We start from the raw sequence: 113,228 nt of genomic DNA, 5'->3' as shown, positions 1-113,228 counted from the left end.
CCCCCCCCCCCCCCCCCCAAAAAAAAAAAAAAAAAAAACGCAGCTTTTTGAAGTTTGTTTTGTAATGAATGAGGGATTATTTTCAGACGGACCTCCAGAAAACTAATAAGACGGGGCGACTTCAGCTAACAAACACCGAGGTAACTGATGGAGAAAAATGCATTGACGGAGAATTTAATGAGACTAGTTGACCTCCTTTGCACAATCTTTTCAACACATTGGGGGGAGGTGGGGGGGGGTCACAAGATTCTTATGTAACATTCACACACACACACACACACACACTGCTCGAAGCTACACAAGATGCATCCGGGGTCGAGTGTGATCTGATCTACGCCCGAATTAACCGGAAGAAGAAGAAGAAGAAGAAGAAGAAGAAAAAAATTCCTCAACATGACTGCGTCGATACTAACAAGGTATTAAACGAGGCTCGTTACACAACGCCGAGGCGGGACGTGCGAGAGGATGTGCCGGTCGCCGCCCCGAGGCCGGCTCTCGTCCACACGGCCGTGACGCCTCCACTGTTTGCTGTGAACTCGCGAAGTCTGACTGAGTCAACGGGAAAGTGGCTCGGTGTGTCTACGGGTGGAACACAGTTTTGTTTGTGTTTCTGGGCACGGCTGAAAGTCAACACCAGCTCGAACTGCACACGCACACACGCACACGCAGTAGCACCGTGGACAATGGGCCCAGTGGCGCAGCACTAGTTACTGATCCCCACTACGGCGCTGTAAACCTGCCAACGTTCCACCGAGCCCAGACACGATACGGTGGATCTCTAATTACAGCGAGACTCCGGTCCGACCTGATATATTTCTGACTTGGCGAACCGAGATTTAGGCCGGTTCATTTATTTGAGCACACCAAACCCAGGTTTTTTTTTTTTGTAGCAGTATTTCTGTCGTCAAACAGTAGACTGTTTATAAAAGTGGACGTAGTTTCCGGCTCTGAAAAATGAGGCCGAAAGTGGAAGTGCCTTGAGCTGCAATACCACCGAGTGCCACCAGAGGTCGGCTCCATAAACTCCTATTCAACTTCACTCGTGAAATTTCTCCACGAGTTCCCTCGGTGTTTGTTGGCAGAAGTCGCTCCTTCTTATTCGTTTTCTGTCGGTTCATCTGAAAATAATCCCGTCATCATCTAGAAAATAAGCTTCAAACAGCTGTGTTTTCGGAGGGGGCGTGTCTGTTTGATTGACAGGCCTGTGGTGGAGTCAAGGTTTACAACTGCAGATGTTCTATGACGTCTTCTATGTTAAAAAGGCGTCACGTGGAGTCCAATCCGACTGGTTGCCGGGGGTTACGCAAGCGTTAAAAAGGGTAAAAACAGGCGACGGCGACTTGAGAGTGTGCAGCACGGCAAAAAGAAGAAAACACCAATGAAAGAAAAAGAAACCAGGTCAGGTGTTGACAAAAGGGGGGCCCCGCCCCACCCCCCCCGTCAGCCCGGTGCAGCTTTCACCTGCAGCGCCGCTCGAGGAATTTACTGCCTCGAACACGTGCTTCCTCCCACACGGACAGCAGCGCTCAAAAAAGGTTTCCGACCGATTTTTATCACGCTGGGAGAAAAGCTGGAAAATTACCGCGGCGACCGTATTTTTTTGTATCGTTACGGCTAAAAGATAAGACAACAACGACGACCCTTGTTTGAAGACTGATGTGGAAAGTGTTGACGGATAAAAAAAAAAGGAAGGATTTTTTTCAGACACGCCTTTGAAACGGCCTTGGCGACCACACACACACACACACACACACACACACACACACACACACACACACACACACACACCATCGGAGGGGTAGGAGGCCCGTTTCCTGTGATGAACATCACGGTGAGCAAAAGGCCAAGAAGTAAAAAAAAAAAAAAAAAAAGTATATATATCTAAAAATAACTGAACCTCAAAACTGGCATCATATAAAAAGCAGTAGACTTGAAAAATATAAAATGTTTGGGTACATTTGTGTCAGCAGAAACTGAGCGGTCGGAAATTTCTGGCTCAACATTTATCTCTGAATGTTTTTGGCACAAGATTTCCCCCAAAACTGACGCAGTTTAATACAAAATAGAAAAACAAAAAACACAAGAGGGGCTTTGACACAAAGGGTGAACTCCCGCCGGCCCCGGACTGTCCGCCATCTCTCGGGCTTTTTTTTTTTTTTTCCTTTTATTTTGCTTTGTTTTGTCAGCGGTCGCTCCTCTTTCCACACAAAGCTTATGATTCTCCGGCTGAAGAGCGTCAGAGAGCCCGTCGAGCGCAGTCCGGGCCGGGGGGGGGGGATCATGAGACGGCCATTTAAGTAAATGAATCCACATCGACCTCTGCTGTGAGTGTGAGGGACGGAGGAGGGAGAGGGAAGAGGGGTGGGAGGGGGATTTTGGCCAGCCTCCCTGTCCTCTCTAACGTCCCCCCCTCTCCCCGACTGCCAGTCCCATCATCCACCGGTCCCCCCTCCCGCCCCTGCTGGGGCTGTCGAACACCAGCTTGCCTGGCGGCACAATGCCGGGACTATTTTCAGACGGACCTCCAGAAAACGAATAACAAGGACTGACTTTCGCCAACAACACCGAGATAACTGATGGACAAAATTGTACCGACTGAGAATTTGAGGAGAGAAGTCGAACGGGGCGTCTGCGGCGCCGCGGGCTTTCAGTGAGACGACCTCTAGTGGCCCTCGGTGGTATCGCAGCTTCAGGCGCTTCGGCCTCATTTTTCAGAGCCTGAAGCTACGAACACTTTTATCTGCAGTCTGTGCACCAAAGCCGACTGGACAGTGAAGGTTAATGGGGAGGCTGCACATTTCCAGGAGGGGAAGAAAAAAAAAATAAAATAAAAAGTGTGTGTGTGTGCGTGTGTGTGTGTGTGTGTGTGTGTGTGTGCGTGTGTGTGCGTGTGTGTGTGTGTGTGTGTGTGTGTGTGTGTGTGTGTGTTGCTGGTGGTCTGACTGAAACACAGAAAGCACTACTGTACTGCCGCTGCATCTTTCATCTGGGTCAAACGGCTACGTTTCCTCTCGGCTCCGAGCGCCACCGTCCTTCCCCAGCTGCTCTACAGCAAATCCACAACTAGGAGGAGGAGGAGGAGGAGGAGGAGGAGGGTGGAGGAGGAGGGGGAGGGCACTGGGTAACCTACATTTGACAAAAGCCATCGCTTGCTGACAACAACGGAAAAAAAAAAAAAAGAAAGAAGCCCAACAACAAACCGAGCTGTGTGAATATCGTCACCGGGAGACGGCGGGGCCAAAAACAAGCCTCGGCGCGTTACCACGGATACCACGTGATCTGAGCAGCGGGCCGCCGCTGATGTCATTGACGGGAAACCTGTGAAGAACCGGTCCAACGGGTCCGACCGGCGTGCGTTCGCGCGGAGACGGTAAACAATGACGAGCGAGGCGGCGGCATACCGACCGATTATCACCGGCATTTTAAAACTGGAACCACCTGAAGCGATTAAACGTGATAATGAACGCGAACTGAAGTTCTTCTACTCGTTTTCGACCGCATGAGAACGAATCCACTCATTTTCTCAAGTAATTTTTTTTTTTTTACAAGCAAAATAAAAAACATTTGTCGTAGCTTCTCTGATTTGAAGATCCGCTTCTTATCTCGCTCGTACGATATAATTAATTCATTAAAAATAATAAAACCGACCGTATTTTTTTTTTATTGCTAAGCTGTCAGTAACTTTCTTAAAATGAATCAATAAGTTTGTTTATTAGAGAAATAAATCGATTTTGCTCATTTTGTGTAACAAACTTTTTTTTTTTATTTTATTTTTTTTATATTTCTGTCAATTTGACTGATTAACTAAACTCCTGATCGTCGCGGCTCCAAGAGGAGAAACTAGTGACATTTTTCACTGTTAGCTGATGTTTTTAATCGACTGGGGAAGTCATTGATTTTAATCATTAACATCGGGAACTAATTCATAGATAATAAAAAACAATAGTTAATCCCATTTTATTTTATTGATACGTCATCAAAGCCTTATGGAAAGGTTTTTATCTCATGGTGTCGTATCCAGCAGGCCGAGGAGGTCAAAGGTCGTCATAAAAAGTCCCGGTCGTCGTCTTCTGTCCACGTTTCTCAACTGTTGGTCTCAAATAATCAAGATAACAATTGAATTCAGGTTTTACTGTCGTTTTCCGTTTACACATGACAATATATATATTTTTTTTTAATTTACATTTTCTTTGTCAATTAGGACTTCAAATGTGTTGAATCTCACAAAGATATTATTGTATTTATTGTTTATTCGATTGTTTTCCATTTTCTGTTTTTAGCCGCTGCGTGACAATTTTAATTCCTCTCGATTTTCTACTTCGTAACTTATTTTCTGAGTTTTGCGGTTTGTCTTTTCTGTCTTTGTTGACACGGTTCGATTCCAATTTATTTGTTTGTTTGTTTGTTTGTTTGTTGTTGTTGTGCCCTGGAAAGACTTGCAACCAGGGATCCAATTAAAAACAATACAGTTCGATGTGTTATTATCACGTGGGCACAGGAAGTGTTTAAAAACCATATACGATCCCGATGTATTTTCAAAATAAAAGCATGCAGAGGCTGTAATTAAGAGTTAAAAAAAACCTGGTTGGGATTTGGCGTGTATGTATATATACACACTTGTGTGTATATATACACACACACTACACCCGCTGCCCCACGTTTGATTGTTCAAGTATCAGCTCTCGATGACTTCACGGATAAATTTCGTAAGGAGGCCGAGGCGCCATTAAAAATTCAGGCCGCCCGCGATCGACCACAAACGTTCCTGCGCGTCCTACCGAGGGTGGACTTGCGGAGCTGGTAGGACTCGAAGCTCTCCTGCAGGCTGCCGTAGCGCTTGGTGAGCTGCTCCTTCAGGCGCTCCAGTCGGGGCTGCAGGGTGAGGTTCTGCTCGGCCAGGGTCCGGTTGTTCACCAGCGTCCTCTCCTTGCTCTGCTGGACCTCCTGCATCTGGAAAAAAAAAAAAGAAAAAAAGACAGCGGACAATTAATACAGATTGTTTGCTTAGGAGGGAAAAAAAAAAAAAAAAAGTTACTGTAGAGGTTATTAACTGTGAATCATCATCATCATCGCACAAACTGCCGGGTTTTCACACACAACTCCCACAAACTTCTTCACATCGTTAGAAAAAGACAAGCTGCTGAAAGAACTGTTGGAAATCGGCACCTTTTCTTTCCGTTGTGATTTCCACGACCAAAAAAAACAACAACAACAAAAAACCTCAGTAAAAGTAACTTTATCGTCGAGACTGCTGCTCTTCTTCAATATGTGAATGTACATTCAGGTACGTCAAAACATGATATCTACTCGCATAATCCATCTTCATATTAAGATGCTTCTAACTATGTATTCAATTAATTACCTCTTCGGCATGAATACAGTATTAAACCCGTCTTATTCATCCATTAAAAAACCCACAATTTATCCTGAAGAGTTTCACCGCTTCATTACCGGGCGGCAGCGGCGTGTGATTTGATTACGGGGAAGCGGTGAGACTCGTTGACACGTCTGTGGAAAAGCTGCATGTCGGCTGGAGGACCAAAACACGAAGCCTTAAAAAGAGGTTAATAAAAAAATTTTAAAAAATAAAAAAACAGAACAAGACCGACGAGGCATTTTTTTCCATCTTACTTTACACTTAAGTCACGTGATTCGGTGCTTCAAATTATAAATAAGACGTCATTTCGGCACAGTTAAAAGTGTCGAACTCCCGCGGGGTTGTGGGTAATCGACAAAAAACAAACAACAACACAGATTTAAAACACAACAGTTGAAATAAAAGCAGTCAAAGACTGCAGGTAAACATCTAATTTGTTTCTCAAATCAGGTCTTCAGGACAGACCGTCCGCACTGTAATATTTGCAAGCGAGTGGATCGGATTTGGGCTCGGGCCCGTCTGCGTGGGTTGCCGTGGTAACGACACAGCTACACGCTGGGTTGGTAAACTGCCTTCGAGGTTGACTCTTTCGGCCGTTCCCGTCTTTGCTAGCTCGGAGCGGTTTTGGAGCCGGAAGTGACCATATTTGGACGAGCTGGGGGGGGGGGGGAGCCAGCGGTGGATCTGAGTCCATCTGATTGGAACCCCCCCCTTCCCACAAGGACACTAAGCCCCGCCCACCTATAGCCACTTTTTGAAGCTAATAAATGACGGGAATATTTCCAGATGGACCGCCAGGAAAACTGCTAAGAAGTTTAGCTGACAACATAATAACTTAAAAAAACAACAAGAAAAATAACCCCTAGTGGCCGTCAGCGGTATTGCAGAATACTTTTTTTAGACTCGGAAGCTACGAAAAAAATCAATCTGGATATGACAACATGGCCGGAGTTGGACCACATCTTTCAAACCCCACAATCCACATTTAAGGTTATTTAAAAATTTAAAAAAAAACTAAACTAAGATAATGCAGACAGACATCATTATGACTAGTTTTTTGTTTTTTCTTCAAACCCGACAACGTGTTGAACGGCGGTGGATTGAAAAGAAAAAAAAAGACAAACTCTCACCGCTGCTTCTCAAATGACTCATTTTTCTCACATCACATTTCTGTTTGTGCGCGAACGTCACCGGGCGAGAACAAAGATGAGGGGGAAACAAAAAAAAACAAAAAAAATCTAAAAATACACAAACGGCGAGGTCACGATTACAGAAAAACTTCAAAAAAAAAACAACCTCAAAACAAACATACATGCAGGAGAAGCTGCTAAATGCGTCCGCTACCATGAAACTTTGCATCTTAAATTGACCGGCCTCCTCCGTTTTCCGCCGAGTCGGACTTTGTCCCATTCAAAAGAAGCGGACCTTTAAATAGCCGTTTTATAACTGCAGGCTTGTTCCGTCAAAGCGAACATATAATTGTTTGCTTGGGGAGGGTAAAAAAAAAAAAACGCTCTCCGTCGTTTCGCTCTCTCGCCACAAAGGCTGGAAATAATCACAGGAAATGTAGGTTAAGAGCTCGTCTGGAAGGACCTACAGACCCGAATCTTTTTGGAGAGACGGTGTGACAGATCCAAAAAAAAAAAACCTACAACCAGATTCGGATCGGCCGTGGCAACGCCAAGAAACTGTCAAAACTGAAAGCACATTTCGTATTCAGTGGTTTCCTCTTTTCTTCTTTTGTTTTTTTTATGTGTAACCACAACCACAGCCACATATTAAACAAAAAAACACAAAACAAAAAAAAAACATCTGTGCAGGAAGCGAGAGACGAACGGAGAGGTGAAGTTTTTAAATGTACAATGTTATAAATAATAATAAACAGATTTGGAAAATGTCTCTGTACTTATAACATACTTTTGGGTGTATAACTTCTGGATATCCATGTTAAAACTATATAAATCTATCAGCAAATAAATGCAAGTTTTTATTTTTTTCTCACTTGTGGTTTCATTTCACCCCATTTAACATTCAGCAACAACTGAATCAACTGGTCACGATTCTTCGCCATTATATTTATATAAAAGTAAATTACTATCAATTAATAATAGAAAAAAAAATGTCAAGGATTTGTGCCACGTTGTGTGATGTCAATCTAAGTATTAAAAAAACATCTCTGTATAGTTATAAATCTCTCTTAAAGCTTTTAGTTTTTTCTCCGGAGAACCGAGTTGTTTTTGCACCTGTCTCTTCAAGGTGAGTCGACGTCAGAGACGCTCTCTTCTGATTGGCCGACTCTTTTCCGACAGTTTTTTTGTTTTTTGTTTTGCCTCTTTTGTCGAGCAACACGACGAAATGACCGAACTGTTTTTTTTTTCTTTCTTTCTCTCAGTTAGACAGAGGGATCTTGGGACATATGACGTAAGAGTGAGACTGTGACATCACAAACTCGAGGAAGCCGAGTTTGTGATGTCACAAACTGAACGTGTTTCTTCATGTGCCGAGCGTTTTGACACTTTCGCAGTATTTATAGAGCACCTAAAGCTGCTATATATACATATGTATATATACATATATATATATATAAAATAAATTAAAAATCTGATTTTGAACGACATAGGACCTTTAAAAGGAGCCAAAACATCATGAAAACTGGATCCTAACAAAAAAATAAAATAAATAAATAAATAATAATATATATATATATATATATATCACTGAAGCTTTAGCTTGAACAGGTTCTTGCCTCGGGCCGAAGTCTCGGTTAATGAATCAACGGGTACGACATATTTATCTTTTTAAAGCTCCAGTCATGTGGAAAAAAAAACGTGGCAATGAAACCAAACAAATTCTCGAGAGCGCTGTTTTGCATTATTCAAAGTGGGACTAGATTATTTCCCAGAGCAAAGCATCAGGAGGGGGGGGGGGGGGTGTCCGTGCACTATACAGCTGTATAACTTCTCAGGTTCCCACTCGATGCCTCATGACACCCACCTGCCCTTTTGTTTTGTTAAAAGAAAGAAGACAACAACAAAAAAAACATTTCCCAGACATGTCCACCTTCGGCTCTGCTGATTTGTCCTCAACCTTTTCTTTCTTTCTTTCTTTCTTTCTCACAATCTTAACTTGAACTGCAGAGTCATTGCAGGGAAACGAGTCCCTCCCTCTCGGCTACCTACGAGACGAGAACAATTAAACCGTGGAGACAATCGAACAGGGTGTGGATCAAAAGAACAAACAACAACAACAGCAACAAGCGGCCGACTGGCAGCGAAGCTTTCATCGGATAATAAAACCACAACATATTTTCTTCTTCCTGCTATGATCGATTTGACGTACAGTAGCTCACGCAGTAGCTCCTTATGCTTTGTGAATGGAGGGCCTTTTATTTCTTCCCCTTATCATGTTTTTTTTCCCCCTCACTCTTACGCAAAAATGAGCTTAAATTAGATTTGCTGGAGTAAGAGAGAGAAAAAAACAAAAGCCCCAGCGCCATGACAACAGACGGAGAAAAAAAGAATTGCTCAGTCCTGATAATGTGTGTTTAATGTTTTTTTTAAATTACAGACCAGGTCTCGGCTAAAGGAGGAAGAAGAAGAAGAGGAGGAGGAGGAGGAGGAGGAGGAGGAGGAGGAGGTGGTGTGAAAAGCTTCAAGATTTTACACTTGACTGGTTAAAGAAAAAACACAAAAGTGAGAGATGAGGAGGTGCACGGTGGGAAAGTTTTTCCAGCAGCGGGGCTGATTCAGCAGGGGGACATTAAGGTAGATTAAAAGCCCACACTGGAGGAAACTATTTGGGACACAGCAGCAGCAGCATGGGAAGTAACCAGAAGCACACAATCCTGCGTAAAATGCTAATCTGCCTCTCTTGAGAAGCCAAATATCTGTCTGTGGTTAAAAAAAAAAATTAAAAAAAAATCCAGGCTGCTTGGTTTCTAATCATCTGGTTAAAAAAAAATTAAATTAAATTAAATTAAAATTAAAAAAAAGAAGACTTAAGGATTCAATGAGAAGCAGGTACATGTTAATTTTCTGGGCGGGGATTTGCTGAGTCCTTGTGCTGCTGGAGGAAAGTCAACACAGATATGAGCTAAAGTGTCAGTTAATGTTAGGCTGCCAGCTGGCTCACATTACTGTACACGCCTCATGCAGCTCCATATAAGTCGTATTTATTGGTCGATAAGGAAGTCTGGCATTTATATTTATTCTACAATATGGCATTTTAAGCATGTTGTATGAACCACTGACGGCTGTGAGCCGGTAAATAATGTAGGGCTGCAATATAATTATGTTTGTTGTGGATTTATCTGTCAGTTATTTTCGAAATAAAAATAAAATTAAAAATTAAAAAAAAAGGCAGAATTTTAGCTTCTTTTTTTTTTTTTTACACTAAAATAAAAACCGGATTTAGAAGCGATTAATCACTCGTCCTTTCCTATCGATCAACTAATTAATTAATCGACTAATCGTTGCAGGTGTCAGTTTCTGGCTACTTTGCCAACTTGGTCGCACAAAACATGCAGATTTTTAAATCACGTTTACTGAAGGCTGAAAGGAAATCCAGTTCATTTAGCTTTCATCTTCACATCACAACAAAGCGAGGTTGTTATAATGACGTACGAGCTGCCGAACAGATTATAACAATAATAAAGACAAGTACCGTTTTCCTTGCGTGTCTGTCCGCGCCAGTAAACGCATCATCCTTAAATTGGCGTATTTATGAGTGGACTTTGGTGCGAAGTGTCGAAGCGAGGCCACCGATTTAAAAAACAACACGTCTTTTCCGCTGGATAATGACTCAACATTATGAAAGATGACTAAAACGTTTTATTGTTCGCACATATCAGGGAACACAGACGAGCTTCTTGTTGTCTGGGGAAGTCGAGGTTTCTCTTTTTTTTTTTTTAATGGGGGAGGTTGGAAAGAAACGATGTCGCAAACCGGGAATCCTTCGAGTGGTAAAAAAAAAACAACAACTTGAAGACAAAGCTGCGTCCGAGGTTAGCGATTTTTTTTATTTTTCATTTTTAACTCCGGTTGACAAAAAGCATTATTTATGGTTAAACAACCAGCCGGTATTCGAGGCGAGCGTTTCCGCTCCTGAACCGCGTGCGTGTGCGTGCGTGCGCGCGCGCGCGTGTGCGTGTGTGGGAAAGCAACAACAAAAGGGCTCGAGGAAGGAGACGGGAACAAAAACCAAAAAGATCAAATCCTCCTCGGTGACCGAGAAAAAGAGTCAACGGCTAAAAAACAAACAAACAAACAACGTACCTCGTCCATCTCCTGAACCATTTTCGAGAGTTTGTCGTCGTCCTCCAGGATCTCGTTGAGCTGAGTCATCGTGTAGCCGTTGAACTTGTTGGAGAAACTGGACATTTTCAGCTCCGGGTGTGTGTGTGTGTGTGTGTGTGTGTGTGTGTGTGCGTGTGTTTTCTTTTGGTGTGTGTGTGTGTGTGTGTGTTTCTCTCCTCGCGCGTCGGTGCCTCTTCTCGCCCTCTCAGATTGTGACAGCTGACTGAGCTGAACAGGAAGTCGAGGGAAGTAATGCGAGGCCCCGGTGCTGCGTTCACGGGCCTGTCGGGAAATATGACACACACACACACACCAACCACATCGGTGGTATAGTGTGTAATGACATTTCGCACAAAATAAGGAATTTATTAGAATTGTAAAACAATAATAAGGACTGTTTTATTTTTATTTCACCATGTTATCTCGCTGTTATGGCCACAACATTTTTGCTTTTTAATTTTTGATCATGTTCGCTGAGCATTTATTTGATGGAGGTTACCGGCAAGATATGATAAATGTTAGATATCAAGGGAAGCTATCTCAGCCAATACTTTTAAAAAGAAAGATGAAAACCTATCTCTTTACGTTAGACTTTAATTAGTTTCTCTCGCACTTGATATTGCTTATTTTATATTTTAACTCTATATCATTAAATGGTTTTTTTTATGTTTTTTTGTGAAACATTGCATGTAATTTTCTTGCCGTGAAGCACTTCGCGCTGCATTTCTTGTATGAAAGGTGCTACGCAAATAAAGTTTATTATTAGCATTTTTAAGACGGTTAAGATAAAGCCAAGTGTCCTGTGGACGTGTCTCTAACTAAAATGAAGTATTCAGAGCCTTTTCTTTGGTAAAAGTAAAAAAATACATCAATTTTTTAAAATCATTTTTAATCATATATCTATAGATATATATATATCTATAGATATATATATAAATATATATATATATTTTTTTTTTTTTACAGTATTCATTGCATATATTCTTCATTTGCAGTACATTTAAATTACATATCTGTAGTGCTATAAAATCGATTTATCATCATCACTGACAATTACAGATCTCCTTGAACGCCACACGCTAAAGGCACCAGTCTTTTCTTTGTATTATTGCTATTAAAAACAATGATGATGATTTCCGAACCGGCCACCGTGTAGAAATGTGAAAATTAAATCCTGAGAAAACTTGAATAAAACCCATAATCTATGCATCATGATGAAGTATTAAAAAATAAATTAATTAAAAAAAAAATATATACATCAGCAGCAACAGAGTCTCTTCAAGCTAAAACAGCAGCTAGCGGCCTGATTATTCAGCCACTCATTCAAGTTGCACCTCGAAGTGCTTTTTTTTTTTTCCTTTTTCATACATTCGACTCTACTTTGTGTCCTAAAAGTAGACGTGCTAATTTAATCAGATTGCATTTAAAAAATAATAATTAAAAAAAAAAAAGATATCCACATCCTGGAGTGTTTTTTCGGTGATTTTTTTTTTTTTTTAAATTCTTGTCACAATATTAAAGCTACTTAAAAACATCCAGCAGTCTTGTTTCCAGCCGCTCTCAGTAGCGCACGTTGAACTCTGACTCGCTGCCGCTGCTGTCGCCGCTCCGTCTCCTCTGCCGCCGCCGCCCTCCTCCACCGCCACCGCCTCCTCCGTCCAACTTCCTGCGGAGGTCTTCGGCGCGGTGGAGTTCCTCCGCCCCCGTCTCCAGGCCCGGGACCTGCCGCTGCACCAGCTTGCTGTAGAGGCCGCCGGCGGCCATCAGCTGAGCGTGGGGGCCCCGCTCGGCCACGCGGCCCCGGTCGATGACGATGATGTCGTCCGCCTTCTCCACCGTGCTGAGCCGGTGGGCGATCACCAGCACCGTGTGCTCCCGCATGGCGTTGCTCAGAGCCTGCTGGACCTGCAGAGCAGAAAAAAAAGTGTAAATTAAAAAATAAATAAACGACGCCTTCTCCGATTACTCACCGTTGTAGTAAAATATCACTTTTTTTTTTTTTTTTTTACTCACGATGTGTTCACTCTCCGCGTCCAGAGCGCTCGTCGCCTCGTCCAGGATCAGAACACGCGGGTTGCGGATGAGAGCTCTCGCTATGGCGACGCGTTGTTTCTGCCCTCCTGACAGCTGCGTGCCCTTTTCTCCGACACCTGAAGAGAAAAACAAAAACACAGAAGGTGCAAAATAGTTTCATCGGCATCTTTATGAAGCGCAGAAGACGGCGAGGAGCATTTTGACAAAGTCAGCATTTTTTTTTTTTTTTTTTTTTTTTTTTTTTTAATATATATAATCTATATTTTAAAGTATTTTAAAGAACTTTTGGGCTCAAAGTAGAAAGACTTCATCTGATGTCAAAATAAGAGCTTTAAATGCTTTTTAAATAATAGTAATTTAACACGTTGGCCGACTGTATGCACAAAAACAAAGTGCAATTTCTTACAACTTGAAGTGTGTATAAAACACATTTTACATTTATATTTCTGTGAAAAGAACATTTCATACAAACCCTGTCACTTCTGTTTTTTGTTTTCTTTTTGTTAATAAAGCGAGTTGTGTTTGGAAAGGCGACTATATGCCGTAAAGAAGAGCTTCTATTGAGTGTGTTTTATTTTGAAAAATCACAGGAAGTTTTGCAAAACTGAAAGCTCCCCCAAATATTGCTTGAGTTTGCTTTAATTATCGCGATTTCCTGGAGACACCGACTTATAGTTTTGGATCAAAACTGTTATTTTAGCTCAATAAAAACATTTAGAAACTTTTCTAAACACGGTTATAATTGAGACGTACTGTTTACAACTTGGGACGAGTTCCCATTGACTCCCTGACAGGAAATAGGACTTGTGTTGCAAGAAGACTAAAATAATTCAGGCTCGATGGGATATGGTCCCAAAAGTGTAAAATATTATTCACTGACCTAAAAGCTTAAATTAAAAATAAAAATTTAAAAAATGGATTATTTTTTTAACGACCAATCAAAGCACACAAACAACCCGACCTAAGAACGAGCAGTTTTAAAATACGTACTGGTGTCGTAGCCTTTGGGCAGGGCGCTGATGAAGTCGTGGGCGTTGGCCTTGGTGGCGGCCCGCATCACGTCCTCGGCGGGGACGTCCGTCAGGCCGTAGGTGATGTTCTCCTCCGCCGTCCGGGCAAACAGCGCCGGCTCCTGACCCACCAGCGCCACCTGCAGGTCGCACAGCAACACAGCGGCTCGGTGCGGGGAAAGACCGACAGCAGCTTAAATTCAACAGCATGTGCGTGTTTTTTTTTGTTTTCCCTGTACGCGTTTCTTAATGTTTTCAATCGATGAAGCTCGCATCCGTTATAGAAAGTAAAAACTATGTTTATTAATTACTTGTCTGTATTTTCTGTCTGTCCGCATATGAACGTTTCACATCACATTCCCTCCGTCTGCAGTTCACACGCAGAGTCTCTGCTGTGTTTCTGTCCTCTGATCTCTGCGTTTCATGGAGGGGCGGAGCTTAATCGGGAGCTTCGAACTTCCTTCAGAAGAGCTTCTTTTGAGTGTTTTATTTTGAAAAAAAAAAAAATCACAGGAAGTTTTGCAAAACTACAAGCTCCCACAAATATTGCTTGAGTTTGCGTTTAATTATCGCGATTTCCTGGAGACACCGACTTAATAGTTTTTGGATCGAAACTGTTATTTTAGGTCAATAAAAACATTTCGAAACTTTTGTAAACAGTTATAATTGAGACGTACTGTTTACAACTTGGGACGAGTTCCCATTGAGTCCCTGACAAGAAATAGGACTTATGTTGCAAGGAAAAAAAATTGTATATTAACTACAGACCGTAAATAAAACCTATAAAATATGAATGCTTTCCTAGCAATCATACTTTTTCCTGTTCGGGAGGTTAGAACTTCTTTCAGAGGAGCTTTTATTGAGTGTTTTACTTTGAAAAAAAAAAAAAAAATCACAGGAAGTTTTGCAAAACTGCAAGCTCCCACAAATATCACGGAGATTTGCTTGAGTTTGCGTTAATTGGCGCGATTTCCTGAAGAGAATAAAAACAGATTAAAAAAAAAAAAAAAAAAGTCAAGGTCGACCCACCTTGGAGTGGAGGTAGTCGTGCCGCAAGGTGTGAACGGGTTTCCCGTCCAGCAGCACTTGTCCCTGCTGGGGAAGGTAGAAGTTTTCCAGCAAACTCACGCAGGAGCTCTTCCCGCTGCCTGAAGGTCCCACCAGGGCGGTGACCGCTCCGGGCCGCACGGTGAACGACACCCCCTGATATAAAAACAAACAAAAAATATGTATATATATATATATATATATAAAAATAAAACAAGAACTAGTTAAGAAAGCGTCTGTGAAGGTTCTCGGTCGTCCGGGTCATCGTTAAGTTTTATCCAAAGGCAGCTGGACTTCTTTAAGTTTCTTGAAGACATTTCCAGACTTTCTTCAGTTAAGAGATTTTCTTCAAACCGAAAAAGTAAAATAAAAATTAAGACAAGATTTTTCACTCGTTAAACAACGGCTTTAAGGCCGATTGGCAGCAGATATTTTATTTTGTCACTAATATCGGATATTATTTGAAACCATCTGTAAATACGTCCCTTAACGTGACGAAAAATGTGAACCTGTACGCTGATGACGCACAACTTTATACAGTATAGTTGTTTTTTTTAAAGATATATTTTTGGATGTTTGCCTTTGTTGGACAGATACAGAGAGAGAAAGACAGGAAATGAGTGAACAGAGAGGAGCTGAGTGATTGAAGCAAATGTTCAAACCGGCTGCTATTTAAAACCAGGAAATGCGTCTCAACCGTTTAACATCCGCTTTAACTGCTTTTAGAAGAAGACAGATGTTGAAATATTAGGTCTGTATTTTTTAAGAATAGTTATACAGGATTGTGGGAACTTGATCTCAGAAAAAAAAAAAAAGAGCTACAAAAAACAACCTTGAGGATGTCGGTCTCGGGCCGCGTCGGGTAAGCGAACGTGACGTCCTTAAACTCCACCAGGCCGCTGCACGTCTCCGGCGCCTCGGTGCCGTCCGCCGGGTGTTTGGGTTTCCTGTCCAGGTACTCGAAAACCTTCTCGGCAGCTCCGACTCCCTGCATGAGGCCCGTGTACACCGACGCGATGTCCTGGAGAGACGGGAAAAAAAAACCAGAACGCCGTGTTTTTTTTCACGTCGTAAGACGGTGAGAAAAAAAAAATAAATTACAAAATAAATTATAAATAAATAAATAAAAACAAGACGTCGTACCTCGAGACTTTCTCCGAGCTCCAGCATGTATATGAAGAAAGAAATCAAGGCGCCGCTGCTCATCTGCCCGGTAACGACGAGGTGGCCGCCGTAGTAGAGCACGGCGAGCTCCAGGGCGAGCTCCGAGATCTGACGTCACAAATCACAAATCGATTCGCGCGGGAATTTAATATCGATGAATAACACGGATCAAAAGCGAAACGCGTTTTTAACGCCGGGCACCTACACAGCTGGACCAAACGTAGCAGGCGTAGGCCAGCGCTTGTTTCTTGTTGATCTGGAACATGACCAACAGTTTGGCGTAGTAGGAGTCCGCCTCGCTGCCCTCGTTGGCGAAGCTCCGCACCGTCCTCATCGCCGAGATGGTTTCCTCCGCGACCTTATTGGCCTCCGCCAGAGTCGTCTGCACCTCTTTGGTCAGTTTCTAAAAGAGAATTATCGGTAAAATAAATACAAAACTTTATTTGTTTTAAAATCAAATTTCATGATTTTTTTTTTTTTCTGCCGGGAAATTTTATTTTACAAAACAGACACAAAAAAAATAAAAAATTCTACGATCAAACAAAGGAGCAAGAAGATTTATTTGACCTGCGGTCAAAATAGATAAAAAATAAAATGCTCCTCCTGAACACCGAAAACTCCAATAATTATCAGGCATTCATTTGTTTTTCAGCTCTGAATTTGAACCTATTTTAGCCCGTTTTTGTTATCTTTTATTTTCATGTTTTTAAACGTCTTTTTCTTTTGCTTGACGTCTCGATGCTTTTAATGTTTTTTTGTGTGAAGCAGTTTTAAAATTGCCTCGTTGTTGAAATGCGCTGCGTAAACACGCTTGCCTAAAAATAACTAATAAAGTTTTGAATGCAACTGAATCTTGTATTATTCATTTCATTCTACTTTATTCATGTTTTGTCTTCATGCATTTTAGCTGTTTTTAAGCATTTTTTTCCCCAATATCATTAAATGTTCCTTTATATCTGTAATGTAATTGTCTTGCTGTAAAACTCAAAGTTTACTATTATAATTATTAAATCTTTAAGTTGTATTATTCTTCACTGTCTATTTGAATGCCGTCTTTACATTCCACAACAACCTAAAGCCGAGCGAGGTTTCCCGGTATTAGTAGCTCCAACAATTAACGATCGACACGGAAACAAAATCCGCTTTACTTTGTAGTATTCGCCGTAAAGCTTGGAGACGAGCGCGATGAACGGGAACCCCATGACGGTCACCGTGGTGAGCTTCCAGGACATCCCGAACATGAAGAGGAAGAAGCCGGCGCCCTTGATGACGCTCCGCAGGAAGACGTTGATGTTCTGGGAGATGAGGTCGCTCACCTGCGTGGTGTCGGCCGACAGACGCGATAGGATGTCTCCTGCGATGTCGGGGGGGGGGGGGGGGGGGGGGGGGGGAATACAAAATACAAAATCTGAAAATAAGCTGACGGAGCGGGCGGGGAGCGACTCAGGGGTGCGTTTCCAGGCCGGTTACCCGTGTGGTTTTCGTCAAAAAAGCCGATTTCCTGCCTCATCAGAGTCCTGAAGAGGTGGTTCCTGAGACGCAGGTTCAGTCTGGCGAACGTCAGGGTGAAGACGCCTCCTCGCACGCCCATCGCGATGGAGCTGAGCGGAAAAAGAGAGAGAGAGAGGAAAAAAAATAAAAGGGCCGTCGGGGGAAGTTTTACGGTGCGACACGTGACAGGAAACTGACACGTATTCAATAAAAAGCACGTCAGTTTTGTACCTTTAATCGGATTGCACACAGAGGAGGAGAGAAGATAAGCGTACTTCACAGTGTAAAAGTACAGAAACATGCAATGAACTACAAAGTACCAGGATGATGCATTCAAAACGGTGCAAAAAAAACCAAAACTGCATTCTTTTTCTTTTTACTTTTTAGTACGCACTGCAGCTTCCCTTAAAAAGTATCTACCGTTGCATATTGTGCGTTTACAATCGGGACGTACTACATCTTTTTCTAGCGTACTAAATAGTTCGGGAGTTTGGATGTTGGAGCGTTTCTACACTAAACGGTCGCCATTCTTGGCTACGCAAGAGAATTTTCAAATTAAGGCTCAGAAGCTGTTACCTAGCAACCGCTACGGCGATGACTCGGCAATATATTTTTTTTTTAGACCTTTACCCAGAACATTTTTAATCGCAATACTTTGTTAAACTCTTACAGAACAGAAAAATATTGAAATAAGTTTGGAAATCAAGACAAAATCAACTTTTCATCAAATTTCAGAATAATCGCTCAGCAAAATTGTAGTTTAAGCGGTCTGAGAAAACACTGTAAACTATTTTAGTGGAAATTTGGAAACTAAAATTGAATTGCTGAACATGCTTTCTGAATTCTTTGAATATTTTCTATTAATAAGGAATTTTTTTTTTTTTTTTTTTAGATGTTTTGCACTTTGATTTTTTTTTTTTTTAACATAGAAAAATAATTCCTTTTCCCTTCAACTACACAACAGCGATTCCCAAACTGCGGTACGATGTTTGTGGAAAAAAAACGTTGAAATGAAGAAAAACAATAAACGATTACGTATCGATCCGAATATGGATCCGGTATGAAAGATGCTCACCTGGCGAAGGCCAGAACGGCCAGCGTGATCACAGGTTTGGCGAAGTGCTCCATGCTCTGGTGAACCACGATGCTGTCGATGGCCTTCCCGTAGTAGTACGGTATGAAGGCTTCACCTGGAGGTACCAAAAACAAAAACAAAAAAACGATAAGGCAAAGACATCAGGGTAAGATTTAGCTCGTTTAAATTGGGAGGATTTGCTGTTTTGTTTGTGTTTGTGTTTGTGTGACACTCACACACTGCAGAGATGAGGAGGAAGAGGACGGCCACCGACAGCAGCTCACCATCCTTCTTGCAGTAGGTCAGCAGGCGTCCCAGCGTCGCCCCGGAGCTGCTCTTCTCCTCCTCCTCTTCCTCCTCCTTCTTCTTCTTCTTTCTGTCCCCTCCCACCTCCTCCTCCTCCTCCTCCTCCTCAGCAGCTGTCTCCACCAGCTTCTCCGTGTCCTCGGAGCCCCTTCCACCTCCTCCTCCACTACCTGAGCTGGACTTCTCTCCGAGCCGCCTCCAGAGCTCCACGACGCCCAGAGAGGAGACGCAGGTCCAGCACACGAGGCTCAGAAACCAGGGCTGGTGGGTCAGGGGCTCCAGCTCGGACAGCATCAGCAGCTTGGCCAGCGTGTAGGTGATGACGACCAGGCAGACGAGGAGGACGAGGGCGGTGACCTTGGCGACCCTCGGCGGGCCGTCCGCCTTGTTCCGCGACACCCCGGCGGAGGCCCCCAGCAGGAGGGCGGCCCGCAGCAGCACGGTCCCCCACAGGTCCAGCGCACACCGGGCGATGCTGAAGTCCAGGGCCTCGTTCGTGAATACGGTCCAGTGAGATCCGCGCGCGTACAGGACGGTGGTGACGACCACATCCAGGAGGACGAACAACACGGCGCAGCTCACCGCCACCCCGGAGCCCATGTTCAGTGTCAGAGGAGAGCTTTTAATGGACTTCAAGATCAGTATTTACAGTTTCTTAAAGTGCCCCCCCCCCCCCTCTGAATTTGCCCTTTCAAAATAAAACTTTTAAGCGGTTATTAGAATTTCTTTGCGCTTTTATTTTTGTAAATAACCAACTTCCGGTCTTCTGCGGCTCGTAGCCACACAGGGTGAAAATAAATAAAATAAATAAAGTAGTCCTACTAAAATGTGACGTATCACCACGTCGTAAATGATTACCCAGAAGGTCGTAAAATTAACCTGACGTGTTTTAGACTACATTGTAAACTAGCTGTATGAATTAGCTTTTAGCAAAGGTGGCGTCAGGTTACGAATAAATGTCGGTTTATAGTCTCTTACTGTCCAGCCTGGCGTCCCCGGGGATGTCTCATAACGCGCTGCAAAGCTGTCTCCGTTTATTATTATTATTGTTATTATTATTAAAAACACACAGTCGCGTAAATATCGCACCGGCTACGAGACGTTCACGTCTCAAAGTTAAGAAAATGAATCGAGATCCGTCAAGTGCACGCGTAGGTATCAAAGATCGTGAATATCACAGAGGACTGACACTAACGGTTAAATAGAGAACCCGACATCCGCAGTGGTTTTTAACGCGCAGAAAAAAGGGGACAGAGTGATACCTCTTTTTTTTTTTTTTTTTTAGCTTCTCGGACGCATTTACAGCTGTAGCGGAAGTGACCGGCCCAATACGCCCAATAATATTATAAACTTTTTTTTTTTTTTTTTTTTTTAAAGTGTTCAAGAGCTACGGGTTAAGAAAAGCCCCAAAATAATGTTAAAAAAAAAAAAAATCGATCAGTGATCCTCCACAAAATGTACTTTTCATCGCAATACTTTGTTGAATTCTTTTAAACAAGAAAAATGTTTAAAAAAAAAATAAATAAATAAAACTGGAAACAAGACAAATAAACTTTTTTTTTTGGCATCAAATTGCATAATAATATTTTCTATTAATAAGCTCATTTTTTTATGTTTGCCCTTTGATTTTTACATAGAAAAATAAACAGAATACCTTTTTTTCCGCCTTCAACTACACACCAAATTAAATGAAACAATACCGTTTATTTAGTATTATAGCTTACAAAAATTATATTGTATGACAAAGTGAAAACAATAAGTTAACATCATTTTCATGGGCAAGTGGAGAGGAAAAGCTCAACAACAACACACTGTGGTCCCATCGGTTCCTGCAGATTCTTTTTGGCCAGAGGATTCACATTCATCTACAGTTAAAACGTTGAACTGAAGCACCTTCACCTGACGTGAGTTATGATTCCTGCGTCCGAGTTTCTGCGAGGCCTGAATATTCATCATCCGCCAAAGTCTGCAAGGGTCTCCGCAGACCTTTTCTACAGACGTCCACGAGTGAACGTACGGACTCGCGTTCATCGCAAGTGAGCCGACTAACAAAAATTAAAAATGGATTCGGAGGCGAGTCACGGCTGTGCACCAAAACGAGCAGGAGGGAGCAGCAACTTCCACGAGTCGGTATTTCCGAGTTACACCGTTTGATCGACACCAACACTTTTGAGTTGCACGTGTTTGGTTTTTTTTTTGTGACCGCCGGTACGTCGACATTTCGTCCAATGCGCTCGGCTGGCGAAGCCGCATCTGTCGTGTGCGTGTTCGTAGCACACCGGCCTCGAATGTAAGTCCGACCGTGTTCGAAGTCTCCATCAGTCGGAGCGCGAAGACACACATACAAATTTTTTTTTTTTTTAAATAAAACACGAATCGGCGTTTTAGTAGCACCAACATCTGGATTTCAGACTCCCGGTCGAGCTCCACTCATCCGTCCATCAGTGGACGTCCGACCCGGTCAGGTGATACGCCAGCTCGGTCTTGATGTCCTCCGAGCCGCTCTGCTCCGTGGCCAGGACCGTCTCCACGGGAAAAGACAAGTACAAACTCTCCTTGACCTTTTTCGGCGAGGGCGAGTCTCCCGCGGAAAACAGCGGGTCGGAGATCTTGAAGGTCATCGGGGTCACGTGGTGCGTCCTGCGTTTGGCGTTCTTCTTCTTCTCTTGCTTGTAGGCTGCGTTCATGTTGGCTATCACCTTGGAAACAGCGCACGAGAGAAGAAACGTAAGTTGATGCGAGTTTTATCAATTGAGTCCTCGAACGGTCGGTTATGTTTGTGAATATTTATCTCGGGTCATTTGCTTCCACGTAACGCATCCCGGTGACCGTCCGAGGTAAAAACTAGTGTTAAATTTGTGTCTTAATAATTGATGAGGAGATTTCTGTGTGAGAAAATAAAGAAAAGACAGGAACCCTTCAAGCCAATCAGGAACCAGAGCTGTCCTTCTGTTTTTGTAGCACCGATACCAATCAACAGATAAAATGACTGACAGCTAAAAAGACCAAAACAGAAACAAACAAAAAAAAAGCCTTACATTCACGTGGCCAGAAACAAGTCTCCAATTTAACGCTTGTGTTGTTCTGTATTTGTCACGGCAATTTATTGACTGAGAATTTGACGAGGATTTTGGAGCCAGCCTCTAGTGGCAGTCGGTGGTATTGCAGCTTAAGACACTTCCGCATCGGTGTCATTTTTCAGACCTGGAAGCTACGAACACTTTTATATCCGGTCTGCGAGCTGTGAATCTTCCGCAGTCCAGCTACCCGAACTTTTCAAAGAACCCAAGTACGTCCAATCAGACGGGAGAAACAGCTCGATGAAGTAAAATAACGTGAATTACCAGCTGCTTCACGCAGTTCTGCTGCTCCTGCATGACGGTCATATACGTGGAGACCTTCTCCTTCACGGAGAACACGTCCTGCTCCGGTTCGTCGTAGTTCAGCAGGCTCAGCGTGGTCTACGCGAAGAGAAACCGACGTTTAAATAACAAGCAATAAAAACAAAAACGAAACCACGCCGCGAAGACAAAACCTCGGCGCGGCCTCACCTCGTTCGGTAAACTGGCCTTCCTGTTGAACATGAGCGAGTACGGCGTGAACTTGGTCGTGGGGTTGGCGGACGTGCGGAACAGGAAGAGCACCGGGTCCAGGAAGTCGTCCCACTCCGCCTGCTTCTCCGCCACCATCTGGGCGACGGCCTCCTTCAGCAGCGGGCTCGTGCAGTCGTGCAACGGGTTGAGCTGCGGCTGATCCAGAGGAGACACCTTCTGCACGATGCTCCACCGTTCACACAGCAGCTTCGTCAACTAGAGGAAAAAAACAACAACAACAACAAAAAAAAAAACAACCTTACTTTAAATGTAATGGCCAACCGCTTAAAAATGACCGCCACGGACAGGCCGTTCGATGAAAACAAATTATTTTAATATATTTTCATCCCAAAGGTCTCAAGACCGCGCCGGACGAATTTCTAGTCGGGCTGATAAAATCTGTAGGAGGAGTTTGTTAAGGTACAACGCGTGGAAATCACTAAAATGGCCACCAAATAAAAAATGGCGGACTTCCTGTTGAGTTGAGGTCGTGGTGCCGATTGACTTTTATTTAGCTCAAGATGTGACACACACGTCCACCAAATCTTGTTCCACATTTATGAGTGAAAACTCAGTAAAGGATCAATAAGTTGATCACGAATTCAATATTATGCTTTTCGAAATATGCGATGTAATTTTTTTTACACTCAATTTGAATATTATTCTGAATATATTATTTTACACATTATATAATCTTCCTTTAAAGACCAAATACAAATTACAGTTAAATGTATTCAAAACTCTGGTTCATTATTACAAAAAATAGTTTTCAATGTCTAAAAAAAAAATTTGGTAAAAGTTTTGATTCGTTGGATAAATATTGTGTAGAATTTCGATGTCTTACAATCAACAATCAGTTTACCTTAAAAAAAAAAAAAAAAAAAAAAAAAAAAAAAAAAACTCACCTCGTCACAGAAGTCATGATTGTACGTGCACACGATAGTTTTCGGAGCACCGAACCTGATCGAGTTCAAACTTCAGGTTAGTGATTAAAACCTCGTAAACAATCTTTACAAATCTACAGTGACGGATTGTTGTTGTTGTTTTTTTTTACCTGTATATGCATTTAGAGATGCATCTCGCCACGGAGAGAGCGTCCGTCTTTTTCACCGGAAAAGCCTCCGGCCATTTACTGAAGTAATCGATGACCAGCGTGACGCTTTTGTTGCCTTGCTGGGTCTCTGGGAAAGGTCCTGAAAAAAAGAGAGAGGAGAGGAAATACAGACGACAGGTGTCACGTGTGTCGGGAAAAAAAACTATCCTGCAGAAATAGGAATATTTGATGACATGAAGTGAGGGAAATAAAGAAAACCTAAAATGTCAATCCCAACGATATCCCAGGGTGCGTCCACTTTTATTGGCCGAATAATCCTCGCTAGGTTTTTATTCCTCTCCGTGTGCTGACACGTCTCGCATACTTTGATCTGAAACACAAAAGGTTTAGACTTTATTATTATGATGTAAAAGAGATGCTAAAACGACGCCGCAAGTGTTTAAGGCGCGCGTACCCAGTCCACGACGTCCTTGATGATCCCCAGCCAGTAGTACTTGCTCTGGATCCTGTGCACCGTCTTCTTCTGGCCCAGGTGATGGCCGATGTCGTTGAAGTGGCATTCGAGGAAGATCTGCCTCTTCCTCTCGGCCTCGATCACCACCTCCCTCTTCTCCTTTTTCTTGGGTCCCACGTAGTACAGCTTGCTCTCTTGAACACACATAAATGAACGTGTTGTGAGACACTTGACAGTAAAAGCAAAGTTGCTTTTTTATTTTATTTTTTAATCCTAAACAGATAGGCAACTGTATGATTGCAGAGAAATCACACCAATACTGCATTGAAGAATTTCCGCATTTAATGTTGTTTTGTTTACTGGGAAAGGTTGATAGTTAATTGAACATAACTTTGGACTTCCTGCAAACAGTTAAGGGTCCATTCTCCAATTCGGCGTGCAAACTTTTGACCCAAAACCAAAAGCCACTCAACATAATCCTCTTCTGCCAAAGCGCACCGCTAAATTAGCAAGAAGCAAGGGCGAGTTTCAGAGAATAATAGGTTTAAATATAAAACTGGTGACATCGAACCACTAAAGTTAACGAGCCGAATTTTTCACAGGCTCTTAGAGTGATTTAAAATCTCACAGTGTTTCCTAGACGATAAAGACTTCACTATGAAACAAGGCGATTTGTAAATTGGGAGGTTTTGTGAATGGGATTTCGTGATAACAACAGACGCTACTGGGAGCTTAAAGAAACACAACACTGGGGTTGTTGTTGTTGTTGTTTTGCCTGTAAATTAAAAAAACAACTTCTTACCGTCAACGATGAATTTCTGAGCGTATCTTTTCAGATTCTTCTTTCGTAAAGGATTAATCGTCTGAGGAAAACAGCCTTTAGCCACAAAAGTGTAAATGTCGCCGAGTTTGTTGGAGCTGGACTCCACCACCTCCTCCTCGGCCACTTGCAACGACTCCACGCTTAACATTTCACAACGTGGGAATCAGTACATACTGTACTCACAAATAAACATCAATACGCCGTTGAACGGCAGAGCCGCCGGTAACGAGGACAAAACAATATCACAACAGTCACAGGAGAGGAAATACTAACAGCCTCTTCCTGGTCTCTTTATCTTCTTCTACGTTTTGCCGTTAAAGTGGTTGGTATCCAGTTTTGTTTTGTGTCTTAGCGCCCCCCTCTGGACAAAACAAATAATACTGCTAATTTACACAGAGTGACCACCGGAGGGCAGTGAGCACTCATTTTAAACGCTCTCATTTTAAACCTTCAACTCTCTCAAACCTCAAGACAGACGTGATCATATACTAAAACTTCCGGTGATGACTTTCAAAATAAAACTATCGTAGTAGCCTGAGAATTGTGTCCGCAACATTAATACAACAAATGAGTCCACACAGCTACGGGATCTCTAATGCGCCTTGAATATTAATTATAAAGAGAGTCTGAAAGAGTTCTGTAAATATCCGAAAGAAACCCTCACAAATAATTAAATTAAATTAAATTAAATTAAATTAAATTAAATTAAATCTCGGCATGAAGACTTCACAACCTTTCTACATTGACAGGAATAATAATGAACGTACATTTCTCTCTCAAATGGTGTCACTCCCATTAGGTGGTTTTAATAGATAGATAGATCGATAGATCGATAGATACTTTATTAATCCCACAAGGGGAATTTTTTTTCGCTACAGCAGCATGTACAGGTACCGGGTAAAACCAATAAAAATGACAGAATAAAAATAGAGGTGGTAAAAATATTAAATATACAAAATTTTAAAAATGGACATTATATACAAATTAAAAATAGAATAATATTAAATTAAATTAAACAGCAGTGCAGTATTCATTTAAACAGTATTCATTACATATGTTCGGACATCTGTCTTTTAACTTGAATTTATATTCTATTTTCGTGACTTTTAATTTGGAAGGACGTCAAAACCGGAAACAGCCTGCCATCGTCCTTTTGACAGCCTCAGCGGTGCGTTATGTTTTTCTGCGTCTTTTTCTTCAAGTAATTCTATTTAAAACAAAAACAAAACAAAAAAGGAGGAAGTAATGACAACCGAGGGAGACGTAAAGCCTCAGTTTTACATCTGTAACTGCTTCACGACCGATAACATTTTCCTGGAGGACTACAAGCTGCACGTCCGCTTCGTGTCGGAGCAGCAGTTCAGACTGGACTACCAGCCAGTGAGTGGACGTCGCTTAGCAACAAGTTTGTTACGTTATTATAAATACCGTCCCGAAGTCACGTGACCGCTGCGTAAGCTGTCACGTCTGTACATCGCGGCGTTAGCTACTGTGCTAACCATTGTGCTAACTGTTGCTACGCAGCTGCTCGAGAGGCTCGGCTGCGTCACGGACCGGAAGTTTGAGGATGTGCTCGAGAAGGTGAGCGCGTGCGTTAGAACGGCTCTGCGTGTGTGTGTGTGTGTGTGTGTGTGTGTGTGTGTGTGTTCGTACGTGTTTTCAATCAATGTGGGGACTCGAACCTCAACGCACACCAACCCGTGGGGGACATGACGTCACCGTGGGGGACATGACGTCACCGTGGGGGACAAAAAAAAAAAAAAACTTGAGGTGCCCACGGGTAGAATCTGCTTTTATTCAATTCTATTCAGTTCTATTTTATTTATTTGGCGCCAAATCACAACGCGGGTTATTTCATGGCACTTTAAAGCGCGTTAAAGTCCTTTAACTTTACAACATTATACAGAGAAACCCAACAACTCCCGCAGAAACTAAGAGGGGGGGGGAAGAGAGACTTTAAGTTTGAAATATACAAAACGGAACTAAAATTTATCAATAAAATGTAAAGAAATAATAGTTTTGACACGATGTCCAAGACGTGTATGTATCACGTTGCAGAGATATCTACTCTGCTGGCCCCTTCCTCGTTAAGGCCGAACCAAAACCTACAGTGAGTCCCCCGATTAGGACATTTTTACCTCAAGAAAACGAGGCAATAAAAGTCGCGATGACGTACCTGACCTGTATGGACTGCCCTGTTTAGATTTCCCAGGAAGTGGACAGACGAAGGCGTCTCGGCGAGACGTCTGCCGAGAGAGCTGCCGCCAGGAAGGACACGTACCGGCCGCTGCATCCTCACGTCTACCATCTGCAGGTATGTTACTACACCAAGACACCCGCTGATATCGTCGTTAACGCCTCGCTGAGAAACGCCTGCTCTCCCCCCCCCCACCTCCACCACCACCACCACCCCCACCCGTCAAGGAGTCCCACCTCGCGCCGAAGTTCAAGCAGATCGTCGAGTACTGTCGACGCGACGACGCCGGCGAAGACGGCCTCTTAGAGTTGTTGGAGGAAGAAGCAGGTGAGCTGGGGAGGTGCTTTTGATATCTCCCTCCGTGGGGGGGGGGGGGGGGGGCGGAGGGGGAGGAGGAGGAGGAGGAGGAGGAGGAGGGTGGGGGGGGGGTCCAAAAAAATTTCCCCGTCACTTCGCAGCGATATATTTCTTTTCCGTCCCAAGCTCCGAGGGTCTATCGCTTCCCCGTGTTCGAGAAGAGCTTCTGCGAGGAGCTGGTGGAGGAGCTGGAGCACTTCGAGCGGTCGCCCGCCCCCAAAGGACGTCCCAACACCATGAACCACTACGGGGTAACCGCTCCGTCTCCGACCGGCCCGACGCCGGGTCAAAACTCACCGTGAAATCTGGAGGACGACCTCCTCTGGAAGCCGCTGTATTTATACTGGATGTTGTATTCTTCTCATTATCCCCCACCTCCACCTCCTCCACCCTCCTCCACCTCCTCCACCAGATTCTCCTCGACGAGCTGGGCTTCGACGACGGCTTCGTCACGCCTCTGCGCGAGCGCTACCTGCGTCCGCTCGCCTCCCTGCTGTACCCGGACTGCGGCGGGCCGAGCCTCGACAGCCACAAGGCCTTCGCCGTCAAATACGACATGAACGAAGACCTGGACCTGACCTATCACTACGACAACGCCGAGGTCACCCTCAACGTGTCCCTGGGGAAGCAGTTCACCGAGGGAAACCTTTATTTCGGCGACATGAGACAGGTGAAACTTCGACGCTCTCGCTAACCTTTTTTTTTTATTTTATTTAAATGTTTTGCGGTTTGTTCGGTTTTTTTTTTTTTTTTTTTTCTCTGTTCGTCCCGTTCTTGTCGTCATGATAAGTCGGGAATTTCTTCAAATGTTGGCGCAGACATTCGCTCGGACTCGAGGAGCAACTTTTCTTTCTGATTTTGGGGGTCAGAGGTCAAAGGTCAAGGTTACTGCCACCTCAGTAAAACAGTAGTAATACCGGTAAACATTAACAACAGGGACGTGATGCATCGTTGTACCGCTGAAGAATTACATAGGTTTGTATGAAGTGAAACATGAATCTAAAAGAGAATTTTATTAATAAAAGCAAAAATATTGATCGCTAAAAAATATAAATAGAAGTTTCACACGATTTTTGTTTTGTTTGGGGTTTGTGTCGAAGAGAGTTGAGTGTAAGTGATGCAGCATTTTTTTTTTATGCCTTTATTTGATATTGTCAGTGGATATAAACAGGAAATGATGGTCCGAACAGTCGGGAATCGAAACCGCTGACTCGCCACTTTTCTACCCGGTCGGCCCACATAATCCTGATCAAGGATTTTGATGACGGACTAAATCGCGGGGGGGTTTTTTTTTGGGGGTTTTTTTCCCGCCGCCTCCCGCAGGTCCCCGTCAGCGACACGGAGTGCTCGGAGGTGGAGCACCGGGTGACCGAGGGCCTCCTCCACCGGGGCCAACACATGCACGGGGCGCTGCCCATCTCCTCCGGCCAGCGCTGGAACCTCATCGTGTGGATGAGAGCCTCGCGGGAACGCAACCGGCTGTGCCCGATGTGCAACCGGACGCCGTCGCTGGCGGCGGCCGAGGGCTTCGCCGACGGCTTCACCGAGCGCTCGGAGGCGCCGGCGAACGCTTCCTGCGCGCTGACGTGACGTGAAAAAGCCGTCGAACCGAATGAATTGCAGTGACGCGTTTTGTCTTATGTTCCAAATTGGAATGATTCAAATTTATTAGTTGTACTGTTTAATAACAATAATAATAATAAAAATAATAATAATCTATAATTCTGGGTTTCAAACATTCAGCGTTCCCGTTTCTATGACGATACTCGTTCAACACGTCAAATGGATACGTCTCTGTTATTAACAGCACGCCATCGTTTCCCACGTTTGTTTGTGTTTACGTGGCTTTTGGTCATTGTTTTTGTTCATAAATACAGAAGTCAACATTTCTAATATTAAACTGATACTCTGCCAGTATTGTGTTTTTCTTTATTTCAGGAACGCCGGCTGTGGTTTGGCGTTTTCCCGTCGACCAACTGCGCTGACAGGTTTTTTTTGCAAAACGTGCTTAGTCAGCGCTTTGAATCGGAAAGAACGGAAGCGAACGGACATTTTGGGGAAGATCTGTATTTACTAAACCACAGATTTGTTTTATGACTTGGGGAAATAATAATAATGAAAAAAAAAATTAAAAAAAATCACTCAATCGTAGTTTGGTATAATGGAAGTTTAATTACATCAATTCTGTCAGTTCATAAATATCCTCTTTTGTGTGCATTTCTTACTGCATGTAGTGCTGCGGTTGAAGTTAATTATATTCCTATACAGAGTCTTCGAAAGAGTAAAAACACAAACAACGAAGCCGTCCGCTACATCTCAACAAAATAAACGTGATTGTTTCTCAGAACATCAGAAGCCTTTTTTTGGTTGTTTCTTTTTTTTTTGTTCCTGTTTTTTTTTTTGTTTTTTTTGTGCCAAATGTCGGAGGGAAACAAAAAGGGGGTAAAAAAGGAGAGTTGCGGTTTGTGTGGGAATCAGGTGCGCACTACAGCATCTTCAAACACACCAAAAACACAAATATACAAATGCTAACATACAACAGAAGGCGTTGGCTTCGTACAACCTCACGGTTCAAAAGTTCCCGGTTACTAAAATTGTGCTTTTTTTTTTGCTTTTTTCTCTCATTACCTGCCTCGAAATGAAACTCCGTACACACGGGCATACGTGACGTTAGTATACAGTATATGTTTGGGCATCGTACTTGGTTTGGATTTACTGTTTTACAATGATAGTGCAATATCCATATATACGTCGTAGTAATTATGAAGATACATATTTTCACAATATATATTAATACCCTATACAGATGAATATAACCTCTTTTTTTTTCTGGTTGGGATCCTTTACATCATGCCAGTATATAAATAAATTCATTTTTTTTTTCTGTTTAGAGCAAAAACATGTGAAAAAAAGAAAACGCACCAGTGTTTTAAAAAGCTTTTTGAAAACTTGCGTGCAGTGATTGCATCAGTCCGTTCGGTCTGCGCCGCCTCGTCCTTGTCGGCGGCGGCGCGAGCGCTCGGTCCGCACGACGCCTCGTCGTCGTGCGCCGTTCTGTCCCAAAGGAAAAAAAAAAACAAAAAACACACCCGAGGATCTACCGCGCGGTCGGCGTTTATAACGTGGTCTCGCCGCTCATGTCCCGGGGCCGGCGGTCGGTGTCGGAGTCGTAGTCCGACTCCATCTCGATCTTGACCTGGGGCACCGGGCAGGCCATCCCTCGGCCCATGGGCAAGGCCGGAGACGACGGGCAGGAGATCTTCAAGTGGAGGGTGATGCTGAGGAAAGGGGTGTGGGGTGTGTGGGGGGGGGGAGGGGGGCAAGTCTCCGGTTACCATACATATGCAGCCAGGGTGGGGGTGGGGGCAGTCGGAGTGGGTGGGGGTGGGGGGTGGGGGAGCTGGGCCGTGAGGCATCGTGACTTCGAGACAACAACAACTACAGCGTCAAGAAACGAGCGAGAGGAGACGGACTGGTGATGAGTGAAATGATGCTGTAGTGGTTGCCGTGGTGACGACTGGGAGTGGGGGGGGGGGGGGCGGAGAATCAGTTTGTTGTGGCCCCTTTGCTAGCGAAGCCAATGAGAGGAAAGATCAAACCTCATTTTCTAACTAAGTCGAATTTAGCTAATGACACCATGACGACCGGTGAAAACGTTTATCGACTTTGTATTTCACGAGAGAAGTTGATGCTTTTTGAATGGGACTCTATCGGAGCTCCTTGTGGCCCTCAGTGGTATTACACTTTAAGGTACTTCTGTAATATCCTCACTTTTAAAATCCACAATCTGCATCCAGTTTTTTTTTTTATATGGTTAGGCACCAGTTGATTGACAGTTAAAGCAACCAATCACAGCATCGTAGAGTTCAGAGCGTTATTCCCTCCGGCCGATCCGATCTAGCGCTAATTTTTTTGAATTTTTCCTCTCACTTCTTTTGTTTACTTGCCATTTGCATTGTTTTTTTTTGTTGTTTTAAGTCGGCACACGTTATAAAAATCTCAGACTATGATCACATATTGAGTCCATCAGTCAAAACGAGCTGATATTAATCAATAATCCGTCACAGTGTCACTTCCAAACCATGCCTCTTTCAAAGCAATGCAGACATGATGGGAAATTTTGAAAAATCTGAATCTCGCACAAAAAGGACGAAAAAAAAAAGAAAACCACAACGGTACACAAAGTATTTGTCTACTAAAATGCAACATGAGAAAAAAAAAAAAAAAAAAAGGCTTCACTTTGAGTGCAAATGATGTTGCGCATAAAGTGCAGCGGGCTCCAGGTGAGGGTGGTTCGGAGAGCAGAAGGGTCGGACGACACTTCGACATGCAGGTGAGACTGATGCGCTCATAAAACAGATTCAGCGGAAAAAAAAAAAGAAGAAACAACCAAAAAAACGATGTTTGCTGCACATTTGGATGATTAAACAGTAAATCCTCGACACGTGCTAGATGTACACCAAACGAAGGAGACCGACACCATGTTTTATTCGTCTATGTAAAGGCTCGGAGGCGTCCACCGCGCTCCTCCTGAATAATCCAAAACTAGCACCAACAACACACACCAGTGAAGAATTTACAATCTGCATGTACAAAAACAAAAGGGCAGCGCCGTGCGCGCACTGCGAGGCCTTTAGCGCATGACGCAGCAGCAGCAGGATGGCGCCGGGGAAATCGCATTACGAGGATCTGCATTGCCTTAAAGTTGCATGGAGAGGAGAGAAAAAAACAAAAAAAACTGGACGCTACGTCGAGCTACCGTGGACGTCCTCGTGTAAAAAGTGACCGATTTATATTTATTTGAGAAAAATGAACAAGAGGAGGGAAAAAAAATATAGAAGCAATAAAGGGGTTTTTTTGGGTTGTTTTTTTTTAAATTAAACAATATATTTATCTAATTTTGTTCTTCACGGGAGGAAAATATGATGCGACGCAACATCGGGAGGAAACACAGGCTTTATGGGGGAGGGATGTCAAAGTTTGTGTTCGCTGTGATTTATTTATTCCTAAAGGGTCAGTTCACCTTTAAATTACAAAAAACAAAATACTATAGCTTACCTGTGGTGCTTTTTAACCATGCAGAACGTTTTGGACAAAGTTTGTCTTATAGATTTTATTGCAAATACTTTCTATGTGAGAAACCGATGAAGTAAAAACGGGCTTAACGGGAGCAACAGGAAGGAAGAAAAAGTTGCTTCTACTTATTTTATTGCTTTTTTTTGTTTGTTTTCCTTATTCCTCAGCGGACCACAAATAAAATTCAGATACTGCCACACTTTCCGTGAAACTCTCGTTTTATTATTTATGATTATTATTTATTTTCGAGACCCCCGAGTCCCCCGAGGTGGAAGTTAGTATTCCCGCTCTCTCCACTCCCTGCTCAGCATCTTATTTAGTGTGGAGGGACGAAGTTGGAGCCCAGATGTACGTACATTCAATCCCAGTGGAGGAAATATAAAGTACTAATGTAAAAGTGTAAAAATACTCTATTGTAAGAGTGTTCAAACTTTTACTGCAGTAAAAGTAGCAAAATATTAGCAGAAAAATGCACTAAAAGTATTTAAAAGTTCTCATTAATCAGAATTTTATGTATATTTATGGAACTTCTATTTATCTCGGGGTTTTTTAGGCTTTGTCGTATAAATTGGACCTTTTTATGCCAGCGGTTATTTATTGTTGTGAATTTGATTGCTATTTTGATTTTAATGTTCATTTTAGTCCATAAAAACTCCATCAGAGTTTATTTGTTGCGTTTTTTTTGTCATCAATAATCTGAACCTGCGAAGAAACAAACAAAGTCCGGCAGCCAAATAAAAGCAGTGGAGTAAAAAGTAGAATTACTAATAATAGAAATAAGTCAAGTATAAGTACTCAAAATTGTACTTAAACGCAGTGCTCGACGTTGAGCTGAATGTACTGAGCTCGATTTCACCGTTTTTGTACGACGGGAGTCGATTTGAGATCAAAACTGAAGGCGGTTTCACGTCTTCCTCGTTTTCCGCAGCGTGAAAAACACCTTAAAAGGAGAAAACGTATTATTTTTGTAATTTCTTTTTTGTTTTGTGAACTGACCCTTTTAATATGTGCACATTTTCCTGTGTGTGTGTGTGTCCTGTGTGTGTGTGTGTGTGTGTGTGTGTGTGTGTGTGTGTGTGTGTGTGTGTGTGCTAAAGAGCTTTGTGCGTGGCTGCAGCCTGGCAGTACGCTCCCCACTCAGACTGTGCGACGTCGGGGTAGACGAGGTCTTTGTAGGGGATGTGCAGTTTGAGAACACAGTACCTGCGATCCAAGTCGGACTCGGAGCTGGGCGAGTGGTTCGAGTAGGCGTGGTACTTCTCCTGCGAACGCGTGCGCGCACACACACACACACACACACACACACACAGCAGATTATCAGGCACTTATGTTGTGATCCTTCAATCCTGCAGGGGGCAGCAGAGGCTTTTTTGCTTCTTTTTGTTTTTTTTTCTCACCTCTTCCTCGCTGTCGTCCTGTTTGGTCTTCTCCTTTCCCTTGTCTTTGTCCTTCCCCTTCTTCTTGTCGTCGTCTTTCTTCTTCTTCTTCTTCTTCTCGGGCAGGACGTCGTCCATCCAGGCCAGGTCGTGCTGGGAGAAGACGAAGTCCAGCATCTTGCGGACCAACAGAAGGCCCAGGATCTGGTGTTTGACACGCGCACACACACACACACACACACACACACACACACACACACACACACACGTTAAAGCCTCGTTTTTTTAAAATCTGCCATTAACATTCATCTCATGTCTGAGGAGATGCGCTCTGAATGCGATTCAGCTAGACGGCACTCGTCGATGACATCTATATAAACCGCCGGCGGACGACAGCGACATCGGACCACCTCCTGACTTCACATTTACCCTCTTTAAAAAAAAAATTAAAAAAAACGACTCTATTTCGTCTCTTCACGTTCACATTTTCTGCATTTTTCTTCCCGACACAACAAGAAGTCATAAAAAGCTGCGTTGGCCAAAAAAAAAATGTGAGCGTTGCGTCACGTGTACCATGATGGGGAAGATGATGGCCAAGAAGGTGGATTTGAGGATCCAGAGCACGGCCAGGCACAAGATCTGGACGAGCGTGAACAGGTGGACCCTCCTCAGGGGGACGTGGCGCAGGTAGGGGAAGTCCGGCTGGTGCTTGGACGGCATCATGTACAACTTAATCCTGTCCCAGAACTGTGGAGGACAACGTGGGGGGAGAGTAGGGGGTGTAGCGGGGATGGGGGGGTTAATTACATGCAGACCTGCGATGTGAATGATGAATACATAATGTTTCAGGAGAGGTGTGTGTGTGTGTGTGTGTGTGTGTGTGTGTGTGTGTGTGTGTGTGTGTGTGTGTGTGTGTGTGTGTGTGTGTCGAGCACCTGCTGGAGGACAAACTCCCCCGAGCAAACAAGCGATAACATTTTAAACTCATCTTCACGCACCGGTAAAATTATTATTCTAAAAATGTGCAGCCCTCTCTGTTTAATATCACTTTTTTATTTTTTTTTCTCCCTTCCACACAATTTGGACGCTCGTATCGAATCTTTTATTTTTTCATTCTCATTAATTTTTTTTAACCTCGTTATATTTGTATTGGTTTGCTTTTAAACCAGCCGCCTCCCGTTTGCTGTCGGAAAAGCAATAAGTAAAAAACAAAAGCAAAAAAAAACAAAAAACGCCCCCCCCCCCCCCCCCTTGTGCGCAAAAACTCACTTTAACACGATGAACAACGTCAGCGTACCTGGATTCCACTGAGCGAGGCCACGCCCATGTAGAGGAAGACTCCGTACAGCACCGGCATCGGGATGAACTGGAAGCGTGAACACGGACAGACAGTTGACGCCGTCGTTACGCGTTTATTGATTACTAACACTGCGGAGCCCCGAAGTTTTCAATACTAAATAAGTTATTATGAACTAAATCGAATCAACCGGATAACATATGTTTAAAATTGTAATTTGTAATTTAATAAAATAGTAAAATTCAACTTATCGCAGTTCATTTTTACTCAATTATTAAATCTCTCATTTCGAAATAGCTCCTTTTAAAAAGTCGGTACTTTATTTTAGATCATTTTTTTGTAATTTTTTTTAATAATAACTCTCAGAGAGCTCTTCAAAGAGAAGCGCTGAATTAACCCGCTGGCTGCTTCGAGTGTTTTAATGCTACGTAAATAACCCGAGCAGAATTATTTATTTGTCTATCTGACAGGAGCTAGCAGGCTAAATTTGTGATTGGCTAAAACTTTCACAAAACATGACGTCGTAAAATAAAATGTGACATAAGTGTAAGAAAAAAGGATATTTTACAAGAAAATTTCTGTCGTTAAATAACTCTGAACTCCAATAAATTAATCAACAAATTTCATATTAAAACACTGTTTAAATATGTTTGTTTTTTTAAATTTCACCATTCACTGGTTCATTTTCTTGTGTTATTATATATTTATTGAAAATGTATTCATTCCATAAACCTCCCAATTCATTTAATATTGAACAATCTTGGGTTCCAAAGTGAATTAGTGGGAAAAAAATAAAAAAAAACCCACTAAAGATCAAATTCGATGACTCATAGAAGATGACAAGAAGACGCTCAGGGGAGCATTTGTTCAGATTTCAGTCGCGTCTATGTTAAGTGGTGAATTTAGATGTTTTTTTTTAGCCCTCGTTACAGGATACAGTCCACAGAACAAAAGCCGTGTGTTGTTCATGCTGCACAAACAAACAGGAAAAACAAAACAATTTGTACCTTAAGCACTGGAGCGAGGAAGATGGAGACTCCGGTAAGAACGAACACCAAAATGCCCGTCATTCTTTGTTCTCTGTGTATTCAACATAGATGAAATATACACAAGAGAGTGTCAAAGTCAATTTCACAAAGCTCCTCTCCATTTCACACTACAAAGGACTCCCATACTGTGAAAGTGCTTGTGACAGCCTGAAGGGATTATTTCCCCAACTTTCGGTTTTCTTTTTTATATCGGTGCTCTCCTGTGCGCTGACAACAACCTGGATGGTCCCTCTTTTCTTTAGCCCGGGAGACACAGCATCCGTGATTTCCAAAAAGAATCTCACATTTTGATTCGTCAGACCACAGGACAGTTTTCCACTTCGCTTCAGTCCACCTTCAATGAATTCGGGCTCAGAGCTGCTTCTGGATCATGTTTATATCTGGTTTCTTCTTTGGAGAGTTTTAACCTGCATTTGTGGACGCAGCGATGAACTGTGTTCACAGACGATGTTATTTTAGAAGTGTTCCTGAGCCCATGCAGTGATTTCCACCGCAGACTCGTGTCTGTTTTTAATGCATTGTACATTAAGTCCTGCGGTGTTTTCAATCACTATGGAGCAAACTTTTAATGAACAAATTAGTGCTAGGCTGAAAATGGTTTTGATGAAAAAACACTTAATGCAAAAATGACTTTTGCTTCGTTTAAGAAATCCCCTCCAGGTACATTTCACTTTTCCTTTTCTTTTTTTTCCTTTTTTTTCCACAAAAACCGACCTGACGCCGAGGAACTGCGGCTGCTCTCCCGGAGCGCTGGATTCGCTCTCCATCTTCAGAGAGTCGATGTGGGCGATGGAGATGACGGTGGCGGCCACGTACCACGGCAGGCCCATGAAGGAGCAGGCGGCCATCAGGACGCCCACCCAGAGCAGGTCCAGGTGGTAGCCGCAGCCTTTCTGCCGGAGAAACCACACCCACACGCGTCACTTTTTTTTTTTAGCAACAACAAAACGAGAACTAAATTTAACTTACTGCGATTTATTACTAAAATGTCTTCTTTCGGTGTCCAGGACCGACCTTGAGTTTGTTCTCCTTGCGGTTAACGATGACGGCGCTGATCTGCTGGTCCATGAAGATGAGGATGGTGACGAGGAGGGCGGGGACGAAGCTGGCCACGTAGATCCACCACGGGTTCTTACCGAACGGCATCACGATCCATCCGCGGCCCGGCCGGGTGGGCTGGTGGTGGAAGAGAGGCCGCTTTATTTTCACGACAAAAACTAAGGATTCACTTCCACGGCGGAACATTGTAGAGAGATTAAGATCATTAGAAGACATTTTTTTAAAATCAGTTCAATTATGTTGTCGGACATATTTTCTTTCTTGCCGAGAGTCGTGGGAGAAGATTGTTCGCATTCTCACATCGATCCAGTAAATACCGAGCTGCCGGTTAGTTTAGCTTAGCATTCGGTAAAAAAAAAAATGTAAAAGTAGAAATAACAGTGAGAGTACTTCTGTTTTAACTGCCTGCTTTTGAGGCTTTTTTCGTAGTTCAATCTAATTTGCAGCATCTTAAAACATGAATATGGATAGCGATCATTGACTGTATTTTTATATATAGTGTTTGTAGCTTCCGGGTGTGAAAAATGAGGCCGACGCAGAAGGGACTCAAGCTGCAATACCGCCGAGTGCCACTAGAGGTCACGGTTACCTTAAAATGTCCGATTTGCTTTAGAGCAGCTAATATTTGAAATAGTTTTGATATAATCGTCTCATTTCTAAATAAAAGCTTCATAAGTTTGATAATAAATCGTCGCACCTTGAATTCTGTCGGGACGATCAGCTTGGGGGTTTTGAGTCCGATCAACATGTCGAGCCCCACGAACGTCATGATGGACATGAAGATGGAGAAGTCGCTGATGAGTTTCCTCAGCTGCCGCCACAAATGGAGAAACAAAACAATACAAATGAGAAACATTTCTCAGCAGCGGTGACAAGCAGAGAGACGAGGTCTGATAAGAAGCGACTCATAAATACTGAAAGGGTTGAGCCTCGCCGGCTTCACAAGAGTCAGAGATAATCCTCGTGTCTGGAAGAAGAAGGGATCAGGGTTTGTTTGTTTTTGTTCTTGTCCATTTGACTATCCATTTCCTGTTGGAGATTAGATGCAGCACAGATGCGAGCAGCGGCGCCGTGTTGGATCTGAGGGGATTGTGCCGACAACAATCACCGACAGATCCCTGTGCAGCTAAAAAAAAAAGAAAGAAGTACATCATGTATTAAAGTGCCAGGAAGTGGGCCTTCAGCCTGAAAAAGGGCTGCACTTTGGTGAAGTGTTTTGTTTATGGTTTCGTAGATTATTCAGAATTTCTGGCACTGCAAATGATACGGTTGTTTACATTCTTATGTTATGTACAACCCCTTTCCAAAAATGGAAATAAACAAAGAATGAAATGATTTGCAAATCGGGTAAACACCTATTTAATTGCACATAGAACAAAGACAATAATATCAAATGTGGAAACAGAGAAAAAATTATTGTTTTATGAAAAATATGTTCTTATTTTAAATTTGATGCCTCATTATTTCGTCCTTTTACGACACTCTGTAAATGTCTGGGAACTGAGGAGACACGTTTCTGGAGTTTTGGAAGTGAAATGTTGTCCCATTGTTGCCTGATTTAGGATTTCAGGTGTTCAACAGTTCAGGGTCTCCTTTGTCATATTTTTTTTAATTTCATGATGCTCCAAAGGTTTTGAATCGGAGACAGGTCTGGACTGCAGGAGGCCAGTTTAGCACCCGGACTCTTCTACTAGAGAGCCATGTAGTTTGAATACGTGCAGAATGTGTTTTGTCTTTGTTCTGCTGAAATAAACAAGACCTTCCCTGAAAGAGACGATGTCTGGATGGCAGCATATGTTGCTCCACCACCTCAATATATCATTCAGCATTAATGACGTCTTCCCAGGTGTGCAGGCTACCCATGCCATGTGCACTAATGCATCCCTGTACCGTCATGAATGCTGGCTTTTCAACTGAGCGCTTATAAAAACCCGGATGGTCCCTCTTCTCTTTAGCCTGGAGGACACAGCATCCATGATTTCCAAAAAGGAATCACACAGTCGTCAGACCACGGGACAGTTTTCCACTTCGCCTCAGTCCATCTCCGATGAGCTCGGGCTCAGAGAAGGCGGCGCTGCTTCTGGATCATGTTTATATCTGGTTTCTTCTTCTTTGTAGAGTTTTAACCTGCATTCGTGGATGCAGCGATGAACTGTGTTCACAGACGATGGTTTTCAGAAGTGTTCCTGAGCCCATGCAGTGATCTCCACTGCAGATTTGTGTCCGATTTTAATGCAGTGCCACCTGAGAGAATTGTACATTCATTCAGGTGTTCGTTACTTGCATTTAAATGATTCTTGAGGTGGTTTGGATCATTATGGATCAAACGTTTAATGGAAAAATTAGTGTTAGGATGAGAATATGAATTTTTTTGGGGGTGAAAACAACTGAATGCAAACACAACTTTTGTTTTGTTTAAGAAATCTCCGCCAGGTAAATTGAATTTTAACTGGATTTTGACTTAAGTTATTTTAAAAAGACTGACAGATGTACAGATGGTTGTGTTATTTTTTTTTCACCTTGGTGGGGAAGTAGCGGCTGAACTTGAACTTCTTGAGGGACACGGTCATGGAGTAGGTGCCGAAGAAGAGGATGAAGGACATGAGGGCCAGGTCGGGGACATACTTGCAGGACTTTCCCACCAGAGAGCCTCCATACTTCAGACACTCCTTCTTGCTGAGCTGGCTCCAGTCCAGAGCTGTCACATTCAACTGGGATGGTGGTGGCAGTGGTGTGGAGGCAGGAGAAGGACGAAGACGAATGAAGACAAATGAAGACACACGGGGACAGAGTGAAAATTGTCATCAGTTGTAATCCACGGAGGACACGGAGAGGTTTTGATGGGACGGATGGTGAGAAACGAACAAGAGGAGAGAAAGAAGAGAGCAAAGTGGCTTGTTTGTCAGACAAGAGCTGGAACCTGGGTTAGCTGTAAACAAAACCATTTCATCTCTTTACTAGCAATGTTGTGATTTGGGCATCAAAACAAGCGTAATTCATTATGCTGCTGAAGAGCTAACGAAACCCAGGAAACCTTCAGCTTGAAATGCAAAAGCACCAAAATCGAGTCGAGAATAAATGAAAGTGGAAACAATCACTTACCCCAGAGACAGTAGAGCTGTTATCTGGCATTGGAACTAAACCATTGAAGATCATTGCAGCCACTGTTGTGTGAGGAAACAGTCGGGGAGGGGCGCGGGGGCGGGGAGGGGGGGGGTAATGAGAGAGAAAATGAAGAATGACGAGGAGAACAAAAGTGGGAAAGAAAAAATGCAAAAAAACCATAATGAGAATCCAGCAGCTCTCCGAGGCTCGTGCACACGAAACACAAAAAGAGGTACTCACTTGCAAAAGAGACGGCAGCCAAATTGTTTGTGCGTGGTGAAAGCAAACAAGAGACAAATCAGTTACAGAAATCAATGTCTTCAGAAATCACTGCAAATCATTTTCATTTCATCAACCCATTTTCAAAAAAACAGTAAACAGATTAGTGAGCAGCTGGGAACTGGTACAATTAAGGAATCCGGATTGAAGATGAATTTCATTAAAACCCCTTCAACAACATGAAGAATAGACTTTTGCCCAACGGATACAGGTTTATAATAAAAGGTAACAACTCGTCCGCCCTCCCTGGTAATAAACGGTGTATTATTGACACCGTGAATACATTACCTCAAATATATTTCTGTAAAAAAAAAAAAAAAAAAGTCCTCCATCATATAATGCTTTTCCCAGCTTCTACCAATAAAAACAAAATCAAGAAAAACTAAAAAATGTTACTTCTGGAAAAACTTATCAAAATTTTGGCCGTTTATGACCATATAGGGCATAAACGTCCCCCCCACCCCCTCCCGTCTCCCTGAGCCAAGGGGTGAACTCACCCGGGTCTGGGGCCAGGCACTCGCACTTGAACGCGGTGACGTAGTCGGGCTTGAAGTCGGTGTTGATGGGGTAGTACTTGAAGGAGCCCACCATCTTCTTGATGGCGTCGGAGATGAAGATGAAGGAGATGAGGCTGGAGAAGCCCTCCTCGGTGAAGCGCGTCATGTACTTGATGATGTAGCTGGCGTCCGTGGCGACCAGGATGAAGCACTGCAGGCAGGAGTGCATGCCGATCCACAGACGCAGCTCCATGTAGTCGATGCCGTTGCTCCTTTCGGAGAGAGATGAGGAGAAACACAAAACATCCAGCGGTGAACATCTTTACATATATTACCTGTACTTATAAAGTGGAGATATCAAAAGGGTGAAAATATCTTGGAAACACTTTTGACCGATCAGAATTCTCGTAAAGGGGGTTTTGATTATTCATTTGATATCATGGACCCAGCTGGTGACACCCTCCCTCCCTCCCTCCCTCCACCCCCACCCCCCCTCGATCGTCGCCGTGTTTGTCGATTTACGATGTAAATAACGATGTTGTCGTTATGTCCGCGGTTCTCTTGATGTCCTCCAGTAGAGTACAGAGGCAGTTACAGTGAGCGATAAGGTTCACGACGCCAACGGGTCAGGTACGTCTCCGACCACAGAGGCAAACGCGTCACATTAAAAAAACGAAAGAACCAGAAGATCCAATAAAGATCTCCGAGTATGTTTTGGTACCCAGACTTTTATCAAAGGTTATCATATAGTAATAAAAATAGAGTTAATATAAGTAAATCCATGGAGACCAATGGCAATAAAAATCCAGGACCAGCGTAACCTGCCCACCAACCAGAGGGCACGAGGAGCTGTCCTCAACATCCACACAAGTTGAGACCAATAAGCTTTTCTAAGGTCCCGTATTGGATCGAAAACAAGAATTGTGTGTTTGCAAAGGTAAAAAAAAGATAAATCAAATAGATACATATCTTCCAGTGATAAAACAGGATTTGAAGTTTCCTGTTTGTCACCATCTTATCAGCCATTCTCTCTTTATCTTCTACCCTTTACATTTGTTTTATTATTTTGTATATACGCATATATTGCACGTGATAACAAGGGAATTTTGATTGTTATTTTCTCCACAAGTAAAGTTAGGCGATAGTTTGACAGTTTTTATACAATTTTCGTAAATGAAACTTTGCTTGAAATTTCCTTCTGTGTGATATTTGTACAGTTGATCCTTCATTTCATATTTGAATGACATACTGGATCAAAATTCTAGTTATAAATACACTTTTAAATATGAGAAGGTTGGATGAATATTTCTTTTGAAACCCAGTGTTCATGTTTGAGCATCACTGGGCCCGTCAGCGGGTATCAGGCTGAACTCATTCTTCAGCTGTGACATAACATCTTTAGAGCGTGTGTTTCTGGTTTATGATATGTATTGATATTTGTTGAATATTTATAATTTCCGCTGTCTTGAATAATGATGATAAAGATGATTCTGATTCTTTGTAAAAACTGGTCTGTTTACATGGAGGATTTTTCGCTCTTGTTACATCAGAGTCAAAATTTGACGTAGTTTGACTTTATTTGTAGGAATACATTTTTTTGTCATGTTTTAACTTCTAGGTTATTACATTGAGATCAATTAGACCTTCTCCAACTGTCATCTGGATGAAGTAGCCAGAAAATGAAGGTAATGAAAAATCAGTGAATGTGGTTTTAAATTAAAATCCGAAGAAAATCAAAGCGACATATAACGTGTTACCAGAAACTCTTCAGTCTAAAGAGATTTCTGTGCAAATCGTGAATCTAATGATGAAGTGGGGTAGTAGCTCATCAAATAATACTCGTTAGGCTCACTTGCTGAATTCAAACAGGAGCTTTTCAAAGATGAGGATGGGTCCGGTGGAGCTGAGGATGATGAGGGGCTGACCGCTGAAGAGGCAGAAGACGGTGCCAGCCAAGGCCGTGCCCAGAAAACTCTCCATGACACCCTGTTGGAAGAAGGAAGGAAGGAAGGAAGGAAGGAAGGAAGGAAGGAAGGAAGGAAGGAAGGAAGGAAGGAAGGAAGGAAGGAAAGAAGGAAGGAAGGAAGGAAGGAAAGAAGGAGGTGGCAGAGAGAGAAAGTGAGATTAAATTTCCCCAAATTGGGAAATAATTTTTAAAAAAGCAGCTGAAAAGTGAACAAATCATACTTCAGATGGGAGGAGATGAAGAGAGGACATGGATGTGTGTGTGCTGGTGTGTTTGAGTGCATTAGGCATTAAACAAACGGTCAAGATGTTTTATTTCAGCTTGACAGGGAGTGAAGGAGTGCCAGTCGAAGTACTTATCTGGAATTACTCCTGTGTGTTTGTGTGTGTTTGAGCTGCTGCAAAGGTATTGATGCACAGACAGGAAAAAAGAAAGCTTATCTCGATAAACACAGAAAAAACATAACTCAAAAATCCTCTAAAAAAAATGCTCATTTACCAAGTCAGACGAGGAGAAACTCATATCGATGAATCAGCAGCATCACTCTTTCATGACGGAGCGGTACAGTGATATTAATGATGCTGTCTCGTAGTTTTTCTCACACATGAAGAAAGTCGGACGTATATTATCTGATTCTGTTCAAATCGAATTAAAAAGAGGAAAACAGCGTCCGTCAGTAAGGACTGACGATGTATCTTACGTAACTTGATAAATATGACGAATAAATTACTCGTCCCGAGCGGAAACCAGGAGATTTCAATCTCAGGCTGCTATACATGTCCGTGTTTGTATTTCTTGCACTGTGCACTAGTCAGCAGAAACCTGTTAATCAAACAGATAAGCCCCCAAACATACGTCTGTTTTGAAGCCTTATATCTAATTAACGGTGGGAATATTTTCAGACAAACCACATGAAAACTAATAAGAAGAAGTAACTTTAGTGAATGACATCATAATGACTTGAAGAATTGATATATTCGCTTTGTATTTCACGAGAGAAGTGGAATGGGAGTCTATGGAGCCAGAGCCTTTTTTGGAGTCAACCCCCAGTGGCCATCGGTGGTATTGCAGTTTAAAGCACTTCTGTGTCGCTTTTTTGACCAGGAAGCTACGTGCACTTTTATTTACGGTCTATGACTTAAGTGTATATCGTGTTTCTTAAGCCCCTGCTCTGTTGTTCTACCTGGTAGTTGTCGGTGGCATCTCCCAGGAGGCCTCCGAACGTGATGGCGTTGGTGATGCAACCCAAGTAGATGAAGAGGACGGCGGAGATGGACTGAATGTGGAATCCCTCGTAGATATCGCTCGGCAGCCACGGCAATTTCCGCTTTATGTCCAGGTACAGACCGCCGCAGAAGCTGTCGCACACCAACACACCAACACACACGCAGCGGTTAGGATGCTTCGCACACTCCACTTCTCAGCACAACACATGTTACTTTCTCTGTAGCAGGAGGTCGAGTGGACGGGACGCTCGCACAATGATTTCAAATGATATATATTCACACATGTAGGCAGGAGAGGTGTCGATTTTCTACAACTTTAAAAATCTCCCACTGCAAAAAATAAATAAATAAAAAAAATTTCACGATGCACAATTGTACCCATTGTTTCTACAACCCCGTTTTCAAAAGAAGTTGGGACCTTGTGTAAAGTGTAAATAAATAATGGAATGCAATGATGTGCAAATCATGTAAACCAGTTGCAAATAGACCAAAGACAACTGTGAAAACAACTGAGATATTTTATTGTTTTATGAAAAATATGTGCTTATTCAGAATGTTTACCACTGTTTTGCATCGCTTCTTGTTTTTACAACACTCTGTAAATGTTTGGGGACTGAGGAGGCCAGTTTCTGGAGTTTTAGAAGTTCAACATTGTCCCGTTATTCCCTGATATTTGATTTCATCTGCTCAACAGTTCGAGGTCTCCCTTGTCATTTTTTTCGCCAAATATTTTCAATGGTGACACGTCTGGACTGTTTATCAGCCGGACTCTTCGACTACGGAGCCATTCAGTTGAAATACGTGCAAAATGCGGTTTGACATTGTTTCGCTGAAATAAACAAGACCTTTCCTTTTCATAAAACAATACAACCTCTCAGTTTAATGTTGCCTTTGGTCTATTTTCAATTGAATATCGATTCACATGATTTGATTCTGTTTTTATTTACATTTTACACAGCGTCCCAACTTTTTTGGAAACAGGGTTGGAGCTGTATTTTTGTGTTGTATATCTATTTATGTTTTATATGTCTATTTATGACTTTTCATGTGTATGTACATTGAGAGCAAGTTATAACCGGAGTCAAATTCCTCGTATGTGCAAACATACCTGGTCAATAAAGCTGATTCTGATTCACTAATGAAACAAACACTTCCAAGTGCTCATTCTGCAGCGTCGGCATCTTTTGGGGAGTTTAACGAGTACCCAATAAATTTGCCAGATCTTGATTGATTCATATTCAAATTTCCCTTCCATACTGCCGGCATCTGGTCGCGTTCGAGCCAAACCTCCCAGTAGGTTCGCCACCGTGGCCCCGTGACTTCTTACCGTCCGGTGAACGCCAGCTCCTCTCCGAGCTCGTGCGGAGCCGGCATCTCCTCGTCCTCGGCCAGGCCTCCGCCTCCTCCGGCGGTACCGTTCATCTGTCCCAGCTCGTTCAGGGAGAACACCGACTTCCTGCAGAAAACACGCCACAGACGTAAGTAAATAAAGTTGAATTTTATTTGGTGAAGACTCAAAATGGTTGTGAATGTTGTTCATTAGTGCCACGGCAGCTTTTTTTTTTGTTGAAAGCTTTACGGTTAAACTCCGACCTTTTGTCGGCCGACGGGACTTTCTTGGGCGGCTCGATGCGGATTTTGGGATCCCATTCTCCGGGAGGAAGCACGATCACCTCATCCAAAAACTCATCTATGCCTGCGATGAGGTCCTCACGATCTCTGGCCTTGTAAGCTACATCACTGAAAAGCTGGGAGGGAGAAAGCGAGAACTTATTTCACTTGGCTTATATCACAGTGATAGAGATCAGTGTGGTGGGCTTTAATAACTGGGATTCGTCCGTCGTCTTTAAAACCTCTGGAGACCTATTGAATACAAATTGTGTAGGCCGTAACAACATTACAGGAAAAAATAAACACTGCCAGTCAGCTGCTAATCGTGGCCGAGAAACACAGCGAGTCAAGTGCACACGAGCATTATATTTATATATATATTTATAAATCAAAGGGCTGATTCTATTTGGCATCGACTCTGACATTGGTTAAATTTTGTAAATGATCACCACACCGAGTTATCGGGACTGTAAAGCAAAAAGAAACCAAAAAAACTGAAGAGAAACATTTTTTCTAATTAAAAGCAGCAGGTATCTGCAGCCTGGGGAGCAGAAGAATATTTTCCCAAAGGGCAGTATGTGGTGGCCTATAATGATTTTTTTTGATTTTTTTTACACTACAAACAGCTTGACTTGGTGTTGGTCTGTGAAACAGTCACTCTGAATGTGTTGGAGCCTTTTTTATTTTTGCTGTGCAGAGTTTACTAGGTTCACTTAAATCCAACTAATTGCGTATGGATTTTACAAGCGGCCTGAGCCGACATTATATTGGAGAATATCTTAAAGAAAACATTTAAACTTAAATTAAACTACTTAATAAGATAAATGTTTTACAGTTATGGTCAGCTGGTTTCTTTATGGACACATCCAGACCAAGCAGCAACAAACTGAGGCCATTTTTTCATTGAATAGATTACGAAAAACATGAGCATACGATCCAATTACCATGCAAGGGGGAATTTAAGGTAAATGATCATGTGCAGGTTTCACGTTTATCACACCTAGTTCAGCATGTTAGCGTGCAAATAAAGTCATGTTTTCAGGAAGTTACGATTTTACGGGAGAGCTAAATGGAAAGTGAAGGAAAGAAAATTAATCCTGAAGGGAAACTGAAACGTCTATGAAAATTGCCCCGATTACTTTCAGCTGTCCCTCGTTGTCCTTCCCTCCAATGTGTATCTGCGTACTCTCCTTCCCTCTTTGCCAGTTCACTTCAGTTGAACTGTCCATTAGTGGTGTTTTTGCTTGAACTTCCTTCTTTCCTTGTCTTGTATTGTGGGTCCTCTTTACCGTTGAACCAACATAACACAACCGTGCCTTGATTGTGACTAAAACACTTTATGGTATTTTTAAACTGTGCATCCAATTATAAAGAGGTTCTGCTCTTAAATGTGACCTCCAGTGTCTGTTAGTGCTTTTGGAAGATTGAACTCCTTATTAAGATGTCATATTATAACCACACACTTTACACTCAGTGTTCAACTGTGCCCGGTGAGCATGCTCTAATTGCTCCATTTAAAATAACAGCCTATTATTTATGCTATTGAAATAGCACCTTTAGCTTTATGCTCAGTGATACAGGAAACGATAACAACTAAAACTGCTCTCAGGAAGGTGAATAATAGTCCTTTGGGTGATTCAGACCGTGACACCGACAATGTCATCATGCAAAGGAAAGCGTGTCATGGAAACACCTCGAACACACGACGACAAAACACTTACATCATCCACCATGAGCGTTGCTATGGCTCGGCCGATCTCATTGTACGACTTGGCCTTTCCTTGGGGTCCCAGGAGAATGAAGAGGAATCTGCGGAGCGTTCAAACAATCGTGAGGCGCGATGTCGGTCGCGGGGCGACGAGGAGGCGGCGCGAACTGTCGTAGGCCAAAACGACCTACCTGGTGGGGACGGGGACCTCCGTCAGACCTCCGAGCGTCGTGGCCTGGGCCAGGCGGACGAAGGCCACAAAGGGTTTGCTGAGGAAATCGACTTCGCCCACGAGGACGTTGGACGCCTCGGCATCTCGGGGGATCTTCTTCATGAATTTATTTTTCAGCTGCAGGGGAAAAAAAACGGACGGGCAAAGAGAGACGACACGGTGAGACGTTTTCCTCGCAGTAGCAGATCGCAGCTTTTGGTGTTTTTTTTTTTTCATCTCTTATATTTAATTAATGCGTTTTTAGAACTGAAACAACGACACAAAACAAATAATTCATCGCAAACTTATTTGGAGAAGCATTTTTGAAGCAGAAATGTCAAAACATTTGCTGTTTTGAGCTTCTCAACAGTGATGATTTGCTGCTTTTCTTCGACGTATGTTATATTAAAGTGAAAATACCGACAAAACAAACACTTGGGAGTCATTTTTCACACTTTTTTTTTTTTTAAAACAACATTTTATAGAAAAAAAAAACTACTCACACCCCTACAAGTGTGTTTATTGTGCCATGATTTGCTGCTGCAGGGACCGGATCTCCCTACAGGGATCATTAATCCTCTCATCATTTGTTACGAACAGTGTTTCTAAACCTGGCGGGTGTCGGGAGGAGATAACACCCCCTCCCCCCCTCCCCCCGACCCCCTCGTGTTTTGTTACGTGAGCATTACAAAGAAATAAATAATCCAGAAAACAAGCGAATCAGACGAAACGAAGCTGCGACTCAAACGAGCCCTGACCTGTCGGATTGCATGTAAAGGTGCGACAGGAAATTGGACCCGCGCAACAATGACACTCGATAGCCGCAGAGCCCCCCCGCCCCCGCCCCCACCCCGTCGATAACCCGTCGCCCGAATACGCGGGCTACATGTGAGAGGCCGAGCACGCGGACAGGACAGCGAGATCCATGTTTTATTTCCCCCCCCCCCCACCCCCGACCTCCCCGGTGCCAGTTCAATATCGACACGGACAATGTGGCACAAATACACACGGTGACAAGCTACCGCTTGTACCATTGTCACGTGTGACCCACTGTAGGTCTGTAAATACAATTTGAGCGTCCACTCATAAGTGGAGCAACGGGAAGCGGACGAGCAGCACTCGTCCTCCTGCCGACCGATAAAAAAAAAAGCACACAGCCCCCCGCCTCAAAAATCTTTTCAAATGTTTATTTTGTATTTTTTACGCGTTAAACCTCCCGGTGAAAGACACTTAACCCCGCCCCTCCCGCCCCCGACCCGTCTCTTTCAAAGCCTCATTCGGGCGACAACAACAGCGACGACGAGCTCTCACGGCGGTCCAAACACGCGGTCGCACACTTCTTCCATCGCTCGCCGTCGCCCGTCACAACGCGGGAAAAAGATTTGACGACACTCGGGGCAGGAAGCTCTTTTTTTCCTCCCTCTCTCTCCCCCCACCACGCCGAAAGGAAAACTTCAATTGAATGCGACGCCCCCTCACTGAGAACACCAGATAGGAAATCTCAGCCATAATGGAAAGCAACAAAGTGGAAAATGAATACGCACCCCCGGGGGGAGTTATAAAAGACGGGAGTGCGAATTAAGCCGGTGTGTAAACACTCCCAGAGATAAAACACACCTGCTTCTTTTCTTTTTTTTTTTTTTTTTTAAACATATTCGATATGAGAATTTCATGTTTATACATCCGATATGGAGAAGATAATAATGAGTCTGACAGTAATAACTCACCTGGTCGGTGCTGGGAGTGTCGGCAATATCGTTCATACTTCTGCTCTGAGCGTGACCTGGAAGATAAAACGGTTACAACACTTCACATTTACGTACTTTTAGATCATTTAAGCTTTGAGAATGTTTTCATAAATTTAGTGCTATGACAGCCGCCATGAGGACGACTTTTAGGATGCTTATGATGCTCAATTAATTTCAATCAAAAGTTTATTATTATAGCACCCAAATCGCAACATAAAACCAAAAGGTGAAAAAAGTATTTTGAGGAAAAATTTATGATGAAAGGTAAATTCAAAGAAGTTGAGTTGAAATAAATGGTTGGAAATATCAAAGACTTGGGACACTGAGTTGTGATTATATATATATATATATATATATATATATATACTTCCCTATGAAATCATATTCATTTTTATAAGCTGTGGCAGTGATTTTGATTTAGTATGTCATTTTTTTTGTTGAGGTTGTCAAATGAGGATACGGTTGGACAAAGAGCGCAAATAAAAAGCAAAAAAAAAGACAAAAGTGCTATTTCATTTTAACCACGCTCAGTGTGATACGTAAGGCTGATTGATCGATTTTATTCGACAATAACGAGAAGCCGATGTGCGACTCGGCAGTTAAGGAGTAAAGCTTCCAGAAGGAAACTTGAAAATCAATTTTTAAAAAAAGGCAAAAAAAAATAATGAAACGAAATGAAATGAAATTGGTCGTGCTGAATAAAAGTTACAGCAAAGATCGCCCGCTTCGTTTTAAGATGGGAGAAGCTAAGAAAAAAAAATCAAAACACAACAGTTTTATCACACTCATTTTTGCTGAGATCGAAAATCTCGGCCTGCTGAGAGCTTTTTTTTTTCAGAAGCTGTTACTCCAAATATGTCATTTCACCCCCCAAAAAAGGCGACGAAGAAGTGAGTCAGTACAAAAACTATTTTGTGTTTTAAAGTGAGAGTCCAGTCAGGTTCATATTGACCTTTAACTGATAGATGTCAGTAAATGTGACCCAACTCAACTAAGACTGAAATGCAGAAACATTTAAACAAGTCCTCTTCTGATAAGCGATCAGCCTTTCGAGCTTTTTGAGGTCGCATAAGTAGGAATATACATTCATACATGACTCCAAAAAAACTGAAATATTAGCTCGCAGCCTCGTTACAGGTACGCAAAAATATGAAATAGTGAAAATCGCTGGATGCCAATTTGAGTTTTTGGCTTCTGGGATCATTTAAGTGCTTTTGCGCCAAACTGCACTCATGAAAATGGTCCAAATTATATTCAAGATATGGAGAGAATTAATTTTTCATTAAATCTGGTGGGGTTAAAAAATTTGTGAAATACCGTGAAAAATGGATTGTGTACGTGTCCCTAAGAGATGAATCATTGTCGTGTCTGAATAAATGCATTGGTGACCAACTGCATGTTCTTTTTGTGATTTTTTTTTTTGTTTCTTTAGAAAAATACACTATAAAAAAAAAAGAAGAAAGAAAATAGTCCAAATTCTAGAGATTTTATCTGTAACTTCCTTCAAAAGACAAAACCAACAACGTGTTTTTGTTTTTTTTTCATAATTTAAAACCTGACCCTCACGCAAACGTCCGTAGTTGGCCGCTTGCTGTTTGACTCGGATGTCTTCCGTGGATCGGTTGTAGTTGCTCACCGGCCCCAGACCCATACTCGACCCCATACCGGGCCCCGCCGGCCCCGGTCCGCCTCGGGGCGCTGCGGTCCGACCTGACGGAGGAGGGTGGAGGAGGGTGGAGGAGGGGGAGAGGGATGGACAAAAACAAACACACAAGGTGATGCTTTGTGATTCATGGAGCGGTGTTTGTGCCCTGCGCTGATGAGATGTGGAAATGCTACGGCGGTAATTAACTCATCAAACATTAATACGTCCCCCGCGGAGGATGTGAGCCTCGTCGGGAGCTCGCTCGAAGGCGAACGGACCGATCGCTGACGAAGAAAAAACAAATTGCTCGATCTCAAAGGGTCTAACGGTACGTGTAGTATTATCGCTCGTGGAAATAACCCAATATTTGGTCACAGCTGTAGCATCGGTCCCGTCGGGCGTCGTTCAGGCGGCGGACGCTCACCGGTGGAGGCGCTGGACTTCCCGATGTCGGCGAGCGAGCGGTGGATGGGCTTCTTGGTCTGGTGTCGATGCTTCCTCAGCAGCACGAAGCTGATCTTGTCTCTGAGGTCGGGAGATATCATACCTTCTTCTATCTGTCTCTCGATGATGTCATCTGGAAAATAAAAAGACAGATAACATCAAATGCAATTTTACACGTGAAATGTAGCGGTACCGTGGTTTTTTGCGGTATTATGAAGATATGAAGTCACATGTCAGATTACCATCGAAACGTTTAAGAAGCACTTTTTTCCCCCGCTGATGCTGCGTATGAGCGTCAAATTGTGTTCGTACCTGAAAACTTTTAACTGTAAATCATCATCATGTGGATTTTTTTTTTCCTGGAAAACTCTCCACGGCAAAGAGGTCAATTGTTCTTGGAAAAAAAAAGTTCAAATAAAAGAACAGCGAGGCTCGTTTTAGTGAACTGAGAGACTGAGAGGCTGATTGAGGGATGACTACGGTACGCGGGACACCAAAATTCACTCCATTGATCTCATGCTGGAGATCGAATGAATTCAATTATGTACAGTGAATGACTTCAGCTGCAACATTTTTATAGTAGAAAGATGACAGGTGAAGACAAAAATAAAAACTTTTCACTGAGCTAGTTTTTTAAAAAAAAAATTTTTTTACAGAATGTGATAAAAAATAAAAAAAAAATAAAAAAAATAAAAAAAACAAACTGTCTGTTAGCCATGTTTACATATGTTTTAAATTTTTTGCTCCGGACAGCACATAAATGCATCTGAAGTCGTGTCCGCCGTATGCTTGCCGTTCAAGTTGTAAAAGCACCGTTGCTAGGCAACTGCGACGTGGACGGCGTCTAGAAGCCACAGGGGGCTCACAATTTAGCAAGCTAACAGGCAGGTAACGTAATGCAGGAAATGCAAAGTCCCGGAGGGAAAAGATGAGGCCGTCGGGAAGATCGACATCTTCCTCTGACGTAGGCTATTATTTAAGTTACGAAGCTCGACGTGACTAAAATTGTAATATATTAGCTTCACATCCAACGAAAAAATTAACTTCCGCGGCCTCTGCGATTTCCGGAAAACGTCAGCGGACGCGTCACGACTCGTGACCTCGAGGCTTTTAGAAAATCTGGGGCCGTTCGTGTGGACTCTTCTCGTGCACGCGATAAATACGACCGCATTTGAACGCAGCAACACTATTGATACTTGGTGAAATGTCAATAACCATCTTTGACCAAACCAACATAAAAGGTATCAGTCGCAAACTCTCCAGTGAAGTAGTGGAAAATGGAGGTTTATACATCCAACCAAACAGGGAAACACTGTAATTGTAGTTATTGATTCTTTTCCGATTGATCATCTAATTGATTAGCTGACCGCTCCATACAGCTTCGGGTTTTTTGCCGTTTGGCGAGTAGTGAACGTCGATATGTACAGTAACAGGAGGAAACGTTGAAAGAGGTTGTCGTGCTCAGAGTCACTCATTCAAAGTTGTAAAAAAAATTAGACAGTAATTTAGTTCAGACTGTGACACCCGACTGAAAACAGCTAGTGAGAAGTTGCTCGTTGAAAAGTCGGACTTATCATTCACATTTAATGAAAATAAGAAAAAAAAGAACTCGTCATTTTGCTTAATATGTGAAGCCGTGACAATATTTTTTTTAAGTTTGTTTTCCATTTCCCAGGCGTGCACTCAGAAACCAGGTCGTACGAAAGTATCACAGCTGTTGGTATTCAACCTCTCATTTGGTAAACTGAGGCTGACGGTGCGTTCAGAAGCAACTAGGAAGAAGGAACGTCTGAGTTTTGACGTCCGAGTGGGCGAACACACCAGAACGAATGTCAAACTAGAAATGAGCCTCTAAGAAAGATGTTTTTTTTTAGAAGTTGGTGAAACGTTCCCAGTTTGCTAGTTGTCTTGAATAATAACTGCAAAAAAAATGGCAGCGTAGAAATAATATTGACCTCATGAGCTCCATTTCGTCCCTGTGTTGGTTTATATGGAAGATGACACGGTAGTTTGAAATTCTTCTGTATTCAGAGAACATCTTGTTGCCTGTTTGTTTGGGAAAGTAGTACATTTCCTCCAATTGGGGATTTTTCCAATTCCCATTGTGCTCAGAGCACCAATACATAAGACTTGTGATTCATTTTAGGAGGTACAAAGTGTGTCCAGGCTCAGTAAAAAAAAATGGTTTGGTGTTCGCTGGCGTCACTTCCAGTTTGAGCAAGTTCACTTGTTTATTTTACTTTTTGGTACTTTGTAGGGAGAAAAACATGAAGTGCGATTAAATAATTTTGTTTTGGGACAACCAGGAAAAAAAAAAGGCTGATTTCAAGCAACAAGATTATAGTTAACCTACTTGTTAAATCACAAGTTAAAGAGACCTGACAACACCTGACATCGTCACATCTATGCCACATCCTGGGCGTGTCAATTTAATGGGCACTCCCAGGAAACGATATAACCCCGCCCCCTTTTTGGCCTGCAGAGCCTCTTTAATTCTTTTTTAATTCTTTAATTCCACTTCATTGTATTTGTTTAATATTTCATATGTTTATTAAATGTCTTTATTATGACTTTAGACATCTATGGGAAAACCCAAGTTTGTGGACGCATTAACTATCTAAGTTAAATCTTGTTAATCTTATTTACTTACTCGTTCAGCGATTTGTTAATGCTGACATTTGATTTGATATTTCATGTATTTATTTCATCTTTGTTTTTGAGAAAGAAATCATCCAATCATTCAGCCATCCCTCCTTTTGTTAATCCTGAACCACCACATCAGATGTTCAGTGAACCAACACCACCACCTTCACTAAAGTTATTTTACTACTTTGCAGGTGAACATTTTTACACAAAAATCGGGTTAGATATAAAACCCAACGTCGACAGTAATGCGTAGATTCTGATTGGTCGATTTACACGATTAAGTGTGACGTCTCACCGACTATTTGAGGCAGCGAGTAGCCGTCCAGATCCAGCAGCACCGTCCCCGTCTGGAGACACGTCCTGAGTTCGAATAGGCTGTGCAGGGACAGCGTGGACACGTGGGGTTTACTCCACCTCTCGCCTCCCTCCTCCACCTTCTCCTCGAACTTCACCCACCTTGAGCAGCAAAAGAGAGACAGAAAGGTGTCACGATTTGGTTTTAAAATCAGGATTTTGTTGCCAGACTTCGTTGTAAGCAGACGATGCAGTGAAGGATTGACGGTTCGTCCATCGTCTGATTGGACAAAACCCCGTTTTTTTTTTTTTTCTTTCTGTTGTCACAACCTCCAGGTTTTTAACTGAAAATGTCATTTCATGTGAAAACATCCAATTTTATCCAAACTATCTGACATAATCAGTTTCTGAATAATTTCAGGATGAGCTTCATTTTAGCGTTTTATCTGCAATCAGCCATTTACGACACTTTGACTCAAACTAGGAAAAATATATTAATGATGGCGGCAACACATTTCATCACTTCCGTTATTATTGACAGTTAGTTGACATGATGTTACACAGATGTTTAGCAAGTCAATGAAAAATAATTATTAATCCCGCATTGGGGGAATTTTAGTCTTCACAACAATTTAGGAATACAGGTAGGAAAAAGATAAGTACACAGAAAGACAAATTTACATATACCTATGCAATAATAAGAAATAATAGAATAAAAAACTAAATTGAATTACTGTATTGCTGACAAGGCTGCCATACTTTCCTGAACGGTCTGATACTGTATGTGTTGTACCAGCGGATATAGTCAAGATTTCAGTCTTGAAGCAAAAGCAAAGCAACACCGTGTGTGTGTGTGTGTGTGTGTGTGTGTGTGTGTGTGTGTGTGTGTGTGTGTGTGTGTGTGTGTGTTGTGTTTGAGTGCAGTCGTCCACCTGGCCGACTCCTTCCACTCCAGCTCGTCTCCTTCTTTCTGTAGAGTGTCCATCTCGGTGAAGAGCGTCGGCGTGGGCAAGTCATCTTCCTCGTTCAGGATGTAACGTAGCCTCTCGGCCGCCGGAGACACTTGACGGGATGAAGGAAGGTCTTTGACAAATTTACAGTTTTGTAATATCATTTTTTTTTTACAGTTTTAAAAGGCTATAAAAAGGGAAAAAGTAAGCAACAAAACGACTTTTTACACAAACATTTAGCATTAATTTATAAAGGTAGAAAGTTATATTGGAACTTTTGGTAATATCTATATAACAACCAGCAATTTTCAGTGAAATTTATTCGTAAGAATCAGGTTCCAATAAAATATTTTCTGGTATTTAAATGTAGGTACGGCCATTATGAAGCCCTGAGTCACTATGATTATATTGTGTTTTAAAACATGTAGGCTGGAAAATCAAGTGCTGACTGTTCAACCTCTTTTTACTCTTTAATTACACAAGAAATAAGTTGTTTTACAATACTTTAAATATAAATTATTCCCGCTAGTTACGACTTCTTCTATATCATATAGTATCATTTTAATCCGCTGCACAGCACCTATTTAAATGTTTTATTAGTACCTGATTCATAAAATGAAATTACTGTTGTTTTTTTTACCCAATTTTCACCTGTAAATATTTGAATTGATTAAGCAGATTAAGTGATTAAGCAGCGTTAGGCTGCTCCATACTTTCTCATTATGTACTCCTGCACCCAGTTCACACAGAACTACCTGACTATAATCATCTAACCATGAGCCTGAGGTAAATACAACCCGTTCCATTGTTGAATTATCGACGTGGGGATTTGAATTGGACTCCGTGTTCAGGAATGCTGCTGCAGGGTAATGAGGTTTCAGCCGGTCACACAGTGCCGCTAACCGACTTTATGGACTTGTACATGCGGGGAGTCGTTTAATCCACCGCAACGTCTTTTATTCCCACACAATCCAAAAACAGCTGCATCGACGCGTAGGATGCAAGATGAAATGTGACGTTGAAAAACAGGTGCATAAGAGCACGCTGGTGTTTGACTGATCTTAAAAGGGGCACGAAAGGTGTTTTGTATTTGTACGTTCAGTAAAGTTGGGGAACTTGGAAGAGAGAGATTTCAAAAAGACCCCAAAGTTCAATAAAGCAATAAGGATGTTATTCTGACTTTTAGTCCCTCAAAACGAAGCGGCAACCAACAGCGACGTCACCCGTCGGTTTGTGAACGGCCGTTATGAAGCCTCGAGTTCGGATTTTGGCCGGCGCCATCTTTGTTAGTTCGGAGCGGTTCGGAGCAGGAAGTGACCGTATTTGGACAAACTGGGGAGAATCTGACTGATCTGATTGGAAACCCGACGATACTACGTCCCGCCCACCGACAGCTGTAACCTGACTGCACCACAGGCCTGTCAATCAAACAGATACCCCTTCCCCCTCCCCCAGAAACACATCTTTTTGAAGCTTATTTTGCAGTTAATAACGGGATTATTTTCAGATGGACCTCCAGAAAACGAATAAGAAGGAGCGACTTTAGCGAACAACACCGAGATAACTTGCGGAAAAAAATGTATTGACTTCATATTTCATGAGAGAAGTTGAATGGGAGTCTATGGAGCCGGAGGGTTTTGGGAGCCGACCTCTAGTGGCACCAGGTGGTATTGCAGCTTAAGGCACTTCCTCATCGGCCTAATTTTTCAGAGCCGGAAGCTACGTCCACTTTTATATACAATCAATGCTCAGAACAAATCAAGTCTCCAAAACATTGAATCCCACATTTCCCATCATGCAATTTAGCAGAGCGTCTTTCACGCCTTCGAATTCAAACTCCACACGCCTTAAGCTTTAGGTTAAAAATGTATCAACTAAAGGCTGCGTTGGAGGTTGATGGAGGTTGATGAGAGACAGCGTAGCCCATCAAAGCAACAGGAAGTCGTTTGAGGAAGTTCTCTCGCCACCGACTTACCCGTGCGGTTGATGTCTTGGAGACTGTGCTCGGCCGAATCCATGAGTCCCTCCTCGACGTCGATGTCTCTGTAGCGGTCCTGCTCGCTGTGTCTGCGGTCGCTGTAGCGTCTCTCCCTGTCCATCCCGGAGGCCTCTCGGTTCGACCGCCTTCGCCTGCGTTTGCGTCGATATCCTCGAGGTACGGGGACGCCGATGTAGATGGACTGATGGTCTGCGGGCAAAACACGTACGGCAAGACGGGAATTGAAGTGCAAATATAGGTCTTCGTGGTCAATTTGCCTTAATAAAACCACATTTTCTGTCTAAAACAGGCAATTTGATGACATGAATATTTGATGAACAGGAAAATACTTGAATGTTCAGGCTGAAAACGCTGGCAGATTATCTGAAGAGATCTTTCATTAACCCCTCACACTCAGAGGAGTGTTTTTCATCAACCTCTCTCACCACCTCTGACTAAATGTTGCTTCACAGCTTATGCGTGTTTATTACCAACAGCAGCGTTCTCTGTTGGCACGGTTACCAATGAAAGCAAAATGGGGCCTCATTCGGAGTCACCGCCCGGCTCGTACAATCTCTGTTTTACAACCGAAACCTCGATGATGCAAGTTTGATCATCTGCCGGCAATTATGACGTCGCTGTAAAACTAATTGAACACACGACTGCAGGTGGAATAACTAAACAACGGGGAGATGCAAAGCAATATAAGATGCTCATTCGCAGCCCATCAACAACAGTCAACCCTCATCTCACAAGATGTTACGGAAAAAAAGAGACAAATTAGAAATGTTGGTGCAGCCAATCAACGGCCTCGAGATTAAAAGACAAAGTGGGTGTAATGACTGAATTTCCTGTTTCCATTAGCAGAGGGCCAGTCTGTAAAAGGTCTACCGATAGATATGACACACTCACCCTCCTCGTCCTCGTAGCGAAGGTGAGAGACGCCCATCCCTCGGTCTCCATGGTCCATCCTGCTAAAGAAGAAGGGGAGACCGTTTTGGGACATTTTTGTGTTACATTAAAGTGTGCATGTGTGTTTTTAAAAAAAAAATAATATACGTGCATGTTGCAACGCAGTATCGCAGTAAAACGTGAAATAGACACGTCGAGGCACTACGGAAAAATAAACGTGGTATAGACACGCTTTGGGCTGTCTAGGCGTGAAAGCTACACGTTTTTTGTCTCTGGAAGACAAAAACGAAACCTACTGCAATACGTAGAGCCATTTGATTTACAGGATATTAAACTTATAGCTAAAACACGCGACATTTACGTGCGTGTATGTTTCACACTTTCAAAACGTGTAACTGTCACGCCGAGGCAGGCCAAAGCGTGGTTATTTCACGTTTTGCCGTGATACTGGGTTGGCGTACATGTTCGCCCCTGATGTGTCCTTTCTTCTGCAATAGTACATATACATGTCACCTCTGTACATACAAACATACATACGTGTGTGTGTGTGTGTGTGTGTGTGTGTGTGTGTGTGTGTGTGTGTGTGTGTGTGTGTGTGCTCTATATATGGAATCTAAAGCCTCCAGCAGCAGCATCCACCAGCTCTTGTTCACGGACCTGCATGCGAGGTTGAAGCACAGATCGATTTGGAAAAATAATTAACAGGGTGACAATCGATGGAAATGTGCATAATTAAAACAAACGCGGGGTTAACGTATCGCACGTGGCACCGATTCACACACCGACGGCCACCAGGACCATTTAAGGCCATCCTGCTCCTACTGGTGGGGGTGGAGGTGGGGGTGGTTACAGCGAGGATACGGTTTACATTCACTGTATTATTTCCTGAACTGTGGTTACAGGATTCGTGCAACTTGAACTTGAAACGTCAATGATACAAATATGTCCGCAAAATGCGGAGCTTTTCAGTTCCTGCATTAACGTGTGTTTCAGGAAAACTGATTAAAAAAAATGTTTAAAAAACAGACGTGGTTCAGTTCAGAGCGGCAGCCTGACAAATGTAAGGCTGGAATCGATCAATACGTTTTTTTTTGCCCGCCGGGGGAAGAGAACTTTAAAACAAGCATACAGACACGAGCCGGTTGTATCACAACCTGAAAATATAAATGATTTAGGTTTGTCTAACTTTGTCTGCCTGCTGAAATGAGACCGAACCGAACCAGCAGATGTAAAACAAATAATGCACCTTTAAAATTGAAACGACAACAAATAGCAGACAACAAAACTACACAAAAAAAGCGATGAAGATTTGACAATAACTGTCCAAAGCAAAAGGGAATAATCCGTCCTGATCTGTGACTGAACCAACAACCAACATCTGCCAGTAGAGAACAAATATATACATAAAAAGACGCGTTCTGACACTCACAATTAAGATAAACTGAACCTCCAGGCCAGCAAAGCAAAGCTCTGTTTTCTGGATTTTGGATGGAATTAAATGATAAAAAAAAAAAAAGGAGTCCAGTGTTTGAAATCATTGCAATTAAATCAGCTCTGTCTTTGTTTCTGTTTCATCTGTTTTGAAAAAACCAAGGCAGCTCATTTCCAGTAAATTAGTAAAGTACTCTTTCAGATGTTGCATTTGAAAAGAGTTTTTGTCTGTTTGTTTTTTTTGGTTTTCTTTAATAATCACAACAGAGTCTGTTTTGTTATTTCCCATCACGTCTGCTTTCTAAGTCCAAAGCAGTGGGTTTTTTTTTTAAATTTCCTTTTGACTTGCCGCTTGGTGCATAATTGCTCAATTTGACACGACACCCTTGAAGACCATCCCCCCGGAGGGATGAGAGGTGTAGAGTGTCTGGTGGAGGGTTGACTTTAGCCCAGCAGAGCCCTGCTTGAGCTACTGCTGTGAATGTTTATGGCGCTGGCTTCCTGCCTTCTGTAATTAGCGCTGTCACATCAGTGTCCTTCACACCCAGTGGGCAGCTGGAGCTGCAGCCGTGGGAGGGCCCGCCTCACGAGCCGATCGATGGGCTCGCCCTGCCTCCCGACCACCCCATAGAGACACGACACACACACACACGCACACGCACACACACACACACACTTGTACATAAACATGCATACGGGATTGGTGCGCTCATGTGCCTGCAAATGTACAGAAGTCACAGGAGGCCAAATGCGTGATATCGTGCCCTGGCGAAAAAAAAACAAAAAGAAAAAAAAAAACTCCCTCGCTGTAAAAATGAGTTAGAAAACATTTGAGTTTTAACGTGATAATTTCAGCTTCAACTGAAGACAATTCAGAAAAATTAAACATGCATGAAAAAAAATTAAGTGATGTTAGACTACTTTTAAGGAAACGGGTAATTTAAGTGATTTAATTCTGACACAACTAATAACTTTTAACTCATTTTTTTTTTTTTTAAACATCAAGCAGAGTAAACTCATGCTGTAGACACGCACACGCACACACACACACACACACACACACACACACACACACACAGCCCAATCCCTCAAACGTTTGAGGTATTGCGCAGCTAGTTAAAACTTTAAGTGTTTTTTTTCTGATATACGTGCAGATATTAAATTGTGTGTGTGTGTGTGTGTGTGTGTGTGACCAGACTTATTAGGATAAGTGGGGCTTATTTGCGCCTCACTGACTTTAAAGAGATTGCTTCACGTCCCATCAGCTTCTCACAAAGTTTTTTCAAAACCTTGTTCAATCAACTTTATTTTTTTCGCCCCCCCAAAGATGAGATGGTGTCACATGAAAACTGTTTACTTGGCTGTGTTTTGCAGAATCAAAGCAAGAAGCGTTTTTTTTTTTAAGGGACGTTGATCACATGCTTACTGTATGTTATTGGTTTTTTTTGTTTTTTTAATAAGAACAAAGTTACAGCCTCACATTTGATCTACAGACTTTAAATTCAAAACTATGACACCCTGTTTGATTTAAAGACGAAACAGGTGTGTGCGGAGCTCCACCCCTGCTGCGACTCAGGATATTAGACATTTAGATTTTTGAGGTCGCAGTCCTCTGAACTTCCTGCATACTTTGGCTGCTTTGATTTACATATTCCAGGCTTAAACCCGAGCATCTAAACGGCACCTCTGACTCGACAAGCTAAGAATATTAAAGCGTAAGACGGGAATGAGACAGCCTTACCTGGATTAGTTGCGAGCTGGAACGACAGAAAGGAGAAAAGGCCTTCGCTGCTCGCAGGGTCGCATCAGTGCAAACATACCAGTGGATCTGCGACAAACTATCGAATGGGACAAACTCGGCGACGAGGAAAGCTCCTTTTCTATTCGTCTCTGTCTGTATGGCTGACTGACTGGCTGACTGACTGACTGACTGACTAACTGGCTCTCGCTCGGTGACTCTCGATCACGATTGGGTCAATAACGGGCAAACTAGGACTCGGCTAGAGAGGCAGGAAGTTGTTTCCATAATATGGTGAACACCCAAATCACTGATAGAAAATCTCTAAATATAGCGCACCAGCTGGTCAATTTTGTATAGCATTGTGGAAAAAGTGATAAAGGAAGTTGCAGGATGCAGCTGGAGATAAAATAAAAAAAAACATATACAGGATGGATTTAGAGGTGGAGAAAAGGATTACAGACCTTATCTGGACAGTAAAGATTGTGTTTTAATCCAGCTTTTACATCAGATATTTTTATTGACTGTATAGCTGGATGTTAACAAAGTATTTGATGACAACATTCATGTTTAAAGTATGAAAAAAAAGGCAGACTGAAAATCAGGCCAAACAGACCAGACCGCTAATTTTGTAGGCTAATCCTATATGTTGATGTGAAAGGTACCAAAGTAGTTTTAAATTTCAGCCACTATGTTCATCGAGGAGGAAAGTTATCCAGGTTACAAAATACTGAAATAAAAATCTGAATATTGAGGTTTTTTTTTAAGCTATGCTACGGTAACAAAAACATCCAAAAGCAAAAACACATGCACACAACGATACGCACAAAACAATTCAACAAATGACTTTTTAAAAGGAGGATGTCTCTGGTGAGCTTCATATTCAAGCATCAAACATATCAAAAGCTGCACTCGCAATGTACAGAACGTTTTAGTCGTTGGTATACCGTCGACTTTTTCTTCTCTTCTCACAAGCTGCCGCTGTTTTAATCCAGTTCTGCCCGCTCGCTGAGAACTGCATGCAGCTCGCAGGACAGCGCACAGCTTAAAGAGGAAAGAGGAGAAACTTGTAATGATTAGGCAGGGATACTGTTCAGGTTCATCGATGATTATAAATGATGGTCTGTAGTTTTAGAACATTTGGAGTCCTCTATGTTTAGCAGTTCCTCCATAATGCTGGACTGCCCCAATGTTTTTTGCCAATGTGTTTTTAGGCATAATTTTTTTTAAATATCTGGACTAAAATTAGTTTTTTAATGCAGACAAATAAATGTGGGATGTCAAAGTTGATCATATAAAGTATGTCCTGATAAAACCATTTAATTCCCTTCAAACTTTGATTTGAAGTGTCATTACAGTGTTACGGAGGATGAATGCATTATTTGGCAGAACCGATTGCTGCTGCCGACTAATGCTTCTCGTATTTTCAGGCTGCATCGTTACGAAATGTAAGAAAAAAAAAGCATTGTTGTGTTGACAAAACCATTTGATTCACACATGTCCAGAAAGAAAGGGAACAGTGTGGATGCATTATTCAGCAGAGGAGTATCTATTTACATACATGCAATTCTCAGCCAGCTGGCAAAACTCGGCATAAAACCTGCAACCTTTTCTGCCCTCTCCATTTCAGGTTATCTGGGTTTATCAAAACGACAATAAATAAAACTGCATTACCCAGGGGGCACCAAGTGGCACTCTCCTGTTCCACCTTTCACTTCCATGCTTTTCTCTGCCAGCTGCTCGTCCAAGTAACATTTTATGTATTATATGTTTTACATTTAATGTTTTTATACAACCATCTATAGTCTATTGTAAAGTAACATTGACAAAAGTTCCCTTAATTTGCATTGCCCTAAAAAAAAAAAAGTGTCATCATACAATGATATTAATAAACAATGATAAACTTTATTTCTATAGCACCTTTCATACAAGAAATGCATCTCAAAGTGCTTTACGGCAAGAAAATGACATGCAGTGTTTCACGTAAAAACAGATATAAATGAACATTAAAAAAATATAGAAAAGAAATGAGATGCATAAGAACAGATAAAATGTATAAAATTAAACACATATACAGATCCATACGTTTTATATGTTGGTCTGACGTTTCCCAGGTTGCCACATCGCCAATAAAAGACAATCTAAAAGCATGAAAAGACGATTTCGACCTAAATCTTCACCACAGCCTGATTCAAACATCGTGGGCACAGCCGCTGCCTGCGTCGGCCGGAAGTCGCCAGTGGTTTGTTGTGAGAAAAGAAAGTTGCTTCTAACTTTCTCTCTGAGACATAATTTTACATGTAAATATAGCCGAAATCACAGCACAGCTGTTGTCTTTAAATGACGTGGACGGTGATTGTTTAAGACGACGTCGCGGTTATAAAATGATAAATTAAGCAGTGCACAGCAGCAGCTTGGAAATGGCTTAAAAATGACGTGCTCGTTAATATAGCGTTTTAACGGGCCGCGTTTTAGTCCCTGTTTTATGTTGGTCCCGTTGTCTGACAACGGAAACAGAAAAATATGTTCATGAGAACAACTTTACCTGTAATTCGGCTGAATAAAATTAAAGTATATGTCAGCACAAAAAGTAGGACAGAAGCAACCAGATGTAAAGGACTTACACTGTAGGTAAAATGCAACCATACAAACCGCCCCACTTCAATCCCTTGAAAAAAAACGGCCAAATTTTAGATTGAAAAATATTGTCAGCAATGCAGTAAACTTACAATAACGTTGACTCTACAATGACACAGCACAGTTTTGAAAGTCAAAAACAGCAAAGAGCCTGCAGATGTAACACCTGCAATTCAGTTTCACCTGAACTTATTAATTAAGAGAAACATTGTTGATTGTCCTCCCAAAAAATGTCTAACCCTTGTTAAATTTATATTAAATATTCAATGATAAAATACAAACCTCATTGTGGCTGTCTCTCTGGAGGTCACAGAAGAAAAAAAAAACGTCTGTTGGCCGCCACTTCCTTAAAGTTTCAAATTAAAAGCCCTCATTTCAAATAAAAAGCTTCCTTTGGTCCAGTTGAGATTTTGGCTAAAATGGTTGTCTCCTTGATTAAAAGTACGTTTTGAACATCTGCAATATCCCCTAGTTCTTTCCTGTAGATTCAGAGTGGAATACTTTATGATGATATTATGTTAATGAGAGGGAACTCCCACTGATTTTAAGGTGCATACACAACTGCACCTACGACATTGCAGCAAAGTGAAAGTTGTACCTTGATGCCTGAAGTCCAAGAGGTCCATAAATTCATTCCTGTTATGATACCACTGGCCACCAGGTTGAGGTCATATGTTCCTATTCTTATTTTCATAATGCTCTATATTACCTTTATTCAATAAAAAAAATATATATTTCCAGAGGAAGTAACTCTGCTGTTGCCTTTTACTGGGAGCCACAATGTCTGATGGTTACTGTTCATAATAATAATAGAGGCCAGATAATAAATATAGCTGAATTTCTCCATGCACATGGATTGGCTGACATCATTTTAAGCCTCACTGCTTGTGTTTTAAGATGTAGTTTATTAAACCAAAGAAACCTGCAAGGAGCCGCGTACTATTTTGGTTAACCTACGTTCTTTACTTCCTTTATGTTTTTCTACTCATTAACCGAATTTTATTTCGTAGCTCTTAGTAAAGATATTTCAATGATGTAAATGATGCTGTGGAAATTAGCTTTCCAGTCACGTTCTGAAAGGATTTCTGCAGAGGGGATTAAACTGTCACCCTTGACTCATCCACACGGTTCACTTAATGGCAGTTAAATGGGAAGCCATTGAGCTTTAGCATTGTCCCACAACACCATCCATCAACCCTGAAGTTGTAGAAACACAAAGCACAAAGGGGGAAAAAATAAATCACTTTTTTTTTACTCTTTTTACATTGAGAATATAAAGTAGCAGAGGTTTCCGTGTAATCTGCATTTACACTTGGCTGGGCTTCACTGCCATGCTCATGGGTCTCGTGAAATCTCGCTTAAAATGTCATAGAGCTAAAGCACACACCTGTCAAAGTTATGGTTTGGGTCAGAGCTCAAATGCAAACTTTGGAACTATTTTACAATCATAGACTGTACATAAAAGTCAACTGAAAAGTGGGGCCAGTGCGAAAACTGCCATAAAGTGCAATACCACCGAGGGCCACTAGGGGTCGGCTCCGAAAAGGCTCTGGCTCCATAGACTCCCATTCAACTTTTCTCATGAAAATTTGGTGTCGTTCACAAAAGTCACTTCTGCTTATTAGCTTTCTGGCGGTCCATCTGAAAATAATCTCGTCATTAATTCAGATATTAGGCCTCAAAAAGTGGTATGTTTGGGGGGGGAGGGGAAGGAGGGTGTCTGTTTGAAGGACAGGCCTGTGGTGAAGTCTTGACTACTACAACCACTAGAGGGCTCTTTCCCTTGATATGACACACTGCACGTCGCTCTGGAGCACAAGTTTATTCATGTGGCACATTTAAACACAACAAAAGTGAAACAAAGTGCTGCAAAGCGTCAGAAAGAACAAAAAGAAGATCAAATAGACGTGGAAATAATGACGCGGTTAAAAACAATTTCCGCAACAAACAATTGAACACTGAAGAAATGAAGAACAATATTAAGCAAAAACAACAATACTAAAAATCGAGCTAAAATTGGGCCTGATCGGGAAATGCCAGTGAGAAAAAAGTATGTTTTTAAAGTGATCTCGACTGATCCTGTCCAACACGAGCACTAGAGGTTGCTAAGGGGAAATTCAAAAGTAAAAAAAAAAAAAAAAAATTACAGTATTTATACATTGTTATATCATCTTTAACTCAGAGCAACAAGTCACATTCTTCCATATATGTTGTCAAACCAGCTCCTGTGAGGAAATAAATCACTATATAATGGAGGTATCGACCGTGGGACACGATGAGGGAAAAGTAGCTACGCTTGAGCAGCAAATCACAGCAATCCATCAACAAAATAAAGGATGAAATCTGCCGCGCTCGGAGGACAAACGATTTCTAGTTTTCAAGGTGACAGCGTCCCAAAAAAAACAAAAAAAACCCTCTCGACTCTCAACAGTAAATCGATTATATAAGCTAATAAAAGTAGTCTGTTCAAACCTAATGGAGCGAGACTGCAGATGGGAAGATGAAGAGCAGTGAATGTAGGTTAGGTAGGATGATGAGACACAGGGGGGGGGAAATCCCCCTCCCCCCTCCCTCCCCTCCTCCTCTCCTCCCCCCCTATCCAGAGGGAGAAATCTATATCGTTGATACTCCGAGGTAGAAGCTTATGGTATTGAATCTGTCAGAGCGCTTAGTGTGAAATTGACTGCAGATTGGTTCGGTCCAGCTTTCTATCAAAGGCTGCACACACACGGGTGGAGGGGGGGGTGGGGGGGTGGGGTGGGGTCCCGGTAATGTTAGGTGGTGTGAATCGGCGTTACCTGTTGGTGACGTTGGTTCTTAGCACGAGAAGAAAAATGACGGCAGGAACATCATAATTTTTTTGCATAAATAAGGAGATTAGGGAGAATCTATATAAAACACTTTATTAATGAGTTCAATGATTGTTCCCACCGTCTGACCCCTGGCGGCCAATGGGAGGCATTGCAGTGTTTATAAAAACAGCGGTGGAAAGTAACTAAGTACATTTACCTTAAGCAGACACAGTGAGTGACGCTTACGCTGCTGTTTTGGTTTCTTTTACTTTTACTGGTTCGCAGGAGAGTGTGTCACACGTGACGCGACGCATGAAGTTTATGCAACATTAAATGTAAATCCTGAAATGTTTCCTGAAGAATGTATTGTAATTATTTCACTTGCTGCATGTATTTAACATGTTAAATATTCTTGCCGTCCATATTGCCTTGAAAAAGTTCAAAATCCGGTCAAAACGTATGCGGTAAAATCATTGTGTATGTTTTATTCAAAATGTAAGATGATGAAAAAAGTTACAAATATTTGTTTTAGATTTGATTGTGAAAATATACTTGAAATGGTGCCTTTTCAACATATATATAAAAACATATATACATATAGCAGTTTGAATTAGCTCCACCTCAATCATCTGTAAAAAATAAAGTGCACCTTGTGATAATGCGTTAATAAAAAAAAATTATAATTACGATTCAATAAAATGTAATAACAGTCGAACTTTGACTTTTAACTCTTTTAATACATTTTGTTGATGATACTTTCACTGAAATAAAATTGTAAATACAAATTTTATATCAGTATTACTTGAATCTGCAATAACAAGATTTATTTTTATTATTATTATCATTTCTGGCCATTTGGGGGCAGCAAAAACAAGTTGTTGACACGTCATTGACACGTCATCTCTTTTATGTTGGTGTGCTGATATTAAGCAATCAGATGCTTGTTCATACATCCAGCAGTTGCACGGCAACTTTAATTTGAAGTCGTGTGAATACAAGTCCAACATTTTTAGTGTCTTTTAGCTCTTTTTTTGGGTCTCTACCAACTCCTGACAGACGGTGAGTCGAATGTGACCGCAAAGCTTAAAATAGTTACATGTAGATATCATAAAAAAGGGTTTTTATTGTCAGTAGTAGCAGAAATTCAGATTTTTTTTTTTTTGGATTTATTTGTTATGAACTTCATTTGATCTACTTAAAAAAAAAAAAAACAGTCTACACGTTCACGTCTAAATGATGATTATGGGATGTGATGTTATAATCAAAAAAACAAATGATTTCATTTAAAGTTCCCCAGCTTCCTTCATCACAGCAGGTTGTTGACGATACGTCCTGCTGGGCGCTACACCGACTGCTCGCCGCGTAATTTCAGCAATTTTCCAGGAATCCTTGAGTTAAATATATCATTATCTGAGCGACGAGTGTTATCGACACCGAGCCAGTTCCCAGAAATGAATCACGACGACACCGTATGAGTGCGTGTTTGTCTCTCCTGGTCGCAACAAGAAGCCGGGGGTGGGTGGTGGGAGGGCTACACACATTTGTTTTTTTTTTGTTATTTTTTTTATCACTCACTCGCTGGATTTGCTGTAATTAGATTTTCACTTTGTTTCTTGCGAGTAAGACGTGAGTACGTGTGCTAAATATAATGCAACAGCTGGATAGCACAAAAATGTGTGAAAAAAAAAAAAAAAGTACGCCAGAAAGAGATTTAGTACGTCCCGATACGTAGTATGTTAAATGTAGTATACCACCAAGTACCAGGATGTCCTAACTTCATCCGGTCGTACTCTGCGTCACGTCGACTGAGCCGCCGAGACAGTTGGTGGCGCTGTAATGCCCCGCCCACAAAACAAAGAAGAAGAAGAAGAAGAAGAAGAGGCATTAAAAGGAAGCGCTCTCGTTCGAAATCGCATCCTTTTCTTTTTACTTTTACTACGTACTGCAGCTACTCTTAAAAAGTATCTACTGTTGCATGTAGTATGTGTACAATTGTGACCGGATGCAGTAGAACATCCTGGTACTTTTGGCATCCTACGTTTAACATACTGAATCTTTTTCTGGCGTACTAAATAGTTCGGTAGTTTGGATACTGGAACGCAGGGAAATTCTTTTTTTTTTAAACTCAAACATTGCGTTACAGGTTGCGACAGAAATGACCGAGAAAGTTTAAGGTACATTATTATGAAGTATTACGTACCACTTGTATGCATACTACATGCAACAGTACGTACTTTTTACAGGTGGCTGCGGCATGTACTAAACGTGAAAAGAAATAGCATCTCGATTCGGAACAACGAGGTAATCGTAGCGCAAATCGAGTCCTTTGCTTTTTTACCTTAAAATGTCATGTTTTTACGTCGAAGTCGTACGTCCGACTTCTACGGCACATACTTCGTAAGGGTAGTACTGAAGTACGCACTGGAAGTAAAAAAAAAAGAAAAAGTCATTCAAAAAGCTTCTACAACCTGTAATATTTTAGTTTGAAGTTGAAATTCGTGAAATTTTGTCATTATGTACGTGTGCAACGAGACGACCCCGGAGGGGGGAAAAAAAAAAATCAGTAGACAAATTCAGCTTTATTGACAAGAACAGTAGTGCTGATACAAGGCAGGAGCTCGGGGGAAGCTCAAAACAGTGCATAACTCAGATACAAAAACGGTCACAGAGTTGCTTTTCACTGGATTTGGAGTCTCGACGACCTTTTCAGTTGTTCCTTTAAAAGATGGAAGGAATAAAAAGTTGTTTTTTTTGTTGAAAAAATGGAAAAGACTGAAGCCCCCCCCCCGATGAGAGCCTAACGTGTAGACTTTTTGAGTTTTTTTGTTGTTGTTTCCCCCCCACCTTTAAATTTACTTCATATACAGTACAAAACATGCATCCCATGTTATTCCACAACATCAGTCTTACAATGTACACTGATTGCACAAATTAAAAACCAAATAATACACAAACCGTATACATCCGTCACAGAAGATACACGCAAGACATACTTGGCTATTCCTATTTCTCCGACACTGAAAAAAAACAACAAAAAAAAAACATCTTTTCAAGCTACCATTAATTTATACACCAAATAGTACTGTCCTCTGACTATTGGGCTATTGTCAAAATAGCCTGAGGTAAGCTTTAGCACATGAGACATAGCTCAATTTCAAAGGCTAAAACTAAAAATATTCAATAAAATGTGATATAATGCCATAAAAATCACAAACAAGACAAAAAGAAGTGTTTGAAAAAAAACAAAAACAACAGGCCATTGTTCAGTTCAATTTCTCTGTAAACAAATTCATTAACAAAGTGGCAAAAGTACTTTTTGGGGGATCCCAAATGATCTCTTTGATCCGGTGACCGACACGCTCGAACCGTTACGTAGTGTGACGAAACTCCCAACAAAAAAAAAATGCAGTGATTACAATGACAGAAAGGAAAAAAAAAAAAAAAGAAAAAGGCAAAAAGGCAAAGAATTATAACAATAATAATAAATAAAAAAATAAATAAAAAAACAAAACAAAAACAAGGAGCACTCAGTGTTCCCTTTTCTGCTTGCGGCCGATGTCCACCTCGTCCAGCCCGGTGGCCGACATGGACTGCTGCAGTTCTCGGAGCTGAGCGTGCGTGCGAGGCTGCTGCTTCTTCAGCTTGCGCAGGTGGACGTCGATCGGGTCGAGTTCGGGCTCGGCGGCGGGGACGGGCAGGTAGCCGCCGTCCCTCGGCAGACACATGCACCAGCCGGCGCCGGCCAGGTCCAGCTCGCCGTACTCGAACTCGGACTTCTTCAGCCTGAAGTCCACCATGTCGGCCGACTCGCTCATGTCCACCAGCAGGTTCCAGAAGGCGCAGCTCAGCATGATGCCCAGCAGCTGCGGGAGGAGGGGAAGGGAAGGGGGGAGGGTGGGGGAGAGAGAGAGGGAGGGAGGTTAATGAATGACTAAACAATTATTTGCAATTAACCAGCCCCTCCAGGATTTCCGATTTCCAAAATTGCGACTTAATTTGCCGAGTTTTATGTAACTTTTTTTTTTTTTTTTTTGCGTGAAATTGTAGAAATTAGAAAGAAAAATGAGATTTTTTTTTTTTTTTCTTTGATAAAAATCACGCTGCACATCACAGAAATATTTCATTTCTAATCTTTTTTTTTTTTTTTTTACATTTATTTGTTAACCTTGGGCATAAAAGTGACAAAAAAAAAACTTCATCAGCTGTCAAAATAAGAGCTTCAGATGCTTTAAATCACGTTAATTAAACACACAGGCCGACTGTATGCGCACAAACAAACATGGCGTGTGTGTGAAATTATTTTAGCATGCAGTAATATGTAATCACTTCCACTGATGATAAGAATCTAAGTAGACATTTTTAATGTGAAGACCACATTTACTGTAAAAATCCCGCCACTTCTGTTATTTGTGTTATTAAAGCGCGTTTTGTTTGAAAAACATGTACTTTATGCCGTTAAATCTTTTAGCACAGCTTCTGCTGACGACTTTTTTTGCACAAAAAAAAAAAGAAAATCGCAGGACTTAAAAAAAAAAAAATTAAAAAAAAAATTGCAAGCTTTCGCAAATATTGCCGAGTTGTTGTTTTTGTTTTTGCATTAATTATTGTGATCGCACGGTTGCGATTTCTTGGAGGAACCGATTAGTCATGACAAAATAAGTATTTACCACAATTTACTTTTTGCCCTGAGATGACTTATGTCATATAAATAAAATTAAATAAAAAAAATGTTTTGTCACTGACTAATTTATGAACAAAATAATAATTAAAGCACGAAGCCGATCAGCATTCATGACAACGTGCATGTTGGAGAGGAAAAAGAAGAATTCCTAAAACTGGTTCTGATCCCGGACCTTTTTTTATTTTTATTTTTCTCTCTTTACAAAAACATTATAAAACATTCACTCTATAAATTTAAATTATTGATATGATATGACTGAATGTTTAACCGAAAACTGGGACTCCTGATTGATGTGACGACGCGTCATTCAGTCCGCGTGTAATAAAACGGATGTTGCAGAGTTCTTACCGCATAACAGATCAAAATTATCATGAGTATTTTTTTTATTAGCGACAGTCAGCATGAGCTAAAAGTGAAAAGTTAACATGTGAATGTTTTTTCTACATGCAGTGAGAAACAGTCTTTTGTAAATCTGTTTTTTTTTTTTTTTTTTTAAGCCGACCTGGATGTCTGATGCCAAATAATCATTTTGCCGTATAGACTGATTTTCACTTTAATATGCAGCAAAATGAGCTGCATCACAAATGTTTTTGGTATTGGGACCAAAGCACATAAAAAAAAAAAACCTTAAAAAAAAAGTTTATTTTAGCAGACTCGCATCCTTAAACATGCGCTCACATCGACCCCGATAACGATCTTTTACGACAGGACGGGGACGTCTCTAATATAAACCGAATTTGACTGAAACATTACGCAGGAAATTCACGTGTTTTTAATGATAGAAAATAAACAGTGAGGATGTCATTTAAAGGAAATAAGGAATCCTGAACAGAGAAAAAAAAAAAAAAAAAAAAACCTTCCAGAGATCGGCTATAAACAGAGAGGGCTTTCTCGTATGGGAATTTCTTGCCAGAAGTAGTTTGCAGATAACTGCAAATATGAAGCATGCAGAAGCGGCGCGGCTCAATTCTCCTGAACGTCACCGTCTTGTTTCGTAATTGTTTTCACCATTTGTGATATCAGCAGAAGATCGGTGATGATTTTCTGAGCTTCTGTCACAGCCGAACCTGCAGCCCGGATTACGTTTTATTTTGAGCTCGACGTCGATCAATAAGCTCGAAATGTTTTGCGCGTAGAAAGTCTTGAGGTGGTGAGAAGATCGACGCGCTGAAAATAAAGTCGGGTGTACGGAAGCGAGAGGATTTCAAAGAAATGGCAGTAAAGAGAGAATAAATGAATTTATTGTGGCGAATCGGTGGCGTTGGAGGGAACCAGTGTTGTTTATGCGGCTGTTTGAGAAAAGTAATTATTGTAATTACTTCCCTCTGAAAGGTCCTGAGACGACTCTAAATTTATGCAAAGGAAAGATTTGTGGACGCCGTCGCGCGCAGCAGACAAATTCACCTTTACCGAAAAAAAAATTCAAGAAATAAAGAAGGCGCCAGCTGGAGAAAAACTGTCACGGAGCTGATAGGAAAGTTGTTGGGACACTTTTATAGCTACGCCACATTCAATTTTAGTTTTTGGGGCGAATAATTAAACGGTTGAATCGGTTTGTTTTATTTTGGCCGCGGCAACGCGAGGGAACGGAAACCATTCGCCAAGACGGGGAAATGAAAATGTGAATTGAGCGCCGGGTTTTCACGGGTGCGATAAACAGCTCCGGCTGGAGAGCTGCTTTTAGTTGAAAAGAGAAACGTCTAAAAACAGAGTTGGAGTTTTTTTTTTTTTTTTTTTTCCCAATTACCTGCGGCAGCCCGACGGCGCAGCAGAGTGCGATGGTTATTCCAAAGTTGTCACTCATCCAGAGGTTGACTGCATGGATGCAGCCGCGCACGTGGATCTTCTCGTGGAGGTCTCCACGCTGATGCACAGACCGGGGGGGGGGGGGGGGGGGGGAGGTGAGGGGAGGGGGTGGGGGAAGAGAAAGAGGAAAGAGTTTCAATTTCTAAAGTCAAACTGAAGCTCGGTAAAAAACAAAATTATTATTTTTTTTTTTTAAATGGTAAAAAAAAAAAAAAAAAAAAAAAAAAAAAAAAGCTGGAACAAGTGAAGTTTTAAAAACTCCAATTTCAAGTAGAATTCATTCATTTTAAAAGTCACAAACGGGATCCCGGAGGACGATGAGAAAAGGCGAGGCGGTTAATTTTTGTAAATAAAAATGTATCCGATACCACGGAGCCAAAATCCTTAACTAACAGCCGATTCAGATTTACAAACGTATAAATAGGAAGCATCACTTTTCCTCCTCCGTACTAACGAAGCTTGTTCACGTCTTACGTCGCCACGGTAACTGCTAAGCTGCCTATAGAGCAGGCTGTGTGTGAGATAATTAGATCAAAAACGTATAAAAAAAATTAACCCCTACCGACGTGTCAATTCTCCCAGAAGATTTTCTCTGTGGAGGTCCGAGTGTTTATATACGAGATGTAGATTTCATTTCATCGTGTTTATTTTGCGTTTTGTTTTTTTTGACTCACATCTTCCTAAAAACAGAGACTGACTGCAGCTCTGAAGCCTTGTGCTTGTTGACAGTTCGCCAATTATCCATCTTAAAAATCAGAGTTTTTATATCCGTTTCCGATCTGAAATGGTAAAAACAGTCACACGCGCCGTGAAAATACACCGAAAGAATACATGAATTAAATGAAATACACGGTCAGACGTCGGAGGAGGTGACATTTAAGCCTTTAAACCTCGGCTACACGTTCACGCAGTTTCCGCCGGATCGCGCGTTTCTTCACATTTTTCTAAGAACGATCCTCGTTTGTGAAATACGTCAGAACGCTCGCCCGCGTTTGCGATTGGTCAGGAGGCGGCAAACCCCTCCCCCCTTTTATGCGAGCGCCGGTTTGAGTTGTCGACCAGCTTCGGGGTTTCGTTAAAACCCGATAACCGAACGTGATCCCCCGGATGCGTTGGAGCCGCTTCGTAGCATTCGTCAATCAGTCCGTGTTTAAAAACACGCTAACGAACACGAGGTTGGATTTTCTTTTTTTTTTTTTTTTTGCTGGAGTCGGCGGAAAAACAAAAAAGCTGAGAAAAAAAAAAAAAAAAAAAAAGCTCTCACCTCTTTATCCAGAGTCTGGTAGCCGCACAGGGTGTTGATGACGTCGCCCAACTGTGCACGGAGGAAGAGACGACATTGTAAGAGGTCGGGAGTTTAAACTGTTGCTGAACAAACTATTATCCACATTGAATAATCCTGACCACCCTCTCCACCACCTGCTGCAGGGACAGAGGAGGACGTTCTCCAAAAGATTCCTCCAGCTCCGCTGTCACAAGGACAGATACAGGAGATCGTTCCAGATACAGGAGATCGTTCCAGATACAGGAGATCGTTCCTGATACAGGAGATCGTTCCAGATACAGGAGATCGTTCCAGATACAGGAGATCGTTCCTGATACAGGAGATCGTTCCTGATACAGGAGATCGTTCCTGATACAGGAGATCGCTCCAGATACAGGAGATCGCTCCAGATACAGGAGATCGCTCCTGATACAGGAGATCGTTCCAGATACAGGAGATCGTTCCTGATACAGGAGATCGCTCCAGATACAGGAGATCGCTCCAGATACAGGAGATCGCTCCAGATACAGGAGATCGCTCCAGATACAGGAGATCGTTCCTGATCCAGGAGATCGTTCCTGATCCAGGAGATCACTCCAGATCCAGGAGATCACTCCAGATCCAGGAGATCATTCCTGATCCAGGAGATCGTTCCTGATACAGGAGATCGTTCCTGATCCAGGAGATCGTTCCTGATACAGGAGATCGTTCCTGATACAGGAGATCGTTCCTGATCCAGGAGATCATTCCAGATACAGGAGATCATTCCAGATACAGGAGATCACTCCTGATACAGGAGATCAGTCCAGATCCAGGAGATCGTTCCTGATCCAGGAGATCATTCCTGATCCAGGAGATCATTCCAGATACAGGAGATCACTCCTGATACAGGAGATCAGTCCAGATCCAGGAGATCGTTCCTGATCCAGGAGATCATTCCTGATCCAGGAGATCATTCCAGATACAGGAGATCACTCCTGATACAGGAGATCAGTCCAGATCCAGGAGATCGTTCCTGATACAGGAGATCGTTCCTGATACAGGAGATCAGTCCAGATCCAGGAGATCGTTCCAGATACAGGAGATCGTTCCTGATACAGGAGATCGTTCCAGATACAGGAGATCGTTCCAGATACAGGAGATCATTCCAGATACAGGAGATCGTTCCTGATACAGGAGATCAGTCCAGATACAGGAGATCATTCCAGATCCAGGAGATCGTTCCAGATACAGGAGATCGTTCCAGATACAGGAGATCATTCCAGATACAGGAGATCATTCCAGATACAGGAGATCATTCCAGATACAGGAGATCATTCCAGATACAGGAGATCATTCCAGATCCAGGAGATCGTTCCAGATACAGGAGATCGTTCCAGATACAGGAGATCATTCCTGATACAGGAGATCATTCCAGATACAGGAGATCATTCCAGATACAGGAGATCATTCCAGATACAGGAGATCATTCCAGATCCAGGAGATCGTTCCAGATACAGGAGATCGTTCCAGATACAGGAGATCATTCCTGATACAGGAGATCATTCCAGATACAGGAGATCAGTCCAGATACAGGAGATCATTCCAGATCCAGGAGATCGTTCCAGATACAGGAGATCGTTCCAGATACAGGAGATCATTCCTGATACAGGAGATCATTCCAGATACAGGAGATCATTCCAGATACAGGAGATCATTCCAGATACAGGAGATCATTCCTGCCGACCGCAATTAGACTGTACAATAACTCACCTCTGGCAAAATCCATCACACAACAATAACACTGTTGTCTGTGTTTCTTGGTTGTTTGTATATAATATATATAGATATATACTGTACTGTATATACTGTGCATTTTATATTTAATATTTTTTACTGCTATTTTATTGCTTTTTATTATCTTATTGCTTCCTGTATGCTGCTGTAGCGAAAAAAGTTTTCCCCTTGGGGATTAATAAAGTAACTACCTAACCTAACCTATCCACCTCCTCTCGCCACGGAGAGAGAACGCGCGGCAGCTCGTGCGTGAACTTAAAACCTCGGCGAGGCGGCTGCAGGTGATAACGGCCCGGCGGGGTTCGGCCTCCAATCAGCTCCTCTTATCTCCGCGTCATTAATTTCTCCGGCGGCGGCGGCGGCGGCTCAGCCTGCTATCGGCGCTCCATCCTCCACGTGATAACCGGGCATATAGGAGGAGGATGGAGGTGTATAAAGTCTTCTTTATATATATATATATATATATATATATATAAATGTATATATCTTCAAGTCCGAAGTCTTTAAAAACATCCAGACGTGCTCATGTTTTGGGAGGTTGAGATTCCTGATGTTTCCATGCACAGTTTAATTAGCCTGAATAGGCAGATAAAGAGTTACTCGACGACATTTGAAAACATACGCGACTGGTTATCTGCAATTGACAAGACTTCATACAAAAAACAAAAAAAGTTTCATAATTATTGAGGATTTAATTACCGGCTTATTTCCATTGTGATTCTCTAATGCGCTACGAGATGGCAGATTGTATAAAAAAAAAAAGAAAAAAAAAAATATCAAGCTCTTGAATTGAGTTGTGTAATGTTTCATATAGTGATTATAATGCATAAAAAATGCTTGGAAGCAAATTAAAAATTGTTCTATGTGTTTTTTGTTTTTAATAGTTACTTATATTTCGTAAAAATTCCCAGTTAAGTTTACTGTTTCAGTGCACCGATCACCAGAGTGGACATGTAACCTGTAAAATATCCTTTTAAAAAAAAAAAAAATATATATATATACATATACATATACATATATGTATGTATATATATATATACATATATATATATATATATATATGTATATATATATATATTATATTAACTGCATATACATAAAGAATATCGGCCCCAAAACTCCAGGATATCGTTCCGGTTTCAATTTCCACCAAAAGGAACCGAATGAAATAAATACTCCTTTAAAAAGAAGCAGTTCAAACAGCTGTTCCCGATGTTTTGTTTCCTCATCGATTAATAATGAGAATGATAACTCACTTTGCGCCGAACGCAACAGGTGTAAGGAACCCCGCAGGCCAACGGGCCGGTGCCGTTGCAGAAGTGGTACTGGTTGACTCCCCAGTCTTTATACTCGTCTCCTCCGCAGCAGGAAAACTGGAGAAATCAGAAAATCTGGTGTTACGATATTAAAACGGAGATAAAAATGTTTTTTTAAAAAAACAACCCTCCATGTGAAGCCTGCAGAGTTTCTGACAACGAGCTACAAAAGGTGACCGTTTTTCACAGAGAAAATCTAAAATCAAGCCCCCGATGTACGAAAAGACCCCCCCCCCCCCCCGAGACGGCGGAAGGGCAACCTCTGGTTCCTGTGAGCGCCCGACCTCCGCCGCATGCTGCCGCGCCGGACCCCACAAACATGGTTTTGCAGATAAGACATTCTTACAAGCGGTGGAGATAAATAAGAAATGAAAGAAGAGCCACGAAGCCAGGAGGCAGGATTTGCTGCTCTCTCCAAAAACAATGATAAAGAAACGCACACAAAGCATCTCCGCGACAGAAAAAGGCTCCAAACTGGGAAAATCACAGTTAAAAAGGGAACGTTTTAATTTAAAGACACCGAGTCTGTCGTGCAGAATCTTCACTGGTTCAGTTTCACTGTTTATTGCACAGCAGAAATAAAACTCTCTATCTTTTGTTTTCATTCATGCTCCCGATAGGGTAACTTTTTTAATTTTCTATTCTTTTGTAGATCCCGCATCGTGTATTTGCAGCTCCGGAAACGTAAACAAACGCTTTATCTCTCTCTCTTTTTTTTCTTCTTCTTCTTCTTTTTTCCCATTTGAAAAAAAAAAAAAAAAAAAAAAAAAAAACACCTGAAAGATTTCCTGCAGGTCTGTTTTTAGTTGTTGTTGTTTAGAAAAGTCTCTTTCCAGCTCCACAAACGATGAGTAATCACATTGTGTGTGTGTGTGTGTGTTTTGTTCGTGTGTGTATGTGTGTGTGTGTGTTTGTGTTTGTGTGTGCATGTGTGTCCACCTGACACATCAGGTAGAGAAAACTAGTCGGGTCGGATCACCGTCACGGCTAACACATCTAGGAATTGCCCAAAAAAAGCCCCACAGTCCTCGTCTCAACGGAGAAGTCAGGATGTTGTGAAGTGATAACGGACCAGATCGGTCGGAGGCGGCAGGTTGTTCTGTTGGTTTCAGGCTTTTTTTTTTTTTTTTTTTTTTTTTTTTGGGGGGGGGGGGGGGGGGTTGTTCAGGCGCCACGACTGAAAATATCAAATCCTGTGAAAAACCACTAAAAGCAAACGAAGGACTTCAACCGTTTGATCTCAATTCTATTTATCACGACAAATCGACATCTGATCACGTCGTCATTTTACAATAACTCCTCGTGTTCGGGCTTCTTTCACACATTTTGACACCTCGACTCTGATAATGGTTTCTGATACTTTTTGTTTTAATATAAAATGTAATAAAATCCAGTACAAATCTTTTGTTTTTATAAAATTGTAAAGGAGAAATTAGTAACCGTGGTTATTTTCTGTGGCAAAAATGTAGGTCCGGGCACTTCAAGCAAAAAAAATACGACTCAAAATTCACTATTTGAAACTATTTGATTATTAACCAACTAGCTTTGGTCGAATTATATACTGTTGCTTTTTTCTAAAATATTATTTTTATCTATCTTATTTTATTGTATATGTATCTGTAATTTTTTTCTTATTGTGTGCACCTTTTCTTTTTTTTTTAACAACTATTTCCAATAGTCAAAAAAACCTCGCCCCATCAGTAGTCGCTACAATTTACAGACGTTCCCTAAACACCTCGCAAGCAAGCTATCAGATGACAGCGTGGATTGAAGATTATGAATTATGAATTATGAGCGGGTGATTTTTTTTTTTTATCTACCCGAGTAGAGCCATATAACCGAGATATGGTCAACCGCCGCGGCTCGCCGACGAGATCCACTCGCGCGTAAAACGTAGCAAGAGTTAACAGACGTCGCCACGGCAACGAATTTGGTATCGCATGACAAGCGGTTTTAATCATATAAAATATCGGCGCAATTCAGTGCCGTTAAATTCTCAAAATTTTAAGTTTTTAAAAACATTAAAAAAAAAAAAAAAAACCACATTATGTTCATATTATCCAAGTGAAGCATCGACCTACCTTCTCCTGCACGTAGTCCAGGATGTTTTTGAAGTCGAGGTCGTCGTAGTAGTGTTTGATTCCTTCTCGTATGCTGCTCTGAAACAAGGCCGACGTCTGGAAAAAACAAAACAAACAAACAAATAAACAAACAAGCGAGGCGGTTGGTCGTTTATTTTTGGGTTTTTTTAGCTGACGAAGACGACGCCAGTCAGAAAATACGATGGAAGTCGTGACTCGCTGTGATAATGTGGAGGTGTACGCGATGTCGGACAAACGCTCACCTTGTTCTGGAAGATGAGCGCCGTGGTGAGAGCGACGGTTTGGAGGAGCAGCAAAACGCAGAGAACGCAGAGGAACTGTGGAACATAACAAGAAGAACATATTCAGCATATAACAAACAAAATACGATGAACTACTTCCAAAAAAAAAAAACATGATTGAGATTTCAATCGATGAAACGACTGGGTTTTGTTTTTTTATTTATCGAATATTTGCTGATTAAAATTGTAGGAAACTGAATTAAATATTTATCGTGTACATTTTCCCCCGTTAACCAAAAACAATTTCTTCATCCTCTTCATCAAAGCATAAGCAAAAAAAAAAACGAGTGCACTGACTTTCCAACTGTTAATCCCCCTTTTTTTTTTTTTTTTCCAGTTCAGGTTATTTAGTTATAGTGAATTAGATGTCATATACCGCCCCCCCCCCCCCCACACACTGCCTTTGAGCTTTTTTTTTCTGTTATAGCAGTTGTGCCTTTATGTTTGAGGAGAGAAAAAAAAAAAAGAAAAAAAAAAAAAAAAGGGGGCATCGAAGCGATCGCTGGTTTAAATGTTTTATGAATCGCTAAAAAAAACAAAAACAAGTTACATTTACCCACAAACATGTTTGAGCATGTTAACAGAAGTCCCGCCCCTTTTTTTAATTTTTTTTTTTTTTTTTATTAATCACATCCTTCAAACATGAAACAAGATATAAGAAGTTCCCCTTAACTAGGAAAGAGTTGAAAGTAACACAAATTAAACATGCATACATGATTTAAAAAAAAAAAAAAAAAGAAGACCTGCAGACAAACACCCCCCCCCCACACACACACCCCTTCCCCCACCCTCCTCCTCACCATGTGCAGCAGCGTCTTGTTGTCCCTGAGGGATCCCACCATGCCCACCAACGACACGGTGAACATCACCAGCCCCAGCAGGATGAGCACCACGGCGGGCGCCAGGAAGAGACCCTCCAGGGTTCGATTCTTCTGCCGCTCCACTTCGGCGTAGACTCCCACACACAGCACGCACAGCCCCATCAGCTGGGAGACAGGAAGCAAAAAGGGGGAGGACACGGTTTCACCGGAGGAAGACAAACTTGTCTTGGGAGCGATTTTTTTTATTTATTTTTTAATATTAAACCGCTTCAGAAAGCCCAACAGCAGCGAAGCCGCGAAGCCGCTCGGGTTGTTTCCCGAGACACCAGGTGGGGTTTTTCTTTTTTCTTTAATATCTGCAGGGTTGTGCACCGTGGACTCCTCCCCCTCAGGGTCGGACCGTCAACACCGAGCTCTACCGGGACTTTCTGAGGGGGAAAAAAAACGTTCGCTGCAAACTATCTGAACTGCGGCGTCGTTGAACTTTCTCCATCGTGACTGCTCACGTAATGTTTGAAAAGGTGAGTTTCTCGGTTCTTGGTCCCTCTTGACTTTGTTATTTTTTTCCTCCCCTGAATGAAGTTTAATTTCAGGAGAACCAGAACGAATCACAGACGGTGACTCGAGATACTGAGAGAACAGAACTTCCTGTTAGCCATATTTAAATAACGTGGTTGTTATATACATGTTTTTAATTTAATCAAATTTCAGCAGTTTTTAATTTAATTTCCATCTTACTCTATTTTTTTGTATGTACTGTGCATTTTTACATTTTTTATATTTATACCTTTACAACCTCAATTTTTACTCTGTAATTTGTATTTCTTTTGCCCTATCGTTCATGTTGCTTTAACATAATCTATCTATCTATAGTCTTTGAACATTTTGATCACACCTGGTTTATACTGTAGATTTTTTTTTTTTTTTTTTTTTTTTTTTATCTTAATCCTTACTGCTGCTAGTTGCTGTACAATTTCATCATTTTAGTCAAACTTTCTCTTGAAAATCAGACAAGAAACCGCTTTTTTTTTTTTTTTTTAAATTGGCTGATAAAAAAAAAAAAGAATAAAAAAAATGTAAAGACAAGAAGTGGCTGAATGTAGATGGTAAGTTTCTTTTTCACAATAAGTTTTAGCCACCAAAGAATAGTTTAATCCACCTTTTTTAAAAACAGACTCAGATTTTTCATTGCAAAAGGGACAAAAGAAGTTTTTTTTGTAAATATCCCATTTGAGGAAAGACTCACTGAACATCATTTATTCCTCCACAGGGAACTAAAACGCTCCTTTAAAGATCCAGACTAATACGATGTTTATTTTAAGTGGATTTGTTGCTTCTTAAGAAAGGTTGAGACGCCAGTCTTTAAAAACTGCAGCCGTATCCACTTACTGGATTTATTAAACGGATGGACGCGACCTCCCTCGTCGCAGGAGGCGGAGTCATGAAAACACCTGATTTCACAGTGCAACAAACTAAAAAAAAAAAAAAAAACATGTTGGGAGCAGAGGAAGGTTTTAAACAATGTCAAATTAAAAGAAATTAAATATCCTTAAAAAAAAAAAAAAAGGGTCGATTTTGTTTTAAAGCTCAAATGAAGCCACTTGACGTTTTCTGTTTTGCCGCGTTTGGTTTCCACAACGACGGCGATCCTGCAGAGGAGGCGCCGACATCGGCACAAATCGGCCCGGCGTTCAGCTTCTCTCATCATTTCTTCGATCGAATCAAATCAGAACTGGATTAAACCACCAGTCACACATGGCAGGAAATGTTCTCTCCAGATATTTGTGGGTCTGCATGCAACACTAATGACTTAGTGTCCTGAATTTACAGCTTCGACTATCCCTGGTTTCAGGAGTCGCTCGGGTCACGTTGTGGGGTGAAAAAAAAAAGGACTATTAAGGGCACAGAAGAAATGGATGAAATCTAGATCCAACAACTTAAAAAAATATATATATATATTGTGTGTCATTATTACATAAGACCCTACTGGTGTTTTTCTACGGATGCATCAAAGATAAAGTTGTATTTTTGGGTCGCAACACTAAACTCGCTGTATGTCTTAAATAAAATAAATGAGTTATGCTGAACATCTTAGAAAAATCTTTTTTTTGTGTGTTAAATATAATCAGATGAAATTTTGAGACAAACTCCCTCTTTGGTTAAACAACTCAATAACCACTGGCTTATTACGTCATTGTGATTATTTGATTTGACAGCAATCATTTTACATAATCGTTAGAGACATTTCCATTTATCTGTATATAAAAAAAAATAATAATAATAAACGAAACCAACAGAAACGTCCTATTTCCGTGTCAGTTTCTAACGTTTGCGGCTTCTTCTGCTGCAGGTTTTTGCCTTTCGGCCTTTTGGGTGTTTCTTTGTGAGCTGCTTTGGCTTTTCCAAAACTAGTCTGAGTGCTTGAGCACATGTTTGACAAAGTAGAGAGTTTTGCACCCGTGTTTCTATTTAATGAAAGTGCCACAAAAAGGGAAGTAAAAAAAAAAACAAGTGTTTGCTTCCCTGTTATTGATTTTCAATTAGAAACGGACTCAATCTGCCTTAAGTGTCCACTTCAACTCCATTTACTGTTAAACAACCTGAATATAAAGCACCGGCAGATCGGCAACATTTGGCTCCGTTCCCTCATCGAAATGTCAGCATTGACCTTGACAAGACAAGGACGACAGAACGGACTTCACGGGATCCGAAGCCTCGAGCGCGCGTATTTGACGGGAAGGGTTTGAGCATTTTTACATTTTTCAACTAAACATTCTCAAATTCAAATAATTTGTGATTGTTTTTAATTACCGCACTCGTGTACAATTTTTTCAAACATTTAAAAGGAAAGCCTCCCGCCCTCCTAAAACAACGGCGGGGGAAACACTGCACATTTTGGCTTCCATCAAAAGCCGAGAACTGGTTCCAAATTCCCCAAATTGGTTGCGGATGACGACCCGGTAGCTGTTACTGTGGAGCCCCTGCAGTCCCCCTTTTTTTTTTTTTTTTTAATGTAATACTCTAAACCAATGTTGCATGTCACTGCTTGTAATTTGTGGTGTCGTATACTAATTATTGTATAGTTGTAACTAACATTCAGAAACCAACCTAGCAGCCAGATTTATTCATATTCCCCCCTGGGGGAGGTTGAGCGATTCCTATTAGACACCTGCAGCTTCATTCCCCGTCATTAAGAGTCCCAGTAAAATGACATTAACCAAACTTAACATTACCGCAGCAGACGATAGCTTTAATTAAGTCTCTGTAGCTAGCTGGAGGGCCAAAAAGGAGCTCTTTGTGTGTCGAGCCGAGCCGGGCCACGCTGTCCTAAATCACAGCAGAGGGAAGAGGCGGATCATCCGAAACGGGTCTCCGGAGAGCTAATGGAATCAAAGTGCTGCTGTTTTTGGAGTCATACTCGATAGTGTGCTTCAGGGGGTACGTATCCCACCAAACACAGCCCGGCCGGGCCGATTGGTGGTGGTGGCGCAAATTGATTCTTATTCCGACAATGTTTTCAGGGAATAAAGTGGTATAGGTGTGATATGGTGGAAGACAGACAGGCAAAACACAGAGGTTAGTAAGAGGAAATAAATTTAAAAAAAACAATTATAATTAAGGCGGAGAATGACTCGTCTTTACTACATAATGACGTGGCAAGAAATGGACTAAACTCGTCCAGCATTTTTAAGAGGATGCCAGGTCCACGACAAACTGCAGTAGCTGAAGGAATAGCAGCCACCAAAGTTGACCAAATTCATTAACTGAAGTGCTCGTAGGTCAGTGCTGCTTTATAAAAAAGAGATGTGCTATGAAATATCCAATTTTGATGCTTGAATCGAGGCCAATTTGCTAACATTATTGTTTATATTGAATACTTCTTCTTTCTCGTTTTTTTGTTTTTTTTTAAGTTCTATGTTTTAATCCCCCAAAATCGTTTTATATTGCTTATTACTAACCGCATTATACTATTTTATACGCCTTTGTTCTTAACCTTGTTGTTAAGCACTTTGAGCAGCGTTTTATGAATGAAAAGTGTTGTACGAATACAACGCATTATTATTATTATTATTATTATTAATAATATCCCATTCAAACCAGTCTGAATACACCAATCAGTTCACCTGCTGCAGCCTGAACTTACCACAACACTGAAATGGGCAGTGAAATTCAAATTAAAAAATAAATTGCAGCTAAAAGTGGGGGATCATTTGTAATAATGTCTCCGAGCTGGAAAACTGGTCAAATTACAAATCAACAACCAATAATTAACTGTCTGCAAGCAAATACTTGATATTATTACTACTCCGTTACTGCTACAACTACCAGTGAGAAGAGGAAGACGCTGACTGGCACGTTAAAGCCTGCTCGCATTTTCTGTCGGCAAACAATTTACCCGAGCGACCATCCCTTTAACTGGATCCAACGCCCTGCACCACCTCGTTAGCCGGCGATCGCTGTGCATCGTTTCTAATCATTAATATCTCGGTATATTGTTATATATATATATATACACACAATATATATATATAACAATATACCGTGCATATATATATATAAATATATATATATATATATATGCACGGTGTCTTAACTGATCGTGAGCCATGCACGCCTGCTAAGCTAGTACCCAGAGAATTCCACACACCAAAGCCCATTAAAAAAAAACGCGACAACTTAATACTTCATCGCTGAACATCAAATGTACAACGTTGTGATTGCGTTTAAACGACCTATTCTCGATTGATACGGTTTGCTGGTAAATACGGCGCGTGTGCCGTCCAACATAGCTTTCGATATAATCTCAGATCGACCTCGTCGTGATGCTGTTTTGGTGCAAGTCTGCAGGAGGTCGAGGCAAACCAGCGATTTAAAATGAAATTGTAAACGAAGGAGTCGCGGCCTTTGTTTTAGGGTGCACGCCGAATTGGAGCACGGACGATGCGGATTCATAATGCGGCTTAAGTTGTATTCCTAAGATTTTCCTACGTGGCCGTAGCAGACGACACGTTTAAACCCGAGCGTTTTGAATGGAAGTTTGGAAAACGCGTCGCGGGGCGGTTCGCCGTCTCCGCGCGATTAGCAAGACTTTTTGCAGCTCAAAGCGACTTCACCGCGAACAAGAAATGCGCCGCGAACTCACCGAGAAGAGCATCGAGTAGATGTTTAAGGTGAATTTGATGAAGTAGTAGAAGTGGTTGGTTTTCCTCATTTCGGAGTAGGGCGGCATGGCTGCTCCGCGGCGACCGGAGCGAGCTGACGGGGCCGAGCTGGCGATCCTCCCGTTGAGTTCGGGCGATATCCCCCCCCCCAAAAAAATGATATTAATGAAAAATAAAACACTATGACTGAAATAGAAAACACTTTTAAAAGGAGCTAACGGAATTTTAAATACGTAGCAGCTCTCATTTCTCACATACTATTGTGGGTTGCCACCGAAACCCAAAAAAAAAAACCCCACTTCCGGTCGGTCCACGCTTTGTTTTGACTACATTCTTAAAGGGGCAGTGCGCCTCATTATTTAACCTTGTTTACCTGCTACAAACAGACAACTTCGGATTTACTTCAAAGTCCCATAATTGTTACATAGGCTACAATTTTAGAAAACGATGTCAATATATTACCAGTTTAAATTAATTATTAATTTATATATAAAAAAAAAAAAAAGTATTAATTTGGCCATTATGAGAAACAGGTAAGGAAAACAAAACAAAAATCTACCTTTGAAAAAAGAAATACAAAAAAAAATGTAAGTGGTGGAAAAAGTATTTTGAACCTTTACTCCCTTACAAGTAAAAGTCCTGTATGAATAATCCTACTTAAGTAGACGCACAGAAGTATTAGTGTCAATATGTAGTTAAAGTACTAAAGTAAAAACAGCTGATTCGATCCCTGTGACTGATATATGATTATATATGACATCATTAGATTTATTTAAGGTGAATCATTAGTGTGTCTGCAGCATTTTATTGTTGTAACTGGTGCAGCTGTAGCTGGTTTAAACTACTTTATATCCAGTTATATATCCAGGGACAGCAGATAAATGTGATGGGTCGTCAGATGATTTAGTTTTTGGACTTTTTCCTCTAATCTTTGATTTTTGCCGAGACATCAGATCATTTGGAAAAAATTTTGAGGGAAAAATGACCATTCGGTGGAGCTGCAAAAATCTCAGACATCTGAAATGTGACCCCGACTACACACTACTTTTTGTAAGACGTCAGGTTGGAAACCACCGGTTTAATCAAATGAGTTTTATTTTTAAAAACTTGTTATATTATCTACCGTGTCAAATCGTCATGTTGAAAATAACTAAAGCAAAGCATATACTGCATACTGAGCCACTAAGAGTATTTGTACTACTTCTCGCACAGCTAATCCCTGCTCTTGCTCCAAGTTGCGTCAGTTGTTGCCGCCGCTCGTTACTCGTTGGATATATTTGGCGTCCTCATGACATTACTGATGCATTCACAAATAGTTTGACACACTTGCTAAGCTGGCCATGTGCGAGATACCCCATGCGATCGTCTGGAGAGTTTCTCTCCTCGCCTTCAGAAGACTGTTTGTCCTTTTTCAGTTCCAGTTCCTCGTCATTTACTCCGTCCCGGAGCAGAGCTTGTTTACATTTCGGGTGAAGTGCAACCTCACGCGCTTGCATCAGTTATCAGTTTACATCCAATCAATGGTTGCAGTCCTTTCAACCAGTGTTGTCCTCTCTCATATGCAAACATTCACACTTAGTGTCTCCTCGCCGGCTGTCCCTGATCTCTGACCTCGGAAGTCAAAAGGGAGGGGGCAAGAGGGGAGGGGTGGTGGGCAGGTTGATCAAAAAGACAATTTCTCTACAAGGACGGATGAATAATCATGTTATCATCCAGCGGCCTGCAATAAAGACCCACGGTGACAAACCTCATCTTTCTGAAGGCTTCTCTGAGCCATCAGCATATTAATCGATCTTTGTTTGAAGGAATTAAACCCGTCACCCGACTCTGACGCTCGTTCATCGATTGAAAAAAAAACAACACACACACATCTTCCACAAGTAATTGAGTTGAGGCAGGTAGAGGAGCCGTTTCGTCCGAGCCACTAGAAAAGCCAATCAGTACGAAAGAAATCAGAAATAATATTTTAAATTCAGAAGTGTTTTCATGCCTCCTCTACCCCTCTCCAGGTCCCTCAGGATCCTCTGCCAGACCGGGGGACAGTTTGCAAGCGCCTGAATTGAGTTTCAGCGCAAAAGTCTGGCTCATTTCTTGTGTTAAGTCATCTGAATCCGGCGCTTCCTCCGCCAGCCAGCTCTCCACATTTCAAACCAAACACACACACACACACACGGACACGCTGATGTTTGTGGTGACGACGAACTCTGTGGGACAATTATATAAAGTTTCACATTGAAATCTAAATTAAAAAAGTGTATTTATGTTAAATAAATTCACGATGCTCGATACTTAAGTCTGACACAAGAAGTATATTTCATCTATTTCATTTGGAGGATCACTGATTCCAAGAGCAGAAAGCAATATCAAGGTGATCGGTGGTATGAAATAAACCCTGTGCAATAACACTTTACCATTTGCACTATATCCAATGGCACCATCACCATTTGCATTAGGTACAATTGCATTGTTTAGGTTGATATATGTATATATGTTTTCTTTTTTTAGCTGTAATACATGTCTATTCATGTTTTTATAAGTCTTTTTAAGTCTGATTTTGTGTTTGTACAATGGGAGGGTGAAATTCCTCGTTTGTGTAAAAGTACCTGGCCAATCGTCACTTTGTTTCAGCATCAATAATTATGACTGGACATTATGCAGTACGGCAGTTATGGACATCATCAGTGGGAGGGATAAGGGAAGCATCTATCTTTTGCTAGTTCGGAGCGGTTTGGAGCAGGAAGTGACCATATTTGGGCGAGCTGGGGGGAGGAGCAAGCGGTGGATCTGACTGATATGATTGGAAACCCGGCGATATGACGTCCCGCCCAACGATTGCCGTAACCTGACTGCACCACAGGCCTGTCAATCAAACAGACCCCTCCCAACCCCCCCCCCCCCAAAAAAAAAAATAACAACGGCTTTTTTAATCTTATTTTATAGCTAATGACAGGATTATTTTCAAAATTGACCGCCAGAAAACTAATAGTCAATAGAATTTCTCCACAAGTTATCTTAGTTTTGTTAGTGAAAGTCACTTTTTATTAAGAATTGTATGAGAGAAGTTGAATGTGAGTCTATGGAGCCGAAGGGTTTTTGGAGCCACCCTCTAGTGGCACTCTGTGGTATTGCAGCTTAAGGCTCTTCCACATCAGCCTCATTTTTCAGAGCTGAAAGCTACGAACACTTTGATCTAGTCTATGGTCTCTGCTGGCCACAATTTCTGTAACAATCACAGCCGCTTCACGCACTGATTGACAATGTAAGCCGGGTTTGAACCTGAATCTGAAACTCTTGAATTTTTCATTCTTTACACCGTTTTTTTGTCACTTTTTGTGTGTGCAAAAAAAAAAAAGGCCTTTTGCACATGCAACATTAAAAGTGGATAGGTGGGTCAATGCGCATGATGTTTATCAAAAAAAACCTGCCACGACAACAGGTCATTTTACAAATATAAAATATCAGGTAAAGATTTTTCTCATGCATGGAGCATCGCATCAATTCCACCTCATATCATCTCTCACCATCTATCTGCTTTAATAACTGCATTAAAAATGTCCATAAAATGCTAAATAAGAAAACAGACAAAGTTAATCATACACGCATGAGATGGGGCCCAAACGAAACCGCACGTGCACCAGGCTTCGTGCTACAACCCTGATTTACACCATCCTAATGATGTTTTTCTTGTTCCTACTTTAATAAATGAGTGCAGTGAAACCTCCAGCACTGACTTCACCACCCAGCGTCCCTACTAGCAAAATCTCAGGGGTGCGGTCCGACTACGCTCTAACAGATGGGTAATCATTAGTGTCTGGTTAGCGTCGCGCTTTTTCATTTCTTCTGAGAAGACTCAAAACCATCTGGCGCTCTCTCATCGGCCATTGTCAGAAGAATCCACTTCAGCTCTTTCGTCCCTCCGGACCCGAAATGTTTCTGTCTTAGCTGATGGAAACGCACGACTTCAATCACGCAGTCATTACTGTGGTTAAAGGGCCCGATGAGCGTAATCAAGAGTTGAAGACAGAGAGGGAAAAGATTTATATTTGCTAAGAAACTTGCAAAAAAAACCTGTTAGTCTGAAGGTAAGCAAAACTTTATACGAAAAAATGTAGGTACTTCTTGAGAGAAACCGACGGTGATGACACCCGTTGGTTTGTAAACGGCTGTTTACGATATTTTGGCTGCCGTGTTGCTGTTTTGTAGCCAGAAGTGACCATATTTGGACCAGCGGGGGGAGGAGCTATCTGATTGAGAACACGACGAACCCGCCCACCGTTAACGGAAACCTGACTGAACCACGGGCCTGTCAATCAAACAAACACGCTGCCAAACATACCGATTTTTGAGGCCTTATATCTAATTATTGATGAGATTATTTCCATGATGGAACGCTAGAGAGTCATTTTTTTTAAAATCATGCACACTAAACACTAAATTTGAGTCCATGAGATACGAAATCGTGCGCATAAAATAGCATTTCGTTCCCGTTTGTAATTTATTCATTCCCACGTTTCATGGTAAATCGTGGCCTCGACTTAGTATTTCGTGCACAAAATACTAAATTGAGATGCTATCTCATGCGCACGATTTAGCATCTCGTAGCCATGATTTTGTATCTCGTGGTCTCGAAACTAATAAGGAGGAACTTAATAGAATGACACTATTATGACTTGTGGAAAAAGATTACTGACTTAGAATTTCATGAGAGAAGTGGAATGGGAGTCTATGGAGCCGGAGCCTTTTTGGAGCCATCCTCTAGTGGCCGTCGGTGGTATTGCAGTTTAAAGCACTTCCGCATCGGCCTCATTTTTCAGACCTGGCAGCTACGAACACTTTTATATACAGTCAAAAGCAACAAAATAAATAATTTCATTCAAAGTAATGTCTTCATTGTTTTTAAATGTCCTTTTCTTTTGCCTTATGTTTTAATGCTTTTGACGGTTTTATGTAAAGCACTTTGAATTGCTCTGTTGTTGAAATGTGCTGTACAAATAAACTTCAGTGACGAAATACACATCTGAATGAATGACAGCCGTATTTGGCACTTTTACTGCCCACAGCATAATGTCCCTTTTTTACTGTGACCGTCTGGTGTTATCACCTCACACTCATTCAAAGCTGCTCTCTCCGTCACAACAGTTGGTGGCAAGAAGCTTCTGGAAGCTAACATGAAGCAAGCATTTCTTCAACTTAGAAAATCAAACATGACTGCTGCATATTTTTCCCTGATTGTTTGGAGGGAAAGAAAAAAAAAAAGTCTGACAGAAGGAGCCGGATCGCTTTAAGTTTCAGCAAACTGAACACACGCTGATTGGGCTGAATTATATTATCAGGAGCGGTGAAGTAAACAAGTCGTCATCACTATCATCAGCACGTGCGTCACCTGACACCGACTTGTTTTTCTTGTTAGCTTCGATTGGATCCAGCAGACCTCTTGAATTTCAAAAAAGAACCAGCAGATTTAATGATAAATTAGCAGTCATAAAGTGCTTCATATTCATTTAGATTTTAGTCATTTATCATCACATTAGGATTGCAAGTATGTTTTGATTTAGTCCATCTTCAAATTGATTGTATATTCACGTACTCAAACCCAAATTACAGCTTCAGGTTTTACTTTGAAAGATTATTTTCCAGTTTAAATTGTGACAACAAAGAGCTTCCAAACAAAATAAAAGACTTTGAAAGCCAGATTATTGACTATTCATAGATCATGCCCTCACGCGTTAAATACAGATTTTATTGAGTTCCAATAAATAACATCCTGGACCTGCACTGCCGTACAGATGCAGTCTGTTAAAAAAAAAAAACAGTCGTTCGCAGGATGGAGAATTGATTTGACTTCGGTGTCATTTGGTCGACACGTCGTCACGTTGACCTTGCGGGGAAGATGGCCGCTTTAGCAGTTAATACATGCAAGGACGAAGAAGTGGCACTTTGATTTTACATCGTGTGTCGCTAATTGAAAGAGGAGGGGAAGGGTCAACAAGAAATTACTCGAAGTAAGTGTGGTTTTATGCAAATGGTCCAAAAAAAATAAATAATTTAAAAGTGGTTTCAAGATATTTCACAGGAGAAATTATTAGCAGACAGTAATTATCTCGTGTCTCTAAAATGACTCTGCCAAGAACCTTTTATGAATAAATAAAAAGTTCACCGTTCTGTGAGGCCACCGTGTTTAAATAGATGTGGAGTTTATATTTGTATGTATCTATCTGTCGGTTGCATTTTAATATGTGGTGAGTTTGTAGAGCTGCTACCTTCTCTTGTAGAAGATATTTTTATATAAGACTTTTTAATAGGACTTAAAATAATTAAAATAAAACATAAAAAAAAAAGTGTGTAAGTTTTGAAGTGTGTTTATGGACATAATTTAAGGACAAAACAGTAAAACTGTGATGGCCTTCTGGTTGTTATTTGTCCTGCATCAAATAATGGAAAAAAAAAATAACACTCAAAGTTCACTGTTTTTTTAGGATTTGTAAAAAAGCTCAACTTAATTAAACATTTTTTGACTTCTTTAGAGTTTGTTGTGTGAAAATGTAGCTGCAGGCATTTTATATTGTCTATATTGATCCAATGTGAAATACGTCAACAACTGTTCAATAGACTGCCATTCAATTTTGCTCAGACATTCATGATCCCCAGAGGATAAATCCTACTGACTTTGCTGAGTCCCTGAATGCCCCACTGTGAGGCGAATATTTGTATTTCTCAGAGAAATGTCCCGACGACTTTTAAATCAGCCGACGTGTAATTTCCACATGAAACATTTTCTAATCATTAAATTGATCCCTCGACTTTTCTTTTAGTGCCATCATCAGGTCAGAATTTAAATCCCCCCCAGAGCTTCGGTTTATTACCGAACACCTGTTGAATCATTGGCATTTAATCAGCCTCGGGGGTTTAGTGCTCATTACAAACGCTAGCATGCAAATGAGCTAAATTAAGACTTGTAGCCACTAAAGCCTCCGTCATTGTTACTACAACTGTAACTGGTCAAACTGCAAACTCGGCCACGGCACGATGACTGCGTGCTCAGAATTGAATACTAAATTTTATACAATGAAAGGTAATCGACTTATTAAGTGAGAGCTTCGTGAAATTAGAAGAGATTTCACTATGTCAGTGGATGTAGAGGACTTCATATTGGAACACAGTTCTTCTTGGATGCCGTAATTTCATGGCTTCAGCTATGCAGTGCAATGTGAAGGAATAATAAACTGGTGTGTGTGTGTGTGTGTGTGTGTGTGTGTGTTGATATCACTCACAGCTTTTCCTTCTCCTTCACTGCTCTTCATTCCCCAACATGGTGCTCTGACAGTACCCACCATCTATAATTGAATTATCCACAGAAGAAACAGTATAAGAAACAGTATTTAGAAAAAAAAGAAGAAACATTAGCAGAAAACCAGTCAGTTCATGACATCCACACACATGTAAATCAACTTTTTATACCTTTCCTAGTTGAAAATTATTGGCCAATATTCTTTAAACTAGAATAAGGTTGATGAACACAAAATATTTCTTGCCCGATTAAAGATTTCAAGAACACATTAAGAGTTAAAAAAAAAAAATAAAAAAAAATAAAAAATAAAAATATATGGCTTTTACAATCTCCAGGGATCAAAGTGTTCTCTTTTCTACAAGTGAGTCTCAGTCAAAACGGCAGCACACATGAAGGTCCTGAAAGAGGTACTTGAGGTGCCGGCTACTTGAACGAGGCCGCATGAAAGCAACAGCCTGCAGTGAAATGACTGAAACGAGAAGCAGAAGACACTCAAAGAGTCAAAGATGTGAATTCCACTGATTTTCTGCACTCTGAGTTGAACGAAAGTGAATTATGGTGTCAGTACTTCACACAAAAAAAACAAAAAAGCTCCGGGATTTTTTTTCAGTGTCATTCCAGTAGAGCCACTAAAGTGTGTGGGATTCAGTGAGTGGGATTATTGTGTGGCTGCCATGTTTCACAGTAAATCTACTGTCAATTTCAATAAAGCTTTGGGTATCTATTTGGTTTTGTGGCTTTAACTTTGTACCCTGTTCTGACAAATCTTTAAAACTGTTGCTTTAAATGATGAAAATAGTCTGATTAAATCTGGAAGGTACAGGCCATTTATAAAAAATTTAAAATTCCTTGGATATTTAACTCGTACAAACATCTAACGCTACCGGGTATCACGGCAAAGCGTGAAATAGACACGCCCGTCCACTACAGCAAAACATGATATAGCTACACTTGATGTCAAGGCGTGACAGTGACATGTTTTGCCGTAGTGGACGAGTGTGTCTATTACACGCTTTGGCCTCTAGCGATTTCTACGAAAATGAAACGTATTGCCTGGTTTCAACCTTGTGACTTACAGGAAGACAAAACTATTAGCAACAACACATGATTAGGGTTATGAAAAGATGAACAACTAAGGAACAACCTTATCACCTATCTCACGTTTTGTTGTAGTGGACAGGCGTATCTATTTCACACTTTGCCGTGATAACGGGTTGTACTGAGACATTTTTCACAGAAAACAAAATAACATACACAAAAATTTGCATTTTGTATAAATTATAATTTGCCAATATTAATCGCAGCATGTTTTAGGTTAGAAAAACAAGCAAATGCAACAATTTATCGTGGGCAAAAAACTGAAATATTTTCCATATAGCTCTGTGTGGAGGCACACTGATATTTTTTTCTGAGCTGCGGTGGTCCATTGTTCTTATTATGCAGATGGAAATAAAACACATCTGTCTCCCTGTCACTAGATGCTGTATCAGTATGTTCATGTTGTAATGTCTTTGCATTATGTTCAATGGTTTCATGAGGTACGGCCTCATTACATTACTCTGAGTGTCATATAAGAAAACAGGGCTTTTATTTTGAAATGTAAAGCAGCCTCTCTGACTGCAGATGAGATTTTTCATCAGCATCCTATAAAGCAACAGATCTCCAAAACCAAAGGTCCGGACTCTGAGACCACAAGAGGGGGCAGTGAGAGGGGAGACGGGGACATTCAGTGTAGCACCTCATCTCATTACAGACCACAATCAGGGAAAGAAAACCAAAAAAAAACAACGTGATCTTAACTTGTATTTTCAGATTAAATCTATTTGAATGGCACCAATAATCAGCTATTGTATTAAAACTCCCATATTATTATCATTATTATGTTGTTGTTTTTTTACTACAAAGGAATAATGAGTGAATTAAATCAGTTAAGAGGTATTCATGGTAATCCTGTTGATTTCCTCCTGCAATCTGAATCGGATGAACTGAATAATTTACCTGGCTGGGTTCATCCACAATCATAAATAAGGAGTCTGCCTATTGGATGAGTGCGCAGCGGCTCGCTTCCATAAGCTGGTGTGCAGCCTCTCAGTTGGAGCAGAGGAGCGGGAGGAGAGCTCAGAGACGCAGAGGGAGAGAGGACGGCGCACATACAGCTCTCTCGTGTGTGAGCAGGCAGGGGAGCGCGGACCTGCTCTGGTGCTGTAACGCGCGTAAAAAGGCAAGTTCTTTTACGCACGAACGAAAAGTGAACAAGATAGAGAGATTGTTATCGAAATTTACAATTCTCTTACACAGAATTCTTGAATCAATCATTTCCAAGACAGCGAGGTTTCAAGTGGACTCTCTCCAATTTCCAAATGAGCGCGAGGCGGAAAAGCCGTGTGAAACTTTCCATTCTTCACTTTGCATTTGGCACCGGGACTTTGTCGCGCAATTTATAGGTTTACATCCTGCGGTTTGTTAGTATTTCGTTCGGTCTCAAACAGCAACATGGATCCTCTATTCAATACCACCCAGGTGCCAAATTGGACCAACGACACCAACAACGGGACTGCGTACTGGAACCAGTTCGTGCAGCCCGTCTGGAGGATCGTCCTCTGGGCCATTGCGTACAGCTGCATAGTTATCGTGTCCGTGGTAGGTAACGTAACGGTGATCTGGATTATTATGGCGCATAAACGCATGAGGACCGTCACCAACTATTTCCTGCTGAACCTGGCGTTCGCCGAAGCCTCCATGTCCGCCTTCAACACGGTGATCAACTTCACCTACGCCGTGCACAACGAGTGGTACTTCGGGCTGGTCTACTGCCGCTTTCACAACTTCTTCCCCATCGCGGCCGTCTTCGCCAGCATCTACTCCATGACTGCCATCGCTCTGGACAGGTGAGCTTGCTGCCTTTTCACTGCCTGTCTGTTGGAGAACCACATGAGAACTGACAAAAACCTGGCGAGTCATTATGTATTTAAAAAACAACAACATGGTATACAGATCATCTAATCTAATCCACTCTGATCACCATTCAATTAATGTTTAGGAATTTCTTAGAAGAACCTTAACTGTAGATCAAAATTCTAAATAATTTGTCACAATATCATTAAAAGACAAATACAGGAATGTCAAGAAAATGTTAGTGATGTATATTAAAAACCAAAGTAGCCTACAGAAAACTTGGTTATACGATTACTTTGCGTCTGGTTAACGGTTTTTGAGCCCAAGTGCTTTTCCCGAAATTCAATCAGAAACTTTTGTTTAATTTGCTCCGTAATGAGTCATATGAATATTGTGATGAGACCTGATGATTTTGGACATTGTAATATGGTGATATGGCATAAGTGTCGTCTTCTTCTGGCTTCTTCTGCCTTTAACCACTTAAGTCTTATATCTACATTATTGATGATTATTTATCAGAAATTTAATTGTGCAAATATTCCATTAAAGCACCAATACTCTACTCAACTACCATATTGTTGCATTATTGGGGTATTTGGTCAAAAGATCATCGTACAGCTCCAATGTGCACCTGCATTCTCGCAGTAATGTGGACCCCTTTTGTATTTACTATGCTGACAGAATCTCTGTGTTGCTCCTTAAGTGGGGAGGCTGACTATCACAGTTTCGCTTCACCACCTGCTGACTCAAATCCCCGTAAAATTCAATGAAATAAAGCCACCCGCTAAAAGCCTACTTGGTTGTTTTTTTTATGTCCTCATGCTAGAATTTATAGTCTCTTGAAAATATGTCCTTTGGGAGATTTATATCTTCATATCTGAGACCTCTCTTCCCATCAATGAACATTCCTGTGTGTGTAGGAGCTTTATTCATTAATGGGGCGGCTCCTTGTCAATGAATGCATGAAAAGCCACACTCGTGTGTGTGTGTGTGTGTGTGTGTGTGTGTGTGTGTGTGTTTGGTTGTGCAGTGTGGTGTGTGTATGCGTATACTTGTGCCGTATGTGTTGATGTGTACGTTCCTCTGTATGTAATTATCTCTATGTTCATGAGTGTGTGTGTGTGTGTGTGTGTGTGTGCGTGCGCGTGTTTGAAACAGCCGCTTCCCACTATAGCCATACTTAAAGCTGTGTCCATCTTGCCTGTAGATTATCATCATGATTGCATCCGTGTATTTAGTCCATCTCAGACATAATAGCCTGTAATTCTGTGTTTCAGCAGGAAAGCCATGAACTTGACCTTTTCCAAGATTAAGTTAAATCTGTAGAGGAAATGAGAATGAATAATATTAATAATAATGAGAATAAAGATGTTATTAGAGAAGCATTTCATTCACTGTGTTGGCATCATACTTTGGCAGCTGCTGTAATAAAAGGTATTTGAGAATGTTTGAAAGTTGACGAAGATGGTGATGGAGGTCCCCTCTTCATTTTCATCCTCCCGTACGAGTTTAAAATAGGCGCAGATACTGTTTTGTATTGAGATGAGCGAGATAAACCCCAGTTTTATAGAAATGCTCACCTCAATTGCATCCAGGCTCATCGGATGATTTACCAAATGCTAATTTCTTTTTTTTTTCTTTCCATTTTGTGTTGAGGAAATTGGACTTTCAAGGAGTGTCAATAAATGCTTAAAGTCCCTGACAAATGAAAAAGACTACAATGGATTAACCAACAAAAGCAAAGGTTCTAATTGTTGATGCTTTGTGTTAGTTCAAGGTGTTTATCAGCCTGACCAGACTTTGTGGTCCTCTGATTGGATGATTGTGGCAGCTGCAACATGTCTATGTACTGTGAGCATGGACTGTATATAAAAGTGGACGTAGCTTCCGGGTCTGGAAAAATGAGGCCGATGCGGAAGTGATTTAAACTGCAATACCACCTAGTGCCACTAGAGGGTGGCTCCAAAAAGCCTCCGGCTCCATAGACTCCCATTCAACTTCTGCACTGCGCTGCAGATGTTTCCTAGCAACCTATTAGCACATTAATTAATCCTGTATCTGATTTATAAAATCACTATTGGAACCAACTTTTTCAAGCAAACAGCTTTCGGGCAAAATCTAGTTCAGTTTTTAGTTTTGGATTTACAACTAGCTGGAGGTTGTGCGGGGTCTCCTTCAGGTCAAATAAAACTTCTTAATTGCTCATATGTGTGAATTCATTTGTCTACATACAGAATGTTCTGGTCTTTCATCAGCCAGTTGAATTGGATATTCTATCAATCTAGCAATGTTCCTGAGACTCACCATCGTCTCATTTGGCGAGGACATTTTTCTACTCCATTTTTTTTTTTGACTGTCTGCCATGATCGCTGCCCGCTGGACTTTTTGTTTGAATTGCTTGTCACTTTCCTTTACGTCCACTCTAATGCAACGCTTGAACTTCATCAATTCATAGTTTACCCGAAGCTGAAATTATGAACACTAATGATTCTGAATGAGCTGGTGGAGAGATATTAATATGCATTTTCGAGTCCCCATTTATGTCGAGGAACTCTTGATTAGCCTGATTGGACATGATGAGCGAGTCTTTTATGCAAATAAGCACGTGGAGCACAGATAGTTTAGCATAAAATGATCTAATCCAATAAGAGGAAATGTTTTGAGCAGCTGAAAGTTACTTTTTCAACCAGGATGCTCTTTCCCATTTTTTACCCTGACCTGCCAGGTTCACATTTTGTCATTACGGGAACCAGGAGTTGAATTTGCAGTTCAATAGGTCCTGCAGAGAAAAACTTGAAAAGGTTTTCATTAGTTCACCTGAGAGTTACACCCGAGATAAAGTGACTCGTAAATAAAACACCACAGAGTTAACTTAAATCTTAAATCTTTCCTCACTACAATGGGATTATGTGACACGACTTAAAACAGGGCGGTAGATGCGTCAACAATAAAAAATGTGGATGGGCAGGTGTAAAGTCACCTCAGGTCTCATCCTCTTTGATATGCAAATGAAGTGAAGTTTTAGTTTGTTGCTTTAAGGTTTTTTCTACATTTAACCCCGACTGAAGCCTCATTTTTTTATTCAGTTTAGCTATTAATGGATCTGTCAGAATTTACCAATCCAAAAAAGTCTAAATAGGCACACCATGAAATTACATTAACTTTCTGTTAGTCGTCACGTGAAGTTTGATACAAAACCACGTACACGACAAAAAACCGACAGATTATACAAAGCTCTGGTACACCGTGAAATTAGACTGAAAATAGGAGAGAAAAAAAACTTTTATACCAGCGAGGCCATTTGTAATTTAAAAAAAAAAAAATGAACCCGTGACACGCGCACAACCTCGCTGTTAAATTGTGTCTCGTTTCTAAGGTTACGTAATCACTGTGATGGCAGGTTTCCATACAATAGTCAATATTGTGGCCTTAATATTTCAATCAATTCATTTAATAAATTCAATAATATAATCACGGAATTTCTAGCGCTCGTTCTGGATTTACTTGTGTAAAGTGTGATTGTCCAATTTCAGTCACAACAGGTTCCTGCAAATGTTTCAGAATAAAAGCCTTGGCAAAAAAATAAATAAAGGAACTTTTATTTTGAAACAGACACAGGAAGTGTTGAGTTTGTACTCAAATGTAATGCAGTAACTTTAACAGGGCAAAAGGTAGTGGATCAAAGAGGCTTCGAGTTGATGTTGGCGAATCGATCAATTCACTTTAAATTTGACAACTTTGACCAATATTAATACAAAACTCAACACTTCCTGTATCTGTTTCAAATTAAAAGCCCTCTTGCATTTCAGATGACAGAAACCTTTTATTTGGTGCAAAGCATAGTGGGAAAACTGAGACATTAAGCCAGCATTTGTCTATAATTAAAAAAAAATTGTAATACGGAAACACTTATAATAAAAAGAGGAAATACTATTTTATATTCTACCAAAAATAATCTTGTTTAAATAAGGAAGTTTCTCATTTCATGTTACTTTCGCTAATTCTGAACAGCTGCCTCGGAGCGATGTCGCCTCGAACCGTGAATAAACAACAGTCCTATCAACACTTGTCATTTGCTGCCACTGAAAAAAATCAACTCAGATTAGAGATTCCAAAAGTGGTTGTGAGACTTGATTTTCCTAATTGAAGGCATTTAGTTGATGTGATTATTATTGATGTGATGTCACCATTCATTGTGTGTCCTTATTAAATCCTACTATTTATTAAAAAAAAATTAAGCGTCCCTGAAAGCTCAGTGTACTTCATATTAAAAAAAAAAAAAAAAAAAAACATCCAAATAAACAAAGCGCAAACAAATGAGCAGGTGTGCTGAAGGAAACTGGAAAAACAGTGAAGACAAACCAAACACAGAAACGCTGCAAGTCGTACACGAGTCAGCGGAAATGTCGCCTTGGGGGAATTTCCTCAAACGGGGCCGAAGTGTTCACGTTGCCTCGGGGATGAATTGATTGGACGGTCAGAGATCACTATGACTTCATGTCCACCTCATTCATCTGTGGCGTTCTTCTGAACACGATATCTGGGTTTCTTCACATTTGGCTCGATCGTGGATTTACGTATTTGAATGTGTTTTACACTTTTTTTTTTTCTTTTCTTTTTTTTATCTTAGAGCTGAAGGTGTTGGTAAATTGGTAAAACGTTTTCTTTGTTTGGTTTCGATCCATGTCCTTACGTTGTATTCTCAGAGCCAGCACACACAAGCAAGAAATCTACCGATACCGTATATTATCGTTATTTCCACTATCTATGTTTTCTGTGTTATTATCATTATCGATTCCTCACCAGCACGTCCTGTATGTGCCACGAGATTAGACCGACCTCAACCAGCGACCTCATCTTCTACCCCAGTGGACACACACTGCCTACTGAGTATTTCTGTGCGCGCGCGCGCACACACACACACACACACACGCACACACACACACACACACACACACCAGGGTCTGCCACCTCCACCCAGCTCATCTTCTTCCAACTGTCGATGGGAATTTGACATAACTGTCGGTGGAACAACAACAACAACCCCCTGAGAGGCCAATAAACCCGAGGAAACAAATTCACGATCAAATTACCACAACCTGCTATCAAATGCAATTTGTTAAGAAAAAAAAAAAAGTTCAAAGTCCCCGGCAACCTTGAAGAGCAGCGAATTGCATCTGTCGCTTCGGCTTCTTCCCTCCCGATCACAAACGTCTCAGACAAACCATGTGGTGTTTATATACAGGAGATATATATATATATATATATATATATATATATAGATATCGACGGTCCGCCTGCTATTTGTTGGCTATTAATTAGAATTCTTTTTAAAACGTATCCTGTTGAGAGGAAACAGATACTGCCCACAGACCTTACTTGAAGTGCAGCGGTCTCAGAGGTTTACGTAAGGTGTGTAATGAAAGGGAAGAAAAGCACAGCGGAGACGAGCTCTGCAGCAACAAAACCCGCGAAAGCGAAACACCTCTCAAGCTGCAGCAGGGACTTTCAAACTTTTCTAGTTGAACAAAATGAGATTTCGTTTTTTGTTTTTCATCAATTCAAGTCCGCTCTTTGTTTTAGTCGAGCAACATGTGATGCCATGAATGTGCAACACATTTTTTTTTATTTTTTTTTCTGAGCCTAGAGTATTTTTTGAAATTATTTTCAACCGAAGCGCCGAGTTTATTTTTTTTTTTTTTACACCAGTTTTTTTTTTTTCTGGTTCGCCTACAGTTGAAAACATTTTTCAACTTTGGTTAAAACGCTGCACTCGTCATTGTCGTTCTTTTTACCCAGCTGTTGGTGCAGGAGCTGTCCTTTTCAGATCAGGTACCACATTTTAAATCTGTTAAAAATTCCACCCTTCATTCACACACACACACACACACACACACACACACACACACACACACACACACACACACACACACTTCAAATTTTAGGAAAATATCCCAGTTAAAACTTTTCCTGCTCATCATGAATATTTAAAAGTGTTCGGTTAAAGTTTTTGGAAAATTTGCTAATTCGCTGCTCGGACCAGAGTCTTCATCCAGGAGTCTCCGTTGGTTACCTGGCAACTGGTCCAGAGAAAGTGTCCAGAACATAACCCCTTAAAGTCTTTTACACAGATTCAACAAACAGGATGAGACGTATTAATTAGTGAGCTTTAAGAGGGCCGGTCGGGAGCGTTTGGCAAAGCCTGTTTCCAGGTTTCATGTTCGGCTAAGCTAACCGGCTGCTCAGACAACAAAAGTGGACAAAAAGGTCCAAACTGAATGATTTTGACTTTTAGTTTTTTCTGAAAATTTTTTTTTTTTTTTTTTAAACGGGCTAATCCTAATTAGAGCCTACGGGGAATTTGAAAGGATTTGGATGCAACAAGCAGACTGGTGCGTGGATTAGAGTTTGATAAGATGCTAATAAATTCGAACACACATATTTTGGTTGTTAATACGTTTTTTTTTGTTCATTTCTGTATTTCTTTTCTGAAAAATGCATCTCAAAATTACATCGTGTGCGATAAACTCCGTTCTCAACGACGAGATTGTAAGAGCTTGTCGGTCCGCTGCGGATGCGTTAGACGCCGGCGACGAAGATTTGTGCCGCTGTCCTCTTCAGGTGTGCGTTTGATTCTGACATCGACGAGTCGACAGTGACTCACCTACGCGGAGAGAAAAGCCACGTGGCTGCCGGCCAGAGTGAAGCGGAGGCTGTGATCTCCAACTCTGAGCGGACCGTGAGGGGAGTGTTTCAATTCAAAGGCCTCCTCTTCTCTGTGATTTAATTGGAGCTGGGAATGTCCATTTGACAAGATTCATTTGGGTTATTAGTGGGATTAAGCCTTTAATTGGACCTCTTTGGCTCGGGACTGGAGGGCTTTGCCTAAAAGGGAGCCCAAAAAAATAAATAAAAAACACTAATGCTAACGCTCTGGAGACGAAAAGGAATATTTCCTGACTGTCCAGTTTACAATAAGAAGTTTGGGGGTTTAAATCATAGACTGTATAAAAGTTGACGTAGCTTCGGGGGTCTGAAAAAAATGAGGCCGATGCAGAAGTGCCTTAAGCTGCAATACCACCGAGTGCCACTAGAGGTCGGCTGTAAAAAGCCTCCGGCTCCGTAGACTCCCATTCAACTTCTCTCATCAAATGCTCAGTCAATAAAATTTCTCCACCAGTTACTTTGGCGTTGTTAGCTAAAGTCGCTCCTTCTCATTAGTTTTCTGCCCGTCCATCCGAAAATGATCCCGTCATTAATTAGAAAATAAGCCTAAAAAAAAAACATCGTTTTTGGGGCCGTGTCTGTTTGATTGATCTGAGACATTCAATAACATAAACTCGACTGGATGAATGTAGATTCCAGGTTATTGAGCAAAACTTTTTGAGATTTTTAAATGAAAGCAAATCAATACGACTGATAAGTCAGAATGTCAGAAATCTGCTCAGCAGGCAAAAAGAAAGAACCGAAGTCATTAATTTTCTCCTCTCTGAAGTATTTTATTCTTACTGGGAGGGAACGGCTTCCGGTTTTGCACATATTTTCCTAATGAGGCTCCTTGCTAACGACGTACGAAGTAATTTGAACTTATTCACGCTCTGCATTGTTTCTCTGATTGGGAGCACGATCTCAACGATGTGAAATGATTACTCAAACGTCCTGGGAGAAGAAATCTAAAAGCCTATTTCACTTTTTATAATGAATCTCCGGTGTTGTTTTCAGGATCAGGAGTATGCGTGGGTGTGTGTGTGAATATTTGCATCCTGCAGGTTGTTTTTCAGCACACAGTTCGAGTTACCCTTCAGGAACTCTATTTTAAATTTGTGACTCGCATGTAAATGGAATTTTTTTTTTTTTTTTTTTTTTTTTACACTTTTGCCCACATCAAGGGTTTAAATAACTTGTGACCGCATGCTGAACAATGAATCCATCTGTACAGCTTCTTCATCTTCTCCTTCAGGTGAACCATCACTTTTCAGCAGTTTGAGGTTCGAGGTTTGTTCATCGACAGCTTAACTTTTCGTTTTTTAATGATGCTTTTTTTTTATTTATTTTTTTTTAATGGTCACGTAGCGAGTGAAGCTGTCATCAAATTCTCGGTGACCGGAAACATTTTTTTTACAGAGCAGAGAAAACAAGGAGAGAAAGAGAAAATACATGAGCGACTCTCACACCGAGCTGAATTGAAACGGGTGCACGGGAACTAAGTTGATAAAAAAAAGTTACTGGACGTAACTCGAGTTCTATGAGTGGGTTTGTATTTTGTTTCTTGCACAGGAGGATGGGTGGGATGGTGATGGGGATGGGGAGGGGGGGAGGCGCTCAGGGGTGACGGTTAAAAATGTTCTCCGTGCGTTGCTCACCGCTCGTGTCATCTCTTGCAGGTACGTGGCCATCATCCACCCTCTGCAGCAGCGCATGTCGTCCACGGAGACCAAAGTGGTGGTGGCCGTGATCTGGGTCCTGGCGCTGCTCCTGGCCTTCCCCCAGTACTACTACTCCAACACGGAGCAGCTCCCCGGACGGGTGGTGTGCTACATCGACTGGCCCGAGTACACCGTGTGCAACTTCAAAAAGATGTGAGTCTCTCTCTCGGCGGAGCAGCTTTTCAAACGGGCGACAAGCGCCGCTAATCACTCTTCAATCGACGGCAAATGTGGGAAGAGGCTATTTTATATTCGGTGGAAATGAACGTAAAGTGTAAAAAAAAAAAAAAAAAAAAAGCGCGGGAAGTTCTCTGTAGCTTTGTAGTGGCTAAATTGAAGGCACATCATGGCGGATTTGTGTGTTTTTTTTCCACTGGAGAAAGGCAAACGGGCCGAGTGGGACAGGAGGAAATAGAGCAACCCCCCCCCCCCCCCCCTAGTGGTCATCGATGGTGTTGCAGTTGCAGGCACTTTTGTATTGGCCTCCTTTTTTCAGACCAGAACGTAAAGATCGGTTGATCAAACCACAACAGGCTGAGTGTGTTTCGGAGGAATGACCCCGTGTTTATCTACGCTATCGATTCCAACGTCGGTGAAAGCGAGCCGACAGACTGCGTTTTTCCTTTTGTTTTACCTTGACTCCACAAACGAAAGAGCCCGTTCAATCGTCTCCTGAAGCAGCCGAACGCGGACCTGAGTTTTATATTTAGTCTTGAGAGATTGAGATAGAGTACAGCCGGGATTTTTTTTTTTTTTTTTACTTCTCAAGTGCTTTTCTGATTTTGGGAGTCACTCAGAGTCAAAGTATCCTCTCTCTCTATTCAACAGCTCATTTTCTGCTTTAATTTGCAGCGCTATGCTGAGATTGTTTGTTAAATTTGGGTTATTTTCTCTCTCCTTTTTCAGTGCTTTCTCTAATGGGCCATTCAGAAAGAAATGTCTCAGAGAGCTAGCAGCTTGATGTGTGTGTGTGTGTGTGTGTGTGTGTGTGTGTGTGTGCGCGTGTGTGCGCGCGCGTGTGTGTGTCTATATGTGTGTATGTTGCTTTTGCCTCGTCCATGGACAGCTGCAGACTCGCACGTGAGGCGCAGAACAGATCTACGGTGCCGATGTGTTCGGTACAGGACATTCAGTTCAGGCTGTACCATACATCGTGTGATGAAAGTGTCAGAGGAGCTATTTGTGTGTGTGTGTGTGTGTGTGTGTGTGTGTGTGTGTGTGTGTGTGTGTGTGTGTGTGTGTGTGTGTGTGAAAGGGAAAGGGTGGGTGTTTACTATTTGTTCTTGTACATCAGCTACGACACGTTTTTATTGGGCTTCCCGCACGGCCAGAACCCGCGACTCCTCGGCTCAGCTTGGATTTAGTCCAGAGACAATTACAGGAAACTGTTGACAACAGTTGTGTCGTCAGTGTTGACAAAAAGAGAGAAGGTGGTGTTGCTTTATGATGCAATTACAGAGATGAAATTGCCCTGCCGGGTTTGATTATTCATTGTTTTGCAAGAACCACAAAAAAGACGTGTTGTAAAACAGATTTAAGAAAAAAAAAAAACCTCTCTTTTGAATTATAATTTGCGTTCATGTTGAAATGTCCATTAGCTAAATTACGGCTTGAACAATTCTTTTAATAAACATCCAAAATCACACATTAACGATTGGAAAATAAAAATTCTGTGAAGATGCCGACGTTTTTCCATTTTCTTTTCTTTTCTTTTCTTTTTTTTAAATGTCGGACGGAAATTGTTTCCCAATTGAGGTAAGTCTTTTAAGTTGCATACTGGACTTCGCCCGGTGTGAACCCGACCCAATTTTACTCCGCACACGAGGGTCTGGCCACCCTCGGGTTCATTTCAATCATTCAGAGACTCCTGCCAGACATTATTTGAACCGTCGCGACGCAGAGGGCTGAATGACATTAAAACTGGCACTGAGAATGATTTGCAGGCGCGCCGCGACCTCGGCCGGGGCGGCTCAGTCGGAGCTGACCGGCTACCTTTCCTCCAAATATCAGGTTTCCGCACGTTGCCGAAATAGAAGCGAAGGACTTTCGTATCATAACCAGCGACTAAATCACTCTAACAGTCTGTCATTATGTATTTATGCCGCAAAGGAAATAACAATAAGCTGTCGCTGCCGCTGAAGGGAACCGATCTCATCTCACCCTTTGCACCACCCGAGTAACCTCCAATTTCTTCCATTTTGTTTTGTTGTAAAAACACACATGAACACACACACGCACACACGCACACGCACACACACACACACACACACACACGCAGGTACACACACAAATACTTAGCTGAGCGAACACAGAAAAAAAATGAAAACCACCCACGCAATCAATGACTCACATGTGCCGGCGCACACACACACACACACACACACACACACACACACACACACACACACACACACACACACACACACACACACAGCTCCGATCACAGCTCAGCTGATGGCAACCTTTCAGCTCATCAGCAGCAGAGTTTCGACCCGTTCGGCTCTGAGCCCGGCCGCCGCCGCCGCCGCCGCATTTCTCTGTGGAAATATGCTTTGTTATGAACAGCGCTGCGGTAATTTCGTCGCTGCGCTTATTACATTTCTTTAATGAAACTTTAATCGGTGACACGTGGAGGTGACCCCGGGGTCCGGTCCCGCGGGTCTTTCTTCGCCCTCCGTCTGCATCCTGTTTGACGGGGCCCGTGTTCATGCCTTTGCGGCGAGCGAGGAATTAGTAATCGAGGTCTCGAAGGACGGTAATAAATGTTTGCGAAAGCGTGTTTACACAGATAACTCTTCACACAAACCGCACCCGATCAGCACACGCTAATCCGAAGACACACAAACACGGGAAGCAGGAGGACGAGCTCGGCCGTACGTGCCATCTGTTTCAGATCCGCGTGCGCCTCTGTGTCGGAACCAGACGGCGACGTCACCCGTTGGTTTGGGGAGCGTCGTTGTGAAGGCACGAGTTCGGATTTTTTGGCCGGCGCCATCTTTGCTAGTTGGGAGCAGGAAGTGACCATATTTGGATGAGCAGTGGATCTGACTCGGTCTGATTGGAAACCTGAGGACAGTACGCTACGTCTCGCCCACCGACAGCGAAAACCTGACTGCACCACAGGCCTGTCAATCAAACAGACCCCCCATCCCCCAAATAAAAAAAAAAAAAAAAACGGCTTTTTGAGGCCTAATTTCAAAGTAATGATGGAAATCATGAATGCACACAAAACCTCAGGTGCTAGCGTCGATGAAGCCACGTAAGACTCGGAATACTTGCTGCTGAAAGTTATGGCTTCGTTACTGAGCTGCGCACCGTTCACGCACAGCAGGAGCAGTCTCAGAACCTTTTGATCAGCTAAATCCAGCGGGATTTTAATTGATCGATGATAACCCTAATCTATAACCTATGTTCTCCACCTGCAACTTTAACCCTTCCTCGAAAATGAACCGCTCTAGTCCTAGTTGTAAAAAAAACAAAAAAAAACAACACAAAATGACTCCATTAAAGCATATAAGCTGATAAGAAATACTCCAAAAAAATAAATCAATATGACGCTTCTGAAAGACACACACACACACACACACACACACACACACACAGAGAGTCGTCTGTCTCGCTAAATTGGGCTTTACCCGACGTGAGCCTGAGATTAGTGACAGTAAAGCAGTGTGTAGCGAGACGTCCCGCTACCTCCAGTATTCCCTCGCCTCCGCTGGCAGGTGAAGTCAAGGGAACAGCTGCCCTTCCTCCCGACACACACACACACACACACACACACACACACACACACAAACAGACACATTAATTATGTATACTGGTACAAACACCCACATGCTTAAATAAGCAGGCGCCTGCACAATTTAATCAACCCCATAAACACGCATTTCTTTTAGCTTGCGCTTTTATACGATCCTGAACTGACAGCGAGCTCATCCATTTGTTTCCATGCATTAAATATTTATGAGTACATGTTTTCAGTCACATCATATTTGCACTCACACTCACTCTCACTCTCATACAGAAATATAGACATCTCCAAGCCCTTTTTTTCCGGGGCGAGATGAGGCAATAGCGCCTGAAATTGAAACAATGAGTTACCGTGCGTGATTTCTCAGCCCGTCTGCGGCCTCTGTTGAGTGAGATTTTATTGACCGTGCTGGTATGACGGTAACGTGACGTAGCAACAGCTTCTGTTCCCTAAACTGTCGTTTATCAGTGACGCCCGCCCGCCCGTCCGCCCTCCCACTGAAAGAAACAAAATACGAATGTATTCATAGAACTGCAGTTACGTCCAGTAACTACTCCTTTTTTTTATTTTTTATTATTATTATTTTTTTTTTTTTAATGTGCACCCATTTCAGTTTCAGCTCAGTGTGACAAACCATCCCACCCTGCTAAGGCTGTCTACCTCGGGGAGTCCCGGAGAGGCCGTATAACTTCAACAAATTTACGAGACCATAGTGAATCAAATGTGTTCCCGTTGGAAGGACGTGTTCCCGTTTCAAGGACATTTCAGAGACGATAGTGAATCAAATGTCCCGACTCCGAGAACAATGAGAGATATCGGTGGCTCTGAACTTTCAGTGTTATTCTTTGTCTATTTTTTGGAGAACCTGAAGACTTCCGGTCCGGCCGAACGTTTTTCCACGACAGTTGCAACTGAACAACTGCAAAATATACTTTGGTGAAACATCAGTGTCACTGTTAGGAATGGCAAATTGGAAATAACTGCATTAATTGGACAGTTGTTAGATATTTTACTAAGACTTTTATAAAAAGGCTCTGTCACGGATTAAACCAATAAACAGCATTCAACGTACTAAAAACTAGCCATTACGTTTTAAAAGTCCTCTTAATGAAAACTAAATTATAGGAATTTCCTTGAAAGAGCTCTATAATTTAATCAAAATGATGAGAAAAGTATTTGCGTTTAATTTATATGTTGGTTCATGAAGAGTCATTGATTTGCACAGGAGACTCACATTAAACTAGCGTGTAAATTATGTAAATGAGACAACTGTACCACGGTCACACGAGTAATTTATGGAAATTAATTAATTGGATAATATGAATTGAACACTGTGAACATTCCCTTTATAACTGGTTCTCAATGATTTCATACCTTTAAGGAACCCTCCGATGAATTTACAGGAACATATCAGTTTGTTTTCTTGGAAATTACATCAATAGAATTATTATTTTTGTTTTTTTTACCAGATTAAGTCCTCTATAGCAGTACAATGGTACGTTATCATGATATTTGGTGCGTTTGCCGCCATTTTTTTATGCACATCATCACTGATAAAAAAAAAAAATTTAAATGCAAACAATGTACTTTCTATACAAAATTAAATTAAAAAAAAACAAATTCTCTGAGGCTTAAATTTACAGTGGAGATTACCATGTTTCCATTTCTTTGAGTCTTTTATCCCTCATCGCTGAGGCTTTAAAAAAAAAAAAAAAAAGGTGTTGAACAAATTTCTTTCCTTCTGCCTTTCCTCCATGTTTGTTTGCTTGGCTGCTTCTTTGCTTTTCTGGCACTTTGCTACATCTCTTGGCACATTACTGTTGCCAAATGTTAACCAGGAGAGCAGCTTTAAACCAGCAGCAGGGCTGTGCACTGTGTTGCATTCAAGTCCCGAGACAGAGTCAGACCTCTTTGACCTCCAGGGTCATGTGAGGGATGGAAACAGCTGGAGGCGCCAATCGACCTTTTTAACAGCCAAGAAAGTTTGTAAGTGCTGCCAAAGGAGGAAATCATTACAAATGATATAATAATAATATAATAATCCAACCGACCGTCCTCGTAAAATTAAGTAAATATCAACAGCAAAGATTCGGATGCAGCTTGTAAACAACCTGCTGTATTAGTTTTTTTCCCCTTTTTGGTTTTTTGGAGAGTTGTGATTTGAAATTTTCAAAGGTATGAATGATGATTATAAAAGAAACAAATGACGACATGCAGCAGCCGACCTACCGAAGTTATGATATTACAGCTATTGTGAATATTTATCTAAATGTAACCTCATCTTTTTGAAGACCACGCCAAAAGATACCTTTAATATAAATAACTTTTTAAGTTTCTGTATTACTATCACAGAATTGTCAATCTGCAATACCACCGACTACCACTAGAGGCTGGCTCCAAAAAGTCACTATAGATTCCTATTCAACTTTTCTCATAAAATTCTAAGTCAATGCATTTTTTTTTACGTTATTTTAGTTTTGCTAGCAGTCCATCTGAAAATAAGTTTAAAAAAACTGTGTTTTTTTTTGGGGGGGGGGGGGGCGTGTCTGTTTGATTGACAGTCCTGTGATGCGGTCAAGTTCCAGGTATCGTCGTGTTTCCAATCAGATCGAGTCAGACACACCGCAGGTTGTTGTTTTTTTTTTTAAACACGTTTGCCGTTGCCATGACAACACATATTAATGCTTCTTTTATCTAAATTCACCTTTAGTCTTGAACCACTTTTGAACTGATCTGAATATTTCCTCCTGTATAAGTGATATGCCCTTGAATTGAAGTGAAAAAAATAACAAAGTTAATACATGCTGACAGAACCTTCAGCTGTACGACTGCTGACGAGACAATTTAATGCACCAGAATCAACATTAATTACATCGTAGACAAGACTGATAAAAAAAAAATAATCCCACCGGACCCCGGCTGAGGCCTTTTACTGAAACTAAAAACTACACCAAGGAGCATCATAGGATGTTGGCCACCTCTCGATGAATATACATCATAAAGAGAATAGCTTTTGGTCTTTCTGAACACGGCGATATTTCACCGAAACGACGAAAGGAGCACCTGAGAAGCACTCGCACGTGTGCAGGATGCTAAAACATAGCAGCTCCCTGCAGTCAGACTCTCCACAGAAACCACCAACATCGATACGACTGCTGCAAAAACACTAAATCAGTAATATCTCGAGTGCTTCAATACGTAAACAGTGACAGCAAACATCTGGTTTCCTGGATTGTAGCTGATTGTGTTTGTTCACGAGCGGCAGCAAAGGTTCTTTACACCTCTGGGACCGTGTGTGTGCGTGTGCATGTGTGTGTGTGTGTGTGTGTGCCAAGAAATGCCGGTTTTTCATCTCCGTGGCGAACCGTCCAACAATGAGCATCTGAGAGGCCGCAGGAATGTGTTCAATCCCTGAAACATCACAAGACACCGGCTCCCTTCTGTAATTTGTTTGGAACCCATTGAAAGGCGAACACACCTCAACCCCCGACCCCGAAACGAAGAACGCTTTTTAAATAGTACCATAATGAGAATGAGCTCATTCCCCGGGAGCTGTAAAGGTGCCTCTGAGCTTTCCGAGCAGGATGAAGGAAGCCGCTGTTTCAATTATTTGCATAATTTGTTAAGAAGTTACTAATGTGTATGGGACACACACACAAAAAAAAAGTAACACTTAAAAATGCACAAGAATGGGCGGGATTAAGTCTTTTGTGCTGGTGGGTCATAAAAAATAATTCCGTCATTAATTTGATATTAGGCCCCAAAAAGTGGCATTTTGGGGGAGGGTGGTCGTGTCTGTTTGATTGACAGGCCTATGGCACAGTCAGATTTTCTGCTACAGGTGGGCGGGGCATAGTGTCAGAACTACTACTCGCTCTTCCCCTGCTCGTCCAAATATGGTCACTTCCTGCTCCGAACTACTTCGAGTCGGCAAGACTGTGACGACCAACAAGTCAAACTCGAGGCTTCATGACGGCAGTTCACAAACCAATGGATGACGTCACTGTCGGTTGCTGTGGCCGTTTCTGGACACGCCCACCTCATTATCATAAGCATGCGGGATAATGGGAAAATAGGGAACATAGAAACCATGAAACATGTGCCAAGACCAGAAAGATGAATTATGCAAACGAAGCTGAAAGATAAACGAGCTTGAGAAAGATAAACATTAAACGAGATCCATAGATAAATTGGATTTGCCTGATAATCTTCTACTGACTTTTGTTGGTTTATGAATTTCAGAAGCTTGCCAGCTTCTCTGATCTCTCATCCATAACCCAGTATGACTGACGTTGTTATGGCACCACTGTTTGTTTACGCACTATGAAGCCAAAATCCCATAAAAGAAAAAGTAGCTTTTTTTTTTCTTTTCCCCCTGTGATGCCGTATCTAACCACCACACCATCTTACAAAGCCACTTTAATCATGCAAATCAGCAGCATCAAGTTAATGGATCCCATCAAGTCCGTCTGCTTGATTTATACTTCCGCTTCATGATTCAGTGTCTGGAGGAGTTTGGAGCCCTTCAGAACGAGTACATATGCCATTTAGATGCTCGCGGCATCTGGTGTCATGAGCGTTGTTATTTTCAGCGTTGCAGTAATGTGTCGACTCCTTGGTTTGAGAGCTCGGTCTGATCGAGAGTTTGACCTCGACGACGTCTTTACGGGCAGCAACGTCCTCGCGAGTCACGGTGACGTGGTCGACC

The 113,228-nt window shown here is 41.6% G+C and overlaps 7 protein-coding genes across 8 annotated transcripts in view; 2 read left to right on the top strand and 5 right to left on the bottom strand.

Annotated features, from left to right (window-relative positions):
• Positions 1–4,778: 4,778 nt before the first annotated feature.
• On the bottom strand, positions 4,779–10,909 carry vps37ba (VPS37B subunit of ESCRT-I a; the record flags this gene model as incomplete). Its single annotated transcript, XM_069166238.1, is given in 2 exon segments — positions 4,779–4,950; positions 10,651–10,909. Coding segments are annotated over 2 exon segments (277 nt in total), but the record flags the coding sequence as incomplete, so codon positions are not given.
• Positions 10,910–11,637: 728 nt separating this feature from the next.
• Positions 11,638–20,123, bottom strand: abcb9 (ATP-binding cassette, sub-family B (MDR/TAP), member 9). The gene is made up of 11 exons (XM_069166171.1): positions 18,729–20,123; positions 18,493–18,607; positions 17,397–17,527; positions 17,075–17,280; positions 16,132–16,329; positions 15,906–16,034; positions 15,595–15,783; positions 14,745–14,918; positions 13,696–13,855; positions 12,685–12,821; positions 11,638–12,576 (listed from the first exon to the last, which is right to left on the bottom strand). Exons 1-11 carry the CDS (start codon positions 19,396–19,398, stop codon positions 12,232–12,234), a joined length of 2,454 nt encoding a protein of 817 aa, XP_069022272.1. The 5' UTR covers positions 19,399–20,123; the 3' UTR covers positions 11,638–12,231.
• Positions 20,124–20,482: 359 nt separating this feature from the next.
• On the bottom strand, positions 20,483–25,294 carry LOC138208345 (gypsy retrotransposon integrase-like protein 1). 2 transcript variants are annotated; one of them, XM_069166172.1, is made up of 8 exons: positions 24,702–25,294; positions 23,900–24,093; positions 23,704–23,815; positions 23,446–23,584; positions 23,297–23,366; positions 22,350–22,607; positions 22,143–22,259; positions 20,483–21,497 (listed from the first exon to the last, which is right to left on the bottom strand). In XM_069166172.1, the coding sequence occupies exons 1-8, from the start codon at positions 24,868–24,870 to the stop codon at positions 21,240–21,242; spliced, it is 1,317 nt and encodes a 438-aa protein (XP_069022273.1). In that variant the 5' UTR covers positions 24,871–25,294; the 3' UTR covers positions 20,483–21,239. The 2 variants fall into 2 exon arrangements, with proteins under 2 accessions (XP_069022273.1, XP_069022274.1); XM_069166173.1 differs by having other exon boundaries at positions 23,297–23,351; positions 24,702–25,293.
• Positions 25,295–25,849: 555 nt separating this feature from the next.
• Positions 25,850–29,190, top strand: ogfod2 (2-oxoglutarate and iron-dependent oxygenase domain containing 2). The gene is made up of 7 exons (XM_069166132.1): positions 25,850–26,102; positions 26,247–26,303; positions 26,926–27,036; positions 27,147–27,246; positions 27,403–27,527; positions 27,689–27,946; positions 28,600–29,190. The coding sequence occupies exons 1-7, from the start codon at positions 25,968–25,970 to the stop codon at positions 28,864–28,866; spliced, it is 1,053 nt and encodes a 350-aa protein (XP_069022233.1). The 5' UTR covers positions 25,850–25,967; the 3' UTR covers positions 28,867–29,190.
• A 522-nt stretch (positions 29,191–29,712) lies between these two features.
• slc4a5a (solute carrier family 4 member 5a) lies at positions 29,713–58,411 on the bottom strand. Its single transcript, XM_069166131.1, has 25 exons — positions 58,354–58,411; positions 57,439–57,651; positions 55,446–55,575; positions 54,515–54,675; positions 51,554–51,706; positions 51,051–51,194; positions 49,464–49,519; positions 47,717–47,874; positions 47,539–47,626; positions 45,800–45,954; positions 45,534–45,662; positions 44,164–44,338; positions 42,867–43,000; positions 41,015–41,286; positions 40,236–40,270; positions 39,653–39,844; positions 37,831–37,944; positions 37,089–37,250; positions 36,789–36,967; positions 36,033–36,105; positions 35,026–35,094; positions 34,302–34,475; positions 33,750–33,932; positions 33,556–33,614; positions 29,713–30,554 (listed from the first exon to the last, which is right to left on the bottom strand). The coding sequence occupies exons 1-25, from the start codon at positions 58,409–58,411 to the stop codon at positions 30,392–30,394; spliced, it is 3,429 nt and encodes a 1,142-aa protein (XP_069022232.1). The 3' UTR covers positions 29,713–30,391.
• Positions 58,412–69,515: 11,104 nt separating this feature from the next.
• Positions 69,516–86,492, bottom strand: LOC138208378 (tetraspanin-15). The gene is made up of 8 exons (XM_069166215.1): positions 86,142–86,492; positions 80,978–81,163; positions 80,139–80,213; positions 79,876–79,971; positions 77,735–77,851; positions 74,703–74,753; positions 73,380–73,496; positions 69,516–70,814 (listed from the first exon to the last, which is right to left on the bottom strand). Exons 1-8 carry the CDS (start codon positions 86,226–86,228, stop codon positions 70,479–70,481), a joined length of 1,065 nt encoding a protein of 354 aa, XP_069022316.1. The 5' UTR covers positions 86,229–86,492; the 3' UTR covers positions 69,516–70,478.
• Positions 86,493–95,577: 9,085 nt separating this feature from the next.
• tacr1a (tachykinin receptor 1a) overlaps positions 95,578–113,228 on the top strand; it is a 38,556-nt gene continuing 20,905 nt past the window's right edge. Inside the window, exons 1-2 of the mRNA XM_069166195.1 lie at positions 95,578–96,336; positions 104,728–104,922. Of these exons, the coding sequence (XP_069022296.1) occupies positions 95,942–96,336; positions 104,728–104,922 (590 nt within the window). The 5' untranslated portion in view covers positions 95,578–95,941. The remainder of the gene's footprint in view (positions 96,337–104,727; positions 104,923–113,228) is intronic.

This window comes from Embiotoca jacksoni, unplaced genomic scaffold (genome assembly GCF_022577435.1).
Source record: "Embiotoca jacksoni isolate LCO1_2020_lvr unplaced genomic scaffold, fEmbJac1.0.p SCAF_37, whole genome shotgun sequence".
NCBI classification, from domain to species: domain Eukaryota; kingdom Metazoa; phylum Chordata; class Actinopteri; family Embiotocidae; genus Embiotoca; species Embiotoca jacksoni.
The sequence above is the reverse complement of the archived record's forward strand: the minus strand, read 5'-3'. Positions and strand labels throughout refer to the sequence as shown.

Bases quoted from the DNA above. Each gene is read 5' to 3' on its own strand.
- abcb9 (XM_069166171.1), bottom strand. From the start codon at position 19,398: ATGGGCTCCGGGGTGGCGGTGAGCTGCGCCGTGTTGTTCGTCCTCCTG. The intron at 14,919-15,594 runs GTTGTTTTTTGT...TTTTTATATCAG, and splicing joins CCGAGACCGACATCCTCAAG to GGGGTGTCGTTCACCGTGCG. The intron at 13,856-14,744 runs GTGGGTCGACCT...TGCGACCTGCAG, and splicing joins ACGACTACCTCCACTCCAAG to GTGGCGCTGGTGGGTCAGGA.
- LOC138208345 (XM_069166172.1), bottom strand. From the start codon at position 24,870: ATGTTAAGCGTGGAGTCGTTGCAAGTGGCCGAGGAGGAGGTGGTGGAG. The intron at 23,816-23,899 runs GTACGCGCGCCT...TTTGTGTTTCAG, and splicing joins TCAAGGACGTCGTGGACTGG to ATCAAAGTATGCGAGACGTG. The intron at 22,260-22,349 runs GTGAGGCCGCGC...CTCTTCGCGTAG, and splicing joins AGGCCAGTTTACCGAACGAG to ACCACGCTGAGCCTGCTGAA.
- ogfod2 (XM_069166132.1), top strand. From the start codon at position 25,968: ATGACAACCGAGGGAGACGTAAAGCCTCAGTTTTACATCTGTAACTGC. The intron at 27,528-27,688 runs GTAACCGCTCCG...CTCCTCCACCAG, and splicing joins ACACCATGAACCACTACGGG to ATTCTCCTCGACGAGCTGGG. The intron at 27,947-28,599 runs GTGAAACTTCGA...CGCCTCCCGCAG, and splicing joins ATTTCGGCGACATGAGACAG to GTCCCCGTCAGCGACACGGA.
- slc4a5a (XM_069166131.1), bottom strand. From the start codon at position 58,411: ATGGACCATGGAGACCGAGGGATGGGCGTCTCTCACCTTCGCTACGAG. The intron at 51,707-54,514 runs GTGAGACGTCAC...TTTATTTTCCAG, and splicing joins CTCGCTGCCTCAAATAGTCG to ATGACATCATCGAGAGACAG. The intron at 39,845-40,235 runs GTAAGTGATTGT...CCACCATCCCAG, and splicing joins ACAGCTCTACTGTCTCTGGG to TTGAATGTGACAGCTCTGGA.
- LOC138208378 (XM_069166215.1), bottom strand. From the start codon at position 86,228: ATGCCGCCCTACTCCGAAATGAGGAAAACCAACCACTTCTACTACTTC. The intron at 79,972-80,138 runs GTGAGCGTTTGT...TGTTTTTTCCAG, and splicing joins CGCTCATCTTCCAGAACAAG to ACGTCGGCCTTGTTTCAGAG. The intron at 70,815-73,379 runs GTAATTGGGAAA...CTCCTCCCGCAG, and splicing joins GCGCCGTCGGGCTGCCGCAG to CTGCTGGGCATCATGCTGAG.